Source organism: Macaca nemestrina, chromosome 9 (assembly GCF_043159975.1).
Source record: "Macaca nemestrina isolate mMacNem1 chromosome 9, mMacNem.hap1, whole genome shotgun sequence".
Taxonomy (NCBI): Eukaryota; Metazoa; Chordata; class Mammalia; order Primates; family Cercopithecidae; genus Macaca; species Macaca nemestrina.
In genome coordinates, this window is record NC_092133.1 from 104,903,604 (window position 1) to 105,047,782 (window position 144,179).

A 144,179-nucleotide genomic window follows, 5' to 3' on the forward strand; every position below is an offset into this window, starting at 1 on the left:
GGGCTATGGTGAAAAAGGAAATATCCTCAGATGAAATCTGGAAAGAAGTTTCTGAGAAACTGCTTAGTGTTCTGTTAATTCATCTCACAGAGTTACCTGTGTATTTCGTGGATCTCTTTGCTAGCCTTATTTCTGTGGAATCTGAGAACAGATATTTCGGATCCCTTTGAAGACTATAGGGCCAAAGGAAATATCCTCCGATAACAACGAGAAAGAAGCTTTCTGAGAAACTTCTTTGTGTTCTCTGAAATCATCTCACAGAGTTACAGCTTTCCCCTCAAGAAGCCTTTCGCTAAGACAGTTCTTGTGGAATCGGCAAAGTGATATTTGGAAGCCCATAGAGGGCTATGGTGAAAAAGGAAATATCCTCACATGAAATCTGGAAAGAAGTTTCTGAGAAACTGCTTAGTGTTCTGTTAATTCATCTCACAGAGTTACCTGTGTATTTCGTGGATCTCTTTGCTAGCCTTATTTCTGTGTAATCTGAGAACAGATATTTCGGATCCCTTTGAAGACTATAGGGCCAAAGGAAATATCCTCCGATAACAACGAGAAAGAAGCTTTCTGAGAAACTTCTTTGTGTTCTGTGAAATCATCTCACAGAGTTACAGCTTTCCCCTCAAGAAGCCTTTCGCTAAGACACTTCTTGTGCAATTGGCAACGTGATATTTGGAAGCACATAAACGGCTATGGTGAAAAAGGAAATATCCCCACATGAAATCTGGAAAGAAGCTTTCTGAGAAACTGCTTAGTGTTCTGTTAATTCATCTCACAGAGTTACATGTGTATTTCGTGGATCTCTTTGCTAGCCTTATTTCTGTGGAATATGAGAAAAGATATTTCGGATCCCTTTGAAGACTATAGGGCCAAAGGAAATATCCTCCGATAACAAAGAGAAAGAAACTTTCTAAGAAACTTCTTTGTGGTCTGTGAAATCATCTCTCAGAGTTACAGCTTTCCCCTCAAGAAGCCTTTTGCTAAGACAGTTCTTGTGGAATTGGCAAGGTGATATTTGGGAAACCATAGAGGGCTATGGTGAAAAAGGAAATATCCTCAGATGAAATCTGGAAAGAAGTTTCTGAGAAACTGCTTAGTGTTCTGTTAATTCATCTCACAGAGTTACCTGTGTATTTCGTGGATCTCTTTGCTAGCCTTATTTCTGTGGAATCTGAGAACAGATATTTCGGATCCCTTTAAAACTATAGGGCCAAAGGAAATATCCTCCGATAACAACGAGAAAGAAGCTTTCTGAGAAACTTCTTTGTGTTCTCTGAAATCATCTCACAGAGTTACAGCTTTCCCCTCAAGAAGACTTTCGCTAAGACAGTTCTTGTGGAATTGGAAAAGTGATATTTGGAAGCCCATAGACGGCTATGGTGAAAAAGGAAATCTCCTCAGATGAAATCTGGAAAGAAGCTTTCTGAGAAACTGCTTAGTGTTCTGTTAATTCCTCTCACAGAGTTACATGTGTATTTCGTGGATCTCCTTTCAAGCCTTATTTCTGTGGAATCTGAGAACAGTTATTTCGGATCCCTTTGAAGACTATAGGGCCAAAGGAAATATCCTCCGATAACAAAGAGAAAGAAGCTTTCTGAGAAACTTCTTTGTGTTCTGTGAAATCATCTCACAGAGTTACAGCTTTCCCCTCAAGAAGCCTTTCGCTAAGACAGATCTTGTGGAATTGGCAAGGTGATATTTGGGAAACCATAGAGGGCTATGGTGAAAAAGGAAATCTCCTCACATGAAATCTGGAAAGAAGCTTTCTGAGAAACTGCTTAGTGTTCTGTTAATTCATGTCACAGAGTTACATGTGTATTTCTTGGATATCCTTGCAAGCCTTATTTCTGTGGAATCTGAGAACAGATATTTCGGATCCCTTTGAAGACTATAGGGCCAAAGGAAATATACTCCGATAACAACGAGAAAGAAGCTTTCTGAGAAACTTCTTTGTGTTCTGTGAAATCATCTCACAGAGTTACAGCTTTCCCCTCAAGAAGACTTTCGCTAAGACAGTTCTTGTGGAATTGGCAAAGTGATATTTGGAAGCCCATAGAGGGCTATGATGAAAAAGGAAATATCCTCAGATGAAATCTGGAAAGAAGCTTTCTGAGAAACTGCTTAGTGTTCTGTTAATTCATCTCACAGAGTTACATCTGTATTTCGTGGATCTGTTTGCTAGCCTTATTTCTGTGGAATCTGAGAACAGATATTTCGGATCCCTTTGAAGACTATAGGGCCAAAGGAAATATCCTCCGATAACAAAGAGAAAGAAGCTTTCTGAGAAACTTCTTTGTGTTCTGTGAAATCATCTCACAGAGTTACAACTTTCCCCTCAAGAAGCCTTTCGCTAAGATAGTTCTTGTGGAATTCGCAAAGTGATATTTGGAAGCCCTTAGAGGGCTATGGTGAAAAAGGAAATATCCACAGATGAAATCTGGAAAGAAGCTTTCTGAGAAACTGCTTAGTGTTCTGTTAATTCATCTCACAGAGTTACATGTGTATTTCGTGGATCTCTGTGCTAGCCTTATTTCTGTGGAATCTGAGAACAGATATTTCGGATCCCTTTGAAGACTATAGGGCCAAAGGAAATATCCTCCAATAACAAAGAGAAAGAAGCTTTCTGAGAAACTTCTTTGTGTTCTGTGAAATCATGTCACAGAGTTACAGCTTTCCCCTCAAGAAGCCTTTCACTAAGACAGTTCTTGTGGAATAGGCAAAGTGATATTTGGAAGCCCATAGAGGGCTATGGTGAAAAAGGAAATATAATCAGATGAAATCTGCAAAGAAGCTTTCTCAGAAACTGCTTAGTGTTCTGTTACTTCATCTCACAGAGTTACATGTGTATTTCGTGGATCTTTGCTATCCTTATTTCTGTGGAATCTGAGAACAGATATTTCGGATCCCTTTGAAGACTATAGGGCCAAAGGAAATATACTCCGATAACAAAGAGAAAGAAGCTTTCTGAGAAACTTCTTTGTGGTCTGTGAAATCAACCCACAGATTTACAGCTTTCCCCTCAAGAAGCCTGTCGCTAAGACAGTTCTTGTGGAATTGGCAAAGTGGTATTTGGAAGCCCATAGAGGGCTATGGTGAAAAAGGAAATATCCTCACATGAAATCTGGAAAGAAGCTTTCTGAGAAACTGATTAGTGTTCTCTTAATTCACCTCACAGGGTTACATGTGTATTTCCTGGATCTCTTTGCTAGCCTTATTTCTGTGGAATCTGAGAACAGATATTTCGGATCCCTTTGAAGACTATAGGGCCAAAGGAAATATCCTCCGATAACAAAGAGAAAGAAGCTTTCTGAGAGTCTTCTTTGTGTTCTGTGAAATCATCTCACAGAGTTACAGCTTTCCCCTCAAGAATCCTTTCCCTAAGACAGTTCTTGAGAATTGGCAAAGTGATATTTGGGAGTCCATAGAGGGCTATGGTGAAAAAGGAAATATCCTCACATGAAATCTGGAAAGAAGTTTATGAGAAACTGCTTAGTGTTCTGTTAATTCATCTCACAGAGTTACATGTGTATTTCGTGGATCTCTTTGCTAGCCTTATTTCTGTGGAATCTGAGAAAAGATATTTCGGATCCCTTTGAAGACTATAGGGCCAAAGGAAATATCCTCTGATAACAAAGAGAAGGAAACTTTCTAAGAAACTTCTTTGTGGTCTGTGGAATCATCTCTCAGAGTTACAGCTTTCCCCTCAAGAAGCCTTTTGGTAAGACAGTACTTGTGGAATTGGCAAAGTGATATTTGGAAGTCCATAGACGGCTATGGTGAAAAAGGAAATCTCCTCAGATAAAATCTGGAAAGAAGCTTTCTGAGAAACTGCTTAGTGTTCTGTTAATTCATGTCACAGAGTTACATGTGTATTTCTTGGATCTCCTTGCAAGCCTTATTTCTGTGGAATCTCAGAACAGTTATTTCGGATCCTTTTGAAGACTATAGGGCCAATGGAAATATCCTCCGATAACAAAGAGAAAGAAGCTTTCTGAGAAACTTCTTTGTGTTCTGTGAAATCAACTCACAGAGTTACAGCTTTCCCCTCAAGAAGCCTTTCGCTAAGACAGATCTTGTGGAATTGGCAAGGTGATATTTGGGAAACCATAGAGGGCTATGGTGAAAAAGGAAATATCCTCACATGAAATCTGGAAAGAAGTTTCTGAGAAACTGCTTAGTGTTCTGTTAATTCATCTCACATAGTTACCTGTGTATTTCTTGGATCTCTTTGCTAGCCTTATTTCTGTGGAATCTGAGAACAGATATTTCGGATCCCTTTGAAGACTATAGGGCCAAAGGAAATATACTCCGATAACAACGAGAAAGAAGCTTTCTGAGAAACTTCTTTGTGTTCTGTGAAATCATCTCACAGAGTTACAGCTTTCCCCTCAAGAAGACTTTCGCTAAGACAGTTCTTGTGGAATTGGCAAAGTGATATTTGGAAGCCCATAGAGGGCTATGGTGAAAAAGGAAATATCCTCAGATGAAATCTGGAAAGAAGCTTTCTGAGAAACTGCTTAGTGTTCTGTTAATTCATCTCACAGAGTTACATCGGTATTTCGTGGATCTCTTTGCTAGCCTTATTTCTGTGGAATCTGAGAACAGATATTTCGGATCCCTTTGAAGACTATAGGGCCAAAGGAAATATCCTCCGATAACAAAGAGAAAGAAGCTTTCTGAGAAACTTCTTTGTGTTCTGTGAAATCATCTCACAGAGTTACAACTTTCCCCTCAGGAAGCCTTTCGCTAAGATAGTTCTTGTGGAATTCGCAAAGTGATACTTGGAAGCCCTTAGAGGGCTATGGTGAAAAAGGAAATATCCACAGATGAAATCTGCAAAGAAGCTTTCTGAGAAACTGCTTAGTGTTCTGTTAATTCATCTCACAGAGTTACATGTGTATTTCGTGGATCTCTGTGCTAGCCTTATTTCTGTGGAATCTGAGAACAGATATTTCGGATCCCTTTGAAGACTATAGGGCCAAAGGAAATATCCTCCAATAACAAAGAGAAAGAAGCTTTCTGAGAAACTTCTTTGTGTTCTGTGAAATCATCTCACAGAGTTACAGCTTTCCCCTCAAGAAGCCTTTCGCTAAGACAGTTCTTGTGGAATCGGCAAAGTGATATTTGGAAGCCCATAGACGGCTATGGTGAAAAAGGAAATATCTTCAGATGAAATCTGGAAAGAAGCTTTCTCATAAACTGCTTAGTGTTCTGTTAATTCATCTCACAGAGTTACATGTGTATTTCGTGGATCTCTTTGCTAGCCTTCTTTCTGTGGAATCTGAGAACATATATTTCAGATCCCTTTGAAGACTATAGGGCCAAAGGAAATATCCTCCCATAACAAAGGGAAAGAAGCTTTCTGAGAAACTTCTTTCTGTTCTGTGAAATCATCTCACAGAGTTACAGCTTTCCCCTCAAGAAGCCTTTCGCTAAGACAGTTCTTGTGGAATCGGCAAAGTGATATTTGGAAGCCCATAGAGGGCTATGGTGAAAAAGGAAATATCCTCAGATGAAATCTGGAAAGAAGTTTCTGAGAAACTGCTTAGTGTTCTGTTAATTCATCTCACAGAGTTACCTGTGTATTTCGTGGATCTCTTTGCTAGCCTTATTTCTGTGTAATCTGAGAACAGATATTTCGGATCCCTTTGAAGACTATAGGGCCAAAGGAAATATCCTCCGATAACAACGAGAAAGAAGCTTTCTGAGAAACTTCTTTGTGTTCTGTGAAATCATCTCACAGAGTTACAGCTTTCCCCTCAAGAAGCCTATCGCTAAGACACTTCTTGTGTAATTGGCAACGTGATATTTGGAAGCACATAAACGGCTATGGTGAAAAAGGAAATATCCCCACATGAAATCTGGAAAGAAGCTTTCTGAGAAACTGCTTAGTGTTCTGTTAATTCATGTCACAGAGTTACATGTGTATTTCTTGGATCTCCTTGCAAGCCTTATTTCTGTGGAATCTCAGAACAGTTATTTCGGATCCTTTTGAAGACTATAGGGCCAATGGAAATATCCTCCGATAACAAAGAGAAAGAAGCTTTCTGAGAAACTTCTTTGTGTTCTGTGAAATCAACTCACAGAGTTACAGCTTTCCCCTCAAGAAGCCTTTCGCTAAGACAGATCTTGTGGAATTGGCAAGGTGATATTTGGGAAACCATAGAGGGCTATGGTGAAAAAGGAAATATCCTCACATGAAATCTGGAAAGAAGTTTCTGAGAAACTGCTTAGTGTTCTGTTAATTCATCTCACATAGTTACCTGTGTATTTCTTGGATCTCTTTGCTAGCCTTATTTCTGTGGAATCTGAGAACAGATATTTCGGATCCCTTTGAAGACTATAGGGCCAAAGGAAATATACTCCGATAACAACGAGAAAGAAGCTTTCTGAGAAACTTCTTTGTGTTCTGTGAAATCATCTCACAGAGTTACAGCTTTCCCCTCAAGAAGACTTTCGCTAAGACAGTTCTTGTGGAATTGGCAAAGTGATATTTGGAAGCCCATAGAGGGCTATGGTGAAAAAGGAAATATCCTCAGATGAAATCTGGAAAGAAGCTTTCTGAGAAACTGCTTAGTGTTCTGTTAATTCATCTCACAGAGTTACATCGGTATTTCGTGGATCTCTTTGCTAGCCTTATTTCTGTGGAATCTGAGAACAGATATTTCGGATCCCTTTGAAGACTATAGGGCCAAAGGAAATATCCTCCGATAACAAAGAGAAAGAAGCTTTCTGAGAAACTTCTTTGTGTTCTGTGAAATCATCTCACAGAGTTACAACTTTCCCCTCAGGAAGCCTTTCGCTAAGATAGTTCTTGTGGAATTCGCAAAGTGATACTTGGAAGCCCTTAGAGGGCTATGGTGAAAAAGGAAATATCCACAGATGAAATCTGCAAAGAAGCTTTCTGAGAAACTGCTTAGTGTTCTGTTAATTCATCTCACAGAGTTACATGTGTATTTCGTGGATCTCTGTGCTAGCCTTATTTCTGTGGAATCTGAGAACAGATATTTCGGATCCCTTTGAAGACTATAGGGCCAAAGGAAATATCCTCCAATAACAAAGAGAAAGAAGCTTTCTGAGAAACTTCTTTGTGTTCTGTGAAATCATCTCACAGAGTTACAGCTTTCCCCTCAAGAAGCCTTTCGCTAAGACAGTTCTTGCGGAATCGGCAAAGTGATATTTGGAAGCCCATAGACGGCTATGGTGAAAAAGGAAATATCTTCAGATGAAATCTGGAAAGAAGCTTTCTCATAAACTGCTTAGTGTTCTGTTAATTCATCTCACAGAGTTACATGTGTATTTCGTGGATCTCTTTGCTAGCCTTCTTTCTGTGGAATCTGAGAACATATATTTCAGATCCCTTTGAAGACTATAGGGGCAAAGGAAATATCCTCCCATAACAAAGGGAAAGAAGCTTTCTGAGAAACTTCTTTCTGTTCTGTGAAATCATCTCACAGAGTTACAGCTTTCCCCTCAAGAAGCCTTTCGCTAAGACAGTTCTTGTGGAATCGGCAAAGTGATATTTGGAAGCCCATAGAGGGCTATGGTGAAAAAGGAAATATCCTCAGATGAAATCTGGAAAGAAGTTTCTGAGAAACTGCTTAGTGTTCTGTTAATTCATCTCACAGAGTTACCTGTGTATTTCGTGGATCTCTTTGCTAGCCTTATTTCTGTGTAATCTGAGAACAGATATTTCGGATCCCTTTGAAGACTATAGGGCCAAAGGAAATATCCTCCGATAACAACGAGAAAGAAGCTTTCTGAGAAACTTCTTTGTGTTCTGTGAAATCATCTCACAGAGTTACAGCTTTCCCCTCAAGAAGCCTATCGCTAAGACACTTCTTGTGGAATTGGCAACGTGATATTTGGAAGCACATAAACGGCTATGGTGAAAAAGGAAATATCCCCACATGAAATCTGGAAAGAAGCTTTCTGAGAAACTGCTTAGTGTTCTGTTAATTCATCTCACAGAGTTACATGTGTATTTCGTGGATCTCTTTGCTAGCCTTATTTCTGTGGAATATGAGAAAAGATATTTCGGATCCCTTTGAAGACTATAGGGCCAAAGGAAATATCCTCCGATAACAAAGAGAAAGAAGCTTTCTAAGAAACTTCTTTGTGGTCTGTGAAATCATCTCTCAGAGTTACAGCTTTCCCCTCAAGAAGCCTTTTGCTAAGACAGTTCTTGTGGAATTGGCAAGGTGATATTTGGGAAACCATAGAGGGCTATGGTGAAAAAGGAAATATCCTCAGATGAAATCTGGAAAGAAGTTTCTGAGAAACTGCTTAGTGTTCTGTTAATTCATCTCACAGAGTTACCTGTGTATTTCGTGGATCTCTTTGCTAGCCTTATTTCTGTGGAATCTGAGAACAGATATTTCGGATCCCTTTGAAGACTATAGGGCCAAAGGAAATATCCTCCGATAACAACGAGAAAGAAGCTTTCTGAGAAACTTCTTTGTGTTCTCTGAAATCATCTCACAGAGTTACAGCTTTCCCCTCAAGAAGACTTTCGCTAAGACAGTTCTTGTGGAATTGGAAAAGTGATATTTGGAAGCCCATAGACGGCTATGGTGAAAAAGGAAATCTCCTCAGATGAAATCTGGAAAGAAGCTTTCTGAGAAACTGCTTAGTGTTCTGTTAATTCCTCTCACAGAGTTACATGTGTATTTCGTGGATCTCCTTGCAAGCCTTATTTCTGTGGAATCTGAGAACAGTTATTTCGGATCCCTTTGAAGACTATAGGGCCAAAGGAAATATCCTCCGATAACAAAGAGAAAGAAGCTTTCTGAGAAACTTCTTTGTGTTCTGTGAAATCATCTCACAGAGTTACAGCTTTCCCCTCAAGAAGCCTTTCGCTAAGACAGATCTTGTGGAATTGGCAAGGTGATATTTGGGAAACCATAGAGGGCTATGGTGAAAAAGGAAATCTCCTCACATGAAATCTGGAAAGAAGCTTTCTGAGAAACTGCTTAGTGTTCTGTTAATTCATGTCACAGAGTTACATGTGTATTTCTTGGATCTCCTTGCAAGCCTTATTTCTGTGGAATCTGAGAACAGATATTTCGGATCCCTTTGAAGACTATAGGGCCAAAGGAAATATACTCCGATAACAACGAGAAAGAAGCTTTCTGAGAAACTTCTTTGTGTTCTGTGAAATCATCTCACAGAGTTACAGCTTTCCCCTCAAGAAGACTTTCGCTAAGACAGTTCTTGTGGAATTGGCAAAGTGATATTTGGAAGCCCATAGAGGGCTATGGTGAAAAAGGAAATATCCTCAGATGAAATCTGGAAAGAAGCTTTCTGAGAAACTGCTTAGTGTTCTGTTAATTCATCTCACAGAGTTACATGTGTATTTCGTGGATCTCTGTGCTAGCCTTATTTCTGTGGAATCTGAGAACAGATATTTCGGATCCCTTTGAAGACTATAGGGCCAAAGGAAATATCCTCCAATAACAAAGAGAAAGAAGCTTTCTGAGAAACTTCTTTGTGTTCTGTGAAATCATGTCACAGAGTTACAGCTTTCCCCTCAAGAAGCCTTTCGCTAAGACAGTTCTTGTGGAATAGGCAAAGTGATATTTGGAAGCCCATAGAGGGCTATGGTGAAAAAGGAAATATAATCAGATGAAATCTGCAAAGAAGCTTTCTCAGAAACTGCTTAGTGTTCTGTTACTTCATCTCACAGAGTTACATGTGTATTTCGTGGATCTTTGCTATCCTTATTTCTGTGGAATCTGAGAACAGATATTTCGGATCCCTTTGAAGACTATAGGGCCAAAGGAAATATACTCCGATAACAAAGAGAAAGAAGCTTTCTGAGAAACTTCTTTGTGGTCTGTGAAATCAACCCACAGATTTACAGCTTTCCCCTCAAGAAGCCTGTCGCTAAGACAGTTCTTGTGGAATTGGCAAAGTGGTATTTGGAAGCCCATAGAGGGCTATGGTGAAAAAGGAAATATCCTCACATGAAATCTGGAAAGAAGCTTTCTGAGAAACTGCTTAGTGTTCTCTTAATTCACTTCACAGAGTTACCTGTGTATTTCGTGGATCTCTTTGCTAGCCTTATTTCTGTGGAATCTGAGAACAGATATTTCGGATCCCTTTGAAGACTATAGGGCCAAAGGAAATATCCTCCGATAACAACGAGAAAGAAGCTTTCTGAGAAACTTCTTTGTGTTCTCTGAAATCATCTCACAGAGTTACAGCTTTCCCCTCAAGAAGCCTTTCGCTAAGACAGTTCTTGTGGAATCGGCAAAGTGATATTTGGAAGCCCATAGAGGGCTATGGTGAAAAAGGAAATATCCTCACATGAAATCTGGAAAGAAGTTTCTGAGAAACTGCTTAGTGTTCTGTTAATTCATCTCACAGAGTTACCTGTGTATTTCGTGGATCTCTTTGCTAGCCTTATTTCTGTGTAATCTGAGAACAGATATTTCGGATCCCTTTAAAGACTATAGGGCCAAAGGAAATATCCTCCGATAACAACGAGAAAGAAGCTTTCTGAGAAACTTCTTTGTGTTCTGTGAAATCATCTCACAGAGTTACAGCTTTCCCCTCAAGAAGCCTTTCGCTAAGACACTTCTTGTGCAATTGGCAACGTGATATTTGGAAGCACATAAACGGCTATGGTGAAAAAGGAAATATCCCCACATGAAATCTGGAAAGAAGCTTTCTGAGAAACTGCTTAGTGTTCTGTTAATTCATCTCACAGAGTTACATGTGTATTTCGTGGATCTCTTTGCTAGCCTTATTTCTGTGGAATATGAGAAAAGATATTTCGGATCCCTTTGAAGACTATAGGGCCAATGGAAATATCCTCCGATAACAAAGAGAAAGAAGCTTTCTAAGAAACTTCTTTGTGGTCTGTGAAATCATCTCTCAGAGTTACAGCTTTCCCCTCAAGAAGCCTTTTGCTAAGACAGTTCTTGTGGAATTGGCAAGGTGATATTTGGGAAACCATAGAGGGCTATGGTGAAAAAGGAAATATCCTCAGATGAAATCTGGAAAGAAGTTTCTGAGAAACTGCTTAGTGTTCTGTTAATTCATCTCACAGAGTTACCTGTGTATTTCGTGGATCTCTTTGCTAGCCTTATTTCTGTGGAATCTGAGAACAGATATTTCGGATCCCTTTGAAGACTATAGGGCCAAAGGAAATATCCTCCGATAACAACGAGAAAGAAGCTTTCTGAGAAACTTCTTTGTGTTCTCTGAAATCATCTCACAGAGTTACAGCTTTCCCCTCAAGAAGACTTTCGCTAAGACAGTTCTTGTGGAATTGGAAAAGTGATATTTGGAAGCCCATAGAGGGCTATGGTGAAAAAGGAAATATAATCAGATGAAATCTGCAAAGAAGCTTTCTCAGAAACTGCTTAGTGTTCTGTTACTTCATCTCACAGAGTTACATGTGTATTTCGTGGATCTTTGCTATCCTTATTTCTGTGGAATCTGAGAACAGATATTTCGGATCCCTTTGAAGACTATAGGGCCAAAGGAAATATACTCCGATAACAAAGAGAAAGAAGCTTTCTGAGAAACTTCTTTGTGGTCTGTGAAATCAACCCACAGATTTACAGCTTTCCCCTCAAGAAGCCTGTCGCTAAGACAGTTCTTGTGGAATTGGCAAAGTGGTATTTGGAAGCCCATAGAGGGCTATGGTGAAAAAGGAAATATCCTCACATGAAATCTGGAAAGAAGCTTTCTGAGAAACTGCTTAGTGTTCTCTTAATTCACCTCACAGGGTTACATGTGTATTTCCTGGATCTCTTTGCTAGCCTTATTTCTGTGGAATCTGAGAACAGATATTTCGGATCCCTTTGAAGACTATAGGGCCAAAGGAAATATCCTCCGATAACAAAGAGAAAGAAGCTTTCTGAGAGTCTTCTTTGTGTTCTGTGAAATCATCTCACAGAGTTACAGCTTTCCCCTCAAGAATCCTTTCCCTAAGACAGTTCTTGAGAATTGGCAAAGTGATATTTGGGAGTCCATAGAGGGCTATGGTGAAAAAGGAAATATCCTCACATGAAATCTGGAAAGAAGTTTATGAGAAACTGCTTAGTGTTCTGTTAATTCATCTCACAGAGTTACATGTGTATTTCGTGGATCTCTTTGCTAGCCTTATTTCTGTGGAATCTGAGAAAAGATATTTCGGATCCCTTTGAAGACTATAGGGCCAAAGGAAATATCCTCTGATAACAAAGAGAAGGAAACTTTCTAAGAAACTTCTTTGTGGTCTGTGGAATCATCTCTCAGAGTTACAGCTTTCCCCTCAAGAAGCCTTTTGGTAAGACAGTACTTGTGGAATTGGCAAAGTGATATTTGGAAGTCCATAGACGGCTATGGTGAAAAAGGAAATCTCCTCAGATAAAATCTGGAAAGAAGCTTTCTGAGAAACTGCTTAGTGTTCTGTTAATTCATGTCACAGAGTTACATGTGTATTTCTTGGATCTCCTTGCAAGCCTTATTTCTGTGGAATCTCAGAACAGTTATTTCGGATCCTTTTGAAGACTATAGGGCCAATGGAAATATCCTCCGATAACAAAGAGAAAGAAGCTTTCTGAGAAACTTCTTTGTGTTCTGTGAAATCAACTCACAGAGTTACAGCTTTCCCCTCAAGAAGCCTTTCGCTAAGACAGATCTTGTGGAATTGGCAAGGTGATATTTGGGAAACCATAGAGGGCTATGGTGAAAAAGGAAATATCCTCACATGAAATCTGGAAAGAAGTTTCTGAGAAACTGCTTAGTGTTCTGTTAATTCATCTCACATAGTTACCTGTGTATTTCTTGGATCTCTTTGCTAGCCTTATTTCTGTGGAATCTGAGAACAGATATTTCGGATCCCTTTGAAGACTATAGGGCCAAAGGAAATATACTCCGATAACAACGAGAAAGAAGCTTTCTGAGAAACTTCTTTGTGTTCTGTGAAATCATCTCACAGAGTTACAGCTTTCCCCTCAATAAGACTTTCGCTAAGACAGTTCTTGTGGAATTGGCAAAGTGATATTTGGAAGCCCATAGAGGGCTATGGTGAAAAAGGAAATATCCTCAGATGAAATCTGGAAAGAAGCTTTCTGAGAAACTGCTTAGTGTTCTGTTAATTCATCTCACAGAGTTACATCGGTATTTCGTGGATCTCTTTGCTAGCCTTATTTCTGTGGAATCTGAGAACAGATATTTCGGATCCCTTTGAAGACTATAGGGCCAAAGGAAATATCCTCCGATAACAAAGAGAAAGAAGCTTTCTGAGAAACTTCTTTGTGTTCTGTGAAATCATCTCACAGAGTTACAACTTTCCCCTCAGGAAGCCTTTCGCTAAGATAGTTCTTGTGGAATTCGCAAAGTGATACTTGGAAGCCCTTAGAGGGCTATGGTGAAAAAGGAAATATCCACAGATGAAATCTGCAAAGAAGCTTTCTGAGAAACTGCTTAGTGTTCTGTTAATTCATCTCACAGAGTTACATGTGTATTTCGTGGATCTCTGTGCTAGCCTTATTTCTGTGGAATCTGAGAACAGATATTTCGGATCCCTTTGAAGACTATAGGGCCAAAGGAAATATCCTCCAATAACAAAGAGAAAGAAGCTTTCTGAGAAACTTCTTTCTGTTCTGTGAAATCATCTCACAGAGTTACAGCTTTCCCCTCAAGAAGCCTTTCGCTAAGACAGTTCTTGTGGAATCGGCAAAGTGATATTTGGAAGCCCATAGACGGCTATGGTGAAAAAGGAAATATCTTCAGATGAAATCTGGAAAGAAGCTTTCTCATAAACTGCTTAGTGTTCTGTTAATTCATCTCACAGAGTTACATGTGTATTTCGTGGATCTCTTTGCTAGCCTTATTTCTGTGTAATCTGAGAACTGATATTTCGGATCCCTTTGAAGACTATAGGGCCAAAGGAAATATCCTCCGATAACAACGAGAAAGAAGCTTTCTGAGAAACTTCTTTGTGTTCTGTGAAATCATCTCACAGAGTTACAGCTTTCCCCTCAAGAAGCCTTTCGCTAAGACACTTCTTGTGGAATTGGCAACGTGATATTTGGAAGCACATAAACGGCTATGGTGAAAAAGGAAATATCCCCACATGAAATCTGGAAAGAAGCTTTCTGAGAAACTGCTTAGTGTTCTGTTAATTCATCTCACAGAGTTACATGTGTATTTCGTGGATCTCTTTGCTAGCCTTATTTCTGTGGAATATGAGAAAAGATATTTCGGATCCCTTTGAAGACTATAGGGCCAAAGGAAATATCCTCCGATAACAAAGAGAAAGAAGCTTTCTAAGAAACTTCTTTGTGGTCTGTGAAATCATCTCTCAGAGTTACAGCTTTCCCCTCAAGAAGCCTTTTGCTAAGACAGTTCTTGTGGAATTGGCAAGGTGATATTTGGGAAACCATAGAGGGCTATGGTGAAAAAGGAAATATCCTCAGATGAAATCTGGAAAGAAGTTTCTGAGAAACTGCTTAGTGTTCTGTTAATTCATCTCACAGAGTTACCTGTGTATTTCGTGGATCTCTTTGCTAGCCTTATTTCTGTGGAATCTGAGAACAGATATTTCGGATCCCTTTGAAGACTATAGGGCCAAACGAAATATCCTCCGATAACAACGAGAAAGAAGCTTTCTGAGAAACTTCTTTGTGTTCTCTGAAATCATCTCACAGAGTTACAGCTTTCCCCTCAAGAAGACTTTCGCTAAGACAGTTCTTGTGGAATTGGAAAAGTGATATTTGGAAGCCCATAGACGGCTATGGTGAAAAAGGAAATCTCCTCAGATGAAATCTGGAAAGAAGCTTTCTGAGAAACTGCTTAGTGTTCTGTTAATTCCTCTCACAGAGTTACATGTGTATTTCGTGGATCTCCTTGCAAGCCTTATTTCTGTGGAATCTGAGAACAGTTATTTCGGATCCCTTTGAAGACTATAGGGCCAAAGGAAATATCCTCCGATAACAAAGAGAAAGAAGCTTTCTGAGAAACTTCTTTGTGTTCTGTGAAATCATCTCACAGAGTTACAGCTTTCCCCTCAAGAAGCCTTTCGCTAAGACAGATCTTGTGGAATTGGCAAGGTGATATTTGGGAAACCATAGAGGGCTATGGTGAAAAAGGAAATCTCCTCACATGAAATCTGGAAAGAAGCTTTCTGAGAAACTGCTTAGTGTTCTGTTAATTCATGTCACAGAGTTACATGTGTATTTCTTGGATCTCCTTGCAAGCCTTATTTCTGTGGAATCTGAGAACAGATATTTCGGATCCCTTTGAAGACTATAGGGCCAAAGGAAATATACTCCGATAACAACGAGAAAGAAGCTTTCTGAGAAACTTCTTTGTGTTCTGTGAAATCATCTCACAGAGTTACAGCTTTCCCCTCAAGAAGACTTTCGCTAAGACAGTTCTTGTGGAATTGGCAAAGTGATATTTGGAAGCCCATAGAGGGCTATGGTGAAAAAGGAAATATCCTCAGATGAAATCTGGAAAGAAGCTTTCTGAGAAACTGCTTAGTGTTCTGTTAATTCATCTCACAGAGTTACATGTGTATTTCGTGGATCTCTGTGCTAGCCTTATTTCTGTGGAATCTGAGAACAGATATTTCGGATCCCTTTGAAGACTATAGGGCCGAAGGAAATATCCTCCAATAACAAAGAGAAAGAAGCTTTCTGAGAAACTTCTTTGTGTTCTGTGAAATCATGTCACAGAGTTACAGCTTTCCCCTCAAGAAGCCTTTCGCTAAGACAGTTCTTGTGGAATAGGCAAAGTGATATTTGGAAGCCCATAGAGGGCTATGGTGAAAAAGGAAATATAATCAGATGAAATCTGCAAAGAAGCTTTCTCAGAAACTGCTTAGTGTTCTGTTACTTCATCTCACAGAGTTACATGTGTATTTCGTGGATCTTTGCTATCCTTATTTCTGTGGAATCTGAGAACAGATATTTCGGATCCCTTTGAAGACTATAGGGCCAAAGGAAATATACTCCGATAACAAAGAGAAAGAAGCTTTCTGAGAAACTTCTTTGTGGTCTGTGAAATCAACCCACAGATTTACAGCTTTCCCTTCAAGAAGCCTGTCGCTAAGACAGTTCTTGTGGAATTGGCAAAGTGGTATTTGGAAGCCCATAGAGGGCTATGGTGAAAAAGGAAATATCCTCACATGAAATCTGGAAAGAAGCTTTCTGAGAAACTGCTTAGTGTTCTCTTAATTCACCTCACAGGGTTACATGTGTATTTCCTGGATCTCTTTGCTAGCCTTATTTCTGTGGAATCTGAGAACAGATATTTCGGATCCCTTTGAAGACTATAGGGCCAAAGGAAATATCCTCCGATAACAAAGAGAAAGAAGCTTTCTGAGAGTCTTCTTTGTGTTCTGTGAAATCATCTCACAGAGTTACAGCTTTCCCCTCAAGAATCCTTTCCCTAAGACAGTTCTTGAGAATTGGCAAAGTGATATTTGGGAGTCCATAGAGGGCTATGGTGAAAAAGGAAATATCCTCACATGAAATCTGGAAAGAAGTTTCTGAGAAACTGCTTAGTGTTCTGTTAATTCATCTCACAGAGTTACATGTGTATTTCGTGGATCTCTTTGCTAGCCTTATTTCTGTGGAATCTGAGAAAAGATATTTCGGATCCCTTTGAAGACTATAGGGCCAAAGGAAATATCCTCTGATAACAAAGAGAAGGAAACTTTCTAAGAAACTTCTTTGTGGTCTGTGGAATCATCTCTCAGAGTTACAGCTTTCCCCTCAAGAAGCCTTTGGTAAGACAGTACTTGTGGAATTGGAAAAGTGATATTTGGAAGTCCATAGACGGCTATGGTGAAAAAGGAAATCTCCTCAGATAAAATCTGGAAAGAAGCTTTCTGAGAAACTGCTTAGTGTTCTGTTAATTCATGTCACAGAGTTACATGTGTATTTCTTGGATCTCCTTGCAAGCCTTATTTCTGTGGAATCTGAGAACAGTTATTTCGGATCCCTTTGAAGACTATAGGGCCAATGGAAATATCCTCCGATAACAAAGAGAAAGAAGCTTTCTGAGAAACTTCTTTGTGTTCTGTGAAATCAACTCACAGAGTTACAGCTTTCCCCTCAAGAAGCCTTTCGCTAAGACAGATCTTGTGGAATTGGCAAGGTGATATTTGGGAAACCATAGAGGGCTATGGTGAAAAAGGAAATATCCTCACATGAAATCTGGAAAGAAGTTTCTGAGAAACTGCTTAGTGTTCTGTTAATTCATCTCACATAGTTACCTGTGTATTTCTTGGATCTCTTTGCTAGCCTTATTTCTGTGGAATCTGAGAACAGATATTTCGGATCCCTTTGAAGACTATAGGGCCAAAGGAAATATACTCCGATAACAACGAGAAAGAAGCTTTCTGAGAAACTTCTTTGTGTTCTGTGAAATCATCTCACAGAGTTACAGCTTTCCCCTCAAGAAGACTTTCGCTAAGACAGTTCTTGTGGAATTGGCAAAGTGATATTTGGAAGCCCATAGAGGGCTATGGTGAAAAAGGAAATATCCTCAGATGAAATCTGGAAAGAAGCTTTCTGAGAAACTGCTTAGTGTTCTGTTAATTCATCTCACAGAGTTACATCGGTATTTCGTGGATCTCTTTGCTAGCCTTATTTCTGTGGAATCTGAGAACAGATATTTCGGATCCCTTTGAAGACTATAGGGCCAAAGGAAATATCCTCCGATAACAAAGAGAAAGAAGCTTTCTGAGAAACTTCTTTGTGTTCTGTGAAATCATCTCACAGAGTTACAACTTTCCCCTCAGGAAGCCTTTCGCTAAGATAGTTCTTGTGGAATTCGCAAAGTGATACTTGGAAGCCCTTAGAGGGCTATGGTGAAAAAGGAAATATCCACAGATGAAATCTGGAAAGAAGCTTTCTGAGAAACTGCTTAGTGTTCTGTTAATTCATCTCACAGAGTTACATGTGTATTTCGTGGATCTCTGTGCTAGCCTTATTTCTGTGGAATCTGAGAACAGATATTTCGGATCCCTTTGAAGACTATAGGGCCAAAGGAAATATCCTCCAATAACAAAGAGAAAGAAGCTTTCTGAGAAACTTCTTTGTGTTCTGTGAAATCATCTCACAGAGTTACAGCTTTCCCCTCAAGAAGCCTTTCGCTAAGACAGTTCTTGTGGAATCGGCAAAGTGATATTTGGAAGCCCATAGAGGGCTATGGTGAAAAAGGAAATATAATCAGATGAAATCTGCAAAGAAGCTTTCTCAGAAACTGCTTAGTGTTCTGTTAATTCATCTCACGGAGTTACATGTGTATTTCGTGGATCTTTGCTATCCTTATTTCTGTGGAATCTGAGAACAGATATTTCGGATACCTTTGAAGACTATAGGGCCAAAGGAAATATACTCCGATAACAAAGAGAAAGAAGCTTTCTGAGAAACTTCTTTGTGTTCTGTGAAATCAACCCACAGATTTACAGCTTTCCCCTCAAGAAGCCTGTCGCTAAGACAGTTGTTGTGGAATTGGAAAAGTGATATTTGGAAGCCCATATAGGGCTATGGTGATAAAGGAAATATCCTCACATGAAATCTGGAAAGAAGCTTTCTGAGAAACTGCTTAGTGTTCTCTTAATTCACCTCACAGGGTTACATGTGTATTTCCTGGATCTCTTTGCTAGCCTTATTTCTGTGGAATCTGAGAACAGATATTTCGGATCCCTTTGAAGACTATAGGGCCAAAGGAAATATCCTCCGATAACAAAGAGAAAGAAGCTTTCTGAGAATCTTCTTTTTGTTCTGTGAAATCATCTCACAGAGTTACAGCTTTCCCCTCAAGAATCCTTTCGCTAAGACAGTTCTTGAGAATTGGCAAAGTGATATTTGGGAGTCCATAGAGGGCTATGGTGAAAAAGGAAATCTCCCCAGATGAAATCTGGAAAGAAGTTTCTGAGAAACTGCTTAGTGTTCTGTTAATTCATCTCACAGAGTTATATGTGTGTTTCGTGGATCTCTTTGCTAGCCTTATTTCTGTGGAATCTGAGAAAAGATATTTCGGATCCCTTTGAAGACTATAGGGCCAAAGGAAATATCCTCTGATAACAAAGAGAAGGAAACTTTCTAAGAAACTTCTTTGTGGTCTGTGAAATCATCTCTCAGAGTTACAGCTTTCCCCTCAAGAAGCCTTTTGGTAAGACAGTACTTGTGGAATTGGCAAAGTGATATTTGGAAGTCCATAGACGGCTATGGTGAAAAAGGAAATCTCCCCAGATGAAATCTGGAAAGAAGCTTTCGAAGAAACTGCTTAGTGTTCTGTTAATTCATCTCACAGAGTTACATGTGTATTTCGTGGATCTCTTTGCTAGCCTTATTTCTGTGGAATCTGAGAACAGATATTTCGGATCCCTTTGAAGACTATGGGGCCAAAGGAAATATCCTCCGATAACAAAGAGAAAGAAGCTTTCTGAGAAAATTCTTTGTGTTCTGTGAAATCATCTCTCAGAGTTTCAGCTTTCCCCTCAAGAAGCCTTTCGCTAAGACAGTTCTTGTGGAATCGGCAAAGTGATATTTGGAAGCCCATAGACGGCTATGGTGAAAAAGGAAATATCTTCAGATGAAATCTGGAAAGAAGCTTTCTCATAAACTGCTTAGTGTTCTGTTAATTCATCTCACAGAGTTACATGTGTATTTCGTGGATCTCTTTGCTGGCCTTATTTCTGTGGAATCTGAGAACATATATTTCAGATCCCTTTGAAGACTATAGGGCCAAAGGAAATATCCTCCCATAACAAAGGGAAAGAAGCTTTCTGAGAAACTTCTTTCTGTTCTGTGAAATCATCTCACAGAGTTACAGCTTTCCCCTCAAGAAGCCTTTCGCTAAGACAGTTCTTGTGGAATCGGCAAAGTGATATTTGGAAGCCCATAGAGGGCTATGGTGAAAAAGGAAATATCCTCACATGAAATCTGGAAAGAAGTTTCTGAGAAACTGCTTAGTGTTCTGTTAATTCATCTCACAGAGTTACCTGTGTATTTCGTGGATCTCTTTGCTAGCCTTATTTCTGTGTAATCTGAGAACAGATATTTCGGATCCCTTTGAAGACTATAGGGTCAAAGGAAATATCCTCCGATAACAACGAGAAAGAAGCTTTCTGAGAAACTTCTTTGTGTTCTGTGAAATCATCTCACAGAGTTACAGCTTTCCCCTCAAGAAGCCTTTCGCTAAGACACTTCTTGTGGAATTGGCAACGTGATATTAAGAAGCACATAAACGGCTATGGTGAAAAAGGAAATATCCCCACATGAAATCTGAAAAGAAGCTTTCTGAGAAACTGCTTAGTGTTCTGTTAATTCATCTCACAGAGTTACATGTGTATTTCGTGGATCTCTTTGCTAGCCTTATTTCTGTGGAATATGAGAAAAGATATTTCGGATCCCTTTGAAGACTATAGGGCCAAAGGAAATATCCTCCGATAACAAAGAGAAAGAAGCTTTCTAAGAAACTTCTTTGTGGTCTGTGAAATCATCTCTCAGAGTTACAGCTTTCCCCTCAAGAAGCCTTTTGCTAAGACAGTTCTTGTGGAATTGGCAAGGTGATATTTGGGAAACCATAGAGGTCTATGGTGAAAAAGGAAATATCCTCAGATGAAATCTGGAAAGAAGTTTCTGAGAAACTGCTTAGTGTTCTGTTAATTCATCTCACAGAGTTACCTGTGTATTTCGTGGATCTCTTTGCTCGCCTTATTTCTGTGGAATCTGAGAACAGATATTTCGGATCCCTTTGAAGACTATAGGGCCAAAGGAAATATCTTCCGATAACAACGAGAAAGAAGCTTTCTGAGAAACTTCTTTGTGTTCTCTGAAATCATCTCACAGAGTTACAGCTTTCCCCTCAAGAAGACTTTCGCTAAGACAGTTCTTGTGGAATTGGAAAAGTGATATTTGGAAGCCCATAGACGGCTATGGTGAAAAAGGAAATCTCCTCTGATGAAATCTGGAAAGAAGCTTTCTGAGAAACTGCTTAGTGTTCTGTTAATTCCTCTCACAGAGTTACATGTGTATTTCGTGGATCTCTTTGTTAGCCTTATTTCTGTGGAATCTGAGAACAGATATTTCGGATCCCTTTGAAGACTATAGGGCCAAAGGGAATATCCTCCGATAACAAAGAGAAAGAAGCTTTCTGAGAAACTTCTTTCTGTTCTGTGAAATCATCTCACAGAGTTACAGCTTTCCCCTCAAGAAGCCTTTCGCTAAGACAGTTCTTGTGAAATCGGCAAAGTGATATTTGGAACCCCAAGAGGGCTATGGTGAAAAAGGAAATATCCTCAGATGAAATCTGGAAAGAAGCTTTCTCAGAAACTGATTAGTCATCTGTTAATTCATCTCACAGAGTTACATGTGTATTTCGTGGATCTCTTTGCTATCCTTATTTCTGTGGAATCTGAGAACAGATATTTCGGATCCCTTTGAAGACTATAGGGTCAAAGGAAATATACTTCGATAACAAAGAGAAAGAAGCTTTCTGAGAAACTTCTTTGTGTTCTGTGAATTCATCCCACAGAGTTACAGCTTTCCCCTCAAGACGCCTTTCGCTAAGACAGTTCTTGTGGAATTGGCAAAGTGATATTTGGAAGCCCATAGAGGGCTATGGTGCAAAAGGAAAAATCCTCAGAAGAAATCTGGAAAGAAGCTTTCTGAGAAACTGGTTAGGGTTCTCTTAGTTCATGTCACAGAGTTACATGTGTATTTCTTGGATCTCTTTGCTAGCCTTATTTCTGTGGAATCTGAGAACAGATATTTCGGATCCCTTTGAAGAGTATAGGGTCAAAGGAAATATCCTCCGATAACAAAGAGAAAGAAGATTTCTGAGAAACTTCTTTGTGTTCTGTGAAATCATCTCACAGAGTTACAGCTTTCCCCTCAAGAAGCCTTTCGCTAAGACAGTTCTTGTGGAATCGGCAAAGTGATATTTGGAAGCCCACAGAGGGCTATGGAGAAAAAAGAAATATCCTCACATGAAATCTGGAAAGAAGCTTTCTCAGAAACTGCTTAGTGTTCTGTTAATTCATCTCACAGAGTTACATGTGTATTTCGTGGATCTCTTTGTTAGCCTTTTTTCTGTGGAATCTGAGAAAAGATATTTCGGATCCCTTTGAAGACTATAGGGCCAAAGGAAATATACTCCGATAACAAAGAGAAGGAAGCTTTCTGAGAAACTTCTTTGTGTTCTGTGAAATCATCTCACAGAGTTACAGCTTTCCCCTCAAGAAGCCTTTCGCTAAGACAGTTCTATTGAAATTGGCAAAGTGATATTTGGAAGCCCGTAGAGGGCTATGGTGAAAAAGGAAATCTCCCCAGATGAAATCTGGAAGGAAGCTTTCTGAGAAACTGCTTAGTGTTCTGTTAATTCATCTCACAGAGTTACATGTGTATTTCGTGGATCTCTGTGCTAGCCTTATTTCTGTGGTATCTGAGAACAGATATTTCGGATCCCTTTGAAGACTATAGGGCCAAAGGAAATATCCTCCGATAACAAAGAGAAACAAGCTTTCTGAGAAACTTCTTTGTGTTCTGTGAAATCATCTCACACAGTTACAGCTTTCCCCTCAAGAAGCCTTTCACTAAGACAGTTCTTGTGGAATTGGCAAAGTGATATTTGGAAGCCCATAGACGGCTGTGGTGAAAAAGGAAATATCCTCAGATGAAATCTGGAAAGAAGCTTTCTGAGAAACTGCTTAGTGTTCTGTTAATTCATCTCACAGGGTTACATGTGTATTTCGTGAATCTCTTTGCTAGCCTTATTTCTGTGGAATCTGAGAACAGATATTTCGGATACCTTTGAAGACTATAGGGCCAAAGGAAATATCCTCCGATAACAAAGAGAAAGAAGCTTTCTGAGAAACTTCTTTGTGTTCTGTGAAATCATCTCACAGAGTTACAGTTTTCCCCTCAAGAAGCCTTTCGCTAAGACTGTTCTTGTGGAATCGGCAAAGTGATATTTGGAAGCCCACAGAGGGCAATGGAGAAAAAAGAAATATCCTCACATGAAATCTGGAAAGATGCTTTCTGAGTAACTCCTAAGTGTTCTCTTAATTCATCTCACAGAGTTACATGTGTCTTTCGTTGATCTCTTTGCTAGCCTTATTTCTCTGGAATCTGAGAACAGATATTTCGGATCCCTTTGAAGACTATAGGGACAAAGGAAATATCCTCCGATAACAAAGAGAAAGAAGCTTTCTGAGAAACTTCTTTGTGTTCTGTTAAATCATCTCACCGAGTTACAGCTTTCCCCTCAAGAAGCCTTTCGCTAAGACAGCTTTTCTGGAATTGGCAAAGTGATATTTGGAAGCCCATAGACGGCTGTGGTGAATAAGGAAATATCCTCAGATGAAATCTGGGAAGAAGCTTTCTCAGAAACTGCTTAGTGTTCTGTTAATTCATCTCACAGATTTACATGTGTATTTCGTGGATCTCTGTGCTAGCCTTATTTCTGTTGAATCTGAGAACAGGTATTTCGGATCCCTTTGAAGACTATAGGGCCAAAGGAAATATCCTCCGATAACAAAGAGAAAGAAGCTTTCGGAGAAACTTCTTTGTGTTCTGTGAAATCATCTCACAGAGTTGCAGCTTTCCCCTCAAGAAGCCTTTCGCTAAGACAGTTCTTGTGGAATTGGCAAAGTGATATTTGGAAGCCCGTAGACGGCTATGGTGAAAAAGGAAATATCCTCAGATGAAATCTGGAAAGAAGCTTTCTGAGAAACTGCTTAGTGTTCTGTTAATTCATCTCACAGAGTTACATGTGTATTTCGTGGATCTCTGTGCTAGTCTTATTTCTGTGGAATCTGAGAACAGATATTTCGGATCCCTTTGAAGACTATAGGGCCAAAGGAAATATCCTCCGATAACAAAGAGAAAGAAGTTTTCTGAGAAACTTCTTTGTGTTCTGTGAAATCATCTCAAAGAGTTACAGCTTTCCCCTCAAGAAGCCTTTCGCTAAGATAGTTCTTGTGGAATTGGCAAAGTGATATTTGGAAGCCCATGGAGGTCTACGGTGAAAAAGGAAATCTCTCCAGATGAAATCTGGAAACAAGCTTTCTGAGAAACTGCTTAGTGTTCTGTTAATGCATCTCACAGAGTTACATGTGTATTTCGTGGATCTCTTTGCTAGCCTTATTTCTGTGGAATCTGAGAAGAGATATTTCGGATCCCTTTGAAGACTATAGGGCCAAAGGAAATATCCTCCGATAACAAAGAGAAAGAAGCTTTCTGTGAAACTTCTTTGTGTTCTGTGAAATCATCTCACAGAGTTACAGCTTTCTGCTCAAGAACCCTTTGGCTAGACAGTTCTTGTGGAATTGGCAAATTGATATTTGGAAGCCCTTAGAGGGCTATGGTGAAAAAGAAATATCCTGAGATGAAATCTGGAAAGATGCTTTCTGAGAAACTCCTTAGTGTTCTCTTAATTCAACTCACAGCGTTTCATGTGTATTTCGTTGATCTCTTTGCTAGCCTTATTTCTCTGGAATCTGAGAACAGATATTTCGGATCCCTTTGAAGACTATAGGGACAAAGGAAATATCCTCCGATAACAAAGAGAAAGAAGCTTTCTGAGAAACTTCTTTGTGTTCTGTTAAATCATCTCACCGAGTTACAGCTTTCCCCTCAAGAAGCCTTTCGCTAAGACAGCTTTTCTGGAATTGGCAAAGTGATATTTGGAAGCCCATAGACGGCTGTGGTGAAAAAGAAAATATCCTCAGATGAAATCTGGAAAGAAACTTTCTCAGAAACTGGTTAGTGTTCTGTTAATTCATCTCACAGATTTACATGTGTATTTCGTGGATCTCTCTGCTAGCCTTATTTCTGTTGAATCTGAGAACAGGTATTTCGGATCCCTTTGAAGACTATAGGGCCAAAGGAAATATCCTCCGATAACAAAGAGAAAGAAGCTTTCTGAGAAACTTCTTTGTGTTCTGTGAAATCATCTCACAGAGTTTCAGCTTTCCCCTCAAGAAGCCTTTTGGTAAGACAGTTCTTGTGGAATTGGCAAAGTGATATTTGGAAGCCCTTAGAGGGCTATGGTGAAAAACGAAATATCCTCAGATGAAATCTGGAAAGAAGCTTTCTCAGAAACTGCTTAGTGTTCTGTTAATTCATCTCACAGAGTTACATCTGTATTTCGTGGATCTCTTTGCTAGCCTTATTTCTGTGGAATCTGAGAACAGATATTTCGGATCCCTTTGAAGACTATAGGGACAAAGGAAATATCCTCCGATAACAAAGAGAAAGAAGCTTTCTGGGAAACTTCTTTGTGTTCTCTGAAATCATCTCACAGAGTTACAGCTTTCCCCTCAAGAAGCCTTTCGCTAAGATAGTTCTTGTGGAATTGGCAAAGTGATATTTGGAAGCCCATAGAGGGCTATGGTGAAAAAGGAAATCTCTTCAGATGAAATTTGGAAAGAAGCTTTCTGAGAAACTGCTTAGTGTTCTGTTAATTCATCTCACAGAGTTACATGTGTATTTCGTGGATCTCTTTGCTAGCCTTATTTCTGTGGAATCTGGGAACAGATATTTCGGATCCCTTTGAAGACAATAGGGCAAAAGGAAATATCCTCCGATAACAAAGAGAAAGAAGCTTTCTGAGAAACTTCTATGTGTTCTGCGAAATCATCTCACAGAGTTACAGCTTTCCCCTCAAGAAGCCTTTCGCTTAGACAGTTCTTGTGGAATTGGCAAAGTGATATTTGGAAGCCCATAGACGGCTATGGTGAAAAAGGAAATCTCCTCAGATGAAATCTGGAAAGAAGCTTTCTGAGAAACTGCTTAGTGTTCTGTTAATTCATCTCATAGAGTTACATGTGTATTTCGTGTATCAATTTGCTAGCCTTATTTCTGTGGAATCTGAGAACAGATATTTTGGAAACCATTGAAGACTATAGGGCCAAAGGAAATATCCTCCGATAACAAAGAGAAAGAAGCTTTCTGAGAAACTACTTTGTGTTCTGTGAAATCATCTCACAGAGTTACAGCTTTCACCTCAAGAAGCCTTTCCCTAAGACAGTTCTTGTGGAATCGGCAAAGTGATATTTGGAAGCCCATAGAGGGCTATGGTGAAAAAGGAAATATCCTCAGATGAAATCTGGAAAGAAGCTTTTCAGCAACTGCTTAGTGTTCTGTTAATTCACCTCACAGAGTTACATGTGTATTTCGTGGATATCTTTGCTAACCTTATTTCTGTGGAATCTGAGAACATATATTTCAGATCCCATTGAAGACTATAGGGCCAAAGGAAATATCCTCCGATAACAAAGAGAAAGAAGCTTTCTGAGAAACTTCTTTGTGTTCTGTTAAATCATCTCACAGAGTTGCAGCTTTCCCCTCAAGAAGCCTTTCGCTAAGACAGCTTTTCTGGAATTGGCAAAGTGATATTTGGAAGCCCATAGACGGCTGTGGTGAAAAAGAAAATATCCTCAGATGAAATCTGGAAAGAAGCTTTCTCAGAAACTGCTTAGTGTTCTGTTAATTCATCTCACAGAGTTACATCTGTATTTCGTGGATCTCTTTGCTAGCCTTATTTCTGTGGAATCTGAGAACAGATATTTCGGATCCCTTTGAAGACTATAGGGCCAAAGGAAATATCCTCCGATAACAACGAGAAAGAAGCTTTCTGGGAAACTTCTTTGTGTTCTCTGAAATCATCTCACAGAGTTACAGCTTTCCCCTCAAGAAGCCTTTCGCTAAGATAGTTCTTGTGGAATTGGCAAAGTGATATTTGGAAGCCCATAGAGGGCTATGGTGAAAAAGGAAATCTCTTCAGATGAAATTTGGAAAGAAGCTTTCTGAGAAACTGCTTAGTGTTCTGTTAATTCATCTCACAGAGTTACATGTGTATTTCGTGGATCTCTTTGCTAGCCTTATTTCTGTGGAATCTGAGAACAGATATTTCGGATCCCTTTGAAGACTATAGGGCAAAAGGAAATATCCTCCGATAACAAAGAGAAAGAAGCTTTCTGAGAAACTTCTATGTGTTCTGCGAAATCATCTCACAGAGTTACAGCTTTCCCCTCAAGAAGCCTTTCGCTTAGACAGTTCTTGTGGAATTGGCAAAGGGATATTTGAAAGCCCATAGAGGGCTATGTTGAAAAAGGAAATATCCTCATATGAAATCTGTAAATAAGCTTCCTGAGAAACTGCTTAGTGTTCTGTTAATTCATCTCACAGAGTTACATGTGTATTTCGTGGATCTCTTTCCTAGCCTTATTTCTGTGGAATCGGAGAACAGATATTTCGGATCCCTTTGAAGACTATAGGGCCATAGGAAATATCCTCCGATAACAAAGAGAAAGAAGCTTTCTGAGAAACTTCTTTTTGTTCTGTGAGATCATCTCACAGAGTTACAGCTTTCCCCTCAAGAAGCTTTTCGCTAAGACAGTTCTTGTGGAATTGGCAAAGTGATATTAGGAAGCACATAGAGGGCTAACGTGAAAAACCGTATCTCCTCAGATGAAATCTGGAAAGAAGCTGTCTCAGAAACTGCTTAGTTTTCTGTTAATTCATCACACAGAGTTACATGTGTTTCATGGATCTCTTTGTTGGCCTTACTTCTGTGGAATCTGAGAACAGATATTTCGGATCCCTTTGAAGACTATAGGGCCAAAGGAAATATCCTCCTATAACAAAGAGAAAGAAGCTTTCTGAGAAACTTCTTTGTGTTCTCTGAAATCATCTCACAGAGTTACAGCTTTCCCCTCAAGTAGCCTTTCGCTAAGACAGTTCTTGTGGAATTGGCAAAGTGATATTTGGAAGCCCATAGACGGCTATGGTGAAAAAGGAAATCTCCTCAGATGAAATCTGGAAAGAAGCTTTCTGAGAAACTGCTTAGTGTTCTGTTAATTCATCTCATAGAGTTACATGTGTATTTCGTGTATCAATTTGCTAGCCTTATTTCTGTGGAATCTGAGAACAGATATTTTGGAAACCATTGAAGACTATAGGGCCAAAGGAAATATCCTCCGATAACAAAGAGAAAGAATCTTTCTGAGAAACTACTTTGTGTTCTGTGAAATCATCTCACAGAGTTACAGCTTTCCCCTCAAGAAGCCTTTCGTTAAGACAGTTCTTGTGGATTTGGCAAAGTGATATTTGGAAGCCCATAGAGGGCTATGGTGAAAAAGGAAATATCTTCAGATGAAATCTGGAAAGAAGCTTTCTCAGAAACTACTTAGTGTTCTGTTAATTCACCTCACAGAGTTACATGTGTATTTCGTGGATCTCTTTGTTAACCTTATTTCTGTGGAATCTGAGAACATATATTTCAGATCTCATTGAAGACTATAGGGCCAAAGGAATATCCTCCGATAACAAAGAGAAAGAGGCTTTCTGAGAAACTTCTTTGTGTTCTGTGAAATCATCTCACGGCGTTAAAGCTTTCCCCTCAAGAAGCCTTTCGCTAAGACAGTTCTTGTGGAATCGGCAAAGTGATATTTGGAAGCCCATAGAGGGCTATGGTGAAAAAGGAAATATCCTCACATGAAATCTGGAAAGAAGTTTCTGAGAAACTGCTTAGTGTTCTGTTAATTCATCTCACAGAGTTACATGTGTATTTCGTGGATCTCTTTGCTAGCCTTATTTCTGCGTAATCTGAGAACAGATATTTCGGATCCCTTTGAAGACTATAGGGCCAAAGGAAATATCCTCCGATAACAACGAGAAAGAAGCTTTCTGAGAAACTTCTTTGTGTTCTGTGAAATCATCTCACAGAGTTACAGCTTTCCCCTCAAGAAGACTTTCGCTAAGACAGTTCTTGTGGAATTGGCAAAGTGATATTTGGTAGCCCATAGACGGCTATGGTGAAAAAGGAAATCTCCTCAGATGAAATCTGGAAAGAAGCATTCGAAGAAACTGCTTAGTGTTCTGTTAATTCATCTCACTGAGTTACATGTGAATTTCGTGGATCCCTTTGCTTGCCTTATTTCTGTGGAATCTGAGAACAGATATTTTGGAAACCTTTGAAGACTATAGGGCCAAAGGAAATATCCTCCCATAACAAAGGGAAAGAAGCTTTCTGAGAAACTTCTTTCTGTTCTGTGAAATCATCTCACTGAGTTACAACTTTCCCCTCAAGAAGCCTTTCGCTACGACAATTTTTCTGAAATTGGCAAAATGATATTTGGAAGCCCATAGACGGCTGTGATGAAAAAGGAAATATCCTCATATGAAATCTGCAAAGAAGCTTTCTCAGAAACTGCTTAGTGTTCTGTTAATTCATCTCACAGAGTTACACGTGTAATTCGGGGATCTCTTTGTTAGCCTTATTTCTGTGGAATCTGAGAACAGATATTTGGGATCCCTTTGAAGACTATAGGGCCAAAGGAAATATCCTCCGATAACAAAGAGAAAGAAGCTTTCTGAGAAACTTCTTTGTGTTCTGTGAAATCATCTCACAGAGTTACAGCTTTCCCCTCAAGAAGCCTTTCGCTAAGACAGTTCTTGTGGAATTGGCAAAGTGGTAATTGGAAGCCCGTACAGGGCTATGGTGAAAAAGGAAATCTCCTCAGATGAAATCTGGAAAGAAGCTTTCTGAGAAACTGCTTAGTGTTCTGTTAATTCATCTCACAGAGTTACATGTGTATTTCGTGGATCTCTGTGCTAGCCTTATTTCTGTGGAATCTGAGAACAGATATTTCGGATCTCTTTGAAGACTATAGAGAGAAAGGAAATATCCTCCGATAACAAAGAGAAAGAAGCTTTCTGAGAAACTTGTTTGTGTTCTGTGAAATCATGTCACAGAGTTACAGCTTTCCCCTCAAGAAGCCTTTCGCTAAGACAGTTCTTTTGGAATTGGCAAAGTGATATTTGGAAGCCCATAGACGGCTATGGTGAAAAAGGAAATATCCTCAGATGAAATCTGGAAAGAAGCTTTCTGAGAAACTGCTTAGTGTTCTGTTAATTCATCTCACAGAGTTACATGTGTATTTCGTGGATCTCTTTACTTGCCTTATTTCTGTGGAATCTGAGAACAGATATTTCGGATCCCTTTGAAGACTATAGGGCCAAAGGAAATATCCTCCGAAAACAAAGAGAAAGAAGCTTTCTCAGAAACTTCATTGTGTTCTGTGAAATCATCGCACAGAGTTAGAGCTTTCCCCTCAAGAAGCGTTTCTCTAAGACAGTTCTTGTGGAATCGGAAAAGTGATATTTGGAAGCCCATAGAGGGCTATGGTGAAAAAGGAAATATCCTCACATGAAATCTGGAAAGAAGCTTTCTGAGAAACTGCTTAGTGTTCTGTTAATTCATCTCACAGAGTTACCTGTGTATTTCGTGGATCTCTTTCCTAGCCTTATTTCTCTGGAATCTGAGAACAGATATTTTGGATCCCTTTGAAGACTGTAGGGCCAAAGGAAATATCCTCCCATAACAAAGGGAAAGAAGCTTTCTGAGAAACTTCTTTCTGTTCTGTGAAATCATCTCACAGAGTTACATCTTTCCCCTCAAGAAGCCTTTCGCTGAGACAGTTGTTGTGGAATCGGCAAAGTGATATTTGGAAGCCCATAGAGGGCTATGGTGAAAAAGGAACTATCCTCACATGAAATCTGGAAAGAAGTTTCTGAGAAACTGCTTAGTGTTCTTTTAATTCATCTCACAGAGTTACCTGTGTATTTCGTGGATCTCTTTGCTAGCCTTATTTCTGTGGAATCTGAGTACAGATATTTCGGATCCCTTGGAAGACTATAGGGCGAAAGGAAATATCCTCCGATAACAAAGAGAAAGAAGCTTTCTGAGAAACTTGTTTGTGTTCTGTGAAATCATGTCACAGAGCTACAGCTTTCCCCTCAAGAAGCCTTTCGCTAAGACAGTTCTTGTGGAATTGGCAAAGTGATATTTGGAAGCCGATAGACGGCTATGTTGAAAAAGGAAATATCCTCAGATGAAATCTGGAAAGAAGCTTTCTGAGAAACTGCTTAGTGTTCTGTTAATTCATCTCACAGAGTTACATGTGTATTTCGTGTATCTCTTTGCCAGCCTTATTTCTGTGGAATCTGAGAACAGATATTTCGGATCCCTTTGAAGACTACGGGGCCAAAGGAAATATCCTCCGATAAGAAAGAGAAAGAAGCTTTCTGAGAAACTTCTTTGTGTTCTGTGAAATCATCTCAAAGAGGTACAGCTTTCCCCTCAAGAAGCCTTTCGCTAAGAGAGTTCTTGTGGAATTGGCAAAATTATATTTGGAAGCCCATAGACATCTACGGTGAAAAAGGAAATATCCTCAGATGAACTCTGGAAAGAAGCTTTCTGAGAAACTGCTTAGTGTTCTGTCAATTCATCTCACAGAGTTACATGTGTATTTCGTGGATCTCTGTGCTAGCCTTATTTCTGTGGAATCTGAGAACAGATATTTCGGCTCCCTTTGAAGACTATAGGGCCAAAGGAAATATCCTCCGATAACAAAGAGAAAGAAGCTTTCTGAGAAACTTCTTTGTGTTCTGTGAAATCATCTCACAGAGTTAGCTTTCACCTCAAGAAGCCTTTCGCTAAGACATTTCTTGTGGAATTGGCAAAGTGATATTTGGAAACCCTTAGAGGGCTATGGTGAAAAAGGAAATCTGCTCAGATGAAATCTGGAAAGAAGCTTTCAGAGAACTTGCTTAGTGTTCTGTTAATTCATCTCACAGACTTACATGTGCATTTCGTGGATTTCTGTGCTAGCCTTATTTCTGTGGAATCTGAGAACAGATATTTCGGATCCCTTTGAAGACTATAGGGCCTAAGGAAATATCCTCCGATAACAAAGAGAAAGAAGCTTTCTGAGAAACTTCTTTGTGTTCTGTGAAATCATCTCACAGAGTTACAGCTTTCCCCTCAAGAAGCCTTTCGCTAAGACAGTTCTTGTGGAATTGGCAAAGTGATATATGGAAGACCATAGAGGGCTATGTTGAAAAAAGGAATATCCTCATATGAAATCTGGAAATAAGCTTTCTGAGAAACTGCTTAGTGTTCTGTTAATTCATCTCACAGGGTTACATGTGTATTTCGTGGATCTCTTTCTTAGCCTTATTTCTGTGGAGTCTGAGAACAGATATTTCGGATCCCTTTGAAGACTATAGGGCCAAAGGAAATATCCTCCGATAACAAAGCGAAAGAAGCTTTCGGAGAAACTTCTTTCTGTTCTGTGAAATCATCTCACAGTGGTACAGCTTTCCCCTCAAGAACCCTTTCGCTAAGACAGTTCTTGGGGAATTTGTAAAGAGATATTTGGAAGCCCATTGAGGTCTATGGTGTAAAAGGAAATATTCTCAGAGGAAATCTGGAAAGAAGCTTTCTCAGAAACTGCTTAGTGTTCTGTTAATTCATCTCACAGAGTTACATGTGTATTTCGTGGATCTCTGTGCTAGCCTTATTTCTGTGGAATCTGAGAACAGATATTTCGGATCCCTTTGAAGACTATAGGGCCTAAGGAAATATCCTCCGATAACAAAGAGAAAGAAGCTTTCTGAGAAACTTCTTTGTGTTCTGTGAAATCATCTCACAGAGTTACAGCTTTCCCCTCAAGAAGCCTTTCGCTAAGACAGTTCTTTTGGAATTGGCAAAGTGATATTTGGAAGCCCATAGACGGCTATGGTGAAAAAGGAAATATCCTCAGATGAAATCTGGAAAGAAGCTTTCTGAGAAACTGCTTAGTGTTCTGTTAATTCATCTCACAGAGTTACATGTGTATTTCGTGGATCTCTTTACTTGCCTTATTTCTGTGGAATCTGAGAACAGATATTTCGGATCCCTTTGAAGACTATAGGGCCAAAGGAAATATCCTCCGAAAACAAAGAGAAAGAAGCTTTCTCAGAAACTTCATTGTGTTCTGTGAAATCATCGCACAGAGTTAGAGCTTTCCCCTCAAGAAGCGTTTCTCTAAGACAGTTCTTGTGGAATCGGAAAAGTGATATTTGGAAGCCCATAGAGGGCTATGGTGAAAAAGGAAATATCCTCACATGAAATCTGGAAAGAAGCTTTCTGAGAAACTGCTTAGTGTTCTGTTAATTCATCTCACAGAGTTACCTGTGTATTTCGTGGATCTCTTTGCTAGCCTTATTTCTCTGGAATCTGAGAACAGATATTTTGGATCCCTTTGAAGACTGTAGGGCCAAAGGAAATATCCTCCCATAACAAAGGGAAAGAAGCTTTCTGAGAAACTTCTTTCTGTTCTGTGAAATCATCTCACAGAGTTACATCTTTCCCCTCAAGAAGCCTTTCGCTGAGACAGTTGTTGTGGAATCGGCAAAGTGATATTTGGAAGCCCATAGAGGGCTATGGTGAAAAAGGAAATATCCTCACATGAAATCTGGAAAGAAGTTTCTGAGAAACTGCTTAGTGTTCTTTTAATTCATCTCACAGAGTTACCTGTGTATTTCGTGGATCTCTTTGCTAGCCTTATTTCTGTGGAATCTGAGTACAGATATTTCGGATCCCTTGGAAGACTATAGGGCGAAAGGAAATATCCTCCGATAACAAAGAGAAAGAAGCTTTCTGAGAAACTTGTTTGTGTTCTGTGAAATCATGTCACAGAGCTACAGCTTTCCCCTCAAGAAGCCTTTCGCTAAGACAGTTCTTGTGGAATTGGCAAAGTGATATTTGGAAGCCGATAGACGGCTATGTTGAAAAAGGAAATATCCTCAGATGAAATCTGGAAAGAAGCTTTCTGAGAAACTGCTTAGTGTTCTGTTAATTCATCTCACAGAGTTACATGTGTATTTCGTGGATCTCTTTGCCAGCCTTATTTCTGTGGAATCTGAGAACAGATATTTCGGATCCCTTTGAAGACTACGGGGCCAAAGGAAATATCCTCCGATAAGAAAGAGAAAGAAGCTTTCTGAGAAACTTCTTTGTGTTCTGTGAAATCATCTCAAAGAGGTACAGCTTACCCCTCAAGAAGCCTTTCGCTAAGAGAGTTCTTGTGGAATTGGCAAAGTTATATTTGGAAGCCCATAGACATCTACGGTGAAAAAGGAAATATCCTCAGATGAACTCTGGAAAGAAGCTTTCTGAGAAACTGCTTAGTGTTCTGTCAATTCATCTCACAGAGTTACATGTGTATTTCGTGGATCTCTGTGCTAGCCTTATTTCTGTGGAATCTGAGAACAGATATTTCGGCTCCCTTTGAAGACTATAGGGCCAAAGGAAATATCCTCCGATAACAAAGAGAAAGAAGCTTTCTGAGAAACTTCTTTGTGTTCTGTGAAATCATCTCACAGAGTTAGCTTTCACCTCAAGAAGCCTTACGCTAAGACATTTCTTGTGGAATTGGCAAAGTGATATTTGGAAACCCTTAGAGGGCTATGGTGAAAAAGGAAATCTGCTCAGATGAAATCTGGAAAGAAGCTTTCAGAGAACTTGCTTAGTGTTCTGTTAATTCATCTCACAGACTTACATGTGCATTTCGTGGATTTCTGTGCTAGCCTTATTTCTGTGGAATCTGAGAACAGATATTTCGGATCCCTTTGAAGACTATAGGGCCTAAGGAAATATCCTCCGATAACAAAGAGAAAGAAGCTTTCTGAGAAACTTCTTTGTGTTCTGTGAAATCATCTCACAGAGTTACAGCTTTCCCCTCAAGAAGCCTTTCGCTAAGACAGTTCTTGTGGAATTGGCAAAGTGATATATGGAAGACCATAGAGGGCTATGTTGAAAAAAGGAATATCCTCATATGAAATCTGGAAATAAGCTTTCTGAGAAACTGCTTAGTGTTCTGTTAATTCATCTCACAGGGTTACATGTGTATTTCGTGGATCTCTTTCTTAGCCTTATTTCTGTGGAGTCTGAGAACAGATATTTCGGATCCCTTTGAAGACTATAGGGCCAAAGGAAATATCCTCCGATAACAAAGCGAAAGAAGCTTTCGGAGAAACTTCTTTCTGTTCTGTGAAATCATCTCACAGTGGTACAGCTTTCCCCTCAAGAACCCTTTCGCTAAGACAGTTCTTGGGGAATTTGTAAAGAGATATTTGGAAGCCCATTGAGGTCTATGGTGTAAAAGGAAATATTCTCAGAGGAAATCTGGAAAGAAGCTTTCTCAGAAACTGCTTAGTGTTCTGTTAATTCATCTCACAGAGTTACATGTGTATTTCGTGGATCTCTGTGCTAGCCTTATTTCTGTGGAATCTGAGAACAGATATTTCGGATCCCTTTGAAGACTATAGGGCCAAAGGAAATATCCTCCGATAACAAAGAGAAAGAAGCTTTCTGAGAAACTTCTTTGTGTTCTGTGAAATCATCTCACAGAGTTGCAGCTTTCCCCTCAAGAAGCCTTTCGCTAAGATAGTTCTTGTGGAATTGGCAAAGTGATATTTGGAAGCCCATAGAGGGCTATGGTGAAAAAGGAAATATCCTCAGATGAAATCTGGAAAGAAGCTTTCTGAGAAACTGCTTAGTGTTCTGTTAATTCATCTCACAGAGTTACCTGTGTATTTCGTGGATCTCTTTGCTAGCCTTTTTTCTGTGGAATCTGAGAACAGATATTTCGGATCCCTTTGAAGACTATAGGGCCAAAGGAAATATCCTCCGATAACAAAGAGAAAGAAGCTTTCTGAGAAACTTCTTTGTGTTCTGTGAAGTCATCTCACAGAGTTACAGCTTTCCCCTCAAGAAGACTTTCGCTAAGACAGTTCTTGTGGAATTGGCAAAGTGATATTTGGAAGCCCATAGACGGCTATGGTGAAAAAGGAAATTTCCTCAGATGAAATCTGGAAAGAAGCTTTCTGAGAAACTGCTTAGTGTTCTGTTAATTCCTCTCACGGAGTTACATGAGTATTTCGTGGATCTCTGTGCTAGCCTTATTTCTGTGGAATCTGAGATCAGATATTTCGGATCCCTTTGAAGACCATAGGGCCCAAGGAAATATCCTCCGATAACAAAGAGAAAGAAGCTTTCTGAGAAACTTCTTTGTGTTCTGTGAAATCATCTCACAGAGTTACAGCTTTCCCCTCAAGAAGCCTTTCGCTAAGACAGTTCTTGTGGAGTTGGCAAAGTGATATTTGGAAGCCCATAGAGGGCTATGGTGAAAAAGGAAATATCCTCAGATGAAATCTGGAAAGAAGCTTTCTGAGAAACTGCTTAGTGTTCTGTTAATTCATCTCACAAAGTTACATGTGTATTTCGTGGACCTCTTTGCTAGCATTATTTCTGTGGAATGTGAGAACAGATATTTCGGATCCCATTGAAGACTATAGGGCCAAAGGAGATATCCTCTGATAACAAAGAGAAAGAAGCTTTCTGAGAAACTTATTTGTGTTTTGTGAAATCATCTCACAGAGTTACAGCTTTCCCCTCAAGAAGCCTTTCGCTACGACAGTTCTTGTGGAATTGGCAAAGTGATATTTGGAAGCCCATAGAGGGCTAGGGTGAAAGAGAAAATAACCTCAGATGAAATCTGCAAAGAAGCTTTCTGAGAAACTGCTTAGTGTTCTGCTAATTCATCTGACAGAGTTACATGTGTATTTCGTTGATCTGTTTGCTAGCCTTATTTCTGTGGAATCTGAGAACAGATATTTCGGATCCCTTTGAAGACGATAGGGCCAAAGGAAATATCCTCCGATAACAAAGAGAAACAAGCTTTCTGAGAAACTTCTTTGTGTTTTGTGAAATCAACTCACAGAGTTAGATTTAACCTCAAGTAGCCTTTCGCTAAGACAGTTCTTGTGGAATTGGCAAAGTGATATTTGGAAGCCCATAGAGGGCTATGGTGAAAAAGGAAATATCCTCAGATGAAATCTGGAAGGAAGCTTTCTGAGAAACTGCTTAGTGTTCTGTTAATTCATCTCACAGAGTTACATGTGTATTTCGTGGATCTCTTTGCTAGCCTTAGTTCTGTGGAATCTGAGAACAGATATTTCGGATCCCTTTGAAGACTATAGGGCCAAAGGAAATATCCTCTGATAACAAAGAGAAAGAAGCTTTCTGAGAAACTTCTTTGTGTTCTGTGAAATCATCTCACAGAGTTACAGCTGTCCCCTCAAAAAGTCTTTCACTAAGACAGTTTTTGTGGAATTGGCAACGTGATATTTGGAAGCCCATAGAGGGCTATGGTGAAAAAGGAAATATCCTCAGATGAAATCTGGAAAGAAGCTTTCTGAGAAACTGCTTAGTGTTCTGTTAATTCATCTCACAGAGTTACATGTGTATTTCGTGGATCTCTTTGCTAGCCTTATTTGTGTGGAATCTGAGAACAGATATATCGGATCCCTTTGAAGACTATAGGGCCAAAGGAAATATCCTCTGATAAAAAAGAGAAAGAAGCTTTCTGAGAAACTTCTTTGTTTTCTGTAAAATCATCTCACAGCGTTGCAGCTTTCCCCTCAAAAACCTTTCGCTAAAACAGTTCTTGTGGAATTGGCAAAGTGATATTTGGAATCCCGTAGAGGGCTACAGTGAAAAAGGAAATATCCTCGGATGAAATCTGGAAAGAAACTTTCTGAGAAACTGCTTAGTGTTCTGTTAATTCATCTCACAGAATTACATGTGTATTTCGTGGATCTCTTTGCTAGCCTTATTTCTGTGGAATCTGAGAGTAGATATTGCGGATCCCTTTGAAGACTATAGGGCCAAAGGAAATATCCTCCGATAACGTAGAGAAAGAAGCTTTCTGACACACTTCTTCGTGTTCTGTGAAATCATGTCACACAGTTAGCTTTCACCTCAAAAGCCTTTCGCTAAGACAGTTCTTGTGGAATTGGCAAAGTGATATTCTGTAGCTCATAGAGGGCTATGGTGAAAAACGAAATATCCTCAGATGAAATCTGGAAAGAAGCTTTCTGAGAAACTGCTTAGTGTTCTCTTAATTCATCTGACAGAGTTACATGTGTATTTCGTGGATCTCTTTGCTAGCCTTATTTCTGTGGAATCTGAAAACAGATATTTCGGATCCCTTTGAAGACTGTAGGGCCTAAGGAAATATCCTCCGATAACAAAGAGAAAGGAGCTTTCTGAGAAACTACTTTATGTTCTGTAAAATCATCTCACAGAGTTACAGCTTTCCCCTCAAGAAGCCTTTCGCTAAGACAGTTCTTGTGGAATTGGCAAAGTGATATTTGGAAGCCCTTAGAGGGCTATGGTGAAAAAGGAAATATCCTCAGATGAAATCTGGAAAGAAGCTTTCTGAGAAACTGCTTAGTGTTCTGTTAATTCATCTCACAGAGTTACATGTGTATTTCTTGGATCTCTTTACTAGCCTTATTTCTGTGGAATCTGAGAACAGATATTTCGGATCCCTTTGAAGACTATAGGGCCAAAGGAAATATCCTCCGATAAAAAAGAGAAAGAAGCTTTCTGAGAAACTTCTTTGTGTTCTGTAAAATCATCTCACAGAGTTGCAGCTTTCCCCTCAAAATGCCTTTCGCAAAGACAGTTCTTGTGGAATTGGCAAAGTGATATTTGGAATCCCGTAGAGGGCAACGGTGAAAAAGGAAATATCCTCAGATGAAATCTGGAAAGAATCTTTCTGAGAAACTGCTTAGTGTTCTGTTAATTCATCTCACAGAGTTACATGTGTATTTCGTGCATCTCTTTGCAAGCCTTATTTCTGTGAAATCTGAAAACAGATATTTGGGATACCATTGAAGACTATAGGGCCAAAGGAAATATCCTCCGATAACAAAGAGAAAGAGTCTTTCTGAGAAACTTCTTTGTGTTCTGTGAAATCATCTCACAGAGTTACAGCTTTCCCCTCAAGAAGCCTTTAGCTAAGACAGTTCTTGTGGAATTGTCAAAGTGATACTTGGAAGCCCTTAGAGAGCTATGGTGAAAAAGGAAATATCCTCAGATGAAATCTGGAAAGAAGCTTTCTGAGAAACTGCTTAGTGATCTGTTAATTCATCTCACAGAGTTACATGTGTATTTCGTGGATCTCTTTACTGGCCTTATTTCTGTGGAATCTGAGAACAGATATTTCGGATCCCTTTGAAGACTATAGGGCCAAATAAAATATCCTCCGATAACAAAGAGAAAGAAGCTTTCTGAGAAACTTCTTTGTGTTCTGTGAAATCATCTCACAGATTTACAGCTTTCCCCTCAAGAAGCCTTTCGCTAAGACAGTTCTTGTGGAATTGGCAAAGTGATATTTGGAAGCCCTTAGAGGGCTATGGTGAAAAAGGAAATATCCTCAGATGAAATCTGGAAAGAAGCTTTCTGAGAAACTGCTTAGTGTTCTGATATTTCATCTCACAGAGTTACATGTGTATTTCGTGGATCTCTTTGCTAGCCTTATTTCCGTGGAGTCTGAGAACAGATATTTCGGATCCATTTGAAGACTATAGGGCCAAAGGAAATATCCTCCGATAACAAAGAGAATGAAGCTTTCTGAGAAGCTTCTTTGTGTTCTGTGAAATCATCTCAGAGAGTTACAGCTTTCACCACAAGAAGCCTTTCGCTAAGACAGTTCTTGTGGAATTGTGAAAGTGATATTTGGGAGCCCTTAGAGGGCTATTGTTAAAAAGGAAATATCCTCAGGTGAAATCTGGAAAGAAGCTTTCTGAGAAACTGCTTACTGTTCTGTTAATTCATCTCACAGAGTTACATGTGTATTTCGTGGATCTCTTTGCTAGCCTTATTTCTGTGGAATCTGAGAACCGATATTTCGGATCCCTTTGAAGACTATAGGGTCAAACGAAATATCCTCCCATTACAAAGAGAAAGAAGCTTTCTGAGAAACTTCTTTGTGTTCTGTGAAATCATCTCACAGAGTTAGCTTTCACCTCAAGAAGACTTTCGCTAAGATATTTCTTGTGGAATTGGCAAAGTGATATTTGGAAGCCCTTAGACGGCTATGGTGAAAAAGCAAATCTCCTCAGATGAAATCTGGAAAGAAGCTTTCAGAGAAACTGCTTAGTGTTCTGTTAATTCATCTCACAGAGTTACATGTGTATTTCGTGGATCTCTTTGATAGCCTTATTTCTGTGGAATCTGAGAACAGATATTTCGGATCCCTTGAAGACTATAGGGCCAAAGGAAATATCCTCCGATAACAAAGAGAAAGAAGCTTTCGGAGAAACTTCTTTGTGTTCTCTGAAATCATCTCACAGAGTTACAGCTTTCCCCTAAAGAAGCCTTTCGCTAAGACAGTTCTTGTGGAATCGGCAAAGTGATATTTGTAAGCCCACAGAGGGCTATGGTGAAAAAGGAAATATCCTCACATGAAATCTGGAAAGAAGTTTCGGAGAAACTGCTTAGTGTTCTGTTAATTCATCTCACAGAGTTACCTGTGTATTTCGTGGATCTCTTTGCTAGCCTTTTTTCTGTGGAATCTGAGAACAGATATTTCGGATCCCTTTGAAGACTATAGGGCCAAAGGAAATATCCTCCGATAACAAAGCGAAAGAAGCCTTCTGAGAAACTTCTTTGTGTTCTGTGAAATCATCTCACAGAGTTACAGCTTTCCCCTCAAGAAGACTTTCGCTAAGACAGTTCTTGTGGAATTGGCAAAGTGATATTTGGAAGCCCATAGACGGCTATGGTGAAAAAGGAAATCTCCTCAGATGAAATCTGGAAAGAAGCTTTCTGAGAAACTGCTTAGTGTTCTGTTAATTCCTCTCACGGAGTTACATGTGTATTTCGTGGATCTCTGTGCTAGCCTTATTTCTGTGGAATCTGAGATCAGATATTTCGGATCCCATTGAAGACTATAGGGCCAAAGGAGATATCCTCTGATAACAAAGAGAAAGAAGCTTTCTGAGAAACTTCTTTGTTTTTTGTGAAATCCTCTCACAGAGTTACAGCTTTCCCCTTAAGAAGCCTTTCGCTACGACAGCTCTTGTGGAATTGGCAAAGTGATATTTGGAAGCCCATAGAGGGCTATGGTGAAAGAGAAATATCCTCAGATGAAATCTGGAAAGAAGCTTTCTGAGAAACTGTTTAGTGTTCTGCTAATTCATCTGACAGAATTACATGTGTATTTCGTTGATCTCTTTGCTAGCCTTATTTCTGTGGAATCTGAGAACAGATATTTCGGATCCCTTTGAAGACGATAGGGCCAAAGGAAATATCCTCCGATAACAAAGAGAAAGAAGCTTTCTGAGAAACTTCTTTGTGTTCTGTGAAATCAACTCACAGAGTTAGATTTAACCTCAAGTAGCCTTTCGCTAAGACAGTTCTTGTGGAATTGGCAAAGTGATATTTGGAAGCCCATAGAGGGCTATGGTGAAAAAGGAAATATCCTCAGATGAAATCTGGAAGGAAGCTTTCTGAGAAACTGCTTTGTGTTCTGTTAAATCATCTAACAGAGTTACATGTGTATTTCGTGCATCTCTTTGCTAGCCTTATTTCTGTGGAATCTGAGAACAGATATTTCGCATCCTTTTGGAAGAGTATAGGGCCAAAGGAAATATCCTCCGATAACAAAGAGAAAGAAGCGTTCTGAGAAACTTCTTTGTGTTCTGTGAAATCATCTCACAGAGTTTCAGCTGTCCCCTCAAGAAGTCTTTCACTAAGACAGTTTTTGTGGAATTGGTAACGTGATATTTGGAAGCCCATAGAGGGCTATGGTGAAAAAGGAAATATCCTCAGATGAAATCTGGAAAGAAGCTTTCTGAGAAACTAATTAGTGTTCTGTTAATTCATCTCACAGAGTTACATGTGTATTTCGTGGATCTCTTTGCTAGCCTTATTTCTGTGGAATCTGAGAACAGACATTTGGGATCGCTTTGAAGACTATAGGGCCAAAGGAAATATCCTCCGATAACAAAGAGAAAGAAGCTTTCTGAGAAAATTCTTTGCGTTCTGTGAAATCATCTCACAGACTTACAGCTTTCCCCTCAAGAAGCCTTTCGCTAAGACAGTTCTTGTGGAATTGTGAAAGTGATATTTGGAAGCCCTTAGAGGGCTATGGTTAAAAAGGAAATATCCTCAGGTGAAATCTGGAAAGAAGCTTTCTGAGAAACTGCTTACTGTTCTGTTAATTCATCTCACAGTGTTACATGTGTATTTCGTGGATCTCTTTGCTAGCCTTATTTCTGTGGAATCTGAGAACCGATATTTCGGATCCCTTTGAAGACTATAGGGTCAAATGAAATATCCTCCCATTACAAAGAGAAAGAAGCTTTCTGAGAAACTTCTTTGTGTTCTGTGAAATCATCTCACAGAGTTACAGCTTTCCCCTCAAGAAGCCTTTCGCTAAGAAAATTCTTGTGGAAATGGCAAAGGGATATTTGGAAGCCCTTAGAGGGCTCTGGAGAAAAAGGAAATATCCTAAGATGAAATCTGGAAAGAAGCTTTCTGAGAAACTGCTTAGTGTTCTGTTAATTCTCTCTCCGAGTTACATGGGTATTTCGTGGATCTCTTTGCTAGCCTTATTTCTGTGGAATCTGACAACCGATATTTCGGATCCCTTTGAAGACTATAGGGCGAAAGGAAATATCCTCCGATAACAAAGAGAAAGAAGCTTTCTGAGAAACTTCTTTGTGTTCTGTGAAATCAACTCACAGAGTTAGATTTCACCTCAAGTAGCCTTTCGCTAAGACAGTTCTTGTGGAATCGGCAAAGTGATATTTGGAAGCCCATAGAAGGATCTGGTGAAAAAGGAAAGATCCTCAGATGAAATCTGGAAGGAAGCTTTCTGAGAAACTGCTTAGTGTTCTGTTAATTCATCTCAAAGAGTTACATGTGTATTTCGTGGATCTCTTTGCTAGCCTTATTTCTGTGGAATCTGAGAACAGATATTTCGGATCCCTTTGAGGACTATACGGCCAAAGGAAATATCCTCCGATAACAAAGAGAAAGAAGCTTTCTGAGAAACTTCTTTGTGTTCTGTGAAATCATCTAACAGAGTTACAGCTTTCCCCTCAAGAAGCCTTTAGCTAAGACAGTTCTTGTGGAATTGGCAAGGTGATATTTGGGAAACCATAGAGGGCTACGGTGAAAAAGGAAATATCCTCACATGTAATCTGGAGAGAAGTTTCTGAGAAACTGCTTAGTGTTCTGTTAATTTATCTCAGAGAGTTACATGTGTATTTCGTGGATCTCTTTGCTAGCCTTATTTCTGTGGAATCTGAGAACAGATATTTCGGATCCCTTTGAAGACTATAGGGCCAAAGGAAATATCCTCCGATAACATAGAGAAAGAAGCTTTCTGAGAAACTTCTTTGTGTTCTGTGAAATCATCTCACAGAGTTAGCTTTCCCCTCAAGAAGCCTTTCGCTAAGACAGTTCTTGTGGAATTGGCAAAGCGATACTTGGAATCCCTTGGAGATCAATGGTGAAAAAGAAAATATCCTCAGATGAAATCTGGAAAGAAGCTTTCTGAGAAACTGCTTAGTGTTCTGTTAATTCATCTCACAGAGTTACATGTGTATTTCGTGGATCTCTTTGCTAGCCTTATTTGTGTGGAATCTGAGAACAGATATATCGGATCCCTTTGAAGACTATAGGGCCAAAGGAAATATCCTCCGATAAAAAAGAGAAAGAAGCTTTCTGAGAAACTTCTTTGTGTTCTGTAAAATCATCTCACAGCGTTGCAGCTTTCCCCTCAAAAACCTTTCGCTAAAACAGTTCTTGTGGAATTGGCAAAGTGATATTTGGAATCCCGTAGAGGGCTACAATGAAAAAGGAAATATCCTCGGATGAAATCTGGAAAGAAACTTTCTGAGAAACTGCTTAGTGTTCTGTTAATTCATCTCACAGAATTACATGTGTATTTCGTGGATCTCTTTGCTAGCCTTATTTCTGTGGAATCTGAGAACAGATATTGCGGATCCCTTTGAAGACTATAGGGCCAAAGGAAATATCCTCCGATAACGTAGAGAAAGAAGCTTTCTGACACACTTCTTCGTGTTCTGTGAAATCATGTCACACAGTTAGCTTTCACCTCAAAAGCCTTTCGCTAAGACAGTTCTTGTGGAATTGGCAAAGTGATATTCTGTAGCTCATAGAGGGCTATGGTGAAAAACGAAATATCCTCAGATGAAATCTGGAAAGAAGCTTTCTGAGAAACTGCTTAGTGTTCTGTTAATTCATCTCACAGAGTTACATGTGTATTTCGTGGATCTCTTTGCTAGCCTTATTTCTGTGGAATCTGAGAACAGATATTTCGGATCCCTTTGAAGACTGTAGGGCCTAAGGAAATATCCTCCGATAACAAAGAGAAAGGAGCTTTCTGAGAAACTACTTTATGTTCTGTAAAATCATCTCACAGAGTTACAGCTTTCCCCTCAAGAAGCCTTTCGCTAAGACAGGTCTTGTGGAATTGTCAAAGTGATACTTGGAAGCCCTTAGAGAGCTATGGTGAAAAAGGAAATATCCTCAGATGAAATCTGGAAAGAAGCTTTCTGAGAAACTGCTTAGCGTTCTGTTAATTCATCTCACAGAGTTACATGTGTATTTCGTGGATCTCTTTACTAGCCTTATTTCTGTGGAATCTGAGAACAGATATTTCGGATCCCTTTGAAGACTATAGGGCCAAATAAAATATCCTCCGATAACAAAGAGAAAGAAGCTTTCTGAGAAACTTCATTGTGTTCCGTGAAATCATCTCACAGATTTACAGCTTTCCCCTCAAGAAGCCTTTCGCTAAGACAGTTCTTGTGGAATTGGCAAAGTGATATTTGGAAGCCCTTAGAGGGCTATGGTGAAAAAGGAAATATCCTCAGATGAAATCTGGAAAGAAGCCTTCTGAGAAACTGCTTAGTGTTCGGTTAATTCATCTCACAGTGTTACATGTGTATTTCCTGGATCTCTTTGTTAGCCTTATTTATGTGGAATCTGAGAACAGATATTTCGGATCCCTTTGAAGACTATAGGGAAAAAGGAAATATCCTCTGATAACAAAGAGAAAGAATCTTTCTGAGAATCTTCTTTGTGTTCTGTGAAATCATCTCACAGAGTTACAGTTTTCCCCTCAAGAAGCCTTAAGCTAAGACAGTTCTTGTGGAATTAGCAAAGTGATCTTTGGAAGCCCATAGAGGGCTATGGTGAAAAAGGAAATATCCTAAGATGAAATATGGAAAGAAGCTTTCTGAGAAACTGCTTAGTGTTCTGTTAATTCATCTCACAGAGTTACATGTGTATTTCGTGGATCTCATTGCTAGCCTTATTTCTGTGGAATCTGAGAACAGATATTGCGGATCCCTTTGAAGACTATAGGGCCAAAGGAAATATCCTCCGATAACATAGAGAAAGAAGCTTTCTGACACACTTCTTCGTGTTCTGTGAAATCATGTCACACAGTTAGCTTTCACCTCAAAAGCCTTTCGCTAAGACAGTTCTTGTGGAATTGGCAAAGTGATATTCTGTAGCTCATAGAGGGCTACGGTGAAAAACGAAATATCCCCAGATGAAATCTGGAAAGAAGCTTTCTGAGAAACTGCTTAGTGTTCTCTTAATTCATGTGACAGAGTTACATGTGTATTTCGTGGATCTCTTTGCTAGCCTTATTTCTGTGGAATCTGAGAACAGATATTTCGGATCCCTTTGAAGACTGTAGGGCCTAAGGAAATATCCTCCGATAACAAAGAGAAAGGAGCTTTCTGAGAAACTACTTTATGTTCTGTAAAATCATCTCACTGAGTTACAGCTTTCCCCTCAAGAAGCCTTTAGCTAAGACAGTTCTTGTGGAATTGGCAAAGTGATATTTGGAAGCCCAAGAGGGCTATGTTGAAAAAGGAAATATCCTGGGATGAAATCTGGAAAGAAGCTTTCTGAGAAACTGCTTAGTGTTCTGTTAATTCATCTCACAGCGTTACATGTGTATTTCTTGGATCTCTTTACTAGCCTTATTTCTGTGGAATCTGAGAACAGATATTTCGGATCCCTTTGAAGACTATAGGGCCAAAGGAAATATCCTCCGATAAAAAAGAGAAAGAAGCTTTCTGAGAAACTTCTTTGTGTTCTGTAAAATCATCTCACAGAGTTGCAGCTTTCCCCTCAAAATGCCTTTCGCTAAGACAGTTCTTGTGGAATTGGCAAAGTGATATTTGGAATCCCGTAGAGGGCAACGGTGAAAAAGGAAATATCCTCAGATGAAATCTGGAAAGAATCTTTCTGAGAAACTGCTTAGTGTTCTGTTAATTCATCTCACAGAGTTACATGTGTATTTCGTGCATCTCTTTGCAAGCCTTATTTCTGTGAAATCTGAAAACAGATATTTGGGATACCATTGAAGACTATAGGGCCAAAGGAAATATCCTCCGATAACAAAGAGAAAGAGTCTTTCTGAGAAACTTCTTTGTGTTCTGTGAAATCATCTCACAGAGTTACAGCTTTCCCCTCAAGAAGCCTTTAGCTAAGACAGTTCTTGTGGAATTGTCAAAGTGATACTTGGAAGCCCTTAGACAGCTATGGTGAAAAAGGAAATATCCTCAGATGAAATCTGGAAAGAAGCTTTCTGAGAAACTGCTTAGTGTTCTGTTAATTCATCTCACAGAGTTACATGTGTATTTCGTGGATCTCTTTACTAGCCTTATTTCTGTGGAATCTGAGAACAGATATTTCGGATCCCTTTGAAGAGTATAGGGCCAAATAAAATATCCTCCGATAACAAAGAGAAAGAAGCTTTCTGAGAAACTTCTTTGTGTTCTGTGAAATCATCTCACAGATTTACAGCTTTCCCCTCAAGAAGCCTCTCGCTAAGACAGTTCTTGTGGAATTGGCAAAGTGATATTTGGAAGCCCTTAGAGGGCTATGGTGAAAAAGGAAATATCCTCAGATGAAATCTGGAAAGAAGCTTTCTGAGAAACTGCTTAGTGTTCGGTTAATTCATCTCACAGTGTTACATGTGTATTTCCTGGATCTCTTTGCTAGCCTTATTTTTGTGGAATCTGAGAACAGATATTTCGGATCCCTTTGAAGACTATAGGGAAAAAGGAAATATCCTCCGATAACAAAGAGAAAGAATCTTTCTGAGAATCTTCTTTGTGTTCTGTGAAATCATCTCACAGAGTTACAGTTTTCCCCTCAAGAAGCCTTAAGCTAAGACAGTTCTTGTGGAATTAGCAAAGTGATCTTTGGAAGCCCATAGAGGGCTATGGTGAAAAAGGAAATATCCTAAGATGAAATATGGAAAGAAGCTTTCTGAGAAACTGCTTAGTGTTCTGTTAATTCATCTCACAGAGTTACATGTGTATTTCGTGGATCTCTTTGCTAGCCTTATTTCTGTGTAATATGAGAACAGATATTTCGGATCCCTTTGAAGACTATAGGGCCAAAGGAAATATCCTCCGATAACAAAGAGAAAGAAGCTTTCTGAGAAACTTCTTTGTGTTCTGTGAAATCATCTCACAGAGTTACAGCTTTCCCCTCAAGAAGCCTTTTGCTAAGACCGTTCTTGTGGAATTGTGAAAGTGATATTTGGAAGCCCATAGAGAGCTATGGTGAAAAAGGAAATATCCTCAGATGAAATCTGGAAAGAAGCTTTCTGAGAAACTGCTTAGTGTTCTGTTAATTCATCTCACAGAGTTACATGTGTATTTCGTGGATCTCTTTGCTAGCCTTATTAGTGTGGAATCTGAGAACAGATATTTCGGATCCCTTTGAAGACTCTAAGGCCAAAGGAAATTTTTCTGATAACATAGAGAAAGAAACTTTCTGAGAAACTTCTTTGTGTTCTGTGAAATCATCTCACAGAGTTCGCTTTCACCTCAAGAAAACTTTCGCTAAGACAGTTCTTGTGGAATTGGCAAAGCGATATTTGGAAGCCCATAGAGGGCTATGGTGAAAAAGGAAATATCCTCGGATAAAATCTGGAAAGAAGCTTTCTGAGAAACTGCGCAGTGTTCTGTTAATTCATCTCACAGAGTTACATGTGTATTTCGTGGATCTCTTTGCTAGCCATATTTCTGTGGATTCTGAGAACAGATAATTCGGATACCATTGAAGACTATAGGGCGAAAGGAAATATCCTACGATAACAAAGAGAAAGAATCTTTCAGAGAAACTTCTTTGTGTTCTGTGAAATCATCTCACAGAGTTACAGCTTTCCCCTCAAGAAGCCTTTCTCTAAGACAGTTCTTGTGGAATTGGAAAGTGATATTTGGAAGCCTTAGAGAGCTATGGTGAAAAAGGAATTATCCTCAGATGAAATCTGGAAAGAAGCTTTCTGAGAAACTACTTAGTGTTCTGTTATTCATTTCACAGAGTTACATGTGTATTTCGTGGATCTCTTTACTAGCCTTATTTCTGTGGAATCTGAGAACAGATATTTCGGATCCCTTTGAAGACTATAGGGCCAAAGGAAATATCCTCCGATAAAAAAGAGAAAGAAGCTTTCTGAGAAACTTCTTTGTGTTCTGTGAAATCATCTCACAGAGTTACAGTTTTCCCCTCAAGAAGCCTTAAGCTAAGACAGTTCTTGTGGAATTAGCAAAGTGATCTTTGGAAGCCCATAGAGGGCTATGGTGAAAAAGGAAATATCCTAAGATGAAATATGGAAAGAAGCTTTCTGAGAAACTGCTTAGTGTTCTGTTAATTCATCTCACAGAGTTACATGTGTATTTCGTGGATCTCTTTGCTAGCCTTATTAGTGTGGTATCTGAGAACAGATATTTCGGATCCCTTTGAAGACTCTAGGGCCAAAGGAAATTTTTCTGATAACATAGAGAAAGAAACTTTCCGAGAAACTTCTTTGTGTTCCGTGAAATCATCTCACAGAGTTAGCTTTCACCTCAAGAAAACTTTCGCTAAGACAGTTCTTGTGGAATTGGCAAAGCGATATTTGGAAGCCCATAGAGGGCTATGGTGAAAAAGGAAATATCCTCTGATAAAATCTGGAAAGAAGCTTTCTGAGAAACTGCGTAGTGTTCTGTTAATTCATCTCACAGAGTTACATGTGTATTTCGTGGATCTCTTTGCTAGCCATATTTCTGTGGAATCTGAGAACAGATAATTCGGATACCATTGAAGACTATAGGGCGAATGGAAATATCCTACGATAACAAAGAGAAAGAATCTTTCAGAGAAACTTCTTTGTGTTCTGTGAAATCATCTCACAGAGTTACAGCTTTCCCCTCAAGAAGCCTTTCTCTAAGACAGTTCTTGTGGAATTGGCAAAGTGATATTTGGAAGCCATAGAGAGCTATGGTGAAAAAGGAATTATCCTCAGATGAAATCGGGAAAGAAGCTTTCTGAGAAACTGCTTAGTGTTCTGTTAGTCATTTCACAGAGTTACATGTGTATTTCGTGGATCTCTTTACTAGCCTTATTTCTGTGGAATCTGAGAACAGATATTTCGGATCCCTCTGAAGACTATAGGGCCAAAGGAAATATCCTCCGATAACAAAGAGAAAGAATCTTTCTGAGAATCTTCTTTGTTTTCTGTAAAATCATCTCACAGAGTTACAGTTTTCCCCTCAAGAAGCCTTAAGCTAAGACAGTTCTTGTGGAATTGGCAAAGTGATCTTTGGAAGCCCATAGAGGGCTATGGTGAAAAAGGAAATATCCTCAGATGAAATATGGAAAGAAGCTTTCTGAGAAACTGCTTAGTGTTCTGTTAATTCATCTCACAGAGTTACATGTGTATTTCGTGGATCTGTTTTCTAGCCTTATTTCTGTGGAATCTGAGGACAGATATTTCGGATCCCTTTGAAGGCTACAGAGCCAAAGGAAATATCCTCCGATAACAAAGAGAAAGAAGATTTCTGAGAAATTTCTTTGTGTTCTGTGAAATCATCTCACAGAGTTGCAGCTTTCCCCTCAAGAAGCCATTCGCTAAGACAGTTCTTGTGGAATTGTAAAACTGATACTTGGAAGCCCTTAGAGAGGTATGGTGTAAAAGGAAGTATCCTCAGATGAAATCTGGAAAGAAGCTTTCTGAGAAACTGCTTAGTGTTCTGATAATTCATCTCACAGAGTTACATGTGTATTTTGTAGATCTCTTTACTAGCCTTATTTCTGTGGAATCTGAGAACAGATATTTCGGATCCCTTTGAAGACTATTGGGCCAAAGGAAATTTCTTCTGATAACATAGAGAAAGAAACTTTCTGAGAAACTTCTTTGTGTTCTGTGAAATCATCTCACAGAGTTAGCTTTCACCTCAAGAAACCTTTCGCTAAGACAGTTCTTGTGGAATTGGCAAAGCGATATTTGGAAGCCCATAGAGGGCTATGGTGAAAAAGGAAATATTCTCAGATGAAATCTGGAAAGAAGATTTTTGAGAAACTGCGTAGTGTTCTGTTAATTCATCTCACAGAGTTACATGTGTGTTTCGTGGATTTCTTTGCTAGCCTTATTTCTGTGGAATCTGAGAACAGATAATTCGGATACCATTGAAGACTATAGGGCGAAAGGAAATATCCTACGATAACAAAGGGAAAGAATCTTTCTGAGAAACTTCTTTGTGTTCTGTGAAATCATCTCAAAGAGTTACAGCTTTCCCCTCAAGAAGCCTTTCCCTAAGACAGTTCTTGTGGAATTGGCAAAGTGATATTTGGAAGCCTTAGAGAGCTATGGTGAAAAAGGAATTATCCTCAGATGAAATCTGGAAAGAAGCTTTCTGAGAAACTGATTAGTGTTCTGTTATTCATTTCACAGAGTTACATGTGTATTTCGTGGATCTCTTTACTAGCCTTATTTCTGTGGAATCTGAGAAGAGATATTTCGGATCCCTTTGAAGACTATAGGGCCAAAGGAAATATCCTCCGATAAAAAAGAGAAAGAAGCTTTCTGAGAAACTTCTTTGTGTTCTGTAAAATCATCTCACAGAGTTGCAGCTTTCCCCTCAAGAAACCTTTCGCTAAGACACTTCTTGTGGAATTGGCAAAGTGATATTTGGAAAACCGTAGAGGGCTACAGTGAAAAAGGAAATATCCTCGGATGAAATATGGAAAGAAACTTTCTCAGAAACTGCTTAGTGTTCTGTTAATTCATCTCACAGAATTACATGTGTATTTCGTGGATCTCTTTGCAAGCCTTTTTTCTGTGGAATCTGAGAACAGATATTTCAGATACCATTGAAGTCTATAGTGCCAAAGGAAATATCCTCCGATAAAAAAGAGAAAGAAGCTTTCTGAGAAACTTCTTTGTGTTCTGTGAAATCACCTGACAGAGTTACAGCTTTCCCCTCAAGAAGCCTTTCGCTAAGACAGTTCTTGTGGAATTGTCAAAGTGATACTTGGAAGCCCTTAGAGACCTATGGTGAAAAAGGAAATATCCTCAGATGAAATCTGGAAAGAAGCTTTCTGAGAAACTGCTTAGTGTCCTGTTAATTCATCTCACAGAGTTACATGTGTATTTCGTGGATCTCTTTACTAGCCTTATTTCTGTGGAATCTGAGAACAGATATTTCGGATCCCTTTGAAGACTATAGGGCCAAAGGAAATATCCTCCGATAACAAAGAGAAAGAATCTTTCTGAGAATCTTCTTTGTGTTCTGTGAAATCATCTCACAGAGTTACAGCTTTCCCCTCAAGAAGCCTTTCGCTAAGACAGTTCTTGTGGAATTGGCAAAGTGATATTTGGAAGCCCTTAGAGGGCTATGGTGAAAAAGGAAATATCCTCAGATGAAATCTGGAAAGAAGCTTTCTGAGAAACTGCTTAGTGTTCGGTTAATTCATCTCACAGTGTTACATGTGTATTTCCTGGATCTCTTTGCTAGCCTTATTTATGTGGAATCTGAGAACAGATATTTCGGATCCCTTTGAAGACTATAGGGCCAAAGGAAATATCCTCCGATAACAAAGAGAAAGAATCTTTCTGAGAATCTTCTTTGTGTTCTGTGAAATCATCTGACAGAGTTACAGTTTTCCCCTCAAGAAGCCTTAAGCTAAGACAGTTCTTGTGGAATTAGCAAAGTGATCTTTGGAAGCCCATAGAGGGCTATGGTGAAAAAGGAAACATCCTCAGATGAAATATGGAAGGAAACTTTCTGAGAAACTGCTTAGTATTCTGTTAATTCATCTCACAGAGTTACATGTGTATTTCGTGGATCTGTTTTCTAGCCTTATTTCTGTGGAATCTGAGAACAGATATTTCGGATTGCTTTGAAGACTATAGGGCCAAAGCATATATCCTCCGATAACAAAGAGAAAGAAGATTTCTGTGAAACTTCTTTTTGTTCTGTGAAATCATCTCACAGAGTTACAGCTTTCCCCGCAAGAAGCCTTTTTCTCAAAGACAGTTCTTGTGGAATTGTCAAAGTGAAACTTTGAAGCCCTTAGAGAGCTATGGTGAAAAAGGAAATATCCTCAGATGAAATCTGGAAAGAAGATTTCTGAGAAACTGCTTAGTGTTCTGTTAATTCATCTCACAGAGTTACATGTGTATTTCGTGGATCTCTTTACTAGCCTTATTTCTGTGGAATCTGAGAACAGATATTTCGGATCCCTTTGAAGACTATAGGGCCAAATAAAATATCCTTCGATAACAAAGAGAAAGAAGCTTTCTGAGAAACTTTATTGTGTTCTGTGAAATCATCTCACAGAGTTACAGCTTTCCCCTCAAGAAGTCTTTCGCTAAGACAGTTCTTGTGGAATTGGCAAAGTGTCATTTGGAAGCCCATACAGGGCTATGGTGAAAAAGGAAATATCCTCAGATGAAATCTGGAAAGAAGCTTTCTGAGAAACTGCTTAGTGTTCGGTTAATTCATCTCACAGTGTTACATGTGTATTTCCTGGATCTCTTTGCTAGCCTTATTTCTGTGGAATCTGAGAACAGATATTTCGGATCCCTTTGAAGACTATAGGGCCAAAGGAAATATCCTCCGATAACAAAGAGAAAGAATCTTTCTGAGAATCTTCTTTGTGTTCTGTGAAATCATCTCACAGAGTTACAGCTTTCCCCTCAAGAAGCCTTTCGCTAAGACAGTTCTTGTGGAATTGTCAAACTGATACTTGGAAGCCCTTAGAGAGGTATGGTGAAAAAGGAAGTATCCTCAGATGAAATCTGGAAAGAAGCTTTCTGAGAAACTGCTTAGTGTTCTGTTAATTCATCTCACAGTGTTACATGTGTATTTCGTGGATCTCTTTACTAGCCTTATTTCTGTGGAATCTGAGAACAGATATTTCGGATACCTTTGAAAACTATAGGGCCAAAGTAAATATCCTCCAATAACAAAGAGAAAGAAGGTTTCTGAGAAACTTCTTTGTGTTCTGTGAAATCATCTCACAGAGTTAGCTTTCACGTCAAGAATCCGGTCGCTAAGACAGTTCTTGTGGAATTGGCACAGTGATATTTGGAAGCCATTAGAGGGCTATGGTAAAAAAGGAAATATCCTCACATGAAATCTGGAAAGAATCTTTCTGAGAAACTGCTTAGTGTTCTGTTAATTCATCTCACAGAGTTACATGGGTATTTCGTGGATCTCTTTACTAGCCTTATTTCTGTGGAATCTGAGAACAGATATTTCGGATCCCTTTGAAGATTATAGGGCCAAAGGAAATATCCTCCGATAACAAAGAGAAAGAAGCTTTCTGAGAAAATTCTTTGTGTTCTGTGAAATCATCTCACAGAGTTACAACTTTCCCCTCAAGAAGCCTTTCGCTAAGACAGTTCTTGTGGAATTGGCAAAGTGATATTTGGAAGCCCATAGAGGGCTATGGTGAAAAAGGAAATATCCTCAGATGAAATCTGGAAAGAAGCTTTCTGAGATACTGCTTAGTGTTCTGTTAATTCATCTCACAGAGTTACATGTGTATTTCGTGGATCTCTTTGCTAGCCTTATTTCCGTGGAATCTGAGAACAGATATTTCGGATCCCTTTGAAGACTATATGGCCAAAGGAAATTTCTTCCGATAACATAGAGAAAGAAACTTTCTGAGAAACTTCTTTGTATTCTGTGAAATCACCTCACAGAGTTAGCTTTCAACTCAAGAAGCCTATCGCTAAGACAGTTCTTTTGGATTTGGCAACGTGATATTTGGAAGCCCATAGAGGGTTATGGTGAAAAGGAAATATCCTCAGATGAAATGTGGAAAGAAGCTTTCTGAGAAACTGCTTAGTGTTCTGTTAATTCATCTCACAGATTTACATGTGTATTTCTTGGATCTCTTTGCTAGCCTTATTTCTGTGGAATCTGAGAACAGATATTTCGGATCCCTTCGAAGACTGTAGGGCCAAAGGAAATATCCTTCGATAACAAAGAGAAAGAAGCTTTCTGAGAAACTTTATTGTGTTCTGTGAAATCATCTCACAGAGTTACAGCTTTCCCCTCAAGAAGTCTTTCGCTAAGACAGTTCTTGTGGAATTGGCAAAGTGATATTTGGAAGCCCATACAGGGCTATGGTGAAAAAGGAAATATCCTCAAATGAAATCTGGAAAGAAGCTTTCTGAGAAACTGCTTAGTGTTCGGTTAATTCATCTCACAGTGTTACATGTGTATTTCCTGGAACTCTTTGCTAGCCTTATTTATGTGGAATCTGAGAACAGATATTTCGGATCCCTTTGAAGACTATAGGGCCCAAGAAAATATCCTCCGATAACAAAGAGAAAGAATCTTTCTGAGAATCTTCTTTGTGTTCTGTGAAATAATCTCACAGGGTTACAGCTTTAGCCTCAAGAAGCCTTTCGCTAAGACAGTTTTTGTGGAATTGGCAAAGTGTTATGTGGAAGCCCATAGAGGGCTATGGTGAAAAAGGAAATATCCTCAGATGAAATCTGGAAAGAAGCTTTCTGAGAAACTGCTTAGTGTTCTGTTAATTCATCTCACAGAGTTACATGTGTATTTCGTGGATCTCTTTGCTAGCCTCATTTCTGTGGAATCTGAGAACAGATATTTCGGATCCCTTCGAAGAGTATAGGGCCAAAGGAAATATCCTCCGATAACAAAGTGAAAGAAGCTTTCTAGGAAACTTCTTTGTGTTCTGTGAAATAATCTCACAGGGTTACAGCTTTAGCCTCAAGAAGCCTTTCGCTAAGACAGTTTTTGTGGAATTGGCAAAGTGATCTTTGGAAGCCCATAGAGGGCTATGGTGAAAAAGGAAATATCCTCAGATGAAATCTGGAAAGAAGCTTTCTGAGAAACTGCTTAGTGTTCTGTTAATTCATCTCACAGAGTTACATGTGTATTTCGTGGATCTCTTTGCTAGCCTTATTTCTGTGGAATCTGAGAACAGATATTTCGGATCCCTTTGAAGACTATATGGCCAAAGGAAATTTCTTCTGATAACATAGAGAAAGAAACTTTCTGAGAAACTTCTTTGTGTTCTGTGAAATCACCTCACAGAGTTAACTTTCAACTCAAGAAGCCTATCGCTAACACAGTTCTTGTGGAATTGGCAACGTGATATTTGGAAGCCCATAGAGGGCTATGGTGAAAAGGAAATATCCTCAGATGAAATGTGGAAAGAAGCTTTCTGAGAAACTGCTTAGTGTTCTGTTAATTCATCTCACAGAGTTACATGTGTATTTCGTGGATCTCTTTGCTAGCCTCATTTCTGTGGAGTCTGAGAACAGATATTTCGGATCCCTTCGAAGACTATAGGACCAAAGGAAATATCCTCCCATAACAAAGAGAAAGAAGCTTTCTAGGAAACTTCTTTGTGTTCTGTGAAATCATCTCACAGAGTTACAGCTTTAGCCTCAAGAAGCCTTTCGCTAAGACAGTTTTTGTGGAATTGGCAAAAGGATATTTGGAAGCCCATAGAGGGCTATGGTGAAGAAGGAAATATCCTCAGATGAAATCTGGAAAGAAGCATTCTGAGAATCTGCTTAGTGTTCTGTTAATTCATCTCAAAGAGTTACATGTGTATTTCGTGGTTCTCTTTGCTAGCCTAATTTCTGTGGAATCTAAGAACAGATATTTCGGATATCTCTGAAGATTATAGGGCCAAAGGAAATATCCTCCGATAACAAAGAGAAAGAAGCTTTCTGAGAATCTTCTTTGCGTTCTGTGAAATCATCTCACAGAGTTACAGCTTTCCCCTCACGAAGCCTTTCGCTAAGAGAGTTCTTGTGGAATTGGCAAAGTGATATTTGGAAGCCCATAGAGGGCTATGGTGAAAAAGGAAATATCCTCAGATGAAATCTGGAAAGAAGCTTTCTGAGAAACTGCTTAGTGTTCTGTTAATTCATCTCACAGAGTTACATGTGTATTTCGTGGATCTCTTTGCTAGCCTTATTTCTGTGGAATCTGAGAACAGATATTTCGGATCCCTTTGAAGACTATAGGGCCTAAGGAAATATCCTCCGATAAAAAAGAGAACGGAGCTTTCTGAGAAACTTCTTTGTGTTCTGTGAAATCATCTCACAGAGTTAGAGCTTTCCCCTCAAGAAGCCTTTCGCTAAGACAGTTCTTGTGGAATTGGCAAAGTGATATTTGGAAGCCTTAGAGAGCTATAGTGAAAAAGGAATTATCCTCAGATGAAATCTGGAAAGAAGCTTTCTGAGAAACTGCTTAGTGTTCTGTTATTCATCACAAAGAGTTACATGTGTATTTCGTGTATCTCTTTGCTAGCCTTAATTCTGTGGAATCTGAGAACAGATATTTCGGATCCCTTTGAAGACTATAGGGCCAAAGGAAATATCCTCCGATAACAAAGAGAAAGAAGCTTTCTGAGAAACGTCTTTGTGTTCTGTGAAATCATCTCACAGAGTTACAGCTTTCCCCTCAAGAAGCCTTTCACTAAGACAGTTCTTGTGGAATTGGCAAAGTGATATTTGGAAGCCCATAGAGGGCTATGGTGAAAAGGAAATATCCTCAGATGAAATCTGGAAAGAAGCTTTCTGAGAAACTACTTAGTGTTCTGTTAATTCATCTCACAGAGTTACATGTGTATTTCGTGGATCATTTTGCTAGCCTTATTTCTGTGGAATCTGAGAACAGATATTTCGGATCCCTTCGAAGACTGTAGGGCCAAAGGAAATATCCTCCGATAACAAAGAGAAAGAAGCTTTCTAGGAAACTTCTTTGTGTTCTGTGAAATAATCTCAATGAGATACAGCTTTAGCCTCAAGAAGCCTTTCGCTAAGACAGTTTTTGTGGAATTGGCAAAGTGATATTTGGAAGCCCATAGAGGGCTAGGGTGAAAAAGGAAATATCCTCAGATGAAATCTGGAAAGAAGCTTTCTGAGAAACTGCTTAGTGTTCTGTTAATTCATCTCACAGAGTTACATGTGTATTTCGTGGATCTCTTTGCTAGCCTCATTTCTGTGGAATCTGAGAACAGATATTTCGGATCCCTTCGAAGAGTATAGGGCCAAAGGAAATATCCTCCGATAACAAAGTGAAAGAAGCTTTCTAGGAAACTTCTTTGTGTTCTGTGAAATAATCTCACAGAGTTACAGCTTTAGCCTCAAGAAGCCTTTCGCTAAGACAGTTTTTGTGGAATTGGCAAAGTGATATTTGGAAGCCCATAGAGGGCTATGGTGAAAAAGGAAATATCCTCAGATGAAATCTGGAAAGAAGCATTCTGAGAATCTGCTTAGTGTTCTGTTAATTCATCTCAAAGAGTTACATGTGTATTTCGTGGATCTCTTTCCTAGCCTTATTTCTGTGGAATCTGAGAACAGATATTTCGGATCCCTTTGAAGACTATAGGGCCAAAGGAAACATCCTCCGATAAAAAAGAGATAGAAGCTTTCTGAGAAATTTTTGTGATCTGTGAAATCATCTCACAGAGTTACAGCTTTCCCCTCAAGAAGCCTTTCGCTAAGACAGTTCTTGTGGAATTGGCAAAGTGATAGTTGGAAGCCCCTAGAGGGCTATGGTGAAAAAGGAAATATCCTCAGATGAAATCTGGAAAGAAGCTTTCTCAGAAACTGCTTAGTGTTCTGTTAATTCATCTCACAGAGTTACATGTGTATTTCGTGGATCTCTTTGCCAGCCTTATTTCTTTGGATACTGAGAACAGATATTTCGTATCCCTTTGAAGACTCTAGGGACAAAGGAAATATCCTCCAATAACGAAGAGAAAGAAGCTTTCTGAGAAACTTTTTGTGATCTGTGAAATCATCTCACAGAGTTACAGCTTTCCCCTCAAGAAGCCTTTCGCTAGGACAGTTCTTGTGGAATTGGCAATGTGATATTTGGAAGCCCATACAGGGCTATGGTGAAAAAATCCTCAGATGATATCTGGAAAGAAGCTTTGTGAGAAACTGCTTAGTGTTCTGTTAATTCATCTCACAGAGTTACATGTGTATTTCGTGGATCTCTTTTCTAGCCTTATTTCTGTGGAATCTGAGGACAGATATTTCGGATCCCTTTGAAGGCTACAGAGCCAAAGGAAATATCCTCCGATAACAAAGAGAAAGAAGATTTCTGAGAAATTTCTTTGTGTTCTGTGAAATCATCTCACAGAGTTGCAGCTTTCCCCTCAAGCAGCCTTTCGCTAAGACAGTTCTTGTGGAATTGTAAAACTGATACTTGGAAGCCCTTAGAGAGGTATGGTGAAAAAGGAAGTATCCTCAGATGAAATCTGGAAAGAAGCTTTCTGAGAAACTGCTTAGTGTTCTGATAATTCATCTCACAGAGTTACATGTGTATTTTGTAGATCTCTTTACTAGCCTTATTTCTGTGGAATCTGAGAACAGATATTTCGGATCCCTTTGAAGACTATTGGGCCAAAGGAAATTTCTTCTGATAACAAAGAGAAAGAAGCTTTCTGAGAAACTTTATTGTGTTCTGTGAAATCATCTCACAGAGTTACAGCTTTCCCCTCAAGAAGTCTTTCGCTAAGACAGTTCTTGTGCAATTGGCAAAGTGATATTTGGACGCCCATACAGGGCTATGGTGAAAAAGGAAGTATCCTCAAATGAAATCTGGAAAGAAGCTTTCTGAGAAACTGCTTAGTGTTCGGTTAATTCATCTCACAGTGTTACATGTGTATTTCCTGGAACTCTTTGCTAGCCTTATTTATGTGGAATCTGAGAACAGATATTTCGGATCCCTTTGAAGACTATAGGGCCCAAGGAAATATCCTCCGATAACAAAGAGAAAGAATCTTTCTGAGAATCTTCTTTGTGTTCTGTGAAATCATCTCACAGAGTTACAGCTTTCCCCTCAAGAAGACTTTCGCTAAGACAGTTCTTGTGGAATTGTCAAACTGATACTTGGAAGCCCTTAGAGAGGTATGGTGAAAAAGGAAGTATCCTCAGATGAAATCTGGAAAGAAGCTTTCTGAGAAACTGCTTAGTGTTCTGTTAATTCATCTCACAGTGTTACATGTGTATTTCGTGTATTTCTTTCCTAGCCTTATTTCTGTGGAATCTGAGAACAGATATTTCGGATACCTTTGAAGACTATAGGGCCAAAGTAAATATCCTCCGATAACAAAGAGAAAGAAGGTTTCTGAGAAACTTCTTTGTGTTCTGTGAAATCATCTCACAGAGTTAGCTTTCACGTCAAGAATCCGGTCGCTAAGACAGTTCTTGTGGAATTGGCACAGTGATATTTGGAAGCCCATAGAGGGCTATGGTGAAAAAGGAAATATCCTCACATGAAATCTGGAAAGAAGCTTTCTGAGAAACTGCTTAGTGTTCTGTTATTCATCTCACAGAGTTACATGGGTATTTCGTGGATCTCTTTGCTAGCCTTATTTCTGTGGAATCTGAGAACAGATATTTCGGATCCCTTTGAAGACTATAGGGCCAAAGGAAATATCCTCCGATAACAAAGAGAAAGTAGCTTTCTGAGAAACGTCTTTGTGTTCTGTGAAATCATCTCACAGAGTTACAGCTTTCCCCTCAAGAAGCCTTTCACTAAGACAGTTCTTGTGGAATTGGCAAAGTGATATTTGGAAGCCCATAGAGGGCTATGGTGAAAAAGGAAATATCCTCAGATGAAATCTGGAAAGAAGCTTTCTGAGAAACAGCTTAGTGTTCTGTTAATTCATCTCACAGAGTTACATGTGTATTTCGTGGATCTCTTTGCTAGCCTTATTTCTTTGGAATCTGAGAACAGATATTTCGGATCCCGTCGAAGACTGTAGGGCCAAAGGAAATATCCTCCGATAACAAAGAGAAAGAAGCTTTCTAGGAAACTTCTTTGTGTTCTGTGAAATAATCTCACTGAGTTACAGCTTTAGCCTCAAGAAGCCTTTCGCTAAGACAGTTTTTGTGGAATTGGAAAAGTGATATGTGGAAGCCCATAGAGGGCTATGGTGAAAAAGGAAATATCCTCAGATGAAATCTGGAAAGAAGCTTTCTGAGAAACTGCTTAGTGTTCTGTTAATTCATCTCACAGAGTTACATGTGTATTTCGTGGATCTCTTTGCTAGCCTCATTTCTGTGGAATCTGAGAACAGATATTTCGGATCCCTTCGAAGAGTATAGGGCCAAAGGAAATATCCTCCGATAACAAAGTGAAAGAAGCTTTCTAGGAAACTTCTTTGTGTTCTGTGAAATAATCTCACAGGGTTACAGCTTTAGCCTCAAGAAGCCTTTCGCTAAGACAGTTTTTGTGGAATTGGCAAAGTGATCTTTGGAAGCCCATAGAGGGCTATGGTGAAAAAGGAAATATCCTCAGATGAAATCTGGAAAGAAGCTTTCTGAGATACTGCTTAGTGTTCTGTTAATTCATCTCACAGAGTTACATGTGTATTTCGTGGATCTCATTGCTAGCCTTATTTCTGTGGAATCTGAGAACAGATATTTCGGATCCCTTTGAAGACTATATGGCCAAAGGAAATTTCTTCTGATAACATAGAGAAAGAAACTTTCTCAGAAACTTCTTTCTGTCCTGTGAAATCATCACACACAGTTAGCTTTCACCTCAAGAAGACTTTCGCTAAGACAGTTCTCGTGGAATTGGCAAAGTGATATTTGGAAGCCCATAGAGGGCTTTGGTGAAAAAGGAAATATCCTCAGATGACATCTGGAAAGAAGCTTTCTGAGAACCTGCTTAGTGTTCTGTTTATTCATCTCACAGAGTTACATGTATATTTCGTGGATCTCTTTGCTTGCATTATTTCTGTGGAGTCTGAGAACTGATATTTCGTATCCCTTTGAAGACTATAGGGCCAAAGGAAATATCCTCCGATAACAAAGAGAAAGAAGCTTTCTGAGAATCTTCTTTGCGTTCTGTGAAATCATCTCACAGAGTTACAGCTTTCCCCTCACGAAGCCTTTCGCTAAGACAGTTCTTGTGGAATTGGCAAAGTGATATTTGGAAGCCCATAGAGGGCTATGGTGAAAAGGAAATATCCTCAGATGAAATCTGGAAAGAAGCTTTCTGAGAAACTGCTTACTGTTCTGTTAATTCATCTCACAGAGTTACATGTGTATTTCGTGGATCTCTTTGCTAGCCTTATTTCTGTGGAATCTGAGAACAGATATTTCGGATCCCTTCGAAGACTATAGGGCCAAAGGAAATATCCTCCGATAACAAAGAGAAAGAAGCTTTCTAGGAAACTTCTTTGTGTTCTGTGAAATAATCTCACTGAGTTACAGCTTTAGCCTCAAGAAGCCTTTCGCTAAGACAGTTTTTGTGGAATTGGCAAAGTGATATTTGGAAGCCCATAGAGGGCTATGGTCAAAAAGGAAATATCCGCAAATGAAATCTGGAAAGAAGCATTCTGAGAAACTGCTTAGTGTTCTGTTAATTCATCTCACAGAGTTACATGTGTATTTCGTGGATCTCTTTGCTAGCCTTATTTCTGTGGAATCTGAGAACAGATATTTCGGATCCCTTTGAAGACTATAGGGCCAAAGGAAATATCCTCCGGTAACAAAGAGAAAGAAGCTTTCTGAGAAACGTCTTTGTGTTCTGTGAAATCATCTCACAGAATTACAGGTTTCCCCTCAAGAAGCGTTTCACTAAGACAGTTCTTGTGGAATTGGCAAAGTGATATTTGGAAGCCCATAGAGGGCTATGGTGAAAAGGAAATATCCTCAGATGAAATCTGGAAAGAAGCTTTCTGAGAAACTGCTTAGTGTTCTGTTAATTCATCTCACAGAGTTACATGTGTATTTCGTGGATCTCTTTGCTAGCCTCATTTCTGTGGAATCTGAGAACAGATATTTCGGATCCCTTCGAAGAGTGTAGGGCCAAAGGAAATATCCTCCGATAACAAAGTGACAGAAGCTTTCTAGGAAACTTCTTTGTGTTCTGTGAAATAATCTCACAGAGTTACAGCTTTAGCCTCAAGAAGCCTTTCGTAAGACAGTTTTTGTGGAATTGGCAAAGTGATATTTGGAAGCCCATAGAGGGCTATGGTGAAAAAGGAAATATCCTCAGATGAAATCTGGAAAGAATCATTCTGAGAATCTGCTTAGTGTTCTGTTAATTCATCTCAAATAGTTACATGTGTATTTCGTGTATCTCTTTGCTAACCTTATTTCGGTGGAATCTGAGAACAGACATTTCGGATCACTTTGAAGACTATAGGGCCAAAGGAAACATCCTCCGATAAAAAAGAGATAGAAGCTTTCTGAGAAATTTTTGTGATCTGTGAAATCATCTCACAGAGTTACAGCTTTCCCCTCAAGAAGCCTTTCGCTAAGACAGTTCTTGTGGAATTGGCAAAGTGATAGTTGGAAGCCCATTGAGGGCTATGGTGAAAAAGGAAATATCCTTAGATGAAATCTGGAAAGAAGCTTTCTGAGAAACTGCTTAGTGTTCTGTTAATTCATCTCACAGAGTTACATGTGTATTTCGTGGATCTCTTTGCCAGCCTTATTTCTTTGGATACTGAGAACAGATATTTCGGATCCCTTTGAAGACTATAGGGACAAAGGAAATATCCTCCAATAAAAAAGAGAAAGAAGCTTTCTGAGAAACTTTTTGTGATCTGTGAAATCATCTCACAGAGTTACAGCTTTCCCCTCAAGAAGCCTTTCGCTAGGACAGTTCTTGTGGAATTGGCAAAGTGATATTTGGAAGCCCATAGATGGCTATGGTGAAAAAATCCTCAGATGAAATCTGGAAAGAAGCTTTGTGAGAAACTGCTTAGTGTTCTGTTAATTCATCTCACAGAGTTACATGTTTATTTCGTGGATCTCTTTGCTAGCCTTATTTCTGTGGAATCTGAGAACAGATATTTCGGATCCCTTCGAAGAGTATAGGGCCAAAGGAAATTTCCTCTGATAACATAGAGAAAGAAGCTTTCTCAGAAACTTCTTGGGGTCCTGTGAAATCTTCACACACAGTTAGCTTTCACCTCAAGAAGCCTTTCGCTAAGACAGCTCTCGTGGAATTGGCAAAGTGATATTTGGAAGCCCATAGAGGGCTACGGTGAAAAAGGAAATATCCTCAGATGAAATCTGGAACGAAGCTTTCCTAGAAACTGCTTAGTGTTCTGTTAATTCATCTCACAGAGTTACATGTGTATTTCGTGGATCTCTTTGCTAGCATTATTTCTGTGGAATCTGAGAACAGATATTTCGGATCCCTTTGAAGACTATAGGGCCAAAGGAAATATCCTCAGATAAAAAAAAGAAAGAAGCTTTCTGAGAAACTTCTTTGTGTTCTGTGAAATCATCTCACAGAGTTACAGCTTTCCACACAAGAAGCCTTTCGCTAAGACAGTTCTTGTGGAATTCACAAAGTGATATTTGGAAGCCCTTAGAGCGCTATGGTGAAAAAGGAAATATCCTCAGATGAAATCTGGGAAGAAGCATTCTGAGAAACTGTTTAGTGTTCTGTCAATTCATCTCACAGAGTTACATGTGTATTTCGTGGATTTCTTTGCTAGCCTTATTTCTGTGGAATCTGAGAACAGATATTTCGGATCCCTTTGAAGACTATAGGGCCAAAGGAAATATCCTCCGATAACAAAGAGAAAGAAGCTTTCTGAGAAACTTCTTTGTGTTCTGTGAAATCATCTCACAGAGTTACAGTTTTCCCCTCAAGAAGCCTTTCGCTAAGACAGTTCTTGTGGAATTGGCAAAGTGATATTTGGAAGCACATAAAGGGCTATGGTGAAAAAGGAAATAACCTCAGATGAAATCTGGAAAGAAGCATTCTGAAAACCTACTTAGTGTTATGTTAATTCATCTCACAGAGTTACATGTGTATTTCGTGGATCTCTTTGCTAGCCTTATTTCTGTGGAATCCTAGAACAGATATTTCGGATCCCTTTGAAGACTATAGGGCAAAGTAAATAACCTCCGATAACAAAGAGAAAGAAGCTTTCTGAGAAACTTCTTTGTGATCCGTGAAAAAATCTCAGAGAGTTACAGCTTTCGCCTCAAGAAGCCTTTCGCTAAGACAGTTCTTGTGGAATTGGCAAAGTGATAATTGGAAGCCTTTAGAGGGCTATGGTGAAAAAGGAAATATCCTCATATGAATCTGGAAAGCAGCTTCCTGAGAAACTGCTTAGTGTTCTGTTAATTCATCTCACAGAGTTACATGTGTATTTCGGGGATCTCTTTGCCAGCCTTATTTCTTTGGATTCTGAGAACAGATATTTCGGTTCCCTTTGAAGACTCTAGGGACAAAGGAAATATCCTCCAATAAAAAAGAGAAAGAAGCTTTCGGAGAAACTTTTTGTGTTCTGTGAAATCATCTCACAGAGTTACAGCTTTCCTCACAAGAAGCCTTTCGCTAAGACAGTTCTTGTGGAATTGGCAGTGATATTTGGAAGCCCATAGAGGGCTATGGTGAAAAAGAAAATATCCTCAGATGAAATCTGGAAAGAAACTTTCTGAGAACCTGCTTAGTGTTCTGTTAATTCATCTCACAGAGTAACAGGTGTATTTCGTGGATCTCTTTGCTAGCCTCATTTCTGTGGATTCTGAGAACAGATATTTCGGATCCCTTCGAAGACTATAGGACCAAAGGAAATATCCTCCCATAACAAAGAGAAAGAAGCTTTCTAGGAAACTTCTTTGTGTTCTGTGAAATCATTTCACAGATTTACAGCTTTAGCCTCAAGAAGCCTTTCGCTAAGACGGTTTTGTGGAATTGGCAAAGTGATATTTGGAAGCCCATAGAGGGCTATGGTGAAAAAGGAAATATCCTCAGATGAAATCTGGAAAGAAGCATTCTGAAAATCTGCTTAGTGTTCTGTTAATTCATCTCAAAGAGTTACATGTGTATTTCGTGGTACTCTTTGCTAGCCTAATTTCTGTGGAATCTAAGAACAGATATTTCGGATATCTCTGAAGATTATAGGGCCAAAGGAAATATCCTCCGATAACAAAGAGAAAGAAGCTTTCTAGGAAACTTCTTTGTGTTCTGTGAAATCATTTCACAGATTTACAGCTTTAGCCTCAAGAAGCCTTTCGCTAAGACAGTTCTTGTGGAATTGGCAAAGTGATATTTGGAAGCCCATAAAGGGCTATGGTGAAAAGGAAATATCCTCAGATGAAATCTGGAAAGAAGCTTTCTGAGAAACTGCTTACTGTTCTGTTAATTCATCTCACAGAGTTACATGTGTATTTCGTGGATCTCTTTGCTAGCCTTATTTCCGTGGAATCTGAAAACAGATATTTCGGATCCCTTTGAAGACTATAGGGCCAAAGGAAATATCCTCCGATAACAAAGAGAAAGAAGCTTTCTGAGAAACGTCTTTGTGTTCTGTGAAATCATCTCACAGAGTTATAGGTTTCCCCTCAAGAAGCGTTTCACTAAGACAGTTCCTGTGGAATTGGCAAAGTGATATTTGGAAGCCCATAGAGGGCTATGGTGGAAAGGAAATATCCTCAGATGAAATATGGAAAGAAGCTTTCTGAGAAACTGCTTACTGTTCTGTTAATTCATCTCACAGAGTTACATGTGTATTTCGTGGATCTCTTTGCTAGCCTTATTTCTGTGGAATCTGAGAACCGATATTTCGGATCCTTTCGAAGAGTATAGGGCCAAAGGAAATATCCTCCGATAACAAAGTGAAAGAAGCTTTCTAGGAAACTTCTTTGTGTTCTGTGAAATAATCTCACAGAGTTACAGCTTTAGCCTCAAGAAGCCTTTCGCTAAGACAGTTTTTGTGGAATTGGCAAAGTGATATTTGGAAGCCCATAGAGGGCTATGGTGAAAAAGGAAATATCCTCAGATGAAATCTGGAAAGAATCATTCTGAGAATCTGCTTAGTGTTCTGTTAATTCATCTCAAATAGTTACATGTGTATTTCGTGGATCTCTTTGCTAGCCTTATTTCTGTGGAATCTGAGAACAGATATTTCGGATCCCTTTGAAGACTATAGGGCCAAAGGAAACATCCTCCGATAAAAAAGAGATAGAAGTTTTCTGAGAAATTTTTGTGATCTGTGAAATCATCACACAGAGTTACAGCTTTCCCCTCAAGAAGCCTTTCGCTAAGACAGTTCTTGTGGAATTGGCAAAGTGATAGTTGGAAGCCCATTGAGGGCTATGGTGAAAAAGGAAATATCCTTAGATGAAATCTGGAAAGAAGCTTTCTGAGAAACTGCTTAGTGTTCTGTTAATTCATCTCACAGAGTTACATGTGTATTTCGTGGATCTCTTTGCCAGCCTTATTTCTTTGGATACTGAGAACAGATATTTCGGATCCCTTTGAAGACTATAGGGACAAAGGAAATATCCTCCAATAAAAAAGAGAAAGAAGCTTTCTGAGAAACTTTTTGTGATCTGTGAAATCATCTCACAGAGTTACAGCTTTCCCCTCAAGAAGCCTTTCGCTAGGACAGTTCTTGTGGAATTGGCAAAGTGATATTTGGAAGCCCATAGATGGCTATGGTGAAAAAATCCTCAGATGAAATCTGGAAAGAAGCTTTGTGAGAAACTGCTTAGTGTTCTGTTAATTCATCTCACAGAGTTACATGTTTATTTCGTGGATCTCTTTGCTAGCCTTATTTCTGTGGAATCTGAGAACAGATATTTCGGATCCCTTCGAAGAGTATAGGGCCAAAGGAAATTTCCTCTGATAACATAGAGAAAGAAGCTTTCTCAGAAACTTCTTGGGGTCCTGTGAAATCTTCACACACAGTTAGCTTTCACCTCAAGAAGCCTTTCGCTAAGACAGTTGTCGTGGAATTGGCAAAGTGATATTTGGAAGCCCATAGAGGGCTACGGTGAAAAAGGAAATATCCTCAGATGAAATCTGGAACGAAGCTTTCCTAGAAACTGCTTAGTGTTCTGTTAATTAATCTCACAGAGTTACATGAGTATTTCGTGGATCTCTTTGCTAGCATTATTTCTGTGGAATCTGAGAACAGATATTTCGGATCCCGTTGAAGACTATAGGGCCAAAGGAAATACCCTCAGATAAAAAAAAGAAAGAAGCTTTTTGAGAAACTTCTTTGTGTTCTGTGAAATCATCTCACAGAGTTACAGCTTTCCCCACAAGAAGCCTTTCGCTAAGACAGTTCTTGTGGAATTCACAAAGTGATATTTGGAAGCCCTTAGAGCGCTATGGTGAAAAAGGAAATATCCTCAGATGAAATCTGGGAAGAAGCATTCTGAGAAACTGTTTAGTGTTCTGTCAATTCATCTCACAGAGTTACATGTGTATTTCGTGGATCTGTTTGCTAGCCTTATTTCTGTGGAATCTGATAACAGATATTTCGGATCCCTTTGAAGACTATAGGGCCAAAGGAAATATCCTCCGATAACAAAGAGAAAGAAGCTTTCTGAGAAACTTCTTTGTGTTCTGTGAAATCATCTCACAGAGTTACAGTTTTCCCCTCAAGAAGCCTTTCGCTAAGACAGTTCTTGTGGAATTGGCAAAGTGATATTTGGAAGCACATAAAGGGCTATGGTGAAAAAGGAAATAACCTCAGATGAAATCTGGAAAGAAGCATTCTGAAAACCTGCTTAGTGTTTTGTTAATTCATCTCACAGAGTTACATGTGTATTTCGTGGATCTCTTTGCTAGCCTTATTTCTGTGGAATCTGAGAACAGATATTTGGGATTCCTTTGAAGATTATAGGGCTAAAGGAAATATCCTCCGATAACAAAGAGAAAGAAGCTTTCTGAGAAACTTCTTTGTGTTCTGTGAAATCATCTCACAGAGTTACAGCTTTCCCCTCAAGAAGCCTTTCGCTAAGACAGTTCTCGTGGAATTGGCAAAGTGATATTTGGAAGCCCATAGAGGGCTTTGGTGAAAAAGGAAATATCCTGAGATGACATCTGGAAAGAAGCTTTCTGAGAACCTGCTTAGTGTTCTGTTTATTCATCTCACAGAGTTACATGTATATTTCGTGGATCTCTTTGCTTGCCTTATTTCTGTGGATTCTGAGAACTGATATTTCGGATCCCTTTGAAGACTATAGGGCCAAAGGAAATATCCTCCGATAACAAAGAGAAAGAAGCTTTCTGAGAAACTTTTTGTGTTCTGTGAAATCATCTCACAGAGTTACAGCTTTCCTCACAAGAAGCCTTTCTCTTAGACAGTTCTTGTGGAATTGGCAAAGTGATATTTGGAAGCCCATAGAGGGCTATGGTGAAAAAGAAAATATCCTCAGATGAAATCTGGAGAGAAGCTTTCTGAGAACCTGCTTAGTGTTTTGTTAATTCATCTCACAGAGTAACAGGTGTATTTCGTGGATCTCTTTGCTAGCCTTATTTCTGTGGAATGTGAGAACAGATATTTCGGATCCCTTTGAAGACTATAGGCCTAAGGAAATTTCCTCTGATAACATAGAGAAAGAAGCTTTCTGAGAAACTTCTTTGTGTTCTGTGAAATCACCTCACAGAGTTAGCTTTCACCTCAAGAAGCCTTTCGCTATGACAGTTCTTGTGGAATTGGCAAAGTGATATTTGGAAATCCATAGAGAGCTATGGTGAAAAAGGAAATATCCTCAGATGAAATCTGGAAAGAAGATTTCTGAGAAAATGCTTAGTCTTCTGTTAATTCAACTCACAGAGTTACATGTGTATTTCGTGGATCTCTTTGCTAGCCTTATTTCTGTGGAATCTGAGAACAGATAATTCGGATCCCTTTGAAGAATATAGGGCCAAAGAAAATATCCTCCGATAACAAAGAGAAAGAAGCTTTCTGAGAAACTTCTTTCTGTTCTGTGAAATCATCTCACAGAGTTACAGCTTTCCCCTCAATAAGCCTTTCGCTAAGACAGTTCTTGTGGAATTGGAAAAGTGATATTTGGAAGCACATAGAGGGCTATGGTGAAAAAGGAAATATCCTCAGATGAAATCTCGAAGAAGCTTACTGAGAAACTGCTTAGTGTTCTGTTAATTCATCTCACAGAGTTACATGTGTATTTCGTCGATCTCTTTGCTAGCCTTATTTCTGTGGAACCTGAGAACAGATATTTCGGATCCCTTTGAAGACTATAGGGCCAAAGGAAATTTCCTCTGATAACATAGAGAAAGAAGCTTTCTCAGAAACTTCTTGGGGTCCTGTGAAATCATCACACACAGTTAGCTTTCACCTCAAGAAGACTTTCGCTAAGACAGTTCTTGTGGAATTGGCAAAGTGATATTTGGAAGCCTTTAGAGGGCTGTGATGAAAAAGGAAATATCCTGAGAAGAAACCTGAAAGAAGCTTTCTGAGTATCTGCTTAGTGTTCTGTTAATTCATCTCACAGAGTTACATGTGTATTTCGTGGATCTCTTTGCAAGCCTTATTTCTGTGGAATCTGAGAACAGATATTTCGGATCCCTTTGAAGACTATAAGGCCAAAGGCAATATCCTCTGATAACAAAGAGAAAGAAGCTTTCTGAGAAACTTCTTTGTGTTCTGTGAAATCATCGCACAGAGTTACAGTTTTCTCCTCAAGAAGCCTTTCGCTAAGACAGTTCTTGTGGAATTGGCAAAGTGATATTTGGAAGCACATAAAGGGCTATGGTGAAAAAGGAAATAACCTCAGATGAAATCTGGAAAGAAGCATTCTGAGAACCTGCTTAGTGTTCTGTTACTTCATCTCACAGAGTTACATGTGTATTTCGTGGATCTCTTTGCTAGCCTTATTTCTGTGGAATCCTATTACAGATATTTCAGATCCCTTTGAAGAAAATAGGGCCAAAGGAAATATCTTCCGATAACAAAGAGAAAGAAGCTTCCTGAGAATCTTCTTTGTGTTCTGTGAAATCATCTCACAGGGTTACAGTTTTCCCCTCAAGAAGCCATTCGCTAAGACAGTTCTTGTGGAATTTGCAAAGCGATATTTGGAAGCCCATAGAGAGCTATGGTGAAAAAGGAAATATCCTCAGATGAAATCTGGAAAGAAGCTTTCTGAGAAACTGCTTAGTGTTCTGTTAATTCATCTCACAGAGTTACATGAGTATTTCGTGGATCTCTTTGCTATCCTTATTTCTGTGGAATCTGATAACAGATTTTTCGGATCCCTTTGAAGACAATAGGGCCAAAGGAAATATCCTCCGATAACAAAGAGAAAGGAGCTTTCTGAGAAACTTCTTTGTGTTCTGTGAAATCATCTAACAGAGTTACAGCTTTCCTCTCAAGAAGCCTTTCGCTAAGACAGTTCTTGTGGAATTGGCAAAGTGATATTTGGAAGCCCATAGAGGGCTCTGGTGAAAAAGGAAATATCCTCAGATGAAATCTGGAAAGAAGCATTATGAGAAACTGCTTAGTGTTCTGTTAATTCATCTCACAGAATTACATGTGTATTTCGTGGATTTCTTTGCTAGCCTTATTTCTGTGGAATCTGAGAACAGATATTTCGGATCCCTTTGAAGACTTTAGGGCCAAAGGAAATATCCTCCGATAACAAAGAGAAAGAAGCTTTCTGAGAAACTTCTTTGTGTTCTGTGAAATCATCTAACAGATTTACAGCTTTCTCCTCAAGAAGCCTTTCGCTAAGACACTTCTTGTGGAATTGGCAAAGTGATATTTGGAAGCCCATAGAGGGCTAAGGTGAAAAAGGAAATATCCTCAGATGAAATCTGGAAAGAAGCTTTCTGAGAAACTACTTAGTGTTCTGTTAATTCATCTCACAGAGTTACATGTGTATTTCGTGGATCTCTTTGCTAGCCTTATTTCTGTGGAATCTGAGATCAGATATTTCGGATCCCTTTGAAGACTATAGGGCCAAAGGAAACATACTCAAAAACAAAGAGAAAGAAGCTTTCTGAGAAACTTCTTTGTGTTCTGTGAAATCATCTCACAGAGTTACAGCTTTCCCCTCAAGAAGCCTTTCGCCAAGTCAGGTCTTGTGGAATTGGCAAAGAGATATTTTGAATCCCATAGAGGGCTATGGTGAAAAAGGAAATATCCTCCTAAGAAATCTGGAACGAAGCTTTCTGAGAAACTGCTTAGTGTTCTGTTAATTCATCTCACAGAGTTACATGTGTATTTCGTGGATCTCTTTGCCACCCTTATTTCTTTGGATACTGAGAACAGATATTTCGGATCCCTTTGAAGACTATAGGGACAAAGGAATTATCCTCCAATAAGAAAGAGAAAGAAGCTTTCTGAGAAACTTTTTGTGATCTGTGAAATCATCTCACAGAGTTACAGCTTTCCCTTCAAGAAGCCTTTCGCTAAGACAGTTCTTGTGGAATTGGCAAAGTGATATTTGGAAGCCCTTAGAGGGATATGGTGAAAAAGGAAATATCCTCAGATGAAATCTGGGAAGAAGCATTCTGAGAAACTGTTTAGTGTTCTGTCAATTCATCTCACTGAGTTACATGTGTATTTCGTGGATTTCTTTGCTAGCCTTATTTCTGTGGAATCTGAGAACAGATATTTCGGATCCCTTTGAAAACTATAGGGCCAAAGGAAATATCCTCCGATAACAAAGAGAAAGAAGCTTTCTGAGAAACTTCTTTGTTTCTGTGAAATCATCTCACAGAGTTACAGTTTTCCCCTCAAGAAGCCTTTCGCTAAGACAGTTCTTTTGGAATTGGCAAAGTGATATTTGGAAGCACATAAAGGGCTATGATGAAAAAGGAAATAACCTCAGATGAAATCTGGAAAGAAGCATTCTGAAAACCTGCTTAGTGTTATGTTAATTCATCTCACAGAGTTACATGTGTATTTCGTGGATCTCTTTGCTAGCCTTATTTCTGTGGAATCATAGAACAGATATTTCGGATCCCTTTGAAGACTATAGGGCCAAAGGAAATATCCTCAGATAAAAAAAAGAAAGAAGCTTTCTGAGAAACTTTTTGTGTTTTGTGAAATCATCTCACAGAGTTACAGCTTTCCTCACAAGAAGCCTTTCTCTAAGACAGTTCTTGTGGAATTGGCAGTGATATTTGGAAGCCCATAGAGGGCTATGGTGAAAAAGAAAATATCCTCAGATGAAATCTGGAGAGAAGCTTTCTGAGAACCTGCTTAGTGTTCTGTTAATTCATCTCACAGAGTAACAGGTGTATTTCGTGGATCTCTTTGCTAGCCTTATTTCTGTGGAATGTGAGAACAGATATTTCGGATCCCTTTGAAGACTATAGGCCTAAGGAAATTTCCTCTGATAACATAGAGAAAGAAGCTTTCTGAGAAACTTCTTTGTGTTCTGTGAAATCACCTCACAGAGTTAGCTTTCACCTCAAGAAGCCTTTCGCTATGACAGTTCTTGTGGAATTGGCAAAGTGATATTTGGAAACCCATAGAGAGCTATGGTGAAAAAGGAAATATCCTCAGATGAAATCTGGAAAGAAGATTTCTGAGAAAATGCTTAGTCTTCTGTTAATTCAACTCACAGAGTTACATGTGTATTTCGTGGATCTCTTTTCTAGCCTTATTTCTGTGGAATCTGAGAACAGATAATTCGGATCCCTTTGAAGAATATAGGGCCAAAGAAAATATCCTCCGATAACAAAGAGAAAGAAGCTTTCTGAGAAACTTCTTTCTGTTCTGTGAAATCATCTCACAGAGTTACAGCTTTCCCCTCAATAAGCCTTTCGCTAAGACAGTTCTTGTGGAATTGGAAAAGTGATATTTGGAAGCACATAGAGGGCTATGGTGAAAAAGGAAATATCCTCAGATGAAATCTGGAAAGCAGCTTCCTGAGAAACTGCTTAGTGTTCTGTTAATTCATCTCACAGAGTTACATGTGTATTTCGGGGATCTCTTTGCCAGCCTTATTTCTTTGGATACTGAGAACAGATATTTCGGTTCCCTTTGAAGACTATAGGGACAAAGGAAATAACCTCCAATTAAAAAGAGAAAGAAGCTTTCGGAGAAACTTTTTGTGATCTGTGAAATCATCACACAGAGTTACAGGTTTCCCCTCAAGAAGCCTTTCGCTAGGACAGTTCTTGTGGAATTGGCAAAGTGATATTTGGAAGTCCATAGACGGCTATGGTGAAAAAGGAAATCTCCTCAGATGAAATCTGGAAAGAAGCTTTCTGAGAAACTGCTTAGTGTTCTGTTAATTCATGTCACAGAGTTACATCTGTATTTCGTGGATCTCTTTGCTAGCCTTATTTCTGTGGAATCTGAGAACAGATATTTGGGATTCCTTTGAAGACTATAGGGCTAAAGGAAATATCCTCCGATAACAAAGAGAAAGAAGCTTTCTGAGAAACTTCTTTGTGTTCTGTGAAATCATCTCACAGAGTTACAGCTTTCCCCTCAAGAAGCCTTTCGCTAAGACAGTTCTCGTGGAATTGGCAAAGTGATATTTGGAAGCCCATAGAGGGCTTTGGTGAAAAAGGAAATATCCTCAGATGACATCTGGAAAGAAGCTTTCTGAGAACCTGCTTAGTGTTCTGTTTATTCATCTCACAGAGTTACATGTATATTTCGTGGATCTCTTTGCTTGCCTTATTTCTGTGGAGTCTGAGAACTGACATTTCGGATCCCTTTGAAGACTATAGGGCCAAAGGAAATATCCTCCGATAACAAAGAGAAAGAAGCTTTCTGAGAAATTTTTGTGTTCTGTGAAATCATCTCACAGAGTTACAGCTTTCCTCACAAGAAGCCTTTCTCTAAGACAGTTCTTGTGGAATTGGCAGTGATATTTGGAAGCCCATAGAGGGCTATGGTGAAAAAGAAAATATCTTCAGATGAAATCTGGAGAGAAGCTTTCTGAGAACCTGCTTAGTGTTCTGTTAATTCATTTCACAGAGTAACAGGTGTATTTCGTGGATCTCTTTGCTAGCCTTATTTCTGTGGAATGTGAGAACAGATATTTCGGATCCCTTTGAAGACTATAGGCCTAAGGAAATTTGATCTGATAACATAGAGAAAGAAGCTTTCTGAGAAACTTCTTTGTGTTCTGTGAAATCACCTCACAGAGTTAGCTTTCACCTCAAGAAGCCTTTCGCTATGACAGTTCTTGTGGAATAGGCAATGTGATATTTGGAAGCCCTTAGAGCGCTATGGTGAAAAAGGAAATATCCTCAAATGAAATCTGGGAAGAAGCATTCTGAGAAACTGCTTAGTGTTCTGTCAATTCATCTCACAGAGTTACATGAGTATTTCGTGGATCTCTTTGCTAGCCTTATTTCTGTGGAATCTGAGAACAGATGTTTCGGATATCTTTGAAGACTATAGGACCAAAGGAAATATCCTCAGATAACAAAGAGAAAGAAGCTTTCTGAGAATCTTCTTTGTGTTCTGTGAAATCATCTCACAGAGTTACAGCTTTCCCCTCAAGAAGCCTTTCGCTAAGACAGTTCTTGTGGAATAGTCAATGTGATATATGGAAGCCCTTAGAGCCCTATGGTGAAAAAGGAAACATGCTCAGATGAAATCTGGAAAGAAGCATTCTGAGAAACTGCTTAGTGTTCTGTCAATTCATCTCACGGAGTTACATGTGTATTTCGTGGATTTCTTTGCTAGCCTTATTTCTGTGGAATCTGAGAACAGATATTTCGGATCCCTTTGAAGACTATAGGGCCAAAGGAAATATCCTCTGATAACAAAGAGAAAAAAGCTTTCAGAGAAAATTCTTTGTGTTCTGTGAAATCATCACACAGAGTTACAACTTTCCCCTCAAGAAGCCTTTCGCTAAGACAGTTCTTGTGGAATTGGCAAAGTGATATTTGGAAGCCTATAGAGGGCTATGGTGAAAAAGGAAATATCCTCAAATGAAATCTGGAAAGAAGCATTCTGAGAAACTGCTTAGAGTTCTGTTAATTCATCTCACAGAGTTACATGTGTATTTCTTGGATCTCTTTGCTAGCCTTATTTCTGTGGAATCCGAGAATAGATATTTCGGATCCCATTGAAGACTATAGGGCCAAAGGAAATATCCTCTGATAACAAAGAGAAAGAAGCTTTCTGAGAAACTTCTTTGTTTTCTGTAAAATCATCTCACAGAGTTACAGCTTTACCCTCGAGAAGCCTTTCGCTAAGACAGTTCTTGTGGAATTGGCAAAGAGATATTTGGAAGCCCTTAGAGGGCTGGGATGAAAAAGGAAATATCCTGAGATGAAACCTGAAAGAAGCTTTCTGAGTATCTGCTTAGTGTTCTGTTAATTCATCTCACAGAGTTACATGTGTATTTCGTGGATCTCTTTGCAAGCCTTATTTCTGTGGAATCTGAGAACAGATATTTCGGATCCCTTTGAAGACTATAGGGCCAAAGGCAATATCCTCTGATAACAAAGAGAAAGAAGCTTTCTGAGAAACTTCTTTGTGTTCTGTGAAATCATCTCACAGAGTTACAGTTTCCTCCTCAAGAAGCCTTTCGCTAAGACAGTTCTTGTGGAATTGGCAAAGTGATATTTGGAAGCACATAAAGGGCTATGGTGAAAAAGGAAATAACCTCAGATGAAATCTGGAAAGAAGCATTCTGAGAACCTGCTTAGTGTTCTGTTAATTCATCTCACAGAGTTACATGTGTATTTCGTGGATCTCTTTCCTAGCCTTATTTCTGTGGAATCCTATTACAGATATTTCAGATCCCTTTGAATACTATAGGGCCAAAGGAAATAACCTCCGATAACAAAGAGAAAGAAGTTTTCTGAGAAACCTCTTTGTGATCCGTGAAAAAATCTCAGAGAGTTACAGCTTTCCCCTCAAGAAGCCTTTCGCTAAGACAGTTCTTGTGGAATTGGCAACGTGATATTTGGAAGCCCATACAGGGCTATGGTGAAAAAGGAAATATCCTCAGATGAAATATGGAAAGAAGCTTTCTGAAAAACTGCTAAGTGTTCTGTTAATTCATCTCACAGTGTTACATGTGTACTTCGTGGATCTCTTTGCTAGCCTTATTTCTGTGGAATCTGAGAACAGATATTTCGGATCCCTTTGAAGTCAATAGGGCCAAAGGAAATATCCTCCGATAACAAATAGAAAGAAGCTTTCTGAGAAACTTCTTTGTGTTCTGTGAAATCATCTCACAGAGTTACAGCTTTCCCTTCAAGAAGCCTTTCGCTAAGACAGTTCTTGTGGAATAGTCAATGTGATATATGAAAGCCCTTAGAGCACTATGGTGAAAAAGGAAATATCCTCAGATGAAATCTGGAAAGAAGCATTCTGAGAAACTGCTTAGTGTTCTGTCAGTTCATCTCACAGAGTTACATGTGTATTTCGTGGATTTCTTTGCTAGCCTTATTTCTGTGGAATCTGAGAACAGATATTTCGGATCCCTTTGATGACTATAGGGCCAAAGTAAATATCCTCCGATAACAAAGAGAAAAAAGCTTTCAGAGAAAATTCTTTCTGTTCTGTGAAATCATCACACAGAGTTACAACTTTCCCCTCAAGAAGCCTTTCGCTAAGACAGTTTTTTTGGAATTGGCAAAGTGATATTTGGAAGCCTATAGAGGGCTATGGTGAAAAAGGAAATATCCTCAAATGAAATCTGGAAAGAAGCATTCTGAGAAACTGCTTAGAGTTCTGTTAATTCATCTCACAGAGTTACATGTGTATTTCCTGGATCTCTTTGCTAGCCTTATTTCTGTGGAATCTGAGAATAGATATTTCGGATCCCATTGAAGACTATAGGGCCAAAGGAAATATCCTCCGATAACAAAGAGAAAGAAGCTTTCTGAGAAACTTCTTTGTTTTCTGTAAAATCATCTCACAGAGTTACAGCTTTAGCCTCGAGAAGCCTTTCGCCAAGACAGTTCTTGTGGAATTGGCAAAGTGATATTTGGAAGCCCTTAGAGGGCTGTGACGAAAAAGGAAATATCCTGAGATGAAACCTGAAAGAAGCTTTCTGTGTATCTGCTTAGTGTTCTGTTAATTCATCTCACAGAGTTACATGTGTATTTCGTGGATCTCTTTGCAAGCCTTATATCTGTGGAATCTGAGAACAGATATTTCGGATCCCTTTGAAGACTATAGGGCCAAAGGCAATATCGTCTGATAACAAAGAGAAAGAAGCTTTCTGAGAAACTTCTTTGTGTTCTGTGAAATCATCTCACAGAGTTACAGTTTTCTCCTCAAGAAGCCTTTCGCTAAGATGGTTCTTGTGGAATTGGCAAAGTGATATTTGGAAGCACATAAAGGGCTATGGTGAAAAAGGAAATAACCTCAGATGAAATCTGGAAAGAAGCATTCTGAGAACCTGCTTAGTGTTCTGTTAATTCATCTCACAGAGTTACATGTGTATTTCGTGGATCTCTTTGCTAGCCTTATTTCTGTGGAATCCTATCACAGATATTTCAGATCCCTTTGAAGACTATAGGGCCAAAGGAAATAACCTCCGATAACAAACAGAAAGAAGCTTTCTGAGAAACTCTTTTGTGATCCGTGAAAAAATCTCAGAGAGTTACAGCTTTCCCCTCAAGAAGCCTTTCGCTAAGACAGTTATTGTGGAATTGGCAACGTGATATTTGGAAGCCCATACAGGGCTATGGTGAAAAAGGAAATATCCTCAGATGAAATCTGGAAAGAAGCTTTCTGAGAAACTGCTTAGTGTTCTGTTAATTCATCTCACAGAGTTACATGTGTATTTCGTGGATCTCTTTGCTAGCCTTATTTCTGTGGAATCTGAGAACAGATATTTCGGATCCCTTTGAAGTCTATAGGGTCATAGGAAATATCCTCCGATAACAAAGAGAAAGAAGCTTTCTGAGAAAATTCTTTGTGTTCTGTGAAATAATCTCACAGAGTTACAGCGTTCCCCTCAAGAAGCCTTTCGCTAAGACAGTTTTTGTCGAATTGGCAAAGTGATATTTGGAAGCCCATAGAGAGCAATGGTGAAAAAGGAAATATCCTCAGATGAAATCTGTAAAGAAGCATTCTGAGAAACTGCTTAGTGTTCTGTTAATTCATCTCACAGAGTTACATGTGTATTTCCTGGATCTCATTGCTAGCCTCATTTCTGTGAATCTGAGAACAGATATTTCGGATCCCTTCGAAGAGTATAGGGCCAAAGGAAATATCCTCCGTTAACAAAGAGAAAGAAGCTTTCTAGGAAACTTCTTTGTGTTCTGTGAAATAATCTCACAGAGTTAAAGCTTTAGCCTCAAGAAGCCTTTCTCTAAGACAGTTTTTGTGGAATTGGCAAAGTGATATTTGGAAGCCCATAGAGGGCTATGGTGAAAAAGGAAATATCCTCAGATGAAATCTGGAAAGAAGCATTCTGAGAATCTGCTTAGTGTTCTCTTAATTCATCTCAAAGAGTTACATGTGTATTTCGTGGATCTCTTTTCTAGCCTTATTTCTGTGGAATCTGAGAAAAGATATTTCGGAACCCTTTGAAGACTATAGGGCCAAAGGAAATTTCTTCTAATAACATAGAGAAAGAAACTTTCTGAGAAACTTCTTTGTGTTCTGTGAAATCATCTCACAGAGTTAGCTTTCACCTCAAGAAACCTTTCGCTAAGACAGTTCTTGTGGAATTGGCAAAGTGATATTTGGAAGCCCATAGAGGGCTATGGTGAAAAAGGAAATATCCTCAGATGAAATCTGGAAAGAAGCATTCTGAGAAACTGCTTAGTGTTCTGTTAATTCATCTCACAGAGTTACATGTGTATTTCGTGGATCTCTTTGCCAGCCTTATTTCTTTGGATACTGAGAACAGATATTTCGGATCCCTTTGAAGACTATAGGGACAAAGGAAGTATCCTCCAATAAAAAAGAGAAAGAAGCTTTCTGAGAAACTTTTTGTGATCTGTGAAATCATCTCACAGAGTTACAGCTTTCCCCTCAAGAAGCCTTTCGCTAGGACAGTTCTTGTGGAATTGGCAATGTGATATTTGGTAGCCCATAGAGGGCTATGGTGAAAAAGGAAATATCCTCAGATGAAATCTGGAAAGAAGCTTTGTGAGAAACTGCTTAGTGTTCTGTTAATTCATCTCACAGAGTTACATGTGTATTTCGTGGATCTCTTTGCTAGCCTTATTTCTGTGGAATCTGAGAACAGATATTTCGGATCCCTTTGAAGACTATAGGGCCAAAGGAAATTTCCTCTGATAACATAGAGAAAGTAGCTTTCTCATAAACTTCCTTGTGTCCTGTGAAATCATCACACACAGTTAGCTTTCAATTCAAGAAGCCTTTCGCTAAGACAGTTCTTGTGGAATTGGCAAAGTGATATTTGGAAGCCCATAGAGGGCTATGGTGAAAAAGGAAATATCCTCAAATGAAATCTGGAAGGAAGCTTTCTGAGAAACTGCTTAGTGTTCTGTTAATTCATCTCACAGAGTTACATGTGTATTTCGTGGATCTCTTTGCTAGCCTTATTTCTGTGGAATCTGAGAACAGATATTTCGGATCCCTTTGAAGACTATAGGGCCAAAGGAAACATCCTCAAAAACAAAGAGAAAGAAGCTTTCTGAGAAACTTCTTTGTGTTCTGTGAAATCATCTCACGGTGTTACAGCTTTCCCCTCAAGAAGCCTTTCGCCAAGACAGTTCTTGTGGAATTGGCAAAGAGATATTTGGAAGCCCATAGAGGGCTATGGTGAAAAAGGAAATATCCTCAGATGAAATCTGGAAAGAAGCTTTCTGAGAAACTTCTTAGTGTTCTGTTAATTCATCTCACAAAGTTACATGTGTTTTTCGTGGATCTCTTTGCTAGCCTTATTTCTCTGGAATCTGAGAACAGATATTTCGGATCCCTTTGAAGACTGCAGGGCCAAAGGAAATATCCTCCGATAACAAAGAGAAAGAAGCTTTCTGAGAAACTTCTTTGTGTTCTGTGAAATCACCTCACAGAGTTACAGCTTTCCCCTCAAGAAGCCTTTCGCTAAGACAGTTCTTGTGGATTTGGCAAAGTGATATTTGGAAGCCCATAGAGGCCTATGGTGAAAAAGGAAATGTCCACAGATGAAATCTGGAAAGAAGCATTCTGAGAAACTGCTTAGTGTTCTGTTCATTCATCTCACAGGGTTACATGTGTATTTCGTGGATCTCTTTGCTAGCCTTATTTCTGTGGAATCCTATTACAGATATTTCAGATCCCTTTGAAGACTATAGGGCCAAAGGAAATAACCTCCGATAACAAAGAGAAAGAAGCTTTCTGAGAAACTCTTTTGTGATCCGTGAAAAAATCTCAGAGAGTTACAGCTTTCCCCTCAAGAAGCCTTTCGCTAAGACAGTTCTTGTGGAATTGGCAAAGTGATATTTGGAAGCCCATACAGGGCTATGGTGAAAAAGGAAATATCCTAAGATGAAATATGGAAAGAAGCTTTCTGAAAAACTGCTAAGTGTTCTGTTAATTCATCTCACAGAGTTACATGTGTATTTCGTGGATATCTTTGCTAGCCTTATTTCTGTGGAATCTGAGAACAGATATTTCGGATTCCTTTGAAGTCAATAGGGCCAAAGGAAATATCCTCCGATAACAAATAGAAGGAAGCTTTCTGAGAAACTTCTTTGTGTTCTGTGAAATCATCTCACGGAGTTACAGCTTTCCCCTCAAGAAGCCTTTCGCCAAGACAGTTCTTGTGGAATTGGCAAAGAGATATTTGGAAGCCCATAGAGGGCTATGGTGAAAAAGGAAATATCCTCAGATGAAATCTGGAAAGAAGCTTTCTGAGAAACTGCTTAGTGTTCTGTTCATTCATCTCACAGGGTTACATGTGTATTTCGTGGATCTCTTTGCTAGACTTATTTCTCTGGAATCTGAGAACAGATATTTCGGATCTCGTTGAAGACTATAGGGCCAAAGGAAATATCCTCCGATAACAAAGAGAAAGAAGCTTTCTGATAAACTTCTTTGTGTTCTGTGAAATCATCTCACAGAGTTACAGCTTTCCCCTCAAGAAGCCTTTCACTAAGACAGTTGTTGTGGAATTGGCAAAGTGATATTTGGAAGCCCATAGACGGCTATGGTGAAAAAGGAAATATCCTCAGATGAAATCTGGAAAGAAGCATTCTGAAAAACTGCTTAGTGTTCTGTTAATTCATCTGACAGAGTTACATGTGTATTTCGTGGATCTCTTTGGTAGCCTTATTTCTGTGGGATCTGAGAACAGATGTTTCTGATCCCTTTGAAGTCTATAGGGCCAAAGGAAATATCCTCCGATAACATAGAGAAAGAAGCTTTCTGAGAAACTTCTTTGTGTTCTGTGAAATCATCTCATAGAGTTACAGCTTTCCCCTCAAGAAGCCTTTCGCTAAGACAGTTCTTGTGGAATTGGCAAAGTGATATTTGGAAGCCCATAGAGGGCTATGGTGAAAAAGGAAATATCCTCAGATGAAATCTGGAAAGAAGCTTTCTGAGAAACTGCTTAGTGTTCTGTTAATTCATCTCACAGAGTTACATGTGTATTTCGTGGATCTCTTTGCTAGCCTTATTTCTGTGGAATCCTATTACAGATATTTCAGATCCCTTTGAAGACTATAGGGCCAAAGGAAATAACCTCCGATAACAAAGAGAAAGAAGCTTTCTGAGAAATTTCTTTGTGATGCGTGAAAAAATCTCAGAGAGTTACAGCTTTCCCCTCAAGAAGCCTTTCGCTAAGACAGTTCTTGTGGAATTGGCAAAGTGATATTTGGAAGCCCATACAGGGCTATGGTGAAAAAGGAAATATCCTCAGATGAAATATGGAAAGAAGCTTTCTGAAAAACTGCTAAGTCTTCTGTTAATTCATCTCACAGAGTTACATGTGTATTTCGTGGATCTCTTTGCTAGCCTTATTAATGTGGAATCTGAGAACAGATATTTCGGATCCCTTTGAAGTCAATAGGGCCAAAGGAAATATCCTCTGATAACAAATAGAAAGATGCTTTCTGAGAAACTTCTTTGTGTTCTGTGAAATCATCTCACAGAGATACAGCTTTCCCCTCAAGAAGCCTTTCGTTAAGACAGTTCTTGTGGAATTGACAAGGTGATATTTGGAAGCCCATAGAAGGCTATGGTGAAAAAGGAAATCTCCTCAGATGAAATCTGGAATGAAGCTTTCTGAGAAACTGCTTAGTGTTGAGTTAATTCATCTCATAGAGTTACATCTGTATGTCGTGGTTCTCTTTGTTAGCCTAATTTCTGTGGAATCTGAGAATAGATATTTCGGATTCCTTTGAAGACTATAGGGCCAAAGGAAATATCTTCCGATAACAAAGAGAAAGAAGCTTTCTGAGAATCTTCTTTTTGTTCTGTGAAATCATCTCACAGGGTTACAGTTTTCCCCTCAAGAAGCCATTCGCTAAGACAGTTCTTGTGGAATTGGCTAAGCGATATTTGGAAGCCCTTAGAGGGATATGGTGAAAAAGGAAATATCCTCAGATGAAATCTGGAAAGAAGCTTTCTGAGAAACTGCTTAGTGTTCTGTTAATTCATCTCACAGAGTTACATGTGTATTTCGTGGATCTCTTTGCTACCCTTATTTCTGTGGAATCTGATAACAGATTTTTCGGATCCCTTTGAAGACAATAGGGCCAAAGGAAATATCCTCCGATAACAAAGAGAAAGAAGCTTTCTGAGAAACTTCTTTGTGTTCTGTGAAATCATCTAACAGAGATACAGCTTTCCCCTCAAGAAGCCTTTCGCTAAGACAGTTCTAGTGGAATTGGCAAAGTGATATTTGGAAGCCCATAGAGGGCTACGGTGAAAAAGGAAATATCCTCAGATGATATCTGGAAAGAAGCTTTCTGAGAAACTGCTTAGTGTTCTGTTAATTCATCTCACAGAGTTACATGTGTATTTCGTGGATCTCTTTGCTAGCCTTATTTCTGTGGAATCTGAGAACAGATATTTCGGATCCCTTTGAAGACGATAGGGCCAAAGGAAATATCCTCCAATAACAAAGAGAAAGAAGCTTTCTGAGAAAATTCTTTGTGTTCTGTGAAATCATCTCACAGAGTTACAACTTTCCCCTCAAGAAGCCTTTCGCTAAGATAGTTCTTGTGGAATTGGCAAGGTGATATTTGGAAGCCTTAGAGAGCTATAGTGAAAAAGGAATTATCCTCAGATGAAATCTGGTAAGAAGCTTTCTGAGAAACTTCTTAGTGTTCTGTTATTCATCTCACAGAGTTACATGTGTATTTCGTGGATCTCTTTGCTAGCCTTATTTCTGTGGAATCTGAGAACAGATATTTCGGATCCCTTTGAAGACTATAGGGCCAAAGGAAATATCCTCCGATAACAAAGAGAAAGAAGCTTTCTGAGAAACGTCTTTGTGTTCTGTGAAATCATCTCACAGAGTTACAGCTTTCCCCTCAAGAAGCCTTTCACTAAGACAGTTCTTGTGGAATTGGCAAAGTGATATTTGGAAGCCCATAGAGGGCTATGGTGAAAAGGAAATATCCTCAGATGAAATCTGGAAAGAAGCTTTCTGAGAAACTGCTTAGTGTTCTATTAATTCATCTCACAGAGTTACATCTGTATTTCGTGGATCTCTTTGCTAGCCTTATTTCTGTGGAATCTGAGAACAGATGTTTCGGATCCCTTTGAAGACTATAAAGCCAAAGGAAATATCCTCCGATAACAAAGAGAAAGAAGCTTTCTGAGAAACTTCTTTGTGTTCTGTGAAATCATCTCACAGACTTACAGCTTTCCCTCAAGAAGCCTTTCGCTAAGACATTTCTTGTGGAAATGGCAAAGTGATATTTGGAAGCCCATAGAGGGCGATAGTGAAAAAGAAAATATCCTTAGATGAAATCTGGAAAGAAGCTTTCTGAGAAACTGTGTAGTGTTCTGTTAATTCATCTAACAGAGTTACATGTGTATTTCGTGGATCTCTTTGCTAGCCTTATTTCTTTGGAATCTGAGAACAGATATTTCGGATCTCTTTGAAGATTATAGGGCCAAAGGAAATATCCTCCGATAACAAAGAGAAAGAAGCTTTCTGAGAAACTTCTTTGTGTTCTGTGAAATCATCTCACAGAGTTACAGCTTTCCCCTCAAGAAGCCTTTCGGTAAGACAGTTCTTGTGGAATTGACAAACTGATATTTGGAAGCTCATAGAGAGCTTTGGTGAAAAAGGGAATATCCTCAGATGAAATCTGGAAAGAAGCTTTCTGAGAAACTGCTTAGTGTTGTGTTAATTCATCTCACAGAGTTACATGTGCATTTCGTGGATCTCTTTGCTAGCCTTATTTCTGTGGAATCTGAGAACAGATATTTCGGATCCCTTTGAAGACTATAGGGCCAAAGGAAATATCCTCCGATAACAAAGAGAAAGAAGCTTTCTGAGAAACTTCTTTGTGTTCTGTGAAATCATCTCAGAGAGTTACAGATTTCCCCTCAAGAAAACTTTCGCTAAGACAGTTCTTGTGGAATTCGCAAAGTGATATTTGGAAGACCCTAGAGGGGTATGGTGAAAAAGGAAATATCCTCAGATGAAATCTGGAAAGAAGCTTTCTGAGAAACTGCTTAGTGTTCTGTTAATCCATCTCACAGAGTTACATGTGTGTTTCGTGGATCTCTTTGCTGGCCTTATTTCTGTGGAATCTGAGAACAGATATTTCGGATCCCTTTGAAGACTATAGGGCCAAAGGAAATATCCTCCGATAACAAAGAGAAAGAACGTTTCTGAGAAACTTCTTTGTGTTCTGTGAAATCATCTCACAGAGTTACAGTTTTCCCCTCAAGAAGCCTTTCGCTAAGACAGTTCTTGTGGAATTGGAAAAGTAATATTTGGAAGCCCATAGACGGCTATGGTGAAAAAGGAAATATCCTCAGATGAAATCTGGAAAGAAGCTTTCTGCGAAACTGCTTAGTGTTCTGTTAATTCATCTCACAGAGTTACATGTGTATTTCGTGGATCTCTTTGCTAGCCTTATTTCTGTGGAATCTGAGAACAGATATTTCGGATCCCATTGAAGACTATAGGGCCAAAGGAAATATCCTCCGATAACAAAGAGAAAGAAGCTTTCTGAGAAACTTCTTTGTGTTCTGTGAAATCGTCTCACAGAGTTACAGCTTTCCCTTCAAGAAGCCTTTCTCTAAGACAGTTCTTCTGGAATTGGCAAAGTGATATTTGGAAGCCCTTAGACGGCTATGGTGAAAAAGGAAATATCCTCAGATGAAATCTGGAAAGAAGCTTTCTGAGAAACTGCTTAGTGTTCTGTTAATTCATCTCACAGAGTTACATCTGTATTTCGTGGATCTCTTTGCTAGCCTTATTTCTGTGGAATTTGAGAACAGATATTTCGGATCCCTTTGAAGACTATAAAGCCAAAGGAATTATCCACCGATAACAAAGAGAAAGAAGCTTTCTGAGAAACGTCTTTGTGTTCTGTGAAATCATCTCACAGAGTTACAGCTTTCCCTCAAGAAGCCTTTCGCTAAGACATTTCTTGTGGAATTGGCAAAGTGATATTTGGAAGCCCATAGAGGGCGATAGTGAAAAAGAGAATATCCTTAGATGAAATCTGGAAAGAAGCTTTCTGAGAAACTGTGTAGTGTTATGTTAATTCATCTCACAGAGTTACATGTGTATTTCGTGGATCTCTTTGCTAGCCTTATTTCTTTGGAATCTGAGAACAGATATTTCGAATCTCTTTGAAGACTATAGCGCCAAAGGAAATATCCTCCGATAACAAAGAGAAAGAAGCTTTCTGAGAAACTTCTTTGTGTTTTGTGAAATCATCTCACAGAGTTACAGCTTTCCCCTCAAGAAGCCTTTCTGTAAGACAGTTCTTGTAGAATTGACAAACTGATATTTGGAAGCTCATAGAGAGCTTCGGTGAAAAAGGGAATATCCTCAGATGAAATCTGGAAAGAAGCTTTCTGAGAAACTGCTTAGTGTTGTGTTAATTCATCTCACAGAGTTACATGTGCATTTCGTGGATCTCTTTGCTAGCCTTATTTCTGTGGAATTTGAGAACAGTTATTTCGGATCCCTTTGAAGACTATACGGCCAAAGGAAATATCCTCCGATAACAAAGAGAAAGAAGCTTTCTGGAAACTTCTTTGTGTTCTGTGAAATCATCTCAGAGAGTTACAGATTTCCCCTCAAGAAAACTTTCGCTAAGACAGTTCTTGTGGTATTGGCAAAGCGATATTTGGAAGACCCTAGAGGGGTATGGTGAAAAAGGAAATATCCTCAGATGAAATCTGGAAAGAAGCTTTCTGAGAAACTGCTTAGTGTTCTGTTAATCCATCTCACAGAGTTACATGTGTGTTTCGTGAATCTCTTTGCTGGCCTTATTTCTGTGGAATCTGAGAACAGATATTTCGGATCCCTTTGAAGACTATAGGGCCAAAGGAAATAACCTCCGATAACAAAGAGAAAGAACCTTTCTGAGAAACTTCTTTGTGTTCTGTGAAATAATCTCACAGAGTTAGAGCTTTCCCCTCAAGAAGCCTTTCGCTAAGACAGTTCTTGTGGAATTGGCAAAGTAATATTTGGAAGCCATTAGACGGCTATGGTGAAAAAGGAAATATCCTCAGATGAAATCTGGAAAGAAGCTTTCTGAGAAACTGCTTAGTGTTCTTTTAATTCATCTCACAGAGTTACATGTGTATTTCGTGGATCTCTTTGCTAGCCTTATTTCTGTGGAATCTGAGAACAGATATTTCAGATCCCTTTGAAGACTATAGAGCCAAAGGAAATATCCTCCGATAACAAAGAGAAAGAAGCTTTCTCAGAAACTTCTTTGTGTTCTGTGAAATCATCTCACAGAGTTACAGCTTTCCCCTCAAGAAGCCTTTCGCTAAGACAGGTCTTGTGGAATTGGCAAAGTGATATTTGGAAGCCCATAGACGGCTATGGTGAAAAAGGAAGTATCCTCAGATGAAATCTGGAAAGAAGATTTCAGAGAAACTGCTTAGTGTTCTGTTAATTCATCTCACAGAGTTACATGTGTATTTCGTGGATATCTTTGCTAGCCTTATTTCTGTGGAATCTGAGAACAGATATTTCGGATCCCTTTGAAGACTATAGGGCCAAAGGAAACATCCTCCGATAACAAAGAGAAAGAAGCTTTCTGAGAAACTTCTTTTTGTTCTGTGAAATCATCTCACAGAGTTACAGCATTCGCCTCAAGAAGCCTTTCGCTAAGACACTTCTTGTGGAATTGGCAAAGTGATATTTGGAACAACCAGAGGGCTATGGTGAAAAAAGAAATATCCTCAGATTAAATCTGGAAAGAAGCTTTCTGAGAAACGGCGTAGTGGTCTTTTAAATCATCTCACAGAGTTACATGTGTATTTAGTGGATCTCTTTGCTAGCCTTATTTCTGTGGAATCTGAGAACAGATATTTCGGATCCCTTTGAAGACTATAGGGCCAAAGGAAATATCCACTGATAACAAAGAGAAAGAAGCTTTCTGAGAAACTTCTTTGTGTTCTGTGAAATCATCTCACAGAGTTACAGCTTTCCCCTCAAGAAACCTTTCGTTAAGACAGTTCTGGTGGAATTGGCCAAGTGATATTTGGAAGCCCTTAGAGGGGTATGTTGAAAAAGGAAATATCCTCAGATGAAATCTGGAAAGAAGCTTTCTGAGAAACTGCTTAGTGTTCTGCTATTTCATCTCTAAGCGTTACATGTGTATTTCGTTGATCTCTTTGCTAGCCTTATTTCTGTGGAATATGAGAACCGATATTTCGGATCCCTTTGAAGACTATAGGGCCAAAGGAAATATCCTCCGATAACAAAGAGAAAGAAGCTTTCTGAGAAACTTCTTTGTGTTTTGTGATATCATCTCACAGATTTATTGATTTCCCCTCAAGAAGCCTTTCGCTAACACAGTTTTTGTGGAATTGGCAAAGTGATATTTGGAAGCCCATAGAGGGCTATGGTGAAAAATTAAATATCCTCAGAAGAAATCTGGAAAGAAGCTTTCTGAGAAACTGCTTAGTGTTGTGTTAATTCATCTCACAGAGTTACATGTGTATTTCGTGGATGTCTTTGCTTGCCTTATTTCTGTGGAATCTGAGAACAGATATTTCGTATCCCTTTGAAGACTATGGGGCCAAAGGAAACATCCTCCGATAAAAAAGAGAAAGAACCTTTCTGAGAAACTTCTTTGTGTTCTGTGAAATAATCTCACAGAGTTACAGCTTTCCCCTCCAGAAGCCTTTAGCTAAGACAGTTCTTGTGGAATTGGCAAAGTGATATTTGGAAGCCCATAGACGACTATGGTGAAAAAGTAAATATCCTCAGATGAAATCTGGAAAGAAGCTTTCTGAGAAACTGCTTAGTGTTCTGTTAATTCATCTCACAGAGTTACATGTGTATTTCGTGGATCTCTTTGCTAGCCGTATTTCTGTGGAATCTGAGAACAGATATTTCGGATCCCATTGAAGACTATAGGGCCAAAGGAAATATCCTCGGATAACAAAGAGAAAGAAGCTTTCTGAGAAACTTCATTGTGTTCTGTGAAATCATCTCATAGAGTTACAGCTTTCCCCTCAAGAAGCCTTTCCCTAAGACAGTTCTTGTGGAATTGGCAAAGTGATATTTGGAAGCCCATAGAGGGCGATAGTGAAAAAGAAAATATCCTCAGATGAGATCTGGAAAGAAGCTTTCTGAGAAACTGTTTAGTGTTCTGTTATTTCATCTCACAGATTTACATGTGTATTTCGTGGATCTCTTTGCTAGCCTTATTTCTTTGGAATCTGAGAACAGATATTTCGGATCTCTTTGAAGACTATAGGGCCAAAGGAAATATCCTCCTAAAACAAAGAGAAAGAAGCTTTCTGAGAAACTTGTTTGTGTTCAGTGAAATCATCTCACAGAGTTACAGTATTCCCCTCAAGAAGCCTTTCGGTAAGACAGTTCTTGTGGAATTGGCAAACTGATATTTGGAAACTCATAGAGAGCTTTGGTGAAAAAGGGAATATCCTCAGATGAAATCTGGAAAGAAGCTTTCTGAGAAACTGCTTAGTGTTGTGTTAATTCATCTCACAGTGTTACATGTGCATTTCGTGGATCTCTTTCCTAGCCTTATTTCTGTGGAATCTCAGAGCAGATATTTCGGATCCCTTTGAAGACTATAGGGCCAAAGGAAATATCCTACGATAACAAAGAGAGAGAAGCTTTCTGGAAACTTCTTTGTGTTCTGTGAAATCATCTCAGAGAGTTACAGCTTTCCCCTCAAGAAACCTTTCGCTAAGACAGTTCTTATGTAATTGGCAAAGTGATATTTGGAAGACCCTAGAGGGGTATGGTGAAAAAGGAAATATACTCAGATGAAATCTGGAAAGAAGCTTTCTGAGAAACTGCTTAGTGTTCTGTTAATGCATCTCACAGAGTTACATGTGTGTTTCGTGGATCTCTTTGCTGGCCTATTTCTGTGGAATCTGAGAACAGATATTTCGGATCCCTTTGAAGACTATAGGGCCAAAGGAAATATCCTCCGATAACAAAGAGAAAGAACCTTTCTGAGAAACTTCTTTGTGTTCTGTGAAATTATCTCACAGAGTTACAACTTTCCCCTCAAGAAGCCTTTCGCTAAGACAGTTCTTGGGGAATTGGCAAAGTGATATTTGGAAGCCATTAGACGGCTACGGTGAAAAAGGAAATATCCTCAGATGAAATCTGGAAAGAATCTTTCTGAGAAACTATTTAGTGTTCGGTAAATACACCTCACAGAGTTACATGTGTATTTCGTGGATCTCTTTGCTAGCCTATTTCTGTGGAATCTGAGAACAGATATTTCGGATCCCTTTGAAGACTATAGGGCCAAAGGAAACATCCTCCGATAAAAAAGAGAAAGAGCTTTGTGAGAAACTTCTTTGTGTTCTGTGAAATTATCTCACAGAGTTACAGCTTTCCCCTCAAGAAGCCTTTGGCAAAGACAGTTCTTGTGAAATTGGCAAAGTGATATTTGGAAGCCCATAGACGGCTATGGTGAAAAAGGAAATATTCTCAGATGAAATCTGGAGAGAAGCTTTCTGAGAAACTGCTTAGTGTTCTGTTAATTCATCTCACAGAGTTACATGTGTATTTCGTGTATCTCTTTGCTTGCCTTATTTCTGTGGAATCTGAGAACAGATATTTCGGATCCCTCTTAAGACTATAGGGCCAAAGGAAACATCCTCCGATAAAAAAGAGATAGAAGCTTTCTGAGAAACTTCTTTGTGTTCTGTGAAATCATCTCACAGAGTTACAGCTTTCCCCTCAAGAAGCCTTTCGCTAAGACATTTCTTGTGGAATTGGCAAAGTGATATTTGGAAGCCCATAGAGGGCTATGGTGAAAAAGGAAATATCCTGTGATGAAATCTGGAAAGAAGCTTTCTGAGAAACTGCTTAGGGTTCTGTTAATTCATCTCACAGAGTTACATGTGTATTTCGTGGATCTGTTTGCTACCCTTATTTCTGTGGAATCTGAGAACAGATATTTCGGATCCCATTGAAAACTATAGGGCCAAAGGAAATATCCTCCGATAACAAAGAGAAAGAAGTTTTCAGAGAAACTTCTTTGTATTCTGTGGAATCATCTCACAGAGTTACAGCTTTCCCCTCAATAAGCCTTTCTCTAAGACAGTTCTTGTGGAATTGGCAAAGAGATATTTGGAAGCCCATACAGGGCTATGGTGAAAAAGGAAATATCCTCACATGAAATCTGGAAAGAAGATTTCCGAGAAACTGCTTACTGTTCTGTTAATTCATCTTACAGAGTTACAACTGTATTTCGTGGGTCTCTTTGCTTGCCTTATTTGTAGAATCTGAGAGCAGATATTTCGGATCCCATTGAAGACTATAGGGCCAAAGGAAATATGCTCCGATAACAAAGAGAAAGAAGGTTCCTGAGGAACTTCTTTGTGTTCTGTGAAATCATCTCACAGAGTTTCAGCTTTCCCCTCAAGAAGCCTTTCGCTAAGACAGTTCTTATGGAATTGGCAAAGTGATATTTGGAAGCCCATAGAGGGCTGTGGTGAAAAAGGAAATATCCACAGATGAAATCTGGAAAGAAGCTTTCTGAGAAACTGCGTAATGTTCTGTTAATTCATCTCTCAGAGTTACATGTGTATTTCGTGGATCGCTTTGCTAGCCTTATTTCTGTGAAATCTGATAACAGATATTTCGGATCCCTTTGAAGACTATAGGGCCAAAGGAAATATCCTCCGATAACAACGAGAAAGAAGTTTTCTGAGAAACTTCTTTGTGTTGTGTGAAATCATCTCTCAAAGTTACAGCTTTCCCCTCAAGAAGCCTTTCGCTAAGACAGTTCTTGTGGAATTGGCAAAGTGATATTTGGAAGCCCATACAGGGCTACGGTGAAAAAGGAAATATCCTCAGATGAAATCTGGAAAGAAGCTTTCTGAGAAACTGCTTAGTGTTTTGTTAATTCATCTCACAGAGTTACATCTGTATTTCGTGAGTCTCTTTGCTTGCCTTATTTCTGTGGAATCTGAAGGCAGATATTTCGGATACCATTGAAGACTATAGGGCCAAAGGAAATATCCTCCGATAACAAAGAGAAAGAAGGCTCCTGAGAAACTTCTTTGTGTTCTGTGAAATCATCTCACAGAGTTACAGCTTTCCCCTCAAGAATCCTTTCGCTAAGACAGTTCTTGTTTAATTGGCAAAGTGATATTTGGAAGCCCATAGAGGGCTATGGTGAAAAAGGAAATATCCTGAGATGAAATCTGGAAAGAAGCTTTCTGAGATACTGCTTAGTGTTCTTTTAATTCATCTCACAGAGTTACATGTGTATTTCGTGGATCTCTTTGCTTGGCTTATTTCTCTAGAATCGGAGAACAGATATTTCGGATCCCTTTGAAGCCTCTAGGGCCAAAGGAAATATCCTCCGATAAAAAAGAGAAGGAAGCTTTCTGAGAAACTTCTTTGTGTTCTGTGAAATAATCTCACAGAGTTACAGCTTTCCCCTCAAGAAGCCTTTGGCTAAGACAGTTCTTGTGGAATTGGCAAAGTGATATTTGCAAGCCCATAGACGGCTATGGTGAAAAAGTAAATATCCTCAGATGAAATCTGGAAAGAAGCTTTCTGAGAAACTGCTTAGAGTTCTCTTAATTCATCTCACAGAGTTACATGTATATTTCGTTGATATCTTTGCTCGCCTTCTTTCTGTGGAATCTGAGAACAGATATTTCGGATTCCTTTGAAGACTATAGGGCCAAAGGAAACATCCTCCGATAAAAAAGAGAAAGAAGCTTTCTGAGAAACTTCTTTGTGTTGTGTGAAATCATCTCTCAGAGTTTCAGCTTTCCCCTCAAGAAGCCTTTCGCTAAGACAGTTCTTGTGGAATTGGCAAAGTGATATTTGGAAGCCCATACAGGGCTATGGTGAAAAAGGAAATATCCTCAGATGAAATCTGGAAAGAAGCTTTCTGGGAAACTGCTTAGTGTTCTGTTAATTCATCTCACAGAGTTATAAGTGTATTTCGTGGGTCTCTTTGCTTGCCTTATTTCTGTGGAATCTGAAGGCAGATATTTCGGATCCCATTGAAGACTATAGGGCCAAAGGAAATATCCTCCGATAACAAAGAGAAAGAAGGTTCCTGAGAAACTTCTTTGTGTTCTGTGAAATCATCTCACAGAGTTACAGCTTTCCCCTCAAGAAGCCTTTGGCTAAGACATTTCTTGTGAAATTGGCAAAGTGATATTTGGAAGCCCATAGACGGCTATGGTGAAAAAGGAAATATCCTCAGATGAAATCTGGAAAGAAGCTTTCTGAGAAACTGCTTAGTGTTCTGTTCATTCATCTCACAGAGTTACATGTGTATTTCGTGGATCTCTTTGCTTGGCTTATTTCTCTAGAATCTGAGAACAGATATTTCGGATCCCTTTGAAGCCTCTAGGGCCAAAGGAAATATCCTCCGATAAAAAAGAGAAGGAAGCTTTCTGAGAAACTTCTTTGTGTTCTGTGAAATAATCTCACAGAGTTACAGCTTTCCCCTCAAGAAGCCTTTGGCTAAGACAGTTCTTGTGGAATTGGCAAAGTGATATTTGCAAGCCCATAGACGGCTATGGTGAAAAAGGAAATATCCTCAGATGAAATCTGGAAAGAAGCTTTCTGAGAAACTGCTTAGAGTTCTCTTAATTCATCTCACAGAGTTACATGTATATTTCGTGGATCTCTTTGCTCGCCTTATTTCTGTGGAATCTGAGAACAGATATTTTGGATTCCTTTGAAGACTATAGGTCCAAAGGAAACATCCTCCGATAAAAAAGAGAAAGAAGCTTTCTGAGAAACTTCTTTGTGTTGTGTGAAATCATCTCTCAGAGTTTCAGCTTTCCCCTCAAGAAGCCTTTCGCTAAGACAGTTCTTGTGGAATTGGCAAAGTGATATTTGGAAGCCCATAGAGGGCTATGGTGAAAAAGGAAATATCCTCAGATGAAATCTGGAAGGAAGCTTTCAGAGAAACTGCTTAGTGTTCTGCTAATTCATCTCACAGATTTATATGTGTATTTCGTGGGTCTCTTTGCTTGCCTTATTTCTGTGGAATCTGAAGGCAGATATTTCGGATCCCATTGAAGACTATAGGGCCAAAGGAAATATCCTCCGATAACAAAGAGAAAGAAGGTTCCTGAGAAACTTCTTTGTGTTCTGTGAAATCATCTCACAGAGTTACAGCTTTCCCCTCAAGAAGCCTTTCGCTAAGACAGTTCTTGTGGAATTGGCAAAGTGATATTTGGAAGCCCATAGAGGGCTATGGTGAAAAAGGAAATATCCTGAGATGAAATCTGGAAAGAAGCTTTCTGAGATACTGCTCAGTGTTCTTTTAATTCATCTCACAGAGTTACATGTGTATTTCGTGGATCTCTTTCCTATGCTTATTTCTGTGGAATCTGAGAACAGATATTTCGGATCCCTTTAAAGACTATAGGGCCAAAGGAAATATCCTCCGATAAAAAAGAGAAAGAAGCTTTCTGAGAAACTTCTTTGTGTTCTGTGAAATCATCTCACAGAGTTACAGCTTTCCCCTCAAGAAGCCTTTGGCTAAGACATTTCTTGTGAAATTGGCAAAGTGATATTTGGAAGCCCATAGACGGCTATGGGGAAAAAGGAAATATCCTCAGATGAAATCTGGAAAGAAGCTTTCTGAGAAACTGCATAGTGTTCTGTTAATTCATCTCAGAGAGTTACATGTGTATTTCGTGGATCTCTTTGCTTGCCTTATTTCTGTGGAATCTGAGAACAAATATTTCGGATCCCTTTGAAGATTATAGAGCCAAAGGAAACATCCTACGATAAAAAAGAGAAAGAAGCTTTCTGAGAAACTTCTTTGTGTTCTGTGGAATTATCTCACAGAGTTACAGCTTTCCCCTCAAGAAGCTTTTCGCTAAGACAGTTCTTGTGGAATTGGCAAAGTGATATTTGGAAGCCCATACAGGGCTATGGTGAAAAAGGAAATATCCTCAGATGAAATCTGGAAAGAAGCTTTCTGAGAAACTGCATAGTGTTCTGTTAATTCATCTCACAGAGTTTCATGTGTATTTCGTGGATCTCTTTGCTTGCCTTATATCTGTGGAATCTGAGAACAGATATTTCGGATCCCATTGAGGACTAGGGGCCAAAGGTAATATCCTCCCATAACAAAGAGAAAGAAGCTTTCTGAGAAACTTCTTTGTGTTCTGTGAAATAATCTCACAGAGTTACAGCTTTCCCCTCAAGAAGCCTTTGGCTAAGACAGTTCTTGTGGAATTGGCAAAGTGATATTTGGAAGCCCATAGAGGGCTATGGTGAAAAAGGAAATATCCTGAGATGAAATCTGGAAAGAAGCTTTCTGAGAAACTGCTTAGTGTTCTGTTAATTCATCTCACAGATTTACATGTGTATTTCGTGGATCTCTTTGCTAGCCTTATATCTGTGGAATCTGAGAACAGATATTTCAGATCCCTTTGAAGACTATAGGGCCAAAGGAAACATCCTCCGATAAAAAAGAGAAAGAAACTTTCTGAGAAACTTCTTTGTGTTCTGTGAAATAATCTCACAGAGTTACAGCTTTCCCCTCAAGAAGCCTTTGGCTAAGACAGTTCTTGTGAAATTCGCAAAGTGATATTTGGAAGCCCATTGAGGGCTACGGTGAACAAGGAAATATCCTGAGATGAAATCTTGGAAGAAGGTTTCTGAGAAACTGCGTAGTGTTCTGTTAATTCATCTCACAGAGTTACATGTGTATTTCGTGGATCTCTTTGCTAGCCTTATTTCTGTGGAATCTGAGAACAGATATTTCGGATCCCTTTGAAGACTATAGAGCGAAAGGAAATAACCTCCGATAACAAAGAGAACGAAGCTTTCTGAGAAAGTTCTTTGTGTTCTGTGAAATCATCTCAGAGAGTTACAGCTCTCCCTTCAAGAAGCCTTTCACTGAGACAGTTCTTGTGGAATTGGCAAAGTGATATTTGGAAGCCCATATTGGGCTACTGTGAAAAAGGAAATATCCTGAGATGAAATCTGGAAAGAAGCTTTCTGAGAAACTGCTTAATGTTCTGTTATTTCATCTCACAGAGTTACATCTGTATTTCGTGGGTCTCTTTGCTTGCCTTATTTCTGTGGAATCTGAGAACAGATATTTCGGATCCCATTGAAGACTATAGAGCCAAAGGAAATATCCTCCGATAACAAAGAGAAAGAAGCTTTCTTAGAAACTTTTTTGTGTTCTGTGAAATCATCTCACAGAGTTACAGATTTCCCCTCAAGAAGCCTTTCGCTAAGACAGTTCTTGTGGAATTGGCAAAGTGATATTCGGAAGCCCATAGAGGGCTATGGTGAAAAAGGAAATATCCTCAGATGAAATCTGGAAAGAAGCTTTCTGAGAAACTGCTTAGTGTTCTGTTAATTCATCTCACAGAGTTACTTGAGTATTTCGTGGATTTCTTTGCTGGCCTAATTTCTGTGGAATCTGAGAACAGATATTTCGGATCCCTTTGAAGACTATAGAGCCAAAGGAAATAACCTCCGATAACAAAGAGAACGAAGCTTTCTGAGAAACTTCTTTGTGTTCTGTGAAATCATCTCAGAGAGTTACAGCTTTCCCCTCAAGAAGCCTTTCGCTAAGACAGTTCTTGTGGAATTGGCAAAGTGATATTCGGGAGCCCATAGAGGGCTATGGTGAAAAAGTAAATATCCTCAGATGAAATCTGGAAAGAAGCTTTCTGAGAAACTGCTTAGTGTTCTGTTAATTCATCTCACAGAGTTACATGTGTATTTCGTGGATCTCTTTGCTTGCCTTATTTCTGTGGAATCTGAAAACAGATATTTCGGATCCCTTTGTAGCCTATAGGGCCAAAGGAATCATCCTCCGATAACAAAGAGAAAGAAGCTTTCTGAGAAACTTCTTTGTGTTCTGTGAAATAATCTCACAGAGTTACAGCTTTCCCCTCAAGAAGCCTTTCGCTAAGACACTTCTTGTGGAATTGAAAAGTGATATTTGGATGCCCTTAGAGGGCTATGGTGAAAAAGGAAATATCCTGAGATGAAATCTGGAATGAAGCTTTCTGAGAAACTGCGTAGTGTTCTGTTTATTCATCTCAAGGAATTACATGTGTATTTCGTGGATCTCTTTGCTACCCTTATTTCTGTGGAATTTGAGAACAGATATTTCGGATCCCATTGAAGACTGTAGGGCCAAAGGAAATATCCTGCGATAACAAAGAGAAAGAAGCTTTCTGAGAAACTTCTTTGTGTTCTGTGGAATCATCTCACAGAGTTACAGCTTTCCCCTCAAGAAGCCTTTCGCTAAGACAGTTCTTGTGGAATTGGCAAAGTGATATTCGGAAGCCCATAGAGGGCTATGGTGAAAAAGGAAATATCCTCAGATGAAATCTGGAAAGAAGCTCTCTGAGAAACTGTTTATTGTTCTGTTAATTCATCTCACAGAGTTACATGTGTATTTCGTGGATCTCTTTGCTTACCTTATTTCTGTGGAATCTGAAAACAGATATTTCGGATCCCTTTGAAGACTATACGGCCAAAGGAAACATCCTCCGATAAAAAAGAGAAAGACGCTTTCTGTGAAACTTCTTTGTGTTCTGTGAAATCATCTCACAGAGTTACAGCTTTCCCCTCAAGAAGCCTTTAGCTAAGACAGTTCTTGTGGAATTGGCAAAGTGATATTCGGAAGCCCATAGAGAGCTATGGTGAAAAAGGAAATATCCTCAGATGAAATCTGGAAACAAGCTTTCTGAGAAACTGCTCAGTGTTTTGTTAATTCATCTCACAGAGTTACTTGAGTATTTCGTGTATCTCTTTGCTAGCCTAATTTCTGTGGAATCTGAGAACAGATATTTCGGATCCCTTTGAAGACTATAGAGCGAAAGGAAATAACCTCCGATAACAAAGAGAACGAAGCTTTCTGAGAAAGTTCTTTGTGTTCTGTGAAATCATCTCAGAGAGTTACAGCTTTCCCTTCAAGAAGCCTTTCACTGAGACAGTTCTTGTGGAATTGGCAAAGTGATATTTGGAAGCCCATATTGGGCTACGGTGAAAAAGGAAATATCCTCAGATGAAATCTGGAAAGAAGCCTTCTGAGAAACTGCTTAATGTTCTGTTAATTCATCTCACAGAGTTACATGTGTATTTCGTGGATTTCTTTGCTAGCCTTATTTCTGTGGAATCTGAGAACAGATATTTCGGATCCCTTTGAAGGCTATAGGGCCAAAGGAAATATCCTCCGATAAAAAAGAGAAAGAAGCTTTCTGAGAAACTTCTTTGTGTTCTGTGAAATCATCTAACAGAGTTACAGCTTTCCCCTCAAGAAGCCTTTCGCTAAGACAGTTCTTGTGGAATTGGCAAAGTGATATTAGGGAGCCCATAGAGGGCTATGGTGAAAAAGGAAATATCCTCAGATGAAATCTGGAAAGAAGCTTTCTGAGAAACTGCGTAGTGTTCTGTTAATTCATCTCACAGAGTTACATGTGTATTTTGTGGATCTCTTTGCTTGCCTTATTTCTGTGGAATCTGAGAACAGATATTTCGGATCCCATTGAAGACTATAGGGCCAAAGGAAATATCCTCCGATAACAAAGAGAAAGAAGCTTTCTTAGAAACTTTTTTGTGTTCCGTGAAATCATCTCACAGAGTTACAGATTTCCCCTCAAGAAGCCTTTCGCTAAGACAGTTCTTGTGGAATTGGCAAAGTGATATTCGGAAGCCCATAGAGGGCTATGGTGAAAAAGGAAATATCCTCAGATGAAATCTGGAAAGAAGCTTTCTGAGAAACTGCTTAGTGTTCTGTTAATTCATCTCACAGAGTTACTTGAGTATTTCGTGGATTTCTTTGCTGGCCTAATTTCTGTGGAATCTGAGAACAGATATTTCGGATCCCTTTGAAGACTATAGAGCCAAAGGAAATAACCTCCGATAACAAAGAGAACGAAGCTTTCTGAGAAACTTCTTTGTGTTCTGTGAAATCATCTCAGAGAGTTACAGCTTTCCCCTCAAGAAGCCTTTCGCTAAGACAGTTCTTGTGGAATTGGCAAAGTGATATTCGGGAGCCCATAGAGGGCTATGGTGAAAAAGGAAATATCCTCAGATGAAATCTGGAAAGAAGCTTTCTGAGAAACTGCTTAGTGTTCTGTTAATTCATCTGACAGAGTTACATGTGTATTTCGTGGATCTCTTTGCTTGCCTAATTTCTGTGGAATCTGAAAACAGATATTTCTGATCCCTTTGAAGCCTATAGGGCCAAAGGAATCATCCTCCGATAACAAAGAGAAAGAAGCTTTCTGAGAAACTTCTTTGTGTTCTGTGAAATTATCTCACAGAGTTACAGCTTTCCCCTCAGGAAGCCTTTCGCTAAGACACTTCTTGTGGAATTGAAAAGTGATATTTGGATGCCCTTAGAGGGCTATGGTGAAAAAGGAAATATCCTGAGATGAAATCTGGAATGAAGCTTTCTGAGAAACTGCGTAGTGTTCTGTTAATTCATCTCAAGGAATTACATGTGTATTTCGTAGATCTCTTTGCTACCCTTATTTCTGTGGAATCTGAGAACAGATATTTCGGATCCTATTGAAGACTGTAGGGCCAAAGGAAATATCCTGCGATAGCAAAGAGAAAGAAGATTTCTGAGAAACTTCTTTGAGTTCTGTGGAATCATCTCACAGAGTTACAGCTTTCCCCTCAAGAAGCCTTTCGCTAAGACAGTTCTAGTGGAATTGGCAAAGTGATATTCGGAAGCCCATAGAGGGCTATGGTGAAAAAGAAAATATCCTCAGATGAAATCTGGAAAGAAGCTTTCTGAGAAACTGCTTAGTGTTCTGTTAATTCATCTCACAGAGTTACATGTGTACTTCGTGGATCTCTTTGCTTGTCTTATTTCTGTGGAATCTGTAAACAGATATTACGGATCCCTTTGAAGACTATAGGGCCAAAGGAATCATCCTCCGATAAAAAAGAGAAAGAAGCTTTCTGAGAAACTTCTTTGTGTTCTGTTAAATAATCTCACAGAGTTACAGCTTTCCCTACAAGAAGCCTTTCGCTAAGACAGTTCTTGTGGATTTGGCAAAGTGATATTTGGAAGCCCATAGAGGGCTATGGTGAAAAAGGAAATATTCTGAGATGAAATCTGGAATGAAGCTTTCTGAGAAACTGCGTAGTGTTCTGTTTATTCATCTCACAGAGTTACATCTGTATTTCGTGGGTCTCTTTGCTTGCCTTATTTCTGTGGAATCTGAGAGCAGATATTTCGGATCCCATTGAAGACTATAGGGCCAAAGGAAATATCCTCCGATAACAAAGAGAAAGAAGGTTCCTGAGAATCTTCTTTGTGTTCTGTGAAATCATCTCACAGAGTTTCAGCTTTCCCATCAAGAAGCCTTTTGCTAAGACAGTTCTTATGGAATTGGCAAAGTGATATTTGGAAGCCCATAGAGGGCTATGGTGAAAAAGGAAATATCCACAGATGAAATCTGGAAAGAAGCTTTCTGAGAAACTGCTTAGTGTTCTGTTAATTCATCTCACAGAGTTACATGTGTATTTCGTGGATCTATTTGCTAACCTTATTTCTGTGGAATCTGAGAACAAATATTTCGGATCCCTTTGAAGACTGTAATGCCAAAGGAAATATTCTCCGATAAAAAAGAGAAAGAAGCTTTCTGAGAAACTTCTTTGTGTTCTGTGAAATCATCTCACAGAGTTACAGCTTTCCCCTCAAGAAGCCTTTCGCTAAGACAGTTCTTGTGGTATTGGCAAAGTGATATTTGGAAGTCCATACAGGGCTATGGTCAAAAAGGAAACATCCTCAGATGAAATCTTGAAAGAAGCTTTCTGAGAAACTGCTTACTGTTCTGTTAATTCATCTCACAGAGTTACATGTGTATTTCGTGGATCTCTTTGCTAGCCTTATTTCTGTGGAATCTGAGAACAGATATTTCGGATCCCATTGAAGACTATAGGGCCAAAGGAAATATCCTCCGATAACAAAGAGAAAGAAGCTTTCTTAGAAACTTTTTTGTGTTCTGTGAAATCATCTCACAGAGTTACAGATTTCCCCTCAAGAAGCCTTTCGCTAAGACAGTTCTTGTGGAATTGGCAAAGTGATATTCGGAAGCCCATAGAGGGCTATGGTGAAAAAGGAAATATCCTCAGATGAAATCTGGAAAGAAGCTTTCTGAGAAACTGCTTAGTGTTCCCTTAATTCATCTCACAGAGTTACTTGAGTATTTCGTGGATTTCTTTGCTGGCCTAATTTCTGTGGAATCTGAGAACAGATATTTCGGATCCCTTTGAAGACTATAGAGCCAAAGGAAATAACCTCCGATAACAAAGAGAACGAAGCTTTCTGAGAAACTTCTTTGTGTTCTGTGCAATCATCTCAGAGAGTTACAGCTTTCCCCTCAAAAAGCCTTTCGCTAAGACAGTTCTTGTGGAATTGGCAAAGTGATATTCGGGAGCCCATAGAGGGCTATGGTGAAAAAGGAAATATCCTCAGATGAAATCTGGAAAGAAGCTTTCTGAGAAACTGCTTAGTGTTCTGTTAATTCATCTGACAGAGTTACATGTGTATTTCGTGGATCTCTTTGCTTGCCTTATTTCTGTGGAATCTGAAAACAGATATTTCGGATCACTTTGAAGCCTATAGGGCCAAAGGAATCATCCTCCGATAACAAAGAGAAAGAAGCTTTCTGAGAAACTTCTTTGTGTTCTGTGAAATAATCTCACAGAGTTACAGCTTTCCCCTCAAGAAGCCTTTCGCTAAGACACTTCTTGTGGAATTGAAAAGTGATATTTGGATGCCCTTAGAGGGCTATGGTGAAAAAGGAAATATCCTGAGATGAAATCTGGAATGAAGCTTTTTGAGAAACTGCGTAGTGTTCTGTTAATTCATCTCAAGGAATTACATGTGTATTTCGTGGATCTCTTTGCTACCCTTATTTCTGTGGAATTTGAGAACAGATATTTCGGATCCCATTGAAGACTGTAGGGCCAAAGGAAATATCCTGCGATAACAAAGAGAAAGAAGCTTTCTGAGAAACTTCTTTGTGTTCTGTGGAATCATCTCACAGAGTTACAGCTTTCCCCTCAAGAAGCCTTTCGATAAGACAGTTCTTGTGGAATTGGCAAAGGGATATTTGGAAGCCCATAGAGGGCTATGGTGAAAAAGGAAATATCCTCAGATGAAATCTGGAAAGAAGCTTTCTGAGAAACTGCTTAGTGTTCTGTTAATTCACCTCACAGAGTTACATGTGTATTTTGTGGATCTCTTTGCTAGCCTTATTTCTGTGGAATCTGAGAACAGATATTTCGGATCCCTTTGAAGACTATAGGGCCAAAGGAAATATCCTCCGATAACAACGAGAAAGAGGTTTTCTAAGAAACATCTTTGTGTTGTGTGAAATCAACTCTCAGAGTTACAGCTTTCCCCTCAAGAAGCCTTTCACTAAGACAGTTCTTGTGGAATTGGCAGAGTGATATTTGGAAGCCCATACAGGGCTATGGTGAAAAAGGAAATATCCTCAGATGAAATCTGGAAAGAAGCTTTCTGAGAAACTGCTTAGTGTTCTGTTAATTCATCTCACAGTGTTGCATCTGTATTTCGTGGGTCTCTTTTCTTGCCTTATTTCTGTGGAATCTGAGAGCAGATATTTCGGATCACATTGAAGACTATAGGGCCAAAGGAAATATCCTCCGATAACAAAGAGAAAGAAGGTTCCTGAGAAACTTCTTTGTGTTCTGTGAAATCATCTCACAGAGTTACAGCTTTCCCCTCAAGAAGCCTTTCGCTAAGACAGTTCTTGTGGAATTGGCAAAGTGATATGTGGAAGCCCATAGACGGCTATGGTGAAAAAGGAAATATCCTCAGAAAAAATCTGGAAAGAAGCTTTCTGAGAAACTGCTTAGTGTTCTGTTAATTCATCTCACAGAGTTACATGTGTATTTCTTGGATCTCTTTGCTTACCTTATTTCTGTGGAATCTGAAAACAGATATTTCGGATCCCTTTGAAGACTATAGGGCCAAAGGAAACATCCTCCGATAAAAAAGAGAAAGACGCTTTCTGTGAAACTTCTTTGTGTTCTGTGAAATCATCTCACAGAGTTACAGCTTTCCCCTCAAGAAGCCTTTCGCTAAGACAGTTCTTGTGGAATTGGCAAAGTGATATTCGGAAGCCCATAGAGAGCTATGGTGAAAAAGGAAATATCCTCAGATGAAATCTGGAAACAAGCTTTCTGAGAAACTGCTCAGTGTTTTGTTAATTCATCTCACAGAGTTACTTGAGTATTTCGTGTATCTCTTTGCTAGCCTAATTTCTGTGGAATCTGAGAACAGATATTTCGGATCTCTTTGAAGACTATAGAGAGAAAGGAAATAACCTCCGATAACAAAGAGAACGAAGCTTTCTGAGAAAGTTCTTTGTGTTCTGTGAAATCATCTCACAGAGTTACAGCTTTCCCTTCAAGAAGCCTTTCACTGAGACAGTTCTTGTGGAATTGGCAAAGTGATATTTGGAAGCCCATATTGGGCTACTGTGAATAAGGAAATATCCTCAGATGAAATCTGGAAAGAAGCTTTCTGAGAAACTGCTTAATGTTCTGTTATTTCATCTCACAGAGTTACATCTGTATTTCGTGGGTCTCTTTGCTTGCCTTATTTCTGTGGAATCTGAGAACAGATATTTCGGATCCCATTGAAGACTATAGGGCCAAAGGAAATATCCTCCGATAACAAAGAGAAAGAAGCTTTCTTAGAAACTTTTTTGTGTTCTGTGAAATCATCTCACAGAGTTACAGATTTCCCCTCAAGAAGCCTTTCGCTAAGACAGTTCTTGTGGAATTGGCAAAGTGATATTCGGAAGCCCATAGAGGGCTATGGTGAAAAAGGAAATATCCTCTGATGAAATCTGTAAAGAAGCTTTCTGAGAAACTGCTTAGTGTTCTGTTAATTCATCTCACAGAGTTACTTGAGTATTTCGTGGATTTCTTTGCTGGCCTAATTTCTGTGGAATCTGAGAACAGATATTTCGGATCCCTTTGAAGACTATAGAGCCAAAGGAAATAACCTCCGATAACAAAGAGAACGAAGCTTTCTGAGAAACTTCTTTGTGTTCTGTGAAATCATCTCAGAGAGTTACAGCTTTCCCCTCAAGAAGCCTTTCGCTAAGACAGTTCTTGTGGAATTGGCAAAGTGATATTTGGAAGCGCATATTGGGCTACGGTGAAAAAGGAAATATCCTCAGATGAAATCTGGAAAGAAGCCTTCTGAGAAACTGCTTAATGTTCTGTTAATTCATCTCACAGAATTACATGTGTATTTCGTGGATTTCTTTGCTAGCCTTATTTCTGTGGAATCTGAGAACAGATATTTCGGATCCCTTTGAAGGCTATAGGGCCAAAGGAAATATCCTCCGATAACAAAGAGAAAGAAGCTTTCTGAGAAACTTCTTTGTGTTCTGTGAAATCATCTAACAGAGTTTCAGCTTTCCCCTCAAGAAGCCTTTCGCTAAGACAGTTCTTGTGGAATTGGCAAAGTGATATTAGGGAGCCCATAGAGGGCTATGGTGAAAAAGGAAATATCCTCAGATGAAATCTGGAAAGAAGCTTTCTGAGAAACTGCTTAGTGTTCTGTTAATTCATCTCACAGAGTTACATGTGTATTTCGTGGATCTCTTTGCTTGCCTTATTTCTGTGGAATCTGAGAACAGATATTTCGGATCCCATTGAAGTCTATAGGGCCAAAGGAAATATCCTCCGATAACAAAGAGAAAGAAGCTTTCTTAGAAACTTTTTTGTGTTCTGTGAAATCATCTCACAGAGTTACAGATTTCCCCTCAAGAAGCCTTTCGCTAAGACAGTTCATGTGGAATTGGCAAAGTGATATTCGGAAGCCCATAGAGGGCTATGGTGAAAAAGGAAATATCCTCAGATGAAATCTGGAAAGAAGCTTTCTGAGAAACTGCTTAGTGTTCTGTTAATTCATCTCACAGAGTTACATGTGTATTTCGTGGATCTCTTTGCTACCATTATTTCTGTGAAACCTGAGAACAGATATTTCGGATCCCTTTGAAGACTATAGGGCCAAAGGAAATATCCTCCGATAACAACGAGAAAGAAGTTTTCTGAGAAACTTCCTTGTGTTGTGTGAAATCATCTCTCAGAGTTACAGCTTTCCCCTCAAGAAGCCTTTCGTTAAGACAGTTCTTGTGGAATTGGCAAAGTGATATTTGGAAGCCCATACTGGGCTACGTTGAAAAAGGAAATCTCCTCAGATGAAATCTGGAAAGAAGCTTTCTGAGAAACTACTTAGTGTTCTGTTACTTCATCTCACAGAGTTACATCTGTATTCGTGGGTATCTTTGCTTGCCTTATTTCTGTGGAATCTGAAGGCGCATATTTCGGATCACGTTGAAGACTATAGGGCCAAAGGAAATATCCTCCGATAACAAAGAGAAAGAAGGTTCCTGAGAAACTTCTTTGTGTTCTGTGAAATCATCTCACAGAGTTACATCTTTCCCCTCAAGAAGCCTTTCGCTAAGACAGTTCTTGTGGAATTGACAAAGTGATATTTGGAAGCCCATAGAGGGCTATGGTGAAAAAGGAAATATCCTCAGATGAAATCTGGAAAGAAGCTTTCTGAGAAACTGCTTAGTGTTCTGTTAATTCATCTCACAGAGTTACATGTGTGTTTCGTGGATCTCTTTGCTAGCCTTATTTCTGTGGAATCTGAGAACAGATATTTCGGATCCCTTTGAAGACTATAGGGCCAAAGGAAATATCCTCCGATAACAAAGAGAAAGAAGCTTTCTGAGAAACTTCTTTGTGTTCTGTGGAATATCTCACAGAGTTACAGCTTTCCCCTCAAGAAGCCTTTGGCTAAGACAGTTCTTGTGAAATTGGCAAAGTGATATTTGGAAGCCCATAGACGGTTATGGTTTAAAAGGAAATATCCTCAGAAGAAATCTGGAAAGAAGCTTTCTGAGAAACTTATTTCTGTTCTGTGAAATAATCTCACAGAGTTACTGCTTTCCCCTCAAGAAGCCTTTCGCTAAGACAGTTCTTGTGGAATTGGCAAAGTGATATTTGGAAGCCCATACAGGGCTATGGTGAAAAAGGAAATATCCTCAGATGAAATCTGGAAAGAAGCTTTCTGAGAAACTGCGTAGTGTTCTGTTAATTCATCTCACAGAGTTACATGTGTATTTCGTGAATCTCTTTGCTAGCCTTATTTCTGTGGAATCTGAGAACAGATATTTCTGATCCCATTGAAGACTATAGGTCCAAAGGAAATATCCTCCGATAACAAAGAGAAAGAAGCTTTCTGAGAAACGTCTTTGTGTTCTGTGGAATATCTCACAGAGTTACAGCTTTCCCCTCAAGAAGCCTTTCGCTAAAACAGTTCTTGTGAAATTGGTAAAGTGATATTTGGAAGCCCATAGACGGCTATGGTGAATAAGGAAATATTCTCAGATGAAATCTGCAAAGAAGCTGTCTGAGAAACTCCTTAGTGTTCTCTTAATTCATCTCACAGAGTTACATGTGTATTTCGTGGATCTCTTTGCTAGCCTTATTTCTGTGGAATCTGAGAACAGATATTTCGGATCCCTTTGAAGACTATAGGGCCAAAGGAAATATCCTACGATAAAAAAGAGACAGAAGCTTTCTTAGAAACTTCTTCGTGTTCTGTGAAATCATCTCACAGAGTTACAGCTTTCCCCTCAAGAAGCCTTTCGCTAAGACAGTTCTTGTGGAATTGGCAAAGTGATATTTGGAAGCCCATAGAGGGCTATGGTGAACAAGGAAATATCCTCAGATGAAATATGGAAAGAAGCTTTCTGAGAAACTGCTTAGTGTTCTGTTAATTCATCTCACAGAGTTACATCTGTATTTGGTGGATCTCTTTGCTACCCTTATTTCTGTGGCATCTGAGAACAGATATTTCGGATCCCATTGAATACTATAGGGCCAAAGGAAATATCCTCCGATAACAACGAGAAAGAAGTTTTCTGAGAACCTTCTTTGTGTTGTGTGAAATCATCTCTCAGAGTTACAGCTTTCCCCTCAAGAAGCCTTTCGCTAAGACAGTTCTTGTGGAATTGGCAAAGTGATATTTGGAAGCCCATAGAGGGCTATGGTGAAAAAGGAAATCTCCTCAGATGAAATCTGGAAAGAAGCTTTCTGAGAAACTGCTTAGTGTTCTGTTAATTCATCTCACAGAGTTCCATGTGTATTTCGTGGATCTCTTTGCTAGCCTTATTTCTGTGGAATCTGAGAACAGATATTTCGGATCCCATTGAACGCTATAGGGCCAAAGGAAATATCCTCCGATAACAAAGAGAAAGAAGCTTTCTGAGAAACTTCTTTGTGTTCTGTGAAATCATCTCACAGATTTACAGCTTTCACCTCAAGAATCCTTTCACTAAGACAGTTCTTGTGTAATTCACAGTGTGATATTTGGAATCCCATAGAGGGCTATTGTGAAAAAGGAAATATCCTCAGATGAAATCTGGAAAGAAGCTCTCTGAGAAACTGCTTAGTGTTCTGTTAATTCATCTCACAGAGTTACATGTGTATTACGTGGGACTCTTTGCTAGCCTTAGTTCTGTGGAATCTGAGAACAGATATTTCGGATCCCTTTGAAGACTATAGGTCCAACGGAAATATCCTCCGATAACAAAGAGAAAGAAGCTTTCTGAGAAACTTCTTTGTGTTCTGTGAAATCATCTCACAGAGTTACAGCTTTCCCCTCAAGAAGCCTTTCGCTAAGACAGTTCTTGTGGAATTGGCAAAGTGATATTTGTAAGCCCATAGAGGGCAATGGTGAAAAAGGAAATCTCCTCAGATGAAATCTGGAAAGAAGCTTTCTGAGAAACTGCTTAGTGTTCTGTTAATTCATCTCACAGAGTTACATGTGTATTTCGTGGATCTCTTTGCTAGCCTTATTTCTGTGGAATCTGAGAATAGATATTTCGGATGCCTTTTAAGACTGTAGGGCCAAAGGAAATATCCTCCGAAAACAAAGAGAAAGAAGCTTTCTGAGAAACTTCTTTGTGTTCTGTGTAATCTACTACAGAGTTACAGCTTTCCCCTCAGGAAGCCTTACGCTAAGACATTTCTTGCAGAATTTTAAAAGTGATATTTGGAAGCCCATAGAGGGCTATGGTGAAAAAGGAAATATCCTCAGATGAAATCTGGAAAGAAGCTTTCCGAGAAACTGCTTGGTGTTCTGTTAATTCATCTCACAGAGTTACATCTGTATTTCGTGGATCTCTTTGCTAGCCTTATTTTTGTGGAATTTGAGAACAGATATTTCGGATCCCTTTGAATACTATAGGGCCAAAGGAAATATCCTCCGATAACAAAGAGAAAGAATCTTTCTGAGAAACTTCTTTGTGTTCTGTGAAATCATATCACAGAGTTACAGCTTTCCCCTCAAGAAGCCTTTCGCTAAGACAGTTCTTGTGGAATTGACAGTGTGATATTTGGAAGCCCAAAGAGGGCTATGGTGAAAAAGAAAATATCCTCAGATGAAATCTGGAAAGAAGCTTTCTGAGAAACTGCTTAGTGTTCTGTTAATTCATCTCACCGAGTTACATGTGTACTTCGTGGATCTCTTTGCTAGCCTTATTTCTGTGGAATCTGATTACAGATATTTCGGATCCCTTTGAAGACTATAAGGCCAAAGGAAATATCCTCCGATAACAAAGCGAAAGAAGATTTCTTAGAAACTTCTTTCGGTTCTGTGAAATCATCTCACAGAGTTACAGCTTTCCCCTCAAGAAGCCTTTCGCTAAGACAGTTCTTGTGGAATTGGCAAAGTGATATTTGGAAGACCGTAGACGACTATGGTGAAAAAGGAAATATCCTCAGATGAAATATGGAAAAAAGCTTTCTGAGAAACTGCGTAGTGTTCTGTTAATTCATCTCACAGAGTTACATGTGTATTTCGTGTATCTCTTTGCTAGCCTTATTTCTGTGGAATCTGAGAACAGATATTTCGGATCCCTTTGAAGACTATAGGGCCAAAGGAAATATCCTCCGATAACAAAGAGAAAGAAGCTTTCTGAGAAACTTCTTTGTGTTCTGTGAAATCATCTCACAGAGTTACAGCTTTCCCCTCAAGAAGCCTTTCGCGAAGACAGTTCTTGTGGAAATGTCAAAGTGATATTTGGAAGCTCATAGAGGGCTACGGTGAAATAGGAAATCTCCTGAGATGAAATCTGGAAAGAAGCTTTCTGAAAAACTGCTTAGTGTTCTATTAATTCATCTCACAGAGTTACATGTGTATTACGTGGGACTCTTTGCTAGCCTTATTTCTGTGGAATCTGAGAATAGATATTTCGGATGCCTTTGAAGACTGTAGGGCCAAAGGAAATATCCTCCGAAAACAAAGAGAAAGAAGCTTTCTGAGAAACTTCTTTGTGTTCTGTGTAATCTACTACAGAGTTACAGCTTTCCCCTCAGGAAGCCTTACGCTAAGACATTTCTTGTAGAATTTTAAAAGTGATATTTGGAAGCCCATAGAGGGCTATGGTGAAAAAGGAAATATCCTCAGATGAAATCTGGAAAGAAGCTTTCTGAGAAACTGCTTGGTGTTCTGTTAATTCATCTCACCGAGTTACATCTGTATTTCGTGGATCTCTTTGCTAGCCTTATTTTTGTGGAATTTGAGAACAGATATTTCGGATCCCTTTGAATACTATAGGGCCAAAGGAAATATCCTCCGATAACAAAGAGAAAGAAGCTTTCTGAGAAACTTCTTTGTGTTCTGTGAAATCATATCACAGAGTTACAGCTTTCCCCTCAAGAAGCCTTTCGCTAAGACAGTTCTTGTGGAATTGCAAAAGTGATATTTGGAAGCCCTTAGAGGGCTACGGTGAAAAAGGAAATATTCGCAGAAGAAATCTGGAAAGAAGCTTTCTGAGAAACTGCTTAGTGTTCTGTTAATTCATCTCACAGAGTTACATCTGTATTTCGTGGATCTCTGTGCTAGCCTTATTTCTGTGGAATCTGAGAAGAGATATTTCGGATCCCTTTGAAGACTATAGGGCCAAAGGAAATATCCTCCGATAACAAAGAGAAAGAAGCTTTCTGAGAAATTTCTTTGTGTTCTGTGAAATCATCTCACAGAGTTACAGATTTCCCCTCAAGAAGCCTTTCGCTAAGACAGTTCTTGTGGAATTGGCAAAGTGATATTTGGAAGCCCGTAGACGGTTATGGTGAAAAAGGAAATCTCCTCAGATGAAATCTGGAAAGAAGCTTTCTGAGAAACTCCTTACTGTTCTGTTAATTCATCTCACAGAGTTACATGTGTATTTCGTGGATCTCTTTGCTAGCCTTATTTCTGTGGAATCTGAGAATAGATATTTCGGATGCCTTTGAAGACTATAGGGCCAAAGGAAATATCCTCCGATAACAAAGAGAAAGAAGCTTTCTGAGAAACTTCTTTGTGTTCTGTGAAAGAGTCTCACAGAGTTACAGCTTTCCCCTCAAGAAGCCTTTCGCAAAGACAGTTCTTGTGGAATTGGCAAAGTGATTTTGGAAGCCCATAGACGGCTATGTTGAAAAAGGAAATCTCCTCAGATGAAATCTCGAAAGAAGCTTTCTGAGAAACTGCGTAGTGTTCTGTTAATTCATCTCACAGAGTTACATGTGTATTTCGTGGATCTCTTTGCTAGCCTTATTTCTGTGGAATCTGAGAAAAGATAATTCGGATCCCTTTGAAGACTATAGGGCCAAAGGAAATATCCTCCGATAACAAAGGGAAGGAGCTTTCTGAGAAACTTCTTTGTGTTGTGAAATCATCTCACAGAGTTACAGCTTTTCACACAAGAAGCCCTTCGCAAAGACAGTTCTTGTGGAATTGGCAAAGTGATATTTGGAATCTCCTAGAGGGCAACGGTGAAAAATGAAATATCCTCAGATGAAATCTGGAAAGAAGCTTTCTGAGAAACTGCTTAGTGTTCTGTTAATTCATCTCACAGAGTTACATATGTATTTCGTGGATCTCTTTGCTAGCCTTATTTCTGTGGCATCTGAGAACAGATATTTCGGATCCCTTTGAAGATTATAGGGCCAAAGGAAATATCCTCCGCTAACAAAGAGAAAGAAGCTTTCTGAGAAACTTCTTTGTGTTCTGTGAAATCATCTCACAGAGTTACAGCTTTCCCCTCAAGAAGCCTTTCGCTAAGATAGTTCTTGTGGAATTGGCAAAGTGTTATTTGGAACACCATAGAGGGCTATGGTGAAAAAGGAAATATCCTCAGATGAAATCTGGAAAGAAGCTTTCTGAGAAACTGCTTAGTGCTCTATTAAGTCATCTCACAAGGTACATGTGTATTTCGTGGATCTCGTTGCTAGCCTTATTTCTGTGGAATCTGAGAACAGATATTTCGGATCACTTTGAAGACTATAGGGCCAAAGGAAATATCCCCCGATAACAAAGAAAAAGATGGTTTCTGAGAAACTTCTTTGTTTTCTGTGAAATCATCTCACAGATTTACAGCTTTCCCCTCAAGAAGCCTTTCGCTAAGAAAGTTTTGGGGAATTGGTAAAGTGATATTTGGAAGCCCCTAGAGGGCTATGGTGAAAAAGGAAATATCCTCAGATGAAATCTATAAAGAAGCTTTCTGAGAAACTGCTTGGTGCTCTATTAATTCATCTCACAAGGTACATGTGTATTTCGTGGATCTCGTTGCTAGCCTTATATCTGTGGAATCTGAGAACAGATATTTCGGATTACATTGAAGACTAGGGGCCAAAGGTAATATCCTCCCATAACAATGAGAAAGAAGCTTTCTGAGAAACTTCTTTGTGTTCTGCGAAATCATCTCACACAGTTACAGCTTTCCCCTCAAGAAGATTTTTGCTAAGACAGTTCTTGTGGAATTGGCAAAGTGATATTTGGAAGTCCCTAGAGGGCTATGGTGAAAAAGGAAATATCCTCAGATGAAATCTGGAAAGAAGCGTTCTGAGAAACTGCTTAGTGTTCTGTTAATTCATCTCACAGAGTTACATGTGTATTTCGTGCATCTCTTTGCTAGCCTTATTTCTGTAGAATCTGAGAACAGATATTTCGGATCCCTTTGAAGACTATAGGGCCAAAGGAAATATCCTCCGATAAAAAAGAGAAAGAAGCTTTATGAGAAACTTCTTTGTGTTCTGTGAAATAATCTCACAGAGTTACAGCTTTCCCCTCAAGAAGCCTTTGGCTAAGACAGTTCTTGTGGAATTCGCAAAGTGATATTTGGAAACCCATAGACGGCTATGGTGAAAAAGGAAATATCCTGAGATGAAATCTGGGAAGAAGCTTTCTGAGAAACTGCTCAGTGTTCTGTTAATTCATCTCACAGAGTTACATGTGCCTTTCGTGGATTTCTTTGCTAGCCTTATTTCTGTGGAATCTGAGAACAGATATGTCGGATCCCTTTGAAGACTATAGGGCCAAAGGAAACATCCTCCGATAACAAAGAGAAAGAAGCTTTCTGAGAAACTTCTTTGTGTTCTGTGAAATAATCTCACAGAGTTACAGCTTTCCCCTCAAGAAACCTTTGGCTAAGACAGTTCTTGTGAAATTGGCAAAGTGATATTTGGAAGCCCATTGAGGGCTATGGTGAACAAGGAAATATCCTGAGATGAAATCTGGAAAGAAGCTTTCTGAGAAACTGTGTAGTTTTCTGTTAATTCATCTCACAGAGTTACATGTGTATTTCGTGGATCTCTTTGGTAGCCTTATTTCTGTGGAATCTGATAACAGATATTTCGGATCCCTTTGAAGACTATAGGGCCAAAGGAAATATCCTCCGATAAAAAAGAAGAAGAAGCTTTCTGAGAAACTTCTTTGTGTTTTGAGAAATCATCTCACAGATATACAGATTTGCACTCAAGAAGCCTTTCATTAAGACAGTTCTTGTGGAATTAGCAAAGTGATATTTGGAAGCCCATAGAGGGCTATGGTGAAAAAGGAAATATCCTCAGATGAAATCTGGAAAGAAGCTTTCTGAGAAACTGCTTAGTGTTCTGTTAATTCATCTCACAGAGTTACATCTGTATTTCGTGGATCTCTTTGCTAGCTTTATTTCTTTGGAATGTGAGAAGACATATTTCGGATCCCACTGAAGACTATAGGGCCAAAGGAAATATCCTCCGATAACAAAGAGAAAGAAGCTTTCTGAGAAACTTCTTTGTGTTTTTTGAAATCATCTCACAGAGTTAAAGCATTCCCCTCAAGAAGCCTTTCTCTAAGACAGTTCTTGTGAAAATGGCAAAGTGATATTTGGAAGCCCATAGAGGGCTATGGAGAAAAAGGAAATATCCTCTGATGAAATCTGGAAAGAAGCTTTCTGAGAAACTGCGTACTGTTCTTTTAATTCATCTCACAGAGTTACATCAGTATTTCGTGAATCTCTTTGCTAGCCTTATTTCTGTGGAATCTGAGAACAGATATTTCGGATCCCTTTGAAGACTATAGGGCCAAAGGAAATATCCTCCGATAACAAAGAGAAAGAAGCTTTCTGAGAATCTTCTTTGTGTTCTGTGGAATCATCTCACAGAGTTACAGCTCTCCCCTCAAGAAGCCTTTCGCTAAGGCAGTTCTTGTGGAATTGGCAAAGTGATATTTTGAAGCCCATAGACGGCTATGGTGAAAAAGAAAATATCCTCAGATGAAATCTGGAAAGAAGCTTTCTGAAAAACTGCTTAGTGTTCTGTTAATTCGTCTCACAAAGTTACTTGTTTATTTCGTGGATATCTTTGCTAGCCTAATTTCTGTGGAATCTGAGAACAGATATTTCGGATCCCTTTGAAGACTATAGAGCCAAAGGAAATAACCTCCGATAACAAAGAGAAAGAAGCTTTCTGAGAAACTTCTTTGTGTTCCGTGAAATCATCTCAGAAAGTTACAGCTTTCCCCTCAAGAAGCCTTTCGCTAAGAAAGTTCTTGTGGAATTGGCAAAGTGATATTTGGAAGCCCATAGAGGGCTATGGTGAAAAAGGAAATATCCTCAGATGAAATCTGGAAAGAAGCTTTCTGAGAAACTGCTTTGTTCTGTTAATTCATCTCACAGAGTTACATGTGTATTTCGTGGATCTCTTTGCTAGCCTTATTTCTGTGGAATCTGAGAACAGATATTTCGGATCCCTTTGAAGACTTTAGGGCCAAAGGAAATATCCTCCGATAACAAAGAGAAAGAAGCTTTTTGAGAAACTTCTTTGTGTTCTGTGAAATCATCTCACAGAGTGACAGCTTTCCCCTCAAGAAGCCTTTGGCTAAGACAGTTCTTGTGAAATTGGCAAAGTGATATTTGGAAGCCCATAGACGGCTACGGTGAAAAAGGAAACATCCTCAGAAGAAATCTGGAAAGAAGCTTTCTGAGAAACTGCTTAGTGTTCTCTTAATTCATCTCACAGAGTTACATGTGTGTTTCGTGGATCTCTTTGCTTGCCTTATTTCTGTGGAATCTGAGAACAGATATTTCGGATCCCTTTGAAGACTATAGGGCCAAAGGAAACATCCTCCGATAAAAAAGAGAAAGAAGCTTTCTGAGAAACTTCTTTGTGTTCTGTGAAATCATCACACAGAGTTACAGCTTTCCCCTCAAGAAGCCTTTCGCTAAGACAGTTCTTGTGGAATTGGAAAAGTGATATTTGGAAGCCCATAGAGGGCTATGGTGAAAAAGGAAATATCCTGAGATGAAATCTGGAAAGAAGCTTTCTGAGAAACTGCTTAGTGTTCTGTTAATTCATCTCACAGAGTTACATGTGTATTTCGTGGACCTCTTTGCTACTCTTATTTCTGTGAAATCTGAGAACAGATATTTCGGATCCCTTTGAAGACTATAGGGCCAAAGGAAATATCCTCCGATAACAACGAGAAAGAAGTTTTCTGAGAAACTTCTTTGTGTTGTGTGAAATCATCTCTCAGAGTTACAGCTTTCCCCTCAAGAAGCCTTTCGTTAAGACAGTTCTTGTGGAATTGGCAAAGTGATATTTGGAGGCCCATACAGGGCTAGGGTGAAAAAGGAAATCTCCTCAGATGAAATCTGGAAAGAAGCTTTCTGAGAAACTCCTTAGTGTTCTGTTAATTCATCTCACAGAGTTACATCTGTATTTCGTGGGTCTCTTTGCTTGCCTTATTTCTGTGGAATCTGAAGGCAGATATTTCTGACCACATTGAAGACTATAGGGCCAAAGGAAATATCCTCCGATAAAAAAGAGAAAGAAGCTTTCTGAGAAACTTCTTTGTGTTCTCTGAAATCATCTCACAGAGTTACAGCTTTCCCCTCAAGAAGCCTTTGGCTACGACAGTTCTTGTGAAATTGGCAAAGTGATATTTGGAAGCCCATAGACGGCTATGGTGAAAAAGTTAATATCCCCAGATGAAATCTGGAAAGAAGCTTTCTGAGAAACTGCTTAGTGTTCTGTTAATTCATCTCACAGAGTTACATGTGTATTTCGTGGATCTCTTTGCTAGCCTAATTTCTGTGGAATCTGAGAACAGATATTTCGGATCCCTTTGAAGACTATAGGGCCAAAGGAAATATCCTCCGATAACAAAGAGAAAGAAGCTTTCTGAGAAACTTCTTTGTGTTCTGTGAAATCATCTCACAGAGTTACAGCTTTCCCCACATGAAGCCTTTCGCTAAGACAGTTCTTGTGGAATTGGCAAAGTGATATTTGGAAGCCCATAGAGGGCAATGGTGAAAAAGGAAATATACTCAGATGAAATCTGGAAAGAAGCTTTCTGAGAAACTGCCTAGTGTTCTATTAATTCATCTCACAGAGTTACATGTGTGTTTCGTGGATCTCTTTGCTAGCCTTATTTCTGTGGAATCTGAGAACAGATATTTCGGATTCCATTGAAGACTATAGGTCCAAAGGAAATATCCTCCGATAACAAAGAGAAAGAAGATTTCTGAGAAACTTCTTTGTGTTCTGTGAAATCATCTCACAGAGTTACAGCTTTCCCCTCAAGAAGCCTTTCGCTAAGACAGTTCTTGTGGAATTGGCAAAGTGATATTTGTAAGCCCATAGAGGGCAATGGTGAAAAAGGAAATCTCCTCAGATGAAATCTGGAAAGAAGCTTTCTGAGAAACTGCTTAGTGTTCTGTTAATTCATCTCACAGAGTTACATGTGTATTTCGTGGATCTCTTTGCTAGCCTTATTTCTGTGGAATCTGAGAATAGATATTTCGGATGCCTTTGAAGACTGTAGGGCCAAAGGAAATATCCTCCGAAAACAAAGAGAAAGAAGCTTTCTGAGAAACTTCTTTGTGTTCTGTGTAATCTACTACAGAGTTACAGCTTTCCCCTCAGGAAGCCTTACGCTAAGACATTTCTTGTAGAATTTTAAAAGTGATATTTGGAAGCCCACAGAGGGCTATGGTGAAAAAGGAAATATCCTCAGATGAAATCTGGAAAGAAGCTTTCCGAGAAAATGCTTGGTGTTCTGTTAATTCATCTCACAGAGTTACATCTGTATTTCGTGGATCTCTTTGCTAGCCTTATTTTTGTGGAATTTGAGAACAGATATTTAGGATCCCTTTGAATACTATAGGGCCAAAGGAAATATCCTCCGATAACAAAGAGAAAGAAGCTTTCTGAGAAACTTCTTTGTGTTCTGTGAAATCATATCACAGAGTTACAGCTTTCCCCTCAAGAAGCCTTTCGCTAAGACAGTTCTTGTGGAATTGACAGTGTGATATTTGGAAGCCCAAAGAGGGCTATGGTGAAAAAGAAAATATCCTCAGATGAAATCTGGAAAGAAGCTTTCTGAGAAACTGCTTAGTGTTCTGTTAATTCATCTCACCGAGTTACATGTGTACTTCGTGGATCTCTTTGCTAGCCTTATTTCTGTGGAATCTGATTACAGATATTTCGGATCCCTTTGAATACTATAAGGCCAAAGGAAATATCCTCGGATAACAAAGAGAAAGAAGATTTCTTAGAAACTTCTTTCGGTTCTGTGAAATCATCTCACAGAGTTACAGCTTTCCTCTCAAGAAGCCTTTCGCTAAGACAGTTCTTGTGGAATTGGCAAAGTGATATTTGGAAGACCGTAGACGACTATGGTGAAAAAGGAAATATCCTCAGATGAAATATGGAAAAAAGCTTTCTGAGAAACTGCGTAGTGTTCTGTTAATTCATCTCACAGAGTTACATGTGTATTTCGTGGATCTCTTTGCTAGCCTTATTTCTGTGGAATCTGAGAACAGATATTTCGGATCCCTTTGAAGACTATAGGGCCAAAGGAAATATCCTCCGATAACAAAGAGAAAGAAGCTTTCTGAGAAACTTCTTTGTGTTCTGTGAAATCATCTCACAGAGTTACAGCTTTCCCCTCAAGAAGCCTTTCGCGAAGACAGTTCTTGTGGAAATGTCAAAGTGATATTTGGAAGCTCATAGAGGGCTACGGTGAAATAGGAAATCTCCTGAGATGAAATCTGGAAAGAAGCTTTCTGAAAAACTGCTTAGTGTTCTATTAATTCATCTCACAGAGTTACATGTGTATTACGTGGGACTCTTTGCTAGCCTTATTTCTGTGGAATCTGAGAATAGATATTTCGGTTGCCTTTGAAGACTGTAGGGCCAAAGGAAATATCCTCCGAAAACAAAGAGAAAGAAGCTTTCTGAGAAACTTCTTTGTGTTCTGTGTAATCTACTACAGAGTTACAGCTTTCCCCTCAGGAAGCCTTACGCTAAGACATTTCTTGTAGAATTTTAAAAGTGATATTTGGAAGCCCATAGAGGGCTATGGTGAAAAAGGAAATATCCTCAGATGAAATCTGGAAAGAAGCTTTCTGAGAAACTGCTTGGTGTTCTGTTAATTCATCTCACCGAGTTACATCTGTATTTCGTGGATCTCTTTGCTAGCCTTATTTTTGTGGAATTTGATAACAGATATTTCGGATCCCTTTGAATACTATAGGGCCAAAGGAAATATCCTCCGATAACAAAGAGAAAGAAGCTTTCTGAGAAACTTCTTTGTGTTCTGTGAAATCATATCACAGAGTTACAGCTTTCCCCTCAAGAAGCCTTTCGCTAAGACAGTTCTTGTGGAATTGCAAAAGTGATATTTGGAAGCCCTTAGAGGGCTACGGTGAAAAAGGAAATATTCGCAGAAGAAATCTGGAAAGAAGCTTTCTGAGAAACTGCTTAGTGTTCTGTTAATTCATCTCACAGAGTTACATCTGTATTTCGTGGATCTCTGTGCTAGCCTTATTTCTGTGGAATCTGAGAAGAGATATTTCGGATCCCTTTGAAGACTATAGGGCCAAAGGAAATATCCTCCGATAACAAAGAGAAAGAAGCTTTCTGAGAAATTTCTTTGTGTTCTGTGAAATCATCTCACAGAGTTACAGATTTCCCCTCAAGAAGCCTTTCGCTAAGACAGTTCTTGTGGAATTGGCAAAGTGATATTTGGAAGCCCGTAGACGGTTATGGTGAAAAAGGAAATCTCCTCAGATGAAATCTGGAAAGAAGCTTTCTGAGAAACTCCTTACTGTTCTGTTAATTCATCTCACAGAGTTACATGTGTATTTCGTGGATCTCTTTGCTAGCCTTATTTCTGTGGAATCTGAGAATAGATATTTCGGATGCCTTTGAAGACTATAGGGCCAAAGGAAATATCCTCCGATAACAAAGAGAAAGAAGCTTTCTGAGAAACTTCTTTGTGTTCTGTGAAAGAATCTCACAGAGTTACAGCTTTCCCCTCAAGAAGCCTTTCGCAAAGACAGTTCTTGTGGAATTGGCAAAGTGATTTTGGAAGCCCATAGACGGCTATGTTGAAAAAGGAAATCTCCTCAGATGAAATCTCGAAAGAAGCTTTCTGAGAAACTGCGTAGTGTTCTGTTAATTCATCTCACAGAGTTACATGTATATTTCGTGGATCTCTTTGCTAGCCTTATTTCTGTGGAATCTGACAAAGATAATTCGGATCCCTTTGAAGACTATAGGGCCAAAGGAAATATCCTCCGATAACAAAGGGAAGGAGCTTTCTGAGAAACTTCTTTGTGTTGTGAAATCATCTCACAGAGTTACAGCTTTTCACAAAAGAAGCCCTTCGCAAAGACAGTTCTTGTGGAATTGGCAAAGTGATATTTGGAATCTCCTAGAGGGCAACGGTGAAAAATGAAATATCCTCAGATGAAATCTGGAAAGAAGCTTTCTGAGAAACTGCTTAGTGTTCTGTTAATTCATCTCACAGAGTTACATATGTATTTCGTGGATCTCTTTGCTAGCCTTATTTCTGTGGCATCTGAGAACAGATATTTCGGATCCCTTTGAAGATTATAGGGCCAAAGGAAATATCCTCCGCTAACAAAGAGAAAGAAGCTTTCTGAGAAACTTCTTTGTGTTCTGTGAAATCATCTCACAGAGTTACAGCTTTCCCCTCAAGAAGCCTTTCGCTAAGATAGTTCTTGTGGAATTGGCAAAGTGTTATTTGGAACACCATAGAGGGCTATGGTGAAAAAGGAAATATCCTCAGATGAAATCTGGAAAGAAGCTTTCTGAGAAACTGCTTAGTGCTCTATTAAGTCATCTCACAAGGTACATGTGTATTTCGTGGATCTCGTTGCTAGCCTTATTTCTGTGGAATCTGAGAACAGATATTTCGGATCACTTTGAAGACTATAGGGCCATAGGAAATATCCCCCGATAACAAAGAAAAAGATGGTTTCTGAGAAACTTCTTTGTTTTCTGTGAAATCATCTCACAGATTTACAGCTTTCCCCTCAAGAAGCCTTTCGCTAAGAAAGTTTTGGGGAATTGGTAAAGTGATATTTGGAAGCCCCTAGAGGGCTATGGTGAAAAAGGAAATATCCTCAGATGAAATCTATAAAGAAGCTTTCTGAGAAACTGCTTGGTGCTCTATTAATTCATCTCACAAGGTACATGTGTATTTCGTGGATCTCGTTGCTAGCCTTATATCTGTCGAATCTGAGAACAGATATTTCGGATTACATTGAAGACTAGGGGCCAAAGGTAATATCCTCCCATAACAATGAGAAAGAAGCTTTCTGAGAAACTTCTTTGTGTTCTGTGAAATCATCTCACACAGTTACAGCTTTCCCCTCAAGAAGATTTTTACTAAGACAGTTCTTGTGGAATTGGCAAAGTGATATTTGGAAGTCCCTAGAGGGCTATGGTGAAAAAGGAAATATCCTCAGATGAAATCTGGAAAGAAGCGTTCTGAGAAACTGCTTAGTGTTCTGTTAATTCATCTCACAGAGTTACATGTGTATTTCGTGCATCTCTTTGCTAGCCTTATTTCTGTAGAATCTGAGAACAGATATTTCGGATCCCTTTGAAGACTATAGGGCCAAAGGAAATATCCTCCGATAAAAAAGAGAAAGAAGCTTTATGAGAAACTTCTTTGTGTTCTGTGAAATAATCTCACAGAGTTACAGCTTTCCCCTCAAGAAGCCTTTGGCTAAGACAGTTCTTGTGGAATTCGCAAAGTGATATTTGGAAACCCATAGACGGCTATGGTGAAAAAGGAAATATCCTGAGATGAAATCTGGGAAGAAGCTTTCTGAGAAAATGCTCAGTGTTCTGTTAATTCATCTCACAGAGTTACATGTGCCTTTCGTGGATTTCTTTGCTAGCCTTATTTCTGTGGAATCTGAGAACAGATATGTCGGATCCCTTTGAAGACTATAGGGCCAAAGGAAACATCCTCCGATAACAAAGAGAAAGAAGCTTTCTGAGAAACTTCTTTGTGTTCTGTGAAATAATCTCACAGAGTTACAGCTTTCCCCTCAAGAAACCTTTGGCTAAGACAGTTCTTGTGAAATTGGCAAAGTGATATTTGGAAGCCCATTGAGGGCTATGGTGAACAAGGAAATATCCTGAGATGAAATCTGGAAAGAAGCTTTCTGAGAAACTGTGTAGTTTTCTGTTAATTCATCTCACAGAGTTACATGTGTATTTCGTGGATCTCTTTGCTAGCCTTATTTCTGTGGAATCTGAGAACAAATATTTCGGATCCCTTTGAAGACTATAGGGCCAAAGGAAATATCCTCCGATAAAAAAGAAGAAGAAGCTTTCTGAGAAACTTCTTTGTGTTTTGTGAAATCATCTCACAGATATACAGATTTGCACTCAAGAAGCCTTTCATTAAGACAGTTCTTGTGGAATTAGGAAAGTGATATTTGGAAGCCCATAGAGGGCTATGGTGAAAAAGGAAATATCCTCAGATGAAATCTGGAAAGAAGCTTTCTGAGAAACTGCTTAGTGTTCTGTTAATTCATCTCACAGAGTTACATGTGTATTTCGTGGATCTCTTTGCTAGCTTTATTTCTTTGGAATGTGAGAAGACATATTTCGGATCCCACTGAAGACTATAGGGCCAAAGGAAATATCCTCCGATAACAAAGAGAAAGAAGCTTTCTGAGAAACTTCTTTGTGTTTTTTGAAATCATCTCACAGAGTTAAAGCTTTCCCCTCAAGAAGCCTTTCTCTAAGACAGTTCTTGTGAAAATGGCAAAGTGATATTTGGAAGCCCATAGAGGGCTATGGTGAAAAAGGAAATATCCTCTGATGAAATCTGGAAAGAAGCTTTCTGAGAAACTGCGTACTGTTCTTTTAATTCATCTCACAGAGTTACATCAGTATTTCGTGAATCTCTTTGCTAGCCTTATTTCTGTGGAATCTGAGAACAGATATTTCGGATCCCTTTGAAGACTATAGGGCCAAAGGAAATATCCTCCGATAACAAAGAGAAAGAAGCTTTCTGAGAATCTTCTTTGTGTTCTGTGGAATCATCTCACAGAGTTACAGCTCTCCCCTCAAGAAGCCTTTCGCTAAGGCAGTTCTTGTGGAATTGGCAAAGTGATATTTTGAAGCCCATAGACGGCTATGGTGAAAAAGAAAATATCCTCAGATGAAATCTGGAAAGAAGCTTTCTGAAAAACTGCTTAGTGTTCTGTTAATTCGTCTCACAAAGTTACTTGTTTATTTCGTGGATATCTTTGCTAGCCTAATTTCTGTGGAATCTGAGAACAGATATTTCGGATCCCTTTGAAGACTATAGAGCCAAAGGAAATAACCTCCGATAACAAAGAGAAAGAAGCTTTCTGAGAAACTTCTTTGTGTTCCGTGAAATCATCTCAGAAAGTTACAGCTTTCCCCTCAAGAAGCCTTTCGCTAAGAAAGTTCTTGTGGAATTGGCAAAGTGATATTTGGAAGCCCATAGAGGGCTATGGTGAAAAAGGAAATATCCTCAGATGAAATCTGGAAAGAAGCTTTCTGAGAAACTGCTTTGTTCTGTTAATTCATCTCACAGAGTTACATGTGTATTTCGTGGATCTCTTTGCTAGCCTTATTTCTGTGGAATCTGAGAACAGATATTTCGGATCCCTTTGAAGACTTTAGGGCCAAAGGAAATATCCTCCGATAACAAAGAGAAAGAAGCTTTTTGAGAAACTTCTTTGTGTTCTGTGAAATCATCTCACAGAGTGACAGCTTTCCCCTCAAGAAGCCTTTGGCTAAGACAGTTCTTGTGAAATTGGCAAAGTGATATTTGGAAGCCCATAGACGGCTACGGTGAAAAAGGAAACATCCTCAGAAGAAATCTGGAAAGAAGCTTTCTGAGAAACTGCTTAGTGTTCTCTTAATTCATCTCACAGTGTTACATGTGTGTTTCGTGGATCTCTTTGCTTGCCTTATTTCTGTGGAATCTGAGAACAGATATTTCGGATCCCTTTGAAGACTATAGGGCCAAAGGAAACATCCTCCGATAAAAAAGAGAAAGAAGCTTTCTGAGAAACTTCTTTGTGTTCTGTGAAATCATCACACAGAGTTACAGCTTTCCCCTCAAGAAGCCTTTCGCTAAGACAGTTCTTGTGGAATTGGAAAAGTGATATTTGGAAGCCCATAGAGGGCTATGGTGAAAAAGGAAATATCCTGAGATGAAATCTGGAAAGAAGCTTTCTGAGAAACTGCTTAGTGTTCTGTTAATTCATCTCACAGAGTTACATGTGTATTTCGTGGACCTCTTTGCTACCCTTATTTCTGTGAAATCTGAGAACAGATATTTCGGATCCCTTTGAAGACTATAGGGCCAAAGGAAATATCCTCCGATAACAACGAGAAAGAAGTTTTCTGAGAAACTTCTTTGTGTTGTGTGAAATCATCTCTCAGAGTTACAGCTTTCCCCTCAAGAAGCCTTTGGCTAAGACAGTTCTTGTGGAATTGGCAAAGAGATATTTGGAGGCCCATACAGGGCTAGGGTGAAAAAGGAAATCTCCTCAGATGAAATCTGGAAAGAAGCTTTCTGAGAAACTCCTTAGTGTTCTGTTAATTCATCTCACAGAGTTACATCTGTATTTCGTGGGTCTCTTTGCTTGCCTTATTTCTGTGGAATCTGAAGGCAGATATTTCTGACCACATTGAAGACTATAGGGCCAAAGGAAATATCCTCCGATAAAAAAGAGAAAGAAGCTTTCTGAGAAACTTCTTTGTGTTCTCTGAAATCATCTCACAGCGTTACAGCTTTCCCCTCAAGAAGCCTTTGGCTACGACAGTTCTTGTGAAATTGGCAAAGTGATATTTGGAAGCCCATAGACGGCTATGGTGAAAAAGTTAATATCCCCAGATGAAATCTGGAAAGAAGCTTTCTGAGAAACTGCTTAGTGTTCTGTTAATTCATCTCACAGAGTTACATGTGTATTTCGTGGATCTCTTTGCTAGCCTAATTTCTGTGGAATCTGAGAACAGATATTTCGGATCCCTTTGAAGACTATAGGGCCAAAGGAAATATCCTCCGATAACAAAGAGAAAGAAGCTTTCTTAGAAACTTCTTTGTGTTCTGTGAAATCATCTCACAGAGTTACAGCTTTCCCCTCAAGAAGCCTTTCGCTAAGAGAGTTCTTGTGGAATTGGCAAAGTGATATTTGGAAGCCCATAGAGGGCTATGGTGAAAAAGGAAATATCCTGTGATGAAATCTGGAAAGAAGCATTCTGAGAAACTGCTTAGTGTTCTGTTAATTCATCTCACAGAGTTACATGTGTATTTCGGGGATCTCCTTGCTAGCCTTATTTCTGTGGAATCTGAGAACCGATATTTCGGATCCCTTTGAAGACTATAGGGCCAAAGGAAATATCCTCCGATAACAAAGAGAAAGAAGCTTTCTGAGAAACTTCTTTGTGTTCTGTGGAATCATCTTAGAGAGTTACAGCTTTCCCCTCAAGAAGCCTTTCGCTAAGACAGTTCTTTTGGAATTGGCAAAGTGATATTTGGAAGCCCATAGACGGCTATGGTGAAAAAGGAAATATCCTCAGATGAAATCTGGAAAGAAGCTTTCTGAGAAACTGCTTAGTGTTCTGTTAATTCATCTCACAGAGTTACATCTGTATTTCGTGGGTCTCTTTGCTTGCCTTATTTCTGTGGAATCTGAAGGCAGATATTTCGGATTACTTTGAAGACTATAGGGCCAAAGGAAATATCCTCCGATAAAAAAGAGAAAGAAGCTTTCTGAGAAACTTCTTTGTGTTCTGTGAAATCATCTCACAGAGTTACAGCTTTCCCCTCAAGAAGCCTTTGGCTACGACAGTTCTTGTGAAATTGGCAAAGTGATATTTGGAAGCCCATAGACGGCTAAGGTGAAAAAGTTAATATCCTCAGATGAAATCTGGAAAGAAGCTTTCTGAGAAACTGCTTAGTGTTCTGTTAATTCATCTCACAGAGTTACATGTGTATTTCGTGGATCTCTTTGCCAGCCTTATTTCTGTGGAATCTGAGAACAGATATTTCGGATCCCTTTGAAGAGTATAGGGCCAAAGGAAATATCCTCCGATAACAAAGAGAAAGAAGCTTTCTGAGAAACTTCTTTGTGTTCTGTGAAATCATCTCAGAGTTACAGCTTTCCCCTCAAGAAGCCTTTCGCTAAGACAGTTCTTGTGGAATTGGCAAAGTGATATTCGGGAGCCCATAGAGGGCTATGGTGAAAAACGAAATATCCTCAGATGAAATCTGGAAAGAAGCTTTCTGAGAAACTGCTTAGTGTTCTGTTAATTCATCTCACAGTGTTACATGTGTATTTCGTGGATCTCCTTGCTTGCCTTATTTCTGTGGAATCTGAAAACAGATATTTCGGATCCCTTTGAAGACTATAGGGCCAAAGGAATCATCCTCCGATAAAAAAGAGAAAGAAGCTTTCTGAGAAACTTCTTTGTGTTCTGTTAAATAATCTCACAGAGTTACAGCTTTCCCTACAAGAAGCCTTTCGCTAAGACAGTTCTTGTGGATTTGGCAAAGTGATATTTGGAAGCCCATAGAGGGCTATGGTGAAAAAGGAAATATCCTGAGATGAAATCTCGAATGAAGCTTTCTGAGAAACTGCGAAGTGTTCTGTTATTTCATCTCACAGAGTTACATGTGTATTTCGTGGATCTCTTTGCTAGCCTTATTTCTGTGGAATCTGAGAACAGATATTTCGGATCCCATTGAAGACTGTAGGGCCAAAGGAAATAACCTCCGATAACAAAGAGAAAGAAGCTTTCTGAGAAACTTCTTTGTGTTCTGTGGAATCATCTCACAGAGTTACAGCTTTCCCCTCAAGAAGCCTTTCGCTTAGACAGTTCTTGTGGAATTGGCAAAGTGATATTTGGAAGCCCATACATGGCTATGGTGAAAAAGGAAATATCCTTAGATGAAATCTGGAAAGAAGATTTCTGAGAAACTGCTTAATGTTCTGTTAATTCATCTCACCGAGTTACATGTGTATTTCGTGGATCTCTTTGCTAGCCTAATTTCTGTGGAAACTGAGAACAGATATTTCGGATCCCTTTGAAGACTATAGGGCCAAAGGAAACATCCTCCGATAACAAAGAGAAAGAAGCTTTCTTAGAAACTTCTTTGTGTTCTATGAAATCATCTCACAGAGTTACAGCTTTCCCCTCAAGAAGCCTTTCGCTAAGACAGTTCTTGTGGAATTGGCAAAGTGATATTCGGAAGCCCATAGAGGGCTATGGTGAAAAAGGAAATATCCTCAGATGAAATCTGGAAAGAAGCTTTCTGAGCAACTGTTTAGTGTTCTGTTAATTCATCTCACAGAGTTACATGTGTTTTTCATGGATCTCCTTGCTAGCCTTATTTCTGTGGAATCTGAGAACCGATATTTTGGATCCCACTGAAGACTATAGGGCAAAAGGAAATATCCTCCGATAACAAAGAGAAAGAAGCTTTCTGAGAAACTTCTTTGTGTTCTGTGGAATCATCTTAGAGAGTTACAGCTTTCCCCTCAAGAAGCCTTTCGCTAAGACAGTTCTTGTGGAATTGGCAAAGTGATATTTGGAAGCCCATAGAGGGCTATGGTGAAAAAGGAAATATCCTGAGATGAAATCTGGAAAGAAGCTTTCTGAGAAACTGCTTAGTGTTCTGTTAATTCATCTCACAGAGTTACATGTGTATTTCGTGGATCTCTTTGCTAGCCTTATTTCTGTGGAATCTGAGAACAGATATTTGGGATCCCTTTGAAGACTATAGGGCCAAAGGAAATATCCTCCGATAACAACGAGAAAGAAGTTTTGTGAGAAACTTCTTTGTGTTGTGTGAAATCATCTCTCAGGGTTACAGCTTTCCCCTCAAGAAGCCTTTCGTTAAGACAGTTCTTGTGGAATTGGCAAAGTGATATTTGGAAGCCCATAGAGGGCTATGGTGAAAAAGGAAATATCCTGAGATGAAATCTGGAAAGAAGCTTTCTGAGAAACTGCTTAGTGTTCTGTTAATTCATCTCACAGAGTTATGTGTATTTCGTGGATCTCTTTGCTACCCTTATTTCTGTGAAATCTGAGAACAGATATTTCGGATCCCTTTGAAGACTATAGGGCCAAAGGAAATATCCTCCGATAACAACGAGAAAGAAGTTTTCTGAGAAACTTCTTTGTGTTGTGTGAAATCATCTCTCAGAGTTACAGCTTTCCCCTTAAGAAGCCTTTCGTTAAGACAGTTCTTGTGGAATTGGCAAAGTGATATTTGGAAGCCCATACAGGGCTATGGTGAAAAAGGAAATCTCCTCAGATGAAATCTGGAAAGAAGCTTTCTGAGAAACTGCTTAGTGTTCTGTTAATTCATCTCACAGAGTTACATCTGTATTTCGTGGGTCTCTTTGCTTGCCTTATTTCTGTGGAATCTGAAGGCACATATTTCGGATCACTTTGAAGACTATAGGGCCAAAGGAAATATCCTCCGATAACAAAGAGAAAGAAGGTTCCTGAGAAATTTCTTTGTGTTCTGTGAAATCATCTCACAGAGTTACATCTTTCCCCTCAAGAAGCCTTTCGCTAAGACAGTTCTTGTGGAATTGGCAAAGTGATATTTGGAAGCCCATAGAGGGCTATGGTGAAAAAGGAAATATCCTCAGATGAAATCTGGAAAGAAGCTTTGTGAGAAACTGCTTAGTGTTCTGTTAATTCATCTCACAGAGTTACATGTGTGTTTCGTGGATCTCTTTGCTAGCCTTATTTCTGTGGAATCTGAGAACAGATATTTCGGATCCCTTTGAAGACTATAGGGCCAAAGGAAATATCCTCCGATAACAAAGAGAAAGAAGCTTTCTGAGAAACTTCTATGTGTTCTGAGAAATCATCTCACAGAGTTACATCTTTCCCCTCAAGAAGCCTTTCGCTAAGACAGTTTTTGTGGAATTGGCAAAGTGATATTTGGAAGCCCATAGAGGGCTATGGTGAAAAAGGAAATATCCTGAGATGAAATCTGGAAAGAAGCTTTCTGAGAAACTGCTTAGTGTTCTGTTAATTCATCTCACAGAGTTACATGTGTATTTCGTGGATCTCTTTGCTACCCTTATTTCTGTGAAATCTGAGAACAGATATTTCGGATCCCTTTGAAGACTATAGGGCCAAAGGAAATATCCTCCGATAACAACGAGAAAGAAGTTTTGTGAGAAACTTCTTTGTGTTGTGTGAAATCATCTCTCAGGGTTACAGATTTCCCCTCAAGAAGCCTTTCGTTAAGACAGTTCTTGTGGAATTGGCAAAGTGATATTTGGAAGCCCAAAGAGGGCTATGGTGAAAAAGGAAATATCCTGAGATGTAATCTGGAAAGAAGCTTTCTGCGAAACTGCTTAGTGTTCTGTTAATTCATCTCACAGAGTTACATGTGTATTTCGTGGATCTCTTTGCTACCCTTATTTCTGTGAAATCTGAGAACAGATATTTCGGATCCCTTTGAAGACTATAGGGCCAAAGGAAATATCCTCCGATAACAACGAGAAAGAAGTTTTCTGACAAACTTCTTTGTGTTGTGTGAAATCATCTCTCAGGGTTGCAGCTTTCCCCTCAAGAAGACTTTCGTTAAGACAGTTCCTGTGGAATTGGCAAAGTGATATTTGGAATCCCATACAGGGCTATGGTGAAAAAGGAAATCTCCTCAGATGAAATCTGGAAAGAAGCTTTCTGAGAAACTGCTTAGTGTTCTGCTAATTCATCTCACAGAGTTACATCTGTATTTCGTGGGTCTCTTTGCTTGCCTTATTTCTGTGGAATGTGAAGGCACATATTTCGGATCACATTGAACTATAAGGCCAAAGGAAATATCCTCCGATAACAAAGAGAAAGAAGGTTCCTGAGAAACTTCTTTGTGTTCTGTGAAATCATCTCACAGAGTTACATCTTTCCCCTCAAGAAGCCTTTCGCTAAGACAGTTCTTGTGGAATTGGCAAAGTGATATTTGGAAGCCCATAGAGGGCTATGGTGAAAAAGGAAATATCCTCAGATGAAATCTGGAAAGAAGCTTTCTGAGAAACTGCTTAGTGTTCTGTTAATTCATCTCACAGATTTACATGTGTGTTTCGTGGATCTCTTTGCTAGCCTTATTTCTGTGGAATCTGAGAGCAGATATTTCGGATCCCATTGAAGACTATAGGGCCAACGGAAATATCCTCCTATAACAAAGAGAAAGAAGCTTTCTGAGAAACTTCTTTGTGTTCTGAGAAATCATCTCACAGAGTTACATCTTTCCCCTCAAGAAGCCTTTCGCTAAGACAGTTCTTGTGGAATTGGCAAAGTGATATTTGGAAGCCCATAGAGGGCTATGGTGAAAAAGGAAATATCCTGAGATGAAATCTGGAAAGAAGTTTTCTGAGAAACTGCTTAGTGTTCTGTTAATTCATCTCACAGAGTTACACGTGTATTTCGTGGATCTCTTTGCTACCCTTATTTCTGTGAAATCTGAGAACAGATATTTCGGATCCCTTTGAAGACTATAGGGCCAAAGGAAATATCCTCCGATAACAACGAGAAAGAAGTTTTGTGAGAAACTTCGTTGTGTTGTGTGAGATCATCTCTCAGGGTTACAGATTTCCCCTCAAGAAGCCTTTCGTTCAGACAGTTCTTGTGGAATTGGCAAAGTGATATTTGGAAGCCCATAGAGGGCTATGGTGAAAAAGGAAATATCCTGAGATGAAATCTGGAAAGAAGTTTTCTGAGAAACTGCTTAGTGTTGTGTTAATTCATCTCACAGAGATACACGTGTATTTCGTGGATCTCTTTGCTACCCTTATTTCTGTGAAATCTGAGAACAGATATTTCGGATCCCTTTGAAGACTATAGGGCCAAAGGAAATATCCTCCGATAACAACGAGAAAGAAGTTTTCTGACAAACTTCTTTGTGTTGTGTGAAATCATCTCTCAGGGTTACAGCTTTCCCCTCAAGAAGACTTTCGTTAAGACAGTTCTTGTGGAATTGGCAAAGTGATATTTGGAAGCCCATACAGGGCTATGGTGAAAAAGGAAATCTCCTCAGATGAAATCTGGAAAGAAGCTTTCTGAGAAACTGCTTAGTGTTCTGCTAATTCATCTCCCAGAGTTACATCTGTATTTCGTGGGTCTCTTTGCTTGCCTTATTTCTGTGGAATGTGAAGGCACATATTTCGGATCACATTGAACTATAAGACCAAAGGAAATATCCTCCGATAACAAAGAGAAAGAAGGTTCCTGAGAAACTTCTTTGTGTTCTGTGAAATCATCTCACAGAGTTACATCTTTCCCCTCAAGAAGCCTTTCGCTAAGACAGTTCTTGTGGAATTGGCAAAGTGATATTTGGAAGCCCATAGAGGGCTATGGTGAAAAAGGAAATACCCTCAGATGAAACCTGGAAAGAAGCTTTGTGAGAAACTGCTTAGTGTTCTGTTAATTCATCTCACAGAGTTACATGTGTGTTTCGTGGATCTCTTTGCTAGCCTTATTTCTGTGGAATCTGAGAACAGATATTTCGGATCCCTTTGAAGACTATAGGGCCAAAGGAAATATCCTCCGATAAAAAAGAGAAAGAAGCTTTCTGAGAAACTTCTTTGTGTTCTGAGAAATCATCTCACAGAGTTACATCTTTCCCCTCAAGAAGCCTTTCGCTAAGACAGTTCTTGTGGAATTGGCAAAGTGATTTTTGGAAGCCCATAGAGGGCTATGGTGAAAAAGGAATTATCCTGAGATGAAATCTGGAAAGAAGCTTTCTGAGAAACTGCTTAGTGTTCTGTTAATTCATCTCACAGAGTTACATGTGTATTTCGTGGATCTCTTTGCTACCCTTATTTCTGTGAAATCTGAGAACAGATATTTCGGATCCCTTTGAAGACTATAGGGCCAAAGGAAATATCCTCCGATAACAACGAGAAAGAAGTTTTGTGAGAAACTTCTTTGTGTTGTGTGAAATCATCTCTCAGGGTTACAGATTTCCCCTCAAGAAGCCTTTCGTTAAGACAGTTCTTGTGGAATTGGCAAAGTGATATTTGGAAGCCCATAGAGGGCTATGGTGAAAAAGGAAATATCCTGAGATGTAATCTGGAAAGAAGCTTTCTGAGAAACTGCTTAGTGTTCTGTTAATTCATCTCACAGAGTTACATGTGTATTTCGTGGATCTCTTTGCTACCCTTATTTCTGTGAAATCTGAGAACAGATATTTCGGATCCCGTTGAAGACTATAGGGCCAAAGGAAATATCCTCCGATAACAACGAGAAAGAAGTTTTCTGACAAACTTCTTTGTGTTGTGTGAAATCATCTCTCAGGGTTACAGCTTTCCCCTCAAGAAGACTTTCGTTAAGACAGTTCTTGTGGAATTGGCAAAGTGATATTTGGAAGCCCATACAGGGCTATGGTGAAAAAGGAAATCTCCTCAGATGAAATCTGGAAAGAAGCTTTCTGAGAAACTGCTTAGTGTTCTGCTAATTCATCTCCCAGAGTTACATCTGTATTTCGTGGGTCTCTTTGCTTGCCTTATTTCTGTGGAATGTGAAGGCACATATTTCGGATCACATTGAACTATAGGGCCAAAGGAAATATCCTCCGATAACAAAGAGAAAGAAGGTTCCTGAGAAACTTCTTTGTGTTCTGTGAAATCATCTCACAGAGTTACATCTTTCCCCTCAAGAAGCCTTTCGCTAAGACAGTTCTTGTGGAATTGGCAAAGTGATATTTGGAAGCCCATAGAGGGCTATGGTGAAAAAGGAAATATCCTCAGATGAAATCTGGAAAGAAGCTTTCTGAGAAACTGCTTAGTGTTCTGTTAATTCATCTCACAGATTTACATGTGTGTTTCGTGGATCTCTTTGCTAGCCTTATTTCTGTCTAATCTGAGAACAGATATTTCGGATCCCTTTGAAGACTATAGGGCCAAAGGAAATATCCTCCGATAACAAAGAGAAAGAAGCTTTCTGAGAAACTTCTTTGTGTTCTGAGAAATCATCTCACAGAGTTACAGCTTTCCCCTCAAGAAGCCTTTGGCTAAGACAGTTCTTGTGAAATTGGCAAAGTGATATTTGGAAGCCCATAGACGGCTACGGTGAAAAAGGAAATATCCTCAGATGAAATCTGGAAAGAAGCTTTCTGAGAAACTGCTTAGTGTTCTGTTAATTCATCTCACAGAGTGACATGTGTATTTCGTGGATCTCTTTGCTAGCCTTATTTCTGTGGAATCTGAGAACAGATATTTCGGATCCCTTTGAAGACTATAGGGCCAAAGGAAACATCCTCTGATAAAAAATAGAAAGAAGCTTTCTGAGAAACTTCTTTGTGTTCTGAGAAATCATCTCACAGAGTTACAGCTTTCCCCTCAAGAAGCCTTTCGCTAAGACAGTTCTTGTGGAATTGGCAAAGTGATATTTGGAAGCCCATAGAGGGCTATGGTGAAAAAGGAAATATCCTCGGATGAAATCTGGAAAGAAGCTTTCTGAGAAAGTGCTTAGTGTTCTGTTAATTCATCTCACAGAGTTACATGTGTATTTCGTGGATCTCTTTGCTACCCTTATTTCTGTGGAATCTGAGAACAGATATTTCGGATCCCTTTGAAGACTATAGGGCCCAAGGAATCATCCTCCGATAAAAAAGAGAAAGAAGCTTTCTGAGAAACTCCTTTGTGTTCTGTGAAATAATCTCACAGAGTTACTGCTTTCCCCTCAAGAAGCGTTTCGCTAAGACAGTTCTTGTGGAAATGGCAAAGTGATATTTGGAAGCCCATACAGGGCTATGGTGAAAAAGGAAATATCCTGAGTTGTAATCTGGAAAGAAGCTTTCTGAGAAACTCCTTAGTGTTCTGTTAATTCATCTCACAGAGTTACATGTGTATTTCGTGAATCTCTTTGCTAGCCTTATTTCTGTGGAATCTGAGAGCAGATATTTCGGATCCCATTGAAGACTATAGGGCCAACGGAAATATCCTCCGATAACAAAGAGAAAGAAGCTTTCTGAGAAACTTCTTTGTGTTCTGTGGAATCATCTCACAGAGTTACAGCTTTCCCCTCAAGAAGGCTTTCGCTAAGACAGTTCTTGTGGAATTGGCAAAGTGATATTCGGGAGCCCATAGAGGGCTATGTTGAAAAAGGAAATCTCCTCAGATGAAATCTGGAAAGAAGCTTTCTGAGAAACTGCTTAGTGTTCTGTTAATTCATCTCACAGTGTTACATGTGTATTTCGTGGATCTCCCTGCTTGCCTTATTTCTGTGGAATCTGAAAACAGATATTTCGGATCCCTTTGAAGACTATAGGGCCAAAGGAATCATCCTCCGATAAAAAAGAGAAAGAAGCTTTCTGAGAAACTTCTTTGTGTTCTGTGAAATAATCTGACAGAGTTACAGCTTTCCCCTCAAGAAGCCTTTCGCTAAGACAGTTCTTGTGGAATTGGCAAAGTGATATTCGGAAGTCCATATAGGGCTATGGTGAAAAAGGAAATATCCTCAGATGAAATCTGGAAAGAAGCTTTCTGAGAAACTGCTTAGTGTTCTGTTAATTCATCTCACAGAGTTACATGTGTATTTCGTGGATCTCTTTGCTTACATTATTTCTGTGGAATCTGAAAACAGATATTTCGGATCCCTTTGGAGACTATACGGCCAAAGGAAACATCCTCCGATAAAAAAGAGAAAGAAGATTTCTGAGAAACTTCTTTGTGTTCTGTGAAATCATCTCACAGAGTTACAGATTTCCATTCTAGAAGCCTTTGGCTAAGACAGTTCTTGTGGAATTGGCAAAGTGATATTTGGAAGCCCATAGAGGGCTATGGTGAATAAGGAAATATCCTGTGATGAAATCTGGAAAGAAGCTTTCTGAGAAACTGCGTAGTGTTCTGTTAATTCATCTCACAGAGTTACATGTGTATTTCGTGGATCTCCTTGCTAGCCTTATTTCTGTGGAATCTGAGAACCGATATTTCGGATCCCATTGAAGACTATAGGGCCAAAGGAAATATCCTCCGATAACTAAGAGAAAGAAGCTTTCTGAGAAACTTCTTTGTGTTCTGTGTAATCATCTTAGAGAGTTACAGCTTTCCCCTCAAGAAGCCTTTCGCTAAGACAGTTCTTGTGGAATTGGCAAAGTGATATTTGGAACTCCATAGACGGCTATGGTGAAAAAGGAAATATCCTCAGATGAAATCTGGAAAGAAGCTTTCTGAGAAACTGCTTAGTGTTCTGTTAATTCATCTCACAGAGTTACATCTGTATTTCGTGGATCTCTTTGCTAGCCTTATTTCTGTGGAATCTGAGAACAGATATTTCGGATCACATTGAATACTATAGGGCCAAAGGAAATATCCTCCGATAACACAGAGAAAGAAGCTTTCTTAGAAACTTCTTTGTGTTCTGTGAAATAATCTCACAGAGTTACAGCTTTCCCCTCAAGAAGCCTTTCGCTAAGACAGTTCTTGTGGAATTGGGAAAGTGATATTCGGAAGCCCATAGAGAGCTATGGTGAAAAAGGAAATATCCTCAGATGAAATCTGGAAACAGGCTTTCTGAGAAACTGCTCAGGGTTCTGTTAATTCATCTCACAGAGTTACTTGATTTTTTCGTGGATCTCTTTGCTAGCCTTATTTCTGTGGAATCTGAGAACAGATATTTCGGATCCCTTTGAAGACTATAGAGCCAAAGGAAATAACCTCCGATAACAAAGAGAGAGAAGCTTTCTGAGAAACTTCTTTGTGTTCTGTGAAATCATCTCAGAGAGTTACAGCTTTCCCCTCAAGAAGCCTTTGGTTAAGACAGTTCTTGTGGAATTGTCAAAGTGATATTTGGAAGCCCATAGAGGGCTATGGTGAAAAAGGAAATATCCTCTGATGAAATCTGGAAAGAAGCTTTCTGAGAAACTGCTTAATGTTCTGTTAATTCATCTAACAGAGTTACATGTGTATTTCGTGGATTTCTTTGCTAGCCTTATTTCTGTGGAATCTGAGAACAGATATTTAGGATCCCTTTGAAGACTATAGGGCCAAAGGAAATATCCTCCGATAACAAAGAGAAAGAAGCTTTCTGAGAAATTTCTTTGTTTTCTCTGAAATCATCTCACAGAGTTACAGCTTTCCCCTCAAGAAGCCTTTCGTTAAGACAGTTCTTGTGGATTTGGCAAAGTGATATTTGGAAGCCCATACAGGGCTATGGTGAAAAAGGAAATCTCCTCAGATGAAATCTGGAAAGAAGCTTTCTGAGAAACTGCATAGTGTTCTGTTAATTCATCTCACAGAGTTACATGTGTATTTCGTGGATCTCTTTGCTAGCCTTATTTCTGTGCAATCTGAGAACAGATATTTCGGATCCCATTGAAGACTATAGGGCCAAAGGAAATATCCTCCGATAACAAAGAGAAAGAAGCTTTCTGAGAAACTTCTTTGTGTTCTGTGGAATCATCTTATAGAGTTACAGCTTTCCCCTCAAGAAGCCTTTCGCTAAGACAGTTCTTGTGGAATTGGCAAAGTGATATTTGGAAGTCCATAGACGGCTACGCTGAAAAAGGAAATATCCTCAGATGAAATCTGGAAAGAAGCTTTCTGAGAAACTGCTTAGTGTTCTGTTAATTCATCTCACAGAGTTACATCTGTATTTCGTGGATCTCTTTGCTAGCCTTATTTTTGTGGAATCTGAGAACAGATATTTCGGATCCCATTGAATACTATAGGGCCAAAGGAAATAACCTCCGATAACAAAGAAAACGAAGCTTTCTGAGAAACTTTTTTGTGTTCTGTGAAATCATCTCAGAGAGTTACAACTTTCCCCTCAAGAAGCCTTTCGCTAAGACAGTTCTTGTGGAATTGGCAAAGTGATATTTGGAAGCTCATAGAGGGCTATGGTGAAAAAGGAAATATCCTGAGATGAAATCTGGAAAGAAGCTTTCTGAGAAACTGCTTAGTGTTCTGTTAATTCATCTCACAGAGTTACATGTGTATTTCGTGGATCTCTTTGCTAGCCTTATTTCTGTGGAATCTCAGAACAGATATTTCGGATCCCTTTGAAGACTATAGGGCCAAAGGAAACATCCTCCGATAAAAAAGAGAAAGAAGCTTTCTGAGAAACTTCTTTGTGTTCTGTGAAATCATCTCACAGAGTTACAGCTTTCCCCTCAAGAAGCCTTTGGCTACGACAGTTCTTGTGAAATTGGCAAAGTGATATTTGGAAGCCCATAGACGGCTATGGTGAAAAAGGAAATATCCTCAGATGAAATCTGGAAAGAAGCTTTCTGAGAAACTGCTTAGTGTTCTGTTAATTCATCTCACAGCGTTACATGTGTATTTCTTGGATCTCTTTGCTACCCTTATTTCTGTGAAATCTGAGAACAGATATTTCGGATCCCTTTGAAGACTATAGGGCCAAAGTAAATATCCTCCGATTACAACGAGAAAGAAGTTTTCTGAGAAACTTCTTTGTGTTGTGTGAAATCATCTCTCAGGGTTACAGCTTTCCCCTCATGAAGCCTTTCGTTAAGACAGTTCTTGTGGAATTGGCAAAGTGATATTTGGAAGCCCTTACAGGGCTATGGTGAAAAAGGAACTCTCCTCAGATGAAATCTGGAAAGAAGCTTTCTGAGAAACTGCTTAGTGTTCTGTATTTCATCTCACAGAGTTACATCTGTATTTCGTGGGTCTCGTTGCTTGCCTTATTTCTGTGGAATGTGAAGGCACATATTTCGGATCACTTTGAAGACTATAGGGCCAAAGGAAATATCCTCCAATAACAAAGAGAAAGAAGGTTCCTGAGAAACTTCTTTGTGTTCTGTGAAATCATCTCACAGAGTTACATCTTTCCCCTCAAGAAGCCTTTCGCTAAGACAGTTCTTGTGGAATTGGCAAAGTGATATTTGGAAGCCCATAGAGGGCTATGGTGAAAAAGGAAATATCCTCAGATGAAATCTGGAAAGAAGCTTTCTGAGAAACTGCTTAGTGTTCTGTTAATTAATCTCACAGAGTTACATGTGTGTTTCGTGGATCTCTTTGCTAGCCTTATTTCTGTGGAATCTGAGAACAGATATTTCGGATCCCTTTGAAGACTATAGGGCCAAAGGAAATATCCTCCGATAAAAAAGAGAAAGAAGCTTTCTGAGAAACTTCTTTGTGTTCTGAGAAATCATCTCACAGAGTTACAGCTTTCCCCTCAAGAAGCCTTGGCTAAGACAGTTCTTGTGAAATTGGCAAAGTGATATTTGGAAGCCCATAGACGGCTACGGTGAAAAAGGAAATATCCTCAGATGAAATCTGGAAAGAAGCTTTCTGAGAAACTGCTTAGTGTTCTGTTAATTCATCTCACAGAGTTACATGTGTATTTCGTGGATCTCTTTGCTACCCTTATTTCTGTGGAATCTGAGAACAGATATTTCGGATCCTTTGAAGACTATAGGGCCCAAGGAAACATCCTCCGATAAAAAAGAGAAAGAAGCTTTCTGAGAAACTTCTTTGTGTTCTGTGAAATAATCTCACAGAGTTACTGCTTCCCCCTCAAGAAGCCTTTCGCTAAGACAGTTCTTTGAATTGGCAAAGTGATATTTGGAAGCCCATACAGGGCTATGGTGAAAAAGGAAATATCCTCAGATGAAATCTGGAAAGAAGCTTTCTGAGAAACTGCGTAGTGTTCTGTTAATTCATCTCACAGTGTTACATGTGTATTTCGTGGACTCCTTGCTAGCCTTATTTCTGTGGAATCTGAGAACAGATATTTCGGATCCCTTTGAAGACTATACGGTCAAAGGAAATATCCTCCGATAAAAAAGAGAAAGAAGCTTTATTAGAAACTTCTTTGTGTTCTCTGAAATCATCTCACAGAGTTATAGCTTTCCCCTCAAGAAGCCTTTCGCTAAGACAGTTCTTGTGGAATTGTCAAAGTGATATTTGGAAGCACATTGAGGGATATGGTGAAAAACGAATATCCTCAGATGATATCTGGAAAGAAGCTTTCTGAGAAACTGCTTAGTGTTCTGTTAATTCATCTCACAGAGTTACGTGTGTATTTCATGGATCTGTTTGCTTGCCTTATTTCTGTGGAATCTGAGAACAGATATTTCGGATCCCTTTGAAGACTATAGGGCCAAAAGAAATATCCTCCGATAACAAAGAGAAAGAAGCTTTCTGAGAAACTTCTTTGTGTTCTGTGAAATGATATCACAGAGTTGCAGCTTTCCTCTCAAGAAGCCTTTCGCTAAGACAGTTCTTGTGGAATTGGCAAAGGGATATTTGGAAGCCCATAGAGGGCTATGCTGAAAAAGGAAATCTCCTCAGATGAAATCTGGAAAGAAGCTTTCTGAGAAACTGCTTAGTGTTCTGTTAATTCATCTCACAGAGTTACATCTGTATTTCGTGGGTATCTTTGCTTGCCTTATTTCTGTGGAATCTGAAGGCACATATTTCGGATCCCAATGAAGACTATAGGGCCAAAGGAAATATCCTCCGATAACAAAGAGAAAGAAGGTTCCTGAGAAACTTCTTTGTGTTCTGTCAAATTATCTCACAGAGTTTCAGCTTTCCCCTCAAGAAGTCTTTCGCTAAGACAGTTCTAGTGGAATTGGCAAAGTGATATTTGGAAGCCCATAGAGGGGTATGGTGAAAAAGGAAACATCCTCAGATGAAATCTGGAAAGAAGCCTTCTGAGAAACTGCTTAGTGTTCTGTTAATTCATCTCACAGAGTTACATGTGTATTTCGTGGAACTCTTTGCTAGCCTTATTTCTGTCAAATCTGAGAACAGATATTACGGATCCCTTTGAAGACTATAGGGCCAAAGGAAACGTCCTCCGATAAAAAAGAGAAAGAAGCTTTCTGTGAAACCTCTTTGTGTTCTGTGAAATCATCTCACAGAGATACAGCTTTCCCCTCAAGAAGCCTTTGGCTAAGACAGTTCTTGTGAAATTTGCAAAGTGATATTTGGAAGCCCATAGACGGCTATGGTGAAAAAGGAAATATCCTCAGATGAAATCTGGAAAGAAACTTTCTGAGAAACTGCTTAGTGTTCTGTTAATTCATCTCACAGAGTTACATGTGTATTTCGTGGATCTCTTTGCTTGCCTTATTTCTGTGGAATCTTAGAACAGATATTTCGGATACCTTTGAAGACTATAGGGCCAAAGGAAACATCCTCCGATAAAAAAGAGAAAGAAGCTTTCTGAGAAACTTCTTTGTGTTCTGTGAAATCATCTCACAGAGTTACATCTTTCCCCTCAAGAAGCCTTTCGCTAAGACAGTTCTTGTGGAATTGGCAAAGTGATATTTGGAAGCCCATAGAGGGCTATGGTGAAAAAGGAAATATCCTGAGATGAAATCTGGAAAGAAGCTTTCTGAGAAACTGCTTAGTGTTCTATTAATTCATCTCACAGAGTTACATGTGTATTTTGTGGATCTCTTTGCTACCCTTATTTTTGTGAAATCTGAGAACAGATATTTCGGATCCCTTTGAAGACTATAGGGCCAAAGGAAATATCCTCCGATAACAACGAGAAAGAAGTTTTCTGAGAAACTTCTTTGTGTTGTGTGAAATCATCTCTCAGGGTTACAGCTTTCCGCTCAAGAAGCCTTTCGTTAAGACAGTTCTTGTGGAATTGGCAAAGTGATATTTGGAAGCCCATACAGGGCTATGGTGAAAAAGGAAATCTCCTCAGATGAAATCTGGAAAGAAGCTTTCTGAGAAACTGCTTAGTGTTCTGTTAATTCATCTCACAGAGTTGCATCTGTATTTCGTGGGTCTCTTTGCTTGCCTTATTTCTGTGGAATGTGAAGGCACATATTTCGGATCACATTGAAGACTATAGGGCAAAAGGAAATATCCTCTGATAACAAAGAGAAAGAAGGTTCCTGAGAAACTTCTTTGTGTTCTGTGAAATCATCTCACAGAGTTACATCTTTCCCCTCAAGAAGCCTTTCGCTAAGACAGTTCTTGTGCAATTGGCAAAGTGATATTTGGAAGCCCATAGAGGGCTATGGTGAAAAAGAAAATATCCTCAGATGAAATCTGGAAAGAAGCTTTCTGAGAAACTGCTTAGTGTTCTGTTAATTCATCTCACAGAGTTACATGTGTACTTCGTGGATCTCTTTGCTAGCCTTATTTCTGTGCAATCTGAGAACAGATATTTCGGATCCCTTTGAAGACTATAGGGCCAAAGGAAATATCCTCCGATAACAAAGAGAAAGAAGCTTTCTGAGAAACTTCTTTGTGTTCTGTGAAATCATCTCACAGAGTTACAGCTTTCCCCTCAAGAAGCCTTTCGCTAAGACAGTTCTTGTGGAATTGGCAAAGTGATATTTGGAAGCCCATAGAGGGCTATGGTGAACAAGGAAATATCCTCAGATGAAACCTGGAAAGAAGATTTCTGAGAAACTGCGTAGTGTTCTGTTAATTCATCTCACAGAGTTACATGTGTATTTCGTGGATCTCTTTGCTTGCCTTATTTCTGTGGAATCTGAGAACAGATATTTCGGATCCCTTTGAAGACTATAGGGCCAAAGGAAACATCCTCCGATAAAAAATCGAAAGAAGCTTTCTGAGAAACTTCTTTGTGTTCTTTGAATTAATCTCACAGAGTTACAGCTTTCCCCTCAAGAAGCCTTTCGGTAAGAGAGTTCTTGTGGAATTGGCAAAGTGATATTTGGAAGCCCATAGAGGGCTATGGTGAAAAAGGAAATATCCTCAGATGAAATCTGGAAAGAAGCTTTCTGAGAAACTGCTTAGTGTTCTGTTAATTCATCTCACAGAGTTACATGTGTATTTCGTGGATCTCTTTGCTAGCCTTATTTCTGTGCAATCTGAGAACAGATATTTCGGATCCCTTTGAAGACTATAGGGCCAAAGGAAACATCCTCCGATAAAAAAGAGAAAGAAGCTTTCTGAGAAACTTCTTTGTGTTCTGTGAAATCATCTCACAGAGTTACAACTTTCCCCTCAAGAAGCCTTTCGCTAAGACAGTTCTTGTGGAATTGGCAAAGTGATATTTGGAAGCCCATACAGGGCTACGGTGAAAAAGGAAATATGCTCAGATGAAATCTGGAAAGAAGCTTTATGAGAAACTGCTTAGTGTTCTGTTAATTCATCTCACAGAGTTACATCTGTATTTCGTGGGTCTCTTTGCCTGCCTTATTTCTGTGGAATGTGAAGGCACATATTTCGGATCACATTGAAGACTATAGGGCCAAAGGAAATATCCTCCCATAACAAAGAGAAAGAAGCTTTCTGGGAAACTTCTTTGTGTTCTGTGAAATCATCTCACAGAGATACATCTTTCCCCTCAAGAAGCCTTTCGCTATGACAGTTCTTGTGGAATTGGCAAAGTGATATTTGGAAGCCCATAGAGGGCTATGGTGAAAAAGGAAATATCCTCAGATGAAATCTGGAAAGAAGCTTTCTGAGAAACTGCTTAGTGTTCTGTTAATTCATCTCACAGAGTTACATGTGTGTTTCGTGGATCTCTTTGCTAGCCTTAGTTCTGTGGAATCTGAGAACAGATATTTCGGATCCCTTTGAAGACTATAGGGCCAAAGGAAATATCCTCCGATAAAAAAGAGAAAGAAGCTTTCTGAGAAACTTCTTTGTGTTCTGAGAAATCATCTCACAGAGTTACAGCTTTCCCCTCAAGAAGCCTTTGGCTGAGACAGTTCTTGTGGATTTGGCAAAGTGATATTTGGAAGCCCATAGACGTCTATGGTGAAAAAGGAAATATCCTCAGAAGAAATCTGGAAAGAAGCTTTCTGAGAAACTGCTTACTGTTCTGTTAATTCATCTCACAGAGTTACATCTGTATTTCGTGGGTCTCTTTGCTTGCCATACTTTTTGAATCTGAGAGCAGATATTTCGGATCCCATTGAAGATTATAGGGCCAAAGGAAATATCCTCCGATAACAAAGAGAAAGAAGGTTCCTGAGAAACTTCTTTGTTTTCTGTGATATCATCTCACAGAGTTACAGCTTTCCCCTCAAGGAGCCTTTGGCTAAGACAGTTCTTGTGGAATTGGAAAAGTGATATTTGGATGCCCATACAGGGCTATGGTGAAAAAGGAAATATCCTCAGATGAAATCTGGAAAGACGCTTTTTGAGAAACTGCGTAGTGTTCTGATAATTCATCTCACACAGTTACATGTGTATTTCGTGGATCTCTTTGCTAGAATTATCTCTGTGGATTCTGAGAACAGATATTTCGGATACCTTTGAAGACTATAGGGGCAAAGGAAATATCCTCCGATAACAAAGAGAAAGAAGCTTTCTGAGAAACTTCTTTGTGTTCTGTGAAATAATCTCACAGAGTTACAGCTTTCCCCTCAAGAAGCCTTTCGCTAAGACAGTTCTTGTGGAATTGGCAAAGTGATATTTGGAAGCCCATACAGGGCTATGGTGAAAAAGGAAATATCCTCAGATGAAATCTGGAAAGAAGCTTTCTGAGAAACTGCGTAGTGTTCTGTTAATTCATCTCACCGAGTTACATGTGTATTTCGTGGATCTCTTTGCTAGCCTTATTTCTGTGGAATCTGAGAACAGATATTTCGGATCCCATTGTAGACTATAGGGCCAAAGGAAATATCCTCCGATAACAAAGAGAAAGAAGCTTTCTGAGAAACTTCTTTGTGTTCTGTGGAATCATCTCACAGAGTTACAGCTTTCCCCTCAAGAAGCCTTTCGCTAAGACAGTTCTTGTGGAATTGGCAAAGTGATATTTGGAAGCCCGTAGAGGACTATGGTGAAAAAGGAAATATCCTCAGATGAAATCTGGAAAGAAGCACTCTGAAAAACTCCTTAGTGTTCTGTTAATTCATCTCACAGAGTTACATGTGTATTTCGTGGATCTCTTTGCTAGCCTTATTTCTGTGGAATCTGAGAACAGATATTTCGGATCCCTTTGAAGACTATAGGGCCAAAGGAAATATCCTCCGATAACAAAGAGAAAGAAGCTTTCTGAGAAACTTCCTTGTGTTCTGTGAAATCATCTCACAGAGTTACAGCTTTCCCCTCAAGAAGCCTTTCGCTAAGACAGTTCTTGTGGAATTGGCAAAGTGATATTTGGAAGCCCATAGAGGGCTATGTTGAACAAGGAAATATCCTCAGATGAAACCTGGAAAGAAGCTTTCTGAGAAACTGCTTAGTGTTCTGTTAATTCATCTCACAGAGTTACATGTGTATTTCGTGGATCTCTTTGCTTGCCTTATTTCTGTGGAATCTGAGAACAGATATTTCGGATCCCTTTGAAGACTATAGGGCCAAAGGAAACATCCTCCGATAAAAAAGCGAAAGAAGCTTTCTGAGAAACTCCTTTGGGTTCTGTGAATTAATCTCACAGAGTTACAGCTTTCCCCTCAAGAAGCCTTTCGCTAAGAGAGTTCTTGTGGAATTGGCAAAGTGATATTTGGAAGCCCATAGAGGGCTATGGTGAAAAAGGAAATATCCTGAGATGAAATCTGGAAAGAAGCTTTCTGACAAACTGCTTAGTGTTCTGTTAATTCATCTCACAGAGTTACATGTGTATTTCGTGGATCTCTTTGCTAGCCTTATTTCTGTGGAATCTGAGAACAGATATTTCGGATCCCATTGAATACTATAGGGCCAAAGGAAATATCCTCCGATAAGAAAGAAAAAGAAGCTCTGAGAAACTTCTTTGTATTCTGTGAAATCATCTCACAGAGTTACAGCTTTCCCCTCAAGAAGCCTTTCGCTAAGACAGTTCTTGTGGAATTTCCAAAGTGATATTTGGAAGCACATTGAGGGATATGGTGAAAAAGGAATATCCTCAGATGAAATCTGGAAAGAAGCTTTCTGAGAAACTGCTTAGTGTTCTGTTAATTCATCTCACAGAGTTACGTGTGTATTTCATGGATCTCTTTGCTTGCCTTATTTCTGTGGAATCTGAGAACAGATATTTCGGATCCTTTGAAGACTATAGGGCCAAAGGAAATATCCTGCGATAACGAAGAGGAAGAAGCTTTCTGAGAAACTTCTTTGTGTTCTGTGAAATCATCTCACAGAGTTGCAGCTTTCCCCTCAAGAAGCCTTTCGCTAAGACAGTTCTTGTGGAATTGGCAAAGGGATATTTGGAAGCCCTTAGAGGGCTATGGTGAAAAAGGAAATATCCTCAGATGAAATCTGGAAAGAAGCTTTCTGAGAAACTGCTTAGTGTTCTGTTAATTCATCTCACAGAGTTACATCTGTATTTCGTGGGTCTCTTTGCTTGCCTTATTTCTGTGGAATCTGAAGGCAGATATTTCGGATCCCATTGAAGACTATAGGGCCAAAGGAAATATCCTCTGATAACAAAGAGAAAGAAGGTTCCTGAGAAACTTCTTTGTGTTCTGTCAAATTATCTCACAGAGTTACAGCTTACCCCTCAAGAAGTCTTTCGCTCAGACAGTTCTTGTGGAATTGGTAAAGTGATATTTGGATGCCCATACAGGGCTATGGTGAAAAAGGAAATATCCTCAGATGAAATCTGGAAAGACGCTTTTTGAGAAACTGCGTAGTGTTCTGTTAATTCATCTCACAGAGTTACATGTGTATTTCGTGGATCTCTTTGCTAGCCTTATTTCAGTGGAATCTGAGAACAGATATTTCGGATGCCATTGAAGACTATAGGGCCAAAGGAAATATCCTCCGATAACAAAGAGAAAGAAGATTTCTGAGAAACTACTTTGTGTTCTGTAGAATCATCTCACAGAGTTACAGCTTTCCCCTCAAGAAGCCTTTCGCTAAGACAGTTCGTGTGGAATTGGCAAAGTGATATTTGGAGACCATAGAGGACTATGGTGAAAAAGGAAATATCCTCAGATGAAATCTGGAAAGAAGCACTCTGAGAAACTCCTTAGTGTTCTGTTAATTCATCTCACAGAGTTACATGTGTATTTCGTGGATCTCTTTGCTAGCCTTAGTTCTGTGGAATCTGAGAACAGATATTTCGGATCCCTTTGAAGTCTATAGGGCCAAAGGAAATATCCTCCGATAACAAAGAGAAAGAAGCTTTCTGAGAAACTTCTTTGTGTTCTGTGAAATCATCTCACAGAGTTACAGCTTTCCCCTCAAGAAGCCTTTCGCTAACACAGTTTTTGTGGAATTGGCAAAGTGATATTTGGAAGCCCTTAGAGGGCTATGGTGAACATGGAAATATCCTCAGATGAAACCTAGAAAGAAGCTTTCTGAGAAACTGCTTAGTGTTCTCTTAATTCATCTCACAGAGTTACATGTGTATTTCGTGGATCTCTTTGCTTGCCTTATTTCTGTGGAATCTGAGAACAGATATTTCGGATCCCTTTGAAGACTATAAGGCCAAAGGAAACATC